This window comes from Lagopus muta, chromosome 1 (assembly GCF_023343835.1).
Source record: "Lagopus muta isolate bLagMut1 chromosome 1, bLagMut1 primary, whole genome shotgun sequence".
Classification (NCBI taxonomy): domain Eukaryota; kingdom Metazoa; phylum Chordata; class Aves; order Galliformes; family Phasianidae; genus Lagopus; species Lagopus muta.
The window spans coordinates 178,739,513-178,874,370 of NC_064433.1; the positions used below are offsets into that span (position 1 = coordinate 178,739,513).

Consider the following 134,858-nt stretch of genomic DNA (forward strand, 5'->3'; position numbering starts at 1 on the left):
GCTGAGACAGCAGTGGTTGGGACAGCCACAACTCAGGGTGGCCCTGGGAGTTTTCAGATGGGAAGAAAGTATTTGAGAGTTTGGGGCACCCAAAACCTTTAGCCGTCAGCCTTTTCTGGAGTATTCATGCATCTGTCTTCAGCATGAGTAAGGGTAAACACCTTGCACTCAATGTTAGTGAGAATGAGCATACTGTCTAAGTCATTTTCTTTTCAGACATGGGTAATTTTTAGTAGATTTCAAATAAAAGGTTGGGATATTTGCCGATATTGAATTATATCACTGTCCTAAAACTGACAGAAAAAGTTAATTCAGCTAACAGAACTAGGTGTCCTGATGTGACTGCATTGGTCTGTAGGTACATGAGCGATGAAGATCATCTGAGTCATAGAATCATTAAGGTTGGAAAAGACCACTAAGATCATCTGGTCTTACTTTTCACCCCTCACCGTTATGTCCACTAAATCATGTCCTTAAGGACCACATCTGCGTAGTTCTTTAATGCCCCCACGGATGGTGACTGCACCAATTCCATGGGCAGCCTCTGCCAGTGCCTCACCACTCTTTTGGAAAAGTTTTTCCTGATATCCAGCCTACACCTCCTCTGGCACTATTTGAGGCCACTCCCTCTTGTCCTAGAAATGCACACATACAGGCAAATTCCCCTGTTTGAGGGACCCAAATATAGATGTTTGGTATGACACTGGAGTCTCAAACCTTCTCTGGTATCTTTCTGTTTGCCAAAGACACCCTGGAGGAGTGGTGGCTCTCTGTGTTGACTGGTTTTTGTCACCAGCCCTTTGAAGTATAAGAGAGGTTGGGAACATCAGAGCAATTCTGCACTAATGGTGATTTGCCCTTACTTTATTGGAATTATTCTTTTATGCAAAACATACATTTAAGTTGTTCTTAAAAGTTGCACTCTGAGCAGTCTATTCCAGTGCTCATCCACCCCAACCGTTAAAAGGTGTTCCCTTATGCTCAGATGAAACAGCAGAGGGGCAACCTGACAAAATGATGGCTGACATAGAAATGTGCATGAAGCAAAGGTGCGACACTGAATTCCTCCATGTATAATTGGCACCAGTTGCCACTATCAAGCAGTGTTATTGTGCTTTTTGTATTTGTTGTAGTTTCCATTGAGGTAAATAGTAGGCACTACTTCTGGAGCAAACTACATAAACACTGATAGGAAACTCCTGAGCTTTCTCATCTCCAGGTTGAGTTGTCCCAGCTCTGTCAGCCTTCTTCTGCAGCAGCTACTCCAAGCCCTGATCACCTTCATGGTCCTTTCTGCTGCACTCTCTCCAGGATGGAGTACTTGTACTGAGAAGCACAGCACTTGGAATAGCACTGCAGGTGCAAGGGCTCACTTCTTGCTCATGGTCAATGTAGTGTCCATCAGCAGACCCAGGGCATTCTCTACAGAGCTGATTTCCAGCTGGGCGGCCCCAACTTGTCCTCATGCATGGGGTTACTCCTCCACAGGACTTGGCATTTTCCTGTATTGAGCTTCATGTGGCTTCTGCCAGCCCATTTCTCCAACTGGTCCAAATCCCTATGAATGACAGCACACCCATCTGGTGTGTCAGCCACTCCTGCCAGTTTTGTATGATTTCTTCACATCTTTTTGTACATAAATTATTTACATACATCTATATACTATAAATCATAACTATTTTTAGCTGAAGACTTCCTTCTCTTGTTTATGGCCTCTCACAATTTAGAATTATGCACCATGAAAAGTATTTATTATGCAAGTTCTCATTTATATGTGCAAGCATTTGGGCAGTATATATAACATATATACACAGATAGAAGGATTTGACCTGCTCTAAGATTTACATAGCGTGCATAGCCATGAACTCAGCACAGTACTTCTTCCTGGAGAGCTCTCAGAAAGTGTCACTGTACTGACACTGTTTTCCCTCCTACCCCACCTTTGTTAGAAGGCACTGCAGGAACTACCAAATTCAAGCAAAACTGTGCCTGCGCTTGAACCTGAACAAGGTACCTTATTATTCTGGTATCTAAACACAGATTAATTAACCTCATCCAGACCCAGAGGTTCAGTAGTGGCCTTTCCATTCACTTTCTGGTCTTGGGGCCAGACCTTAGCTATCTAATTTTAGATGTTCAAACTGCAGAAATTTGGCTATGGTCCTGGTAATTCAGAATTGCTAAGCACTCAGCACTTCACTCTGCAGAAATCAAATACATGGGATGTGCAATGTGCTCTTGGGAAAAATCAGACTGCTAGTTTGGGTGCCTGGATAACAACCTAAGAACCAATTATTAGGCACCAAGTTTCACAATTTTGCCCAGATATTTAAAGACTGTTCAATGGGATTTATAAAAATGCTTCTATAAAAAATGACTTCAGTCAAAATAATTTTGTGTTGTTGCTTTTTTTCCTTTTCTCTTTTGTTTTCAAGAACAGTGTTTTTATCAAGGAAAATTAAAATTCCAGAAAAAAAATTAAAACTTTGGCAGTTGTTCTCTGTCAGTGAAACCAGTTGGCCTTTCTATGATTCTGAAACCACTCTGTGACTCTGGAGTACATCACACTCTATTACCCTTGCTGTACAAGTCATAAAGATGAATTGCATTGCCCAGATCGTAAGACTTACCTCCATCCTAGTTGTAAAGACTACTAGTTTCAAGCAATGCCATACTTGAAAACCAGTGGTGTTCATTTTGCTTCTGGATTATGCCGTGGCTGCCCACTTTCCTCTCTGTTCCCCAGACTCCAAGTCAGGGAATGTCTGTCCTGGGAGAGATAACCAGCAATTCTAACAGAGCATCCACCACAGGTGTTGCATGTCCAAGTGGATTGACTGCAAATCATTGTTTTCTTGCTGATATTTTTAGTTTGCACTTTCACTCAAAATTCAGTTGTCCATGGAAAAATTTTCACACTGTGTTTGTGTGTGTATGTGTGTAGTGTGCTCAGTAGACAACAGAAAACAAAGGATGGAGAAAGAAGGGCAAAAAGAGGATCCTCAGCTACGTGAAGACACCATTCCTTTGCATACATAGAATTTTTCTCTGGACCAAACCAAGAAAATATTACGCATAAATATCTTCCTTGCTACATAGCAAGTCCAGCACTGTTCTATTTATACAACTGCTTTTGGCAGTGTCCCAAAGGCAATAGGAGCCTTTGCAATTCAAGAACTTTGCACAGTAATAATCTGTATTTTACTGGTGCAGCGAGCTAGGAAGGATCAAGACAACTGACAGCTGATCACAGTTTGGGATTCCATCACTAGGGCTTCTAAATCATTCTTCACCTACGCAGCTGAACTAGCCTCCCTCTTGTGCGTAGGCTTACATCTCATGGGGCAGAGCTGGAAAAGCCTTTGGCATCCTTCCCAGGGCTGTATACAGATGCTGCTCGAGCCAATCAACTCTGACCTCTTAGCTTAACAGTTCAGCTGTCAGCTTCTAAAGAGAGATGACAGTATTTTCAAGCAGGCTCCATTGTGCTTATCAGCTAATGCTAATCTCTGCTTGCATTTGGCTGTTTGGTGAGGGAGTGTAAGAAAGCATATACTTAGAATGAGCGGTGACAGTCAGTTTGTGTTGATGTGCTTTCTGTATTGCACCAATATTCTGACAGATCTTTACTGCAGTGGTTGGGTGACGGTGATGAGTAACAATTGTTTGGCTTTGGCAGCCATTGTTAGCTAAATCACAGAATTGTAGAATCACCACGATTGGAAAAGATCTTCAAGATCACCCATTCCAGCCATCCACTCATCACCATTATTTTCCCACTAAACCATGTCCCTCAGTACAACATCTAAATGTTTCTTGAACAGCTCCAGGAGGGATGGTGACTCCACCACACCCTTGGGCAGCCAGTTCCAGTGCCTGATCACTCTTTTGGAGAATAAATTTTTCCTAACATCCAACCTGAACCTCCTCTGGTGCAAGTTGAGGCCATTCCCTCCAGTCCTATTACTAGATACACCAGTGTGAATTTACATCCTGCTCCTTGGACCACAGTGTCCTGAAGGACCTAAAGGGCAGAGATGTGACTTTTTGGAAAATGCCTCTAAGATCATCAAGAACAGCCATCACTGAACACTGCAAATCAACAACTAAACTACGTCCCTTAGTGCCACATCCACAGATCACTTAAATACCTCCAGGGATGGTGACATCACCACCTCCCTGGCAGCCAGTCCTATTGCCTGGATATGCTTTCGATGGAGAAATTCTTCCTAATATCCAACCTAAATCTTTCCCAGTGCAACCTGAGACTGTTCATCCATTGACTTTGCATACATGCCCCTTTGTGTCCCCAGGAGAGCAGAAAGCTCTGTGTCTCTCCTCCAAATGACTGTTTTTCTCATCTCTAAAGTACTTCTCTCTGCCCAGAATCCAGGCAGTGGCTTTTATCTTTGGGCCTCATGGCAGTGGCACACACTTTTGGCACATTGCTGTGACTAGGTGCATGCTACAAGGTATCTAGTGGGAATGACATAATTTTTTCAGTCAGAACTGAGGAACAGGCTGAGCAACAAATAATCTAGGATGGATTTTGCATGTACCTCTTTTCCCTGCAGTATTTGGCAATTTTACTATTCAACTTCTTGCCCATAGAAATCTACTAGCATATCTGAAAGCAGAGGACATAATTTTTTAAATATTTGCAGCATAGCTTTGCTTCTGACTACCAGTTAGAGCAGGATTAGCCCAAGTCTGTCAAGTAGGATATGTAAGGCCAGCTCCCTCCTGCTGCTGTCCATTTTTCTGGTAGATTTTTGTGGAGCTGAGCCTGGTTACATCAGATGTCCTTGGAGATATTCAAGATCAAGCTGGACCAGACTCTGGACAGCCTGATTGATCTGTAGGTGTCCGTGTTCACTGCAGGGGGGTTGGACTAGATGGCCTTTGGCAGTCCCTTCCAACTCAAATGAGTCTGTGATTCTAACTTCAAATGTAGTCCAATATTATCTCTGAACGTGTTTTTGTTTTTTAATGGTTTAAAACTAAGTGAAATCAGAAGCTAACAAGCACTGAAAAGTCTAAGCCTTAGGTTTTTCTGCCTAGGATTCTTCCCTACTTAATTGTATGTCTGTGTATATCAGCTGCACCTGTGGACCAGTATAAAGAATAAATTGAAACTATTCAATAAGATATAGTGAACTTTATGTCGTGATGAGGCTAAATAAATTTTCCCATGAGAACATAAAGCAGGAACCTGTTGCATAACAGTCACACTCCCTTTACAGTCTTTCTGTGTTGAGGCTGTACTCAGCTGAGCACAGATAATACTGAAGACTCCCCTACAGGCTTGGAGAAAACTTGGCGGCATAAAAAGCAAGACACAAAGCTATGCCGCTCATCTTCTAGATGCAAAGTCATGGAAAGTTTTTGTTACTGATCCCCACACAGAGTAGAGAAATGTCATGCTGGGCTCTAATTTATGCTCTATTTTTTTTAAACAACAGAAGTTATTACTTCTTGGGCAGTCAGTCTTCACAATTATGGACAGCACATAAGACCAGGATAAAAATTCTACTTTTGAAAAATGGCAATGTGATAATGACCACAGTCCATGAGTGAAATGTTCTTATGGGAGTGGAAAGGCTAGAAGAATTAGCAAAATCTGAAATTAAAAAATAAAAATCAGGAAATAATTGCTAATTAGGTACTGCTGTTCAAAACACAGAAATTACATCCAGATTGGAAAACAATTAAAAAGAAATCAGAGAAATTAAATACTGAATCATGAGGAGGGCAAGGAAAAGATGTTGAGTAACAACAGGGAGAGACAGCAGAAACAGAAAAGCTGCCACAGAGACTGCAGGGTCTGCAAACAACAGATACAGAACAGGAGTGCTCAGGGAATACAGGTTTACTACAGGAAAGGTATATTAATTATCTGCAGCAGTGCTCACTGTGGAAAGGCTTAGGAGGGTTTCCACACTAGAACTTATCTGCAGATGATGAGTTGGAGAACTGGTCTCAGATGAAGAGCCAGACGTCAATAGAATGAACCGTCATATATCACAAAGAGCAGATGATGTTCAGCCAGTGATTTTTGAGGAACTCAGATATGAAATTGCCTGTCTAGTTTATTTGGAGTGTAATTTATTGCTCGTGAGACTCGTGCCAGAGGAATAGAAGGTGACATATGCAATATCCGTTTTTAAGAGAACTGCAAAAGAGAGCTGGGGATTTACAGACCGGGAAGTTTCATTTCCATATTGGCCAACCAACCAAAAAAGCAAAAAAAGAAACAAAAAACAAAAAGAAAACCCTCACCCACAGAGTGTATGGAATTCATAGGTATATGAGTGAAAAAGAAAATGAGCAAGGCTTCCCCAGAGGGAAACTGTACTTTCTGTATCTATTACAACTTTGAAAGAGTCAGTGAACATGTCAGTAGGAGTGAACTGATTGCTACGCTTAAGAAAACCTAAACTTTCCTGAGGTAGAAGGAAAAGTTCTCCCTTTAACTGATTGAAAGGCAGAAAGAAAGTGGGAATGAACCATGAAATTGCCAAGCAGAGAGAGGTCCAGAAGAGACTGAAATGTTTAGCATATTTACAGGAATAGGAGATAAACAGGAAGATTGCAATATTTGCTGGTGGCACAAATTTCACATTAAAGAGTTATAGTGTTGTCTCAATGCCAAATGATAAGTAAAAAAATGATAGATAGCATTCAAGATTGACAAATGTGGCCACACAAGGAGAAAATGCCTTCAGCACACAAAGTAATGAGCACGGCAGATACTGGTACACAGGAAGGATCCAGGACTCACTGCAAAGAGCTCCCTGGTCAGTGTTGGAAAAACTGCAGAGAGGAAAAATAATAACAATAAAAAACATTGTGACAACTTCATTGTGAAACAAATGAAGCAGATGAGGTTTTCTTGGCTTGGAAACAAAGATAACTGAAGGAAGAATAAGAATAATGGCAAATTATTCTCATAATATATTCTCAAAATATATGAGTATATTCTCAAAATATACTCATATGGGCTGGCTATTCATGCTTTCTCAGTCCTTCAAATAAATATAAAATAAAGAAAGGCATTCCAATGAACAAAACTGAACTGTAAAACTCATAAGTACAAGATGTTCTGAAAGAAAACAGTACAGATACGTTTTAAAATGTTTAGACAAACCTGTGGAAGAAAAAAATAGTGTCAAGAGCCATTAAATATGAGGATAGACTTGCTGGCTCCACAGGAATGTTAAGCCATAGACTGTAAACACTGAGAAGGTATTTTGAAGATCTATTGCTTCAAGTTTACCTGTCATCAGTGCACCATGGATCTGGCTGAAGGGACTGTGCTTACTCAGCCAGGAAAAGAAAAGGCTGCAGGAAGATATCATTGTGGCCTCCCAGTATTTAAAGAGAGTTTATAAGCAGGAGGGAAAACAACTTTTTTTCAAGGTTAGATTGTGATAGGACCAGGGAGAATGGTTTTAAATGAAAGGTGGGGATATTTAGATTGGATGTTGGGGAAGATTTTTACTGAGAGAGTGGGTGAAATGCTGGAATGGATTGCCCAGAGAGGCTGGGAATGCCCCATCTCTGGAGATTTTTAAGGCCAGATTGGATGCCCTGGACAACTTGATCCAGTACTTGATCTAGAAGTTGGCAACCCTACCTGTGGCAGGCAAATTGGAACTTGATGATCCTTGAGATCCATTCCAACCCAAGCCATTCTATGATTCTATGATTCTATGATTCTATGGTTCTATGGTTCTATGATTCTATGATTCTATGTGGGCTCCCTATGGCAGCAGAGCAGGACCTGGAAGCCGGGGCCCTTCCCACACCCCAGCCAAGGAGCAGAATAGGCTAGGGGCAGCCAATGGAAGTCTCAGCACAGGGCAGTGGAAACCTCACTGGGGATGGGACCAGGCCAAACAAAAGTAAATTGTTAAGAGATAACAGCCTTTGAATACACATAACATAGCAGCAAAGGAGAAAGCAATAAAATGTTTTCCATGCAAAACAAACAAACAAACAAACAATGGGCTTGAATGTTAGCAAAGAAGATTTACATGCAGTTTTTTGACTGATATAGGATAGGATACAGTGCTACACTGTTGAGAGATGTGAAGCTACCAATATAAAAATATGCTGTCAGAGTTTTGAAGAATTGGTTGGTCAAACCAGACCAGAAATAGAGCTGTCCTAGCTTGGAAAAAGATGCTGTCTCTGTGCCACCAAAGTAAGTAACAAAAGCTTCATTCGGTGCTTAAAGGGTCACGACCCCCAAACAGCTCAATGAAACAAGAATGTATTTTAAAATGGAGAAGAATGTTGATAGAAATTTGCTGCAATTTGCCTTCATGACAACAGTGCATAGGTGAGCAGGTCAGTCTGCACTTTACTCAATGGAACTTAGAAAGTATTTCTGTGACTTGGAGCGGTGTTTTTCTGCGTGGAAAATGTCTGTTTCGAGTAAGACAGATGCGACGGAAGTTTGTTTCCTCCAGGCTGATGCAATCTATTTGGGCCCTCTCAGGCCTTGGAGCATGGAAGTCTTTCTCCACAGTGGGTAGAACATGATAGATTGAATGAAAATCTCCACGTGTCGTTACAAGCACCTTAAGGGGAGCAGCCTCGGTGTGATTGCCACAGTCTGATTTTCACTAGAAACTCAAGCATAAATAGTAATTTCTATTGTCCCAGCAATCGGCGTGCAGGAAGGGCCTGAAACAAGAGTGCAGACGGGAGAAAGGCGGGCTGCTGTCAGAGGCGGCGATTCCTCGCGCTGCTCACCGGCCGGCAGCACTGAGCAGCAGCGCCGCCCCACGCCGCGGCCGTTGGCGCTGTCCAGGGTGCTGAAACGACGCTCCGCCCGCCTGAGCGGTAGAGCGGCCTTGGATGGATGGAGCAGGTAAGGACGTGGGTCACAGAAACAAGGAAAAAGACAAAATTCTTCGAAGGCATTGGTAAGGTGGTTACCTCATCATCGTTAGAAACTGAGAAACGTACCGGATATTAAACAGAGGAAGTTGTGTCCTCTGCCTGGAGGATCTCAATTCTTAATCTGGTGCGTTGCTTAATGCTCAGATTTCAAATATTGCAGAATGATGGCATAACAGCATTAAACAGGGCCAGGCAATGTATTCCATGTGTTATATATACCGAGTAACATAAACTTCAGCCATGTTAGAGAAGTAGCTGTTAGAGTAGATAAATTAAGATGCTAAACATCCTTCCCAAATGTTTTACTCACCAACTACAAAACATGGTACTTGGCTCTCAAACGAGGTCCCAGTTACTATCGTTGTTTTGAAATGGCTTTCTGATGGCTGAAACAGAGAAGGAGAAACTGAGAATTCAGCACTCTCCCACATTCTAATGGAATAACATTCATTGTTTTCCATTGCAGCTCATCTTTCCCTGTGTGATAAATAGATACTGTTTGATATTTTACTGGGATTCTGTGAAACTGAACTCTTTCTGAAGTGCAGAGCGTTGCTTGTCCTGGTTGGAATAAGGTTATTTGGAATCATTCATACAATAGAAGCTTGTTGAAATACGTTATGTGGTCTTACAAAAGAAAAAAATAAAAGGGGGGGGGGGGGGAGGGGCATTTTCTAAAACTTTTTTTTTTTTTTCCTATGGAAATTTTTGTGACAGGCAATTCAATATGAAAAAAAAATCAATTGATTACAGCTGATTTGATTCTAGGAGCAGTGAGCTGCTGTATTCTGGAATTAACCTCTGGCAGAATACTTCTATTCTACAGATGTAGGAGTCCCAGTGCACATGCAGGTAACACATCAATCCTAGTTTCCATGCGCTATGGGTATTTCAGACTCTCCATTTTTAGTTGAGAACATGATCTTGTAAAAAAGAAAGAAAGAAAGAAAGAAAGCTATGTTCTTGTCAGCCTCTCTGAATTTTAGGCATTTGACATTATTTTTTAGTGTTGATTGCATTTTCAGTAGCATCACAGATGACCTAATTAAATAATGTTGGCTGAACTGCCTCCTACAATGCTCTGACCCAAAGGCAGTTCTTCTCTGGGAGGAAGGGAGTCTCTAACTCCCATCACTCAAATGTCTATGAGCTGTCACTGCTACACCTGAAAAATAATGGAATAGTTAATTATCATTAACTAGAAGTTAATTATCATTATGCGTAAGGCTCATAGGCAGTGATTATACACATCCAAAATAAATTTAAGAGAATCACAAAAGACTGCTGCTAGACAGAGTTGTTTAATTTTCATGTATAAGTGCAAATTAAGAATATAGAATAAAACACTGAAGTGCCAGTATTTATCTCTATTAGTTGCTGTTCAGGCATCTCCAAAATGATTTGAATTGCTGCGGGTTCCCAAATGCACTGCATAACTTCACTGTAGATTTTGGATCTCTACTGGAGTTAGTTTTGTACTCCAAAAGCACTGGTATTTCTACATGATGACAGAGTCACTGCCTGGTTTTTCAGATAGACTCCCAGGACATAAACGCTTAGTTTAGTTTTTAACACAAGTGCACTCACATCACTGATCAAGGGAGACTTTCTGACCCACTCAGTAGGTAGTTGATGTTCATAGCTCTCTCAGACCTGCCTTTTCATCCAGTAAATGAAAGGAGGACACTCTGCTGGGACTATAACTCATTGCTGAGACCTGGGGTGCCCTATTTTTGCTGTTGCTGATTTTACTGCTTCTGGCCAGATTTGTACATTTACACTACACAGCAGGTAGGTACAACTTCAACTGAGGCTGGCCTCAGTAATGAAATAAAATAATATAGATAAGATCCATTCCTTGAGTCAGAAGAAGCTGATTCTCCATGGAAAGATCCTGTTGAGAGTCAGACTGTGCTTTAGGGGTGGAACAATCCCATGTACCAAACCAGTAGCAGAGCTGGAGACCTGCTTTCCTAAGACAGCCATATGCTCATGCCTCTTTCCAACTGCTGTCATGTAAGAGGCAAAACAGTTGGAGGCAGCAGCCTTGAGATGGCCAAATTAAGAGCAACCTTCCCATTTCTAGTGTCACAGCAGCACCCTGTGAGCTGGCAGAATGCACGGAGAGGGCTTACTAAATGGGCTAGTGCCTGTACAGACCCCTGCTCCCAGAGTTCTATTCCCACTCCTTTTTGGCCCCAAAGGTAGAGGGAGGAACACTCATATCTTCCCCAAAATGGCTGTCTGCCTAAAGTATGCAACAGAGGGTGAAAGGAAGAGAAATGGAAGTGTCAGTGGGCCAGACACATGGAAACCAAAGAGAAGTGTTTATGCACTGGCTTAAATTCAAACTAATAAACCAATGTGAATGGAAAACTGGGAGAAAGTGAAGAGGCAGATGATGGATGGATTATCACAACTGCCTAAAGAAATATGTGAGACTATCCACAACCAAATCAGCATCCTGGGCACCATCAGAAGAGGGGTGGCCAGCAGGGACAGGGAGGTGATCGTTCCTCTCTACTCTTCCCTCATGAAGCCCCATCTGGAGTGCCGTGTCCAGTACAAGAAAGACGGAGAGCTGTCCTAATTTATAGCATGTTACACAACCACGCTCTGCTGCCCACTGGTTTGGTATTTCACAATCATCTGTGTGTGCCATCTTTGTGGTTACCCTTGCAACTGGGGAAAGGAGTCCATAGGCACACAGCTGTGTCCCATTCTCCAGCTCCTTTTGTTTCACTCTGCGCTGCAGAGCCAGCAGCTGTGCTTGTAGGTGCTAACCCAATGCTCTCCTGTCTTGCTCACCCTTGTTTCACACCAGAAGCATATTGTGGCACAGAACTCCTTTAGCCACAGGGTTTTACAGTCTTTTAGTACAGTAGAGCACAAGTCTAAAAACACAGCACCACAGAAAATAAATCCTCTGCCATTCCCCATGGTTCATTATGATCTAAGCTGCTGTACCCAGTTCTTGCTCAGAGGCTTTATAGCTAAATCTCCTTTTCTAATTATAGCTCTATATAGAGAAGAACAGTTTCCTTTACTAGAATAAGTAATGACCTGATTTCTCTGCATGCTGTTCACAGGGGAACGTACAAAGCTAATTCTACTATATTTCTACATGATCATGTTGGAAGACTCCTGTCTAATCTTTGGCAAGTCTCATAGAAAACCTGCACTGCTGCAAACCAAGGAAAACAATGAATAATTCATTTTCTTATCTTTTTCAGGATTGTTTTCTGCAAAAAATCTATTTTAATAATGCATGTGATTTTTAGTTGCACCACGCTATCAGTGCAGATGTACAGAGAAGAGACATTTTGTTTTTCTCAGCATAACCTGGAAGATTAGTGCAAAATTTCAGCTTATACTGGACAGAAATCCAGGTGAGGAATGAGAGGTGAAAGTTGAGCTGGTTGCAAGCTACAGAGACTGTAGGACAGTTATCTGGAAATTAAAGATCATGAGAGCCATTTTCAGAGAACTCTTCCTTCAGTGCTCAGATGGTGATATGTTGATCACATCAAGCACATCAAGAGCCAACTGTAGGGCAGAGAAAAGTATACATAGAGTTCCCATATATCCCCAAAGCATCTGACAAACAGATGAAGTTAGCACTGATAAAACTGCATGTGATTACAGTTACAGTCTGTAACTGACTCCTACCTCAGTCAGATCTGTCCAGGTGGCAAAGTTGCAGACTGAGGTTCCCTCTAGAGCTCACACTCCAATTGGCAGTGGGCAATACCCCTCTCGTGGGATGACCCTGCACTGCTGAATGCACATGTGCACAGATCAAAACCTCAGGTAAATTATGACAAAAATGAACAGGTCAGCAAACAGCAAAGGATGCTAAAAGCTAACCAGAGTCCATGAAGGGCAGAAATAAGAAGGAACCAGTGATACAACTGTATGAAGGAAACCTTCACTATGCTCCCACCAATTCTTTGGCTCAGTAGTAGCAGACCTCGTTCATTAACCCAAGCATCAGCATTCTGTTCATGTACATTCTCCTGATCCATCTAAAAACACTTATTTCAACTAGAACTGTGCTGACAATTCTCTATTTGAAGCAGAGAGCCTCAGCTAACACTGCCATGTAGAGAACACAGCGCAGGCCATAAAGCTACCATAAAGGTACAGAAGTTTGTAAGTATTACTCCTCTATAAATGAAGATTAATTCCCTTTATACCACAGCAAATTTTCCAGACCAGCTTCAGGAGACAAACCAAAGAAACATTTCTCCAAGAATGAACGGACTTTCTCTGCTGCAATAAATAGTGTATAGAGATATACACAGCCACCAGCATTTGAACAAATACCTTTCAAATGATATGGTAAGAGCCTGGGCAAAAAGTTCTTCTTTCTCCAGAGGAAGAAAAAAGCTACAAGCCAAAGAGCTGAACGAAGGCAGGACAGCATGTGCTCTCCTCCCTGCTGTGACCATGAGCCTTGTGAGCAGCCCCTACCTGAGGTCACAGCCCAGCCCCAGGGGTGGAGGAGCATAGAGCTTACTAACTACAAATCAGAGCCCACCTACCTTCTCCAAGGAGCCCTGGCAAGAAGGTAAACTCACATTAGGTAGGATAAGGCAAAAATCATGGGATAAACCATACACAGTGTGGTGTCACCAGTGATGCTATTTTCATCTTCCCACACAAAGCGAGACATGTTCTGCATAATACTGGTATGTTATCTCATCTTGTTATTAAGTGAGTGAGCAGCTTAGACTTCACATCATTTTAAGCCATTTTGCTTGGTACAAACCTGACTGCACTCCCTCAGTGCACAGGCAGGTAGGTCAGAAAGCTTTGGTCAACTCTGATGTAATTACAGCATGGCTCTGCCTTTTTAATGTGCTCATGCTGCATGACAAGGCCAATGCAAACAATTTGCCTGGTAAAACTGCCTAAGAAACTTGTTCAAATTACCCAGCATAAATTTTTCCTGTTCTAAATTAAATTCCCCAAATCTGTTCCCTGCACTGAGTGCAAACACTGTGTGCTTTCTTGAAACAACATTGTAAACTTTCATTTCTTTACCATTTCTTCCAATTTTCTCTCTCATCAAAAACAGCAATCAGTTCCTCACAGGTCACAATTCAGAGATGTACCAATGGTACCACAAATTATAACTTCTAAAATAAACATTTTGGTTTCCACTGTAGGTTTTAAGTTTCATCCTGGGGCACTGACACATTGGCAGTCACAGGGGCACTCATAACCACAGGTCTGACAAGGGCATGGAGAGCCAGGATGTCACAGCACACAGCTGATGTAAGAGTAGGCAGCAAAATGAGCTCCATAGGCACCAGCATGCAGGGGCTCAACAGGAGAAGGAACTTCACACATAGCTTCATTAAACCCATCTCCCTGCAAGACAGGAAAGAAATCACCCACAGCAGCTACATTATAGTGACACAATCTGACATGGGGCCAGATGACATTTGCTGATTTTATTTGAAGTTGACACTTTGGGACAATTTGGAAGGGCACAGCAATTGAGAAGATCATACCAGTGAGAAGGTGGCAGGGACCTTCACATCAGCTCCATTAACTCCCATGCAGAAGATTAAAAATAAACCAGTGCAGACTAATTAATGTGTTGCAGAAGGAAGAGGAGTACGAGAGCCAGGGAAGGAAAGAAGGTGAGAGGCTAAGATTTGAAACAATGAAAACTGTTGCAAGAAAACATTAGAGGCTTCAAGAGTCATAAAAAAGTCATCAATATTTGATGCACTGTTATCATAGATTATTTACAAGTTCAACACATTTTTTATTCGTTATATTTTCATTCAAAATATGCAGCAGCTAATATCTTCAGTACTGTATTTCTGAAGTCATCAGAGAACACCAGTTATTGCAACACCTATAGAATTCTGTTGATCATCTCTGCAAAGAATGCAAATTCTTAGCTCTGCAGAGAAGTCCCAATTCCCACCTCACATTTGAGCTAAGAAATGGGAGCTTAAATACAAAGCTTATTTATTTCGTGATGCCTAACACCATAACTAGAAATGCTATAACAAACTGAATCCTTCACACCATAACTAGAAATGCTGTAACAAACCTGACCCAGGTAAATTTACATCACTCTTCAGACTAAGAAAATACCACAGAAAGGTTATGACCCTTCTATCCACTAGTCCATATCTGCAAAATAAAACCCATAGTGCTTCCATTTAGAATGACATATGATTTATTCATATAATTCACAAGTAGTTGGACACTACTGCAAGTTTAATCTCCATATGCAAGTGATTTACACAAACATAATACTAAAATTGCTTGCTTAGAAGGTAAAAAATACCATGGGTATGAAATGCCATGGTAGATGCTGTTCAATATACTACACATTCTTAGTGTCAGACACTTTCACTCATTTCTGATTTTAGAAAAAATGCAGCTTCCCATTTCTTGTTTTTTAAGTAGTCTGGGAAACTCAGGTGGGTTTTCTCTAAACCTTCGAGTCAATTAATTTTCCCAGTCCTCATGAACTGAATTGACAACCGAAGCTACAGTTTGAATAGTTCAAAAAAAATATTGTTTTCTGCTCCTCTGAATTCACCACACACAATGTAATCAAATCACATCACCTTCCAACATGTGACAAAGAATACCAAGCCCTGTACAGCCCAAAGGAACGTGCAGGAATTTAAGCTGTGCTTCAGCACAGTGGTGTTGGTGCTGACAATCCGACAGTACATTTTTTGGCCCCTACCAGTATCCAGTAGCTGTGAGTGTTTGCACTTCTCCGGGAGTACATTAGCATCACCAGAACATTTGGTATTCATGCAGCTGTGGAGCCTGATTGTAATTCTGCATAAACTTCTTACTGAAACTTGTATCTAGTAAGCCTCATTAATTCTGCATTAAGCATATATGGCTGCATGGAGAAAATTTGACTTTAATGTGTTTGTCTACATCAGATTAAGTTACACATATTATCTCCTAGACGAGGTCCAAACATATATTTTGCTTGAAATGCCAGCAGTTATCTTAAAACATACCAAGAAGTTAAAAAGCTTTCACAATACAAGATCCAGCCACATATTCCACATATACAAAACACAGCTAGAGAAATACTATTCAATTTTTTGATGTTGAATTATGAGGAAAGTCTAAAAAAATAGAAAAACTCTGATACCCAGACATCAGTTCAGAATGTAACACTGCATAATGCCGCAATATGAGCACCCATTTAAAATGAGAAATCCCCCAAGAGAAGCATAAGGGGATGTAGTACTTGTGACAAAAGTAGATGAATACTGCACCAAAAACATGCATACAATTGCCATGGTCATTCAGTATGCTAGTGACGGTCTGAACAGTGATCTAACACAAGAGTGAAAGAGTGTTTCCAAATAAAATCACGTGAGTAACTACATATTGATTAAACTTTCTGATGCAGCAAAGTGAGGGCACAGAGCCATCTCGGGGTTCTGGAGCTGTTTCAAGATTCGCTTGTGAAATTTCTCTCTGACGCGGTTGAACTCCATTATATCCAGTGGATCCTCTTCAATCCAAAATTTGTGGAATTCATGCATTAAGTAGCCTACAAAAGAATAATTAAAAAAAATATAAGAGAAATGCAGTATTTTAAATCACATGAAATTAAAAGAGAACTGGAAATTCATAATTACGATGTGCACAAAGAATGCTGATCATCAAGGTCTGGCACCTCACAGAACTATGCGGGGATAAGACTAAATCCACCTGTGAGACTGCTGCTACATAAGGCACGTACATGACTTACGGCTTGTGGAAGTAGAAGAACTGGCAGAGTTTGCTGCCATGGCACTGGCTCTGCACATGCTGGACACTTAATATAACAGCTGGAAATTCATTTCAGGAAAACATCTGATCATATGCTTAGCAAGGCTATTTGATGTAAGAATATTCCTCCTTAATTTCAGGAAGATTTTTTAGAAAGCTGACTCAGAAGCAAGCTCAAGTTTGATGAATATTGGCAGAACTTCTAATAGTTAACAGAACTCATTAAGCATCTTGACATATGTATGATGATGAGCTGTTAACTGCATTCAACCATGTTAAATAACACAAAATAAAACATTAAACTAATGAGTAGGGGAAGATGATAATGATTACATTCTTGGTTCTATGATTATATGAGCCATCAAGGATATGTAAGCTCTCACTCCAGTAAAGTGAAACATGCAGGTTATGCCTGTCCAGAAGTGATGTCATTTGTTGCACAAGAGGCTTAGTTGCTTTTATCCAGTTCTCTCCATTGCATTACAATCAGCCACAAATACACATACATATTTCTAACTTAAATTTCACTGTATGTTTGCAAAGTTTCTCATTATGAATTTGAGAAACTCCATTCAAAAGGCATCTTAAATTTGTAGAATCACAAAGTTGGAAAAAACCTCTAAGATCATCATCATAGTCCACATCATAGTCCAACTGACAACTCATTACCACCATGCCCACATCTTTGGATCTATATATTTCAACAGCCAGAGGCTGTTTCATTTCAAGAGATTATTCTTTCAAAGAAAAGCTCAGTTAAAGCCCCTTAAAAAAAAAAATCACTATATAAAATGTAAAACATTAGATCTTCATCTCCCAAACTCTCAATTTCCAAAAGGTACCTTCTGTACTTCAGCTGACCATGCTGCTGAGCTATACAGTTCTGTGCACTGCTTATACTTTACTGCCCAGATGCTTGTGTAGGTTTTAGCCTACTTAATCCATGTGCATGAGCTGCAGAAGGAGGAGCTGCCACAAGCAGCTCTCCCTGTGGTGCTGCTGCGATGGAATGGCAATGCTGGTCCCTGCAGTGGACACACTGGTCCTGGGGATCAGACCTGTGCCTGGCCAGCAGATCAGTCCCACCTTCAGCCAAGACTTCGATACTAACAGCAAGACACACTGGTGACAGTAAAAAAAGTTCTCTTATACTAATTGAAGTGTCATGGGGAAGAAAACAAACAAACAAACAAACAAATGCAAAAAAATTGAACGCAGAACTGTATGTGTGATCTGAAGATACAGGATCAAAACCAATCATATTAGATATATCCATTCACAAGGCTATGGGCAGGTTAGGGACTTGGTAAAAAGACAGAGTAACTATCCCAATGGAAAAAAAAGATCTGAAAGCACACAAGTGGATATTTAGGTACTCATCTGTTCTTTATTTATTGAGCTGATCATCACCAAAGACAGACGTGTAACCACTAAACTGCCCAAGTTCCTACCAGCCAGTGTGCTTAGGACAGTAACCCAGAAACCATCACAAAAGAGTATCCCTGCTACAGTACCTGCCTGTGTATGATTTTGGATGAGCAAGACTTACTAAACAGCAACCTTGAATGCCTATATTATTTAATAAAAGATGCATAGTCACTAATATTTACTAGTTATCTAGTTAAGCAATGAACATTATAGCAGGAAAACAAAACAAAATCTGCTATGAAGTCAACTTGCAAAGCTGCTTGTTTGTTTTTTTTTTTTAATTTTGGTTGCTGCTTTCCGTTGCTTTTTTCCTGAATAAATAGGGAAATCAGTGCATCTTGTCTTCTCGATATTAGTTCCTTGATTACACTTTGAAAAACAGAAATGTGGTGCTTGCTGTTTCAGCCTTCTGGCAAAGATGCACAATAGGTCTGTGCTATAAAAGGAATGCTTGAATACAAGGGAGAAGGCTGGAAAAACAATCCTAAGGATGGACAAGTCTACTGAAGGGTGCAGGGAAACATTTGTATGTAAATGAAGATATCTAAGATGGATTTATGGGGAAAGTATCTTTAGAAGCTCTTAAAAAGCTTGAGTTCTTTTTTCTTATTATATTTAAAATCAATTTAAGCATGTAGGAAGGTCACCAGTTCAAGCACTTTATTTATTATTATTATTTTTTTGCACTTTGTTCTACTCCCTGGTTCGGTGGTGGCACGTGTTGCAACTGAGTACTGCATCACAAAGCCAGGACAGCAAGACCAGTATGACAGTACCTGTAAATAAATCTGTGTCAGCAGATTTAGTACACTCTGCTATCTGCAAGGGTAGATAAAATAACAGTAATAGGAACACAGATCAAGGAGCTGTCCCATCTCCCCACTTACAGAAGGTCTGCTGAAAGTGAGTGAGTGTCGGTGCCTCTGGAGCAACGTTGTAGAAATGGGTCTTCAGAGCTCCGCTCACAAGCAGGTTATAGACAAGGTCTGTTATGTTAATGCCCACAATAGCAAACGAGTAGCTGTAAAAATAACCAAGCATTTGTTGAGAGCTTGTTTTCTTTCCACAGGCTGTAAGAAACTCTGACACTGACTCTGCAGATGGTGTGATACTGAAGTGTATTAATTCTCTACCTCATCAGCTTCCAGCTGAGGTGAAAAACTGGAAAAAACATTTATCCTATCTATTTTGTGCCCTCTAATGGCAGTGTTTCCTTAGTGAAACATATAGTCACAGTGAAAACAGGAGTTTCACCACTGTGCCAGCATTTTCAGTGGAGCAGCACATGTTAATTCCCATGGAATAAACAGACAACCCAGGAGTCCCTGATCTTGTTTCTGACATGAGGTGAGCACTCCACATGGTGGCTGTGCCTGCAAGGTGACCTAATGTTCACTATTTTAACCTCTTGGCCCAACTGGAAACGCACAGCTGGGAACATCAGGGTGAGACAACTGGTTCTATAATGATACTCATAAGGCTAAAAAGCCCATGAGAGAAACCCAGCTGAGTCATTCCCATTTCTTCCAAACAGAGAACTAGATACAAAGGCAAAATCCTAAATCAGGGCATGCTGGGAAGAGAATTAAAATATCTGACCTATGAAGCAAAACTCTGTCCTGCTAAGAGATCAGCAAGAAAAGTATATTTACAAATTAGCAGGTTTTTCATTTGTAAACCTGCTGTCTAAAGAACTCAATATTTCTGGCAATGACCATTTCCCAAAGAAAGAAAACAAAGGAAACTTATTTAGTTTTGTATGTTCCAGGAGTAAAAAAAGTAAATCTGTAAGTTAGTTGCAATATAAGGCCTAATGGGAAATTCCACAGAACAGTGAAATACAGGCATTAAAATAAGGTATTATAGATTCTCCGATACACTCATAATTATACTTTCTTGAAAGCAGATTAGAGCCTGTCTCTGACAGAGAGGAGAGAGACGTGATCATATTATGTTCTAAGAAGAATTAAACAGACAATTATAACTGCACTATTCATAGCACGCAGAAAAAGCTTTCTCTTTGCGACAAGATTTTGCCCACGCCTAAGTCATACCTCAAAGTAGGTTTACCCAGCAATCTTTGATCAAAATCAAGATGTGGTTAAGACAACGCATATTAGCATGTGTGCTAGAAATTCCTTAAGAAAATAGCCCAGACAACTCCCTGTTTCTTTCAAATACACAGCATCAGTATTAACAGTTTAAAGCTGCCACAGACACAGAAGACTTATAAACTTACCCAATTGCCTTATCAAACTTTTTCTTCTCCCATTCAACTTTGCTGAACTGGCTGGAAAAAAATCAAACAAAATTTTATTTGATATTACCAGGAAGTGCTAGTAGACAAATATTTCCTTTCCATTTATTTGCTATTGTAAAATTAAACAAACTCAGACTGTATTTTATTCCTGTAGATACTGCTAATTTAACTCCGTTTCTGACTGAATGGATTGGTACAGGGAGACATTGAAATGGTAGCGTGCTTTATGGCATCACTGATATCTTTTGTCATCATTACAAAATATGTGACACCAACACCTCTCTTAGTAAAAGCCAATTATTTTCTATACTGACCACAGAGAAGACCCACATCAATTAAGTCTGAGGTACGCAAAAGTAAAAAAAATAGAAGAAAATGAGTTGATTTTAGCTTTACATATTCTCAAAGATGCACATGAAGATCATTACAGGAGAAGTGATCCACTTGAAGGCAAACAAAAACTTTATTGGAAGAATATTTCTCATGTCTGTCCAAGCTGGAAGCCACACAACAGCCAAGTGCAAGGGACTGTGTTTCTTGTTATTTAATGCAATAGTTAGGGAACCACTTTTAATTAAATTTATTTTAAACAAAGCTATATGATGCAGCTACCAAGAACTGACTTTTTACTGGCCAGGATTTTCCTGTGTCTATATAATAAGTTGAGCAGAAACCAGCATGTTTATCACAGCTACAAGCAGGCAAGGGACTGACCCTCACCAGCAGATTAAGATTTAGAGTCTAGGGAGTCTAGGCATAGTAAAGTAACACAGATCTTCCAGGCTTTAGACTGCACATTGTAGATAACTGTGTGAAAGTGCCATTCTTGGACTATACTTGAACTACAGTAAGTTTATATTACACTAAAATCAATGCCCCAGATTTCACTCAAATGTAGTGCTAAAGAGATATTTAAGTATTAAAGATTCAGAGGGGTTCACACCTATCCTGATCTGTTATCAAGTGATATAAGCTGGAACAAAACTTTGCATCCTAAGTGGCTTGGTACATAAGTACACACCAATGCATACTTATTCTCAACAAATGTAGCCATTTTTGTAGGTTGTGGCATAACATCAATAAAAAGCCCCAAGCAAACGTTTAACAAAGGCAGCACACTTAGGAGGTGCACAAGCAGTGCAGTTCAACAAAAATAGAAACTACATTGATCATTATCACGTCAGAAATCAGCACTGCTGCTAAGCAACCACACCAGGAGAACACCACAGGCACCATGAGCTGCATCCATCTTCTAGTGAATGCTCTTTCAAGGGATAAGAACTGCACATGCTCACACAGCACTGCAAGCCTTGGCAATCACACATGTAAATGAAGAACACAGGATTTCCAGCCCAGCACTGAACACTCATCACTTGTGCAGCATTGCTCTATTTCCAATGTAAGTCTTATGTTTAGTTAAACAAAGTTTTGGCTATTTTCTATGATGCTGTTTAAGCATCATGGCAATCCCTGCCCATCAGCACACATTAACAAAGCATCCATGCACAGCACGATACATAAAGGGCAGACCAAATCTGGGGGGTGTTTATAGTGAGAGAGTGAATGCCAATATATAAAAAGACGGCCCAGACAAACCGAATGTGAGGATTTAAATCAAAGCTCAGAGTCTATTGTGCTTTTATTCCATCTGACCCTACAAGTGCTTTTAGTCACAGAATTACCATTAGGGACTTCACTACAAAACACTGAGTTAAAAAGTTTTACAAGATTCACATGTGCACCTGCTATAGGGGTATCTATCACTACTGGTTACAGGTAGAAGGAAAAAAAAATATTCTGAGACAACTGATTTCTGTTGCACTGGCTAAGAGGCATCAACTCCCCTAGTCCTGATGGAATAATCTTACTCACAGTGCAAACTTTTTGTCATCTAAAGGCACCTGATCTTTCAGAAGTCAAGACATCAAACTAGGCAGCTTAGAGCAATCACTACCTAAGGCAGTCAAAGTATGTGAATATAAGTAAGAGGAGAATGTAATGAGTTTTTTCAGCTGTGTTAGCAAACTCTTGGCATAGACTACTTTTGATTACCAAGTCAGTCACAGCTGGCATGAGCATATTTGGACTGCCTACGATTTCCTACCCCCCTTAAAATTCACCTAAAATTTGTTGGTTAAATTTGGTACTAAATATGTCTAAAACAGAGTTCTCCAGCTATATCAAGGAAGGCTGGTTTCATTCTTTATATATTAGCATGCTCAGAGGGTCCCAGAGTTGCACAGTCATATACATGAGTTAACACCGTGGCATTTGGAGAAAGGGAATGGGATTCTCTTGGTTTTGTAAGAAAGGTTTTCAGTTTATAAACACAGCAGTGCAGTATGGTTTGAGCTTATTTACATGTAGTCTCATAAAACTAAGAGAAAAGAAAAAAAAATACCTGATTTCCTTCTTAGTGACTTCCCTTCATTATGAAAAGACAAAACAAAACAAAGCAAAAACAAAAACAACAAAGGTAAATAAAAATATAAAACCACTTGAAACTAGAAATTAAGTGAAAACATTTAACAGTAGGTTTCACTATTTTGAAGATTTCAGTATACAAGTGTGCCTCTTGAATTTGATCAGCTTTCAGGATCAGCACTTGAAAACAGATAGCACATGCCAATACCCCACCAAGGGAACACACAGCACCCTTCCCAGGCCAATAGCCAGCGCAGTATTCTCTCAAGTTACTCTTTGCTTGCCTCATGCATTACCTGTATTTAGGATGAAGAGAATCAGAAAGAACTTGTTGGGCTACCTCAGTGTCCCATTCAGCAAAATACCTGTGGATGTATATGATTAGGGTAAATTGTAAACAAAAACAGCAAAAGAAATCTTAGGAATCTAGCTATCCACACACACCAGCCCCAGCTCTTTTAAGTGTCACTACATGCAGTATATATACAGTAGCATCTAACAACTGGAATTCATTAAACTCAGATCCACAAAAAGAAAGATAAAAGCAGGCTCAAATGACAAGTGCAATTCCATGAGCTGCTGGGTTAGCAGACTCCTCTTTCTGCCTGCCCTACATAAGATCTGTTGCTTACTGCTAGCATACGCTGGCTGCTGAGCTCAAGATAAAGCAGATCAGACTTCTTGATCTGGTAGATTCATTAAGCGAGGTAAAAGTCATCACAGGAGTCTATGAAATTAAATACGTGGAAGGATTCCTGTCCAGTGGGAGCTCAAATCCAGATTCAAGAGTTCATATCCTCCACTGATCTTGGACAGAGAATGACACAAGTTGGTGATTTTTTCTGTCTTTTGTTACGTAAAAGCAGGAAGTATTTTTTTTTCCCTCTCATAGGGAGGGGTAAAACATTCGCTAAAATTAAGTTATGTAACCACTTGCAGTAGATACACTGGCTGAAGGAAATAACAGAACCGGATTGATTCCTAAATTGCCAGCCCCAGATGTTAGCAAACAGCTGGCCTGCACAAGGCAGAAGGAAATAGTTGTATGAATTTGTTGCTTGATTTTGGGTACAGAAAGAAATTGTAGAAGTAGTGCAACTACAGTAGTCTGCCATCAGTGGCTGCATTTCAAGTGTTTTACCTAAGAATTCAGCATGGAATTCCAAAACAAGAAAGCTGAGCAGTAACGTAACCCTCTTATCCACCCACTTCCAGGTCATTTTGCCTACAGAGATGTAGATATTTATGTAGATATTGTTAAAAACATACTTTACAGTTACTCTCTTGTGGGAAGAGAGTGTTAAGTTACTGTTTCACAGAGAAACTAAAAAGGGTTTAAAAAATATATATATAAGTCTTAGCAAATGGTGTAACCTTGATGAATACTGTAAGAAATGAGAGCCATTCAAGAAGAGAAACCCCTCTCCCTAAAAACTGAGACAGAAAATATTCTTTCAAGTTTTTGATATGGAATCCCTAATGCTTTTAGAAGTTATTTCTTCGGACTTGCTAAAAAGTCAGCACATAATGCTGCTTGTCACAGCTTCTGACACACAAATATATCCATAAAGGAGCATACTTACACCAAGTTATATAAGCCCAGGAGACCCATCCCTCTAAAGTCTGTTTTAGGATCATCACCTTGGAAACCAATTTCACACCACTGCTTCGAAATCCGAGCTTTCAGTGGTGAATTGGGCTTCAAGCACTTCCATAACTAGAAAGATCACAGGTAGAATATAATTACACCTCCACATATCAGTATGACTTCTTATGCTTTTAAAAGCCAGGTAAGTTTCACATAATCGTACTGCCATTCCAGCAACCAGACCATAAGAACAAATGAAATTTCTGGGTATGAGGAGAGCCAGGGGAAAAAGATAAATAAACAAAATCTCCAAAATCTCAACTATCGTGGCTGTTTGAGCCCTACAAAGACCTTCTGACCTGAACATCTCGCTTTGTTCATGCTTTGAGCTTCAAACTAGAGCCTGTCTCCCTAAGCACTGAGATGGGAATGGGCTGGAACTTGGCTGTACATCATTGGCAGAGAGGCAAGCAATCAGCCCTCTGGTCCCTGAGGCTCTGCAGCAATCTTATCCCCAGTGTCTTTTGCAAGTCTCCAGAAGGGTTATAAATCGAGAGTGCTGACTTGGCTACCACAGCGTTAAAGAGCAGATCAGAAAACATAAAAACAAAAATCCATATAGGAATAGCACATTCCACCTTCATATTTAACTGAGGGGTGAATCATTCATTGATCTCACATAAAGATTAAATTATAAAAAAGCAAAAAAATGATTTAAGAAGTCAGATCCTCAGCTGGAAAAAAAAAACACTTAGCTCCAGCACTTAAATATCATGTTGCTAGGCACCTAAAAGCAGCCTAAATAGACCTGCCTGACAAATGCATAACTTTCTGCAGATCTTATGTGCTGTATCACAAATCCATGCTTTCTGAAGTGTGTTGAGAAATAAGTGCTCTCCATAAACCATAGCTGGTGAGTAGGGCCTCAAGACACAGTCAGATGAAGCCTCTCCAAGAAAAACAGCAGTATGCACATTTCCAGATAATCCACTCTGAATCTGTATTAATTTTAGCAATTCAAATAGAATTTTAAATTAAATACCGTTAGAAGGTTAAAACTTCTAATGATTTTAGTTTGCAATGATTATCTAAAGCATCATGTGTTGTTTAAATCGTGTTTGACATCTTCCTTGTTCACTCCCTGACACTTCACTCACTGACACTAAATGTAGTATTATTTATTAGTTCAATCACATTAACTTAATTTTCCTCTCATTCATAAATTGCCCTCTTGGTAAGCATGAATAAATAATAGACATTAGGATCTCAAATTACCCATTGCAGAGATCACTCAGCAGAATACCTAGAAGCAATGAAAACCAACTGGCTTATTCTTCCCCATTGTGAGCTGAAAGCTCAATTACACCCTTGGACATATTTTTGTTTGACATGACAATTCACAATAGCAAAAAGCCTGCTGTAAAGAAGTGCTGTTGCACAGGTTACACTGGAGACGTGGAGTTACTGGTACTTTTTCAACACCTAGAATTTTACAGCATAAGGTATACTGTTTAGCTTTCTTCCACCAAATGCTCAGGTTCCGTTATGCTTTATTCCATTTTTAATGCCATGTGACTAGACATTACAGCTGCCATTTTCATAGACATCTAGAAACATGTCCCCAAAGACCAGGTGACTAGGAAAAAAGAACCAGATCCCAGTGCTCCTCACCTGTGATCCCCTCATACCCACTTCTTACTCTCCAAGCAGTGTAGGTGCACAACAAATTAAAGAATGCCTTCTTGGAACCAAAGACCTTCACATTCGACCTTTAGCCAGGAACCTGGTATTATCAAAGACCAAGATTGTAGATTGGCACCAGGATCTCCAATCTCCCATACGTGAGCTTCCTCACTGATAAGTCTATGTGGCCTTCCAATTGAAGTCCTCTGCAGCCCCAGAAAATTACACTTTTGATTGCACAGAAGTCTATCTGTCCTATTCTGCCATTGTGGCTGAAATTGGTTCTAGATAGACTTCTTCCAGGCCAGACTTCCACCTCCCAGCAAGGAGCTAACCCTTAAAAATAGCTTTTCAGACACCTACAGGAATTCTATGACCATTTGAGAAGTATGTAGGATGCCCAGTGGGATTTTCTGTAAGTATCTGGAAGCCCGAGTTCAGTACAGTGACGTTCCCAGAAGTTTTCATTATAACTTGTATAAGCCACTAGGTGACAAACTGTAGTATGAAAGACAATAGCATCACCACTTGTTGCTAAAAACAAAAAATTGAGTTGGGAGCAGAACCAAAAACAACTTGTCTCAAGTTTCCAGTATTTTTGTTTAAATAACAAAACCATACTACCTTATCTTTTTTTTTTAAACCTCTGAAAATTCTCTCCTCGGTTGCTTTACAATCTAAGAGGTCTATAGCTGTCTTCCTGCTTACAGTTTCAAGATCACCTTCCTCAAAACACATTTATTTTTATGCAATGTTTTCTTTCAATCATGAATTAAAACTCCAGTGGGATAGCTTTAATAATTGTTCATGTATTATACTGAAGAATGGTCTATTTTCTATTTCTATTGGTAAATAGGAATCTACCAACACATTTAGTATCATCAATACACAAGTGTTATCTTCAAGAATTCAGGAAGCCAAGGAGAAGTGTTTATTCTGGTTATAAGATGTAAAAATATCCTTGTCATCTTGAAGAAAGTTGTATGTAAGTAGGACATACTGCTGTTTTTCTAGAACTTACAGCACAGAGCTGTTATCTGCAGTAAGAGCTGCATATTCATTACCTAGATATAATCCAGCCAACTGATGTGTTCATCAACAAGGAATAAGCTGCTCGCTTGGAAGGTACCCAGACTATTTGTATGTGTTGGTGTTACACGAAGAATGTGCTACACCCACTATGCCTTGTAGACTGATCTTGAAGCAGGTACACAATGCAGGAAGAAGATAAAACATTGAGAGGTTTATAGACCAGCCCTTTGGAGGTGGGATGAGTAAAGGATGCTCTATCAATGTCTCTTAAGTACCTACCTTCAAAAGCATTTCCTCATGTTGCAGATTCTCTGAATCATACGGCTCTCGGCGCAGCTTTTCAACCTCTACAATCAGATTTCTGTACCCAACAATCTGCAGCAGGCAGGCCTGAAGAGATACTCCCAGCCTGAGGGTGGAAGGAGACACAGTTCAGTTCACTCGTGTCACAGCACTACAGCATACATACCTGTTTAAAGCATGTGTAATATTACATCAACAAATCAATAATCCAACGTTTTAATTACTATGGAAGATTTGCAAGAGATGAATATTACATTAAACAAGGTTTTATGAAATGCATAGTCTTATTTTGCACGCTGCTTTGATTTAAAAAATGACTGACTTTTAAACTGAAATGGTGAATTTTCACATACAGAAGTCTCATAACAATACACAGCAGCTTTCAACATCTGTTATAAGCACATCACTGAATCTTTCCCCTTGTTCAAATGGCAGCTTCCCAAACAATGCCCTGAGACCAGGGAAGTGAATTTAAAAAGGACAGGGGGAAACTCAGCAAAAAGCTAAAAATAAGCATTTTATTTCCACGTCACAAGAGCCCACATAAAGAAGCTAAAAACCTGAAGTAACACAGTTGAAAGATCTGCCTATAGGCAGATGTTTTTTTCCTTTTTGTCTCTTGTTAAGAGTCACATTGATGGCTCTTTTTTTCTATTTTTGTAATGTTCATCAACTTGATGCATCATAAAAACTAAAAAAAGAAAGAAAGAAGCCAACATGACTTCTAAGGCTTTAAATTACAATTTACCCAGTTTTAGGTTAAAGTTTTACTGTAAAATGCAAGTTACACAGTATAACACAGCCATGGTTATAAGAATATTTGATCATGCACAGGAATAAGGTATTTTTTTTTTTAGTTGAACTGGGCTGCACTAATGGCAGATATGTATTAAGCTGTACAGGTTCTTCATTTGTCCTGTTTGGTGCACTGAAACATTTTGTTTATTCCTTAATACTATCAAGAGTTCTGAGCAGAAGGATTTTCACTGCTTATCTTTTGAGATTAATACACAGAATAAGGGATGTCATCATTAGGCCATTTCTCCTGCTGCAACTGCATGCTGTTTGTGCCTGTAACCCTTTTGGAATAATCTAAGCAGCATTTCCCCTCTTTGATGTTTGGTTTTCACATGCTTCACTTGCTATTCCCTACCATTTTGTAGAAAGGCTGCATTTCAAAGGAAGATAAAAAGCCTGATAGAATTGCCAGAGTGCATTGCTAAGCCACAGCCACCGTGTTTTTAACTACAAAATAGCCAAACAGCATGCACTGCCACCTGGTTACTCAGCTAACTTGCTCCCACCACAAAATATATTTGCTTATTTCAAAGGTATTGGTAAACGGGACCACCTTCTTCTCAGATCACAGCCACCCATGGCCTGCAAGAACAGCTTAGTGCAAACATTCCTGGGATGGTAGCTCTGCTCTGCAAAGATGCTGCATGAACAAAAATGACTGCACACAGATTTACAGAAACACACAGTATGACACATGTCCCCTTGTCCTTACCTGAGGAGATGTTATGTCTCTGCCATGCAAGGGAAGGTCAGAGCTTCTGAACAGGACAGTTTGGATGCAGGTTTTGCGATATTTGAGAATAGGCAAACCAATGGATTTTTCTTAATCCTGCCTAAAGACATACCTGACCTGCTCCTGCTGAAATTTCTCCAGAAGACTTTAATATAACCTAAGTGTGTCACACATGAAAATTTACTCCAGATTATTAAAGTTTAGCTAAACTTCAATTAATTAACATTAAGGAGCAATTTAGTGGCAGGGTTTGCTTCAGTAAACGTGGCACCACCTTACACACTCCAGACCAATATTCCTCACTGCTTGGAAAAGGTCTCTGCAAATTAAAGGAGGATGCCAAGGAAGGGAGCATGGGTATGAAAGACTCAGCCCTATACAAAGCTAAATGCACAGTTTCTAGCTTAAAAACAATTCAGCATTTGTTCCGTGCTAAGCATATGAACAATACCTTGATTAAATTAAAAATACTAAGGTTTTCTTTCCCTTATAATAGGACCAAATCATTCAAATGTAGTCAAGGGCCTGAACAAGTACAAGACATTTAAACTCTTTCTCTCCCTCTCTTCTAGAAGACAACTTCTCCTCAGAAGCCAAAGGCAATGCCATAGGGATAGCCAGATGATTGCTGGTGTCACATGAAATAATATTTTAAATAGTTCCATGTTTCTTCTTGGCATTATTCCACCCTGTTACTCAAAGGTGCAATAATGGAAAGAGAATACTTCACTTAGCCCAACTGCTAATGCTACGGCTAACAAAGTCCACAGGTCAGGCTCTGAGCTGTGCACATTTGCATTTACATGTAGGCTTTCCTTGTGTGTTACTGTCATTAATTTTTCACTGCTGTTTTATTTTTTCTGAATTTTTTTTCTGAATTTCAGCTGTGAAACACTGAAACATTGAGCTGAGGCACCCTCCTCCTTTTCCCACTTAAAAATAGAGTATTTGTGACAATACCACTACTTTGTAAGCCAAGCTATGGAATTACCATATGCAAAAAAATCCCAAAGGCTTGGACAGTTAGTGATCAACTCCCTAAAATATTGTGAGATTAGAACTGGAAATTTCAGCAGTCAATCTGGGACAGCAAGGGTTAGCCAGACATTAATGGTTCCAACCAACAGCACAAAAAAAAAGTACGTACTGTTAAAGATTGCGTTTGAATAACTCAAAGCAGTTTTAAAACTACAGAAATGATATACTGGCTTACTGGTTATGACAGACCAATTTCTTCCCTACAGCTTTGCTAAGAAGCCATCACTGTCATTTCCATGACCACTTGCATTGGCAGTATTTTATCCCTGGGGAAGTGGCCCCCATAAATCAATGTATCAACAATATACTAAGACAATATGATTCAGGAAGCAGATACTCAAGACTTTCCTATTACAGTTCCCATAAAAGGGTATTCATTTTTTCATTGTTTTTTTTGACAGCAAAGCTTTACACCAAAAAACAAGATTTATCTTCAAGTTGTGTACCAAAATAGCTAGGAAGAACTAGTTCTCTATGGACCTGGGTACTGAAAAGAAATCAATAATTCCCATTTGTTTCGTAAGAAAGTCATGAACTTACTGTGGATTTATATCTGGATTAATCTTTTTCAGCTCCATGATGTCATCTATAGTTTTTTCAATAGCATCAGGGTGAACACTTACTGAAGTTTGCAGCCGCTAAAAAGAAGTTTTAAGGATATATATTGAACAATAGCTTCCACAGGAATCAATATGTTAACAATGGCAAACTTGATACCCAACAGCTTCTAGATTAACAGCCCAGAAGGGTCAACTCTACACACACACACACACACACACTCCTAGCCCTACTGACTCGATGCAGAGCACTGTCCTCACAATTGTCCATGCCCATGCGGCCAGTCTAGTACATGTCTGCAGGAGATGCCAGTGAAGACAATTTGCATGGAGTCTCCCGACTGAACGGCAGCTTCAGACCACCAACCTAGCTACCTAGCTCTACTGGGATTGCTAGCCTTCATTCAGTAACAAAAATATATCTTTCATTCCTCTTGCATATCATTGCCGTACAAATGACTCATGAAATTCAGTATTTCAAAGAAATCATTAAGCCTTCCAAAAATTGAGAGCTTGAGATTTGTGGTGATCTGTCTCAGAATTACACAATTGGAGTTGCCTAGATGCAGTCTTACAAGATTCTGCCTTTCTGATTAGGCAAATATATATTTAGTGCAACTGCGGCCAATGTGACACTGTTTTTGCTAACTGAGGTAATTTTTTTACCAACACTGGTTCTCAACATGTAGGATGACCTAAAATCTACAGTAAGATCATGACGTAAGGGGATGTTTTAGAATGAACTTAATGCACATACAAATGCTTTGTTTCAGATTAGTGAGAAGCACAGTGTTACAGTGAAAGGATGAAGTGGAAGAGTCTTTCCCATCAGTGTATTTAAAAAGAATGAACAAAGTTTTCATGACTATCTTGGCACTGCTGCCTTCAACTTCTCTTACTCCTGCTTTAAAGGCAAATAAACTGAGGCATAAAGCATGTAAGTAACTGACTGCAGATTACATAAATTCTAGGGCAGGATGAATTTATGAGGAGTGGAACCAACTTTTTACACGGGCTGATAGTAATAAGATATGGAGAAATGATTTTAAACTAAAAGAGGGGAAGTTTAGATTAGATGTCAGGAAGAAAAATGTAATTCAGAGGGTGGTGAGGCAGCAGCACTGGCAGCCCAGAGAGCTGTGGATGCCCCATCCCTGGAGGCATTCAAGGCCAGGTTGGATGGAGCCCTGGGGAGCCTCAGCTGGTGGGTGGCAACCCTGCCCATGGCAGGGGGCTGGAACTGGATATCTTTAAGGTTCTTTCCAACACGAGCCATTCTATCATTTTCACGATTCTATCATGAGGAAATCACCTAAGAAACCCTCAATTACAGAACACCACCCTTGTCTCCACCGTGGCTCACTTGATTCCACTAGTGCCACACTGACTGTCCCTACAGCATACGGCACTCTCCAGTTTTGTAAGTCTTTGTAAGGCCACCTGCCATGGTGGTCACAGCTCTCTCCTCAGTAGGAGATGTTTTTAATGTGAGATTATATAAAAACCTGTAGTGATTTTTATATGGTAAGCAAACAGCCAACTGAACAAAACTGGGCAGGACACAATAGGAAAAGTGAATTATCAGATCTTTCACTCACCTTACTTTTTGAACCTTTCAGTGATGCCTCTGTAAGAGAACAGTAATTGAAAACATCGCATCAGACAATTTTAAATGAATCCAGTAAAAATGTAGCTTGTTATTGTTTTTTAAACAAAGTCATACTATTTTTAGCACATGCAGAAAGGTACAAAGGCTTGAAGAATTAATTAATTCAGTTACCTATTTTCATAGTTCTGGCAGCTCCAGGCTTGGTATTGTAACAGATCCTTTGCAATTCACATCGTCCCGTTAGTTTCCTGACCACAAACTTCAGGCAGCGCCACAAGCACTTGCAGTAGAAGTACAGGCATACCTGGATAAACATTCTGTCAGGGGAAAAAAAAAGTCTGAAAATAAGTCTAGAGCAGAGCCTTGTTTAAACAAGGTCACCACAGAGACTGAACGGCCTTCCTGACCCCTAGAACATCCATTGCCTAGGAGCAGCTTTAAACCAAAACCTGTATTGACACTATAAACATTTATCTTGATGACTATTAAAGGACAAAAGATTTCCTGAGGCCTCTTATGGTCTGAATTATCCTGTGACCCTATGAAGTCAGGAAATAAACAAATACATGAGAAATGCTCTATTTTCAAGTTGTGTGGTTGTTTTTGACTTTTTTTTTTAAAGCATTGCAGCTGCTATCATGCCCACACACCACAGGCTATTGCAGTTATATAAACCCGCCCCAAAAGCAATTTTCATGGGCTACAATTGGCAGGCATAATTTGGGTTTCTTATTTCTACCACTATGAAGGCCTGGCCTCTGCCATGTTACCCAAGTGTCTAACCCCCTTGAAAGCACCATGACATGAGATGTGGCACAAATCACTGTATCCTTGAGGTCAAAAGCTCATCCAAGAAAAGGCAAATTGCCAAGACCTGACAATGGAAATACTGGCATCTGGACTTGTCTTGGACATCCCCCTCTAAGTAGCTCATGCTTGAACAGAGTGTTGGATCAGGTCGTGTCCAGAGGTTCCTTCCAATTGCAGTCACTCTGTATCTATATCCTATGAAAGCATCCATACAACTTTAATAAGCTACTTGCTGTTGTATGGTCAGAAATTATTTGATCCTTTATGTTGTAAGTGCATTCATCATGAGCCTATTATCTGTTCCACACACTTTTGACACTTTCAAAGGAAATTTATCTGTTAAAAGACAAATTACTATGTTTTACAGGGGAGTCATTGGTTATTCTGAAAATACTAAATTCCAGATACTTAAATCAGTACAGCTTTAATAAAGCTGAAAGAGCTCCATCGTTTCACAGCACAATCTGAAGGAGCTCCATCGTTTCACAGCACAATCTGAAGGGCATGCTGCAGAAGGACATTCAGGAAAGGGAAGATAAATTAACTCATGTTATAGTCCACACAGGAGTTTAATCTGCTTTATGCTCACTTTAGCTTAATCTCCTTTGAACAGGGATTAAACTAAAGGGAACTAAAACCATTTTATGTCTAAATGGACGGCATTCACACAAGTATTTAGCATGCTTTAAAAGCATCCACTTTATCTTCACACTTTTAGTTAATTCACTTAACACTCCTAAATGCCTGTGTATAGGAAAACCCCTTGTCTTTATGCAGCAGAGGCTTCCTGTTGCATAAAGATAGGAAGTGAAACTCAAAGAAAGAAGAAAGACTCCCACACTGGAATCAAGTTTTGGGCCAGTTAAAAAAGTTTCAGCTGCTGACCTGGAAATATTTGGGTCCTCCCATCCCAACATGAGCCAGAACACACTGTTGTGAGACACACTGTTGCACAGGAGGCAATCAATGCAATATTAAGAACAAGAACAGCTATCAGAAGATAAGTCCATCATTTGTCAAATAGTCAGAAATGTAAGACATTTAAAGAATAAGTCTCACAGAGTCAACTGATACCTTCAGCTGCAACATCTCATAGTGGCTTGAAAACAAGGCTATAATTTCACACTATGCATTTCAGTTCTTCGAGTAGATGTCTGGTATCAAAGAGTTGACTTAACGCCTGTCCTCCCACACCAAGAATCAAAATACAACATGTATAGCCATCCCTCAGCCTTCTCAGCACGACCCAGCTCTGTGCTCAGGCTAAAGGTCTAGAGAAATGCATGCAGTAATCAACATCAACCTTCATAAGGAAGGTGGAGAACGTCAAAGTTCTGGGCTTTCATCAAACATCTGTAGCAGAGATTAAGCTACTCATTCTCCTTTCAGTCTTCTTTGCTTTCAGTCCCTTACCCAGAGACCTCATTTATATGGAAAGGAGGAAAGTTTTGCTTAACTTCATGCAGCAGCCCACATGAGATTTCCTTCTAATGAAGGAAATGAATCCCATTAAAAATCCAAATCAAAACAAAACTCCTGTAAGAAAGTTCATGTCTGCACTTAATTACCTCTAGGGCAGAAACATCACAACTCACTTTATTGTTCAGAACTTTCTGTCTTATCATATTGTGTGATGTGGATAAATTCCCAATAGAAAGAAAAACAGAATGTGTTAGGTGCATTTGAATTACAGTTTTGATTATATGTTGCTGCCTTTATATTCAATGGCATATTAACAAATCAAAGGAAAAATTCTAAATGGGACGAGCTGTGATATTTCATGGTTCCAATCACATTTAGAACTGAAATTTTGCTTTGGCTATGGTCTGAACAAAAATTAGCTACATAAAAATGTATCTACTACAGCAAGTCACTACGACGCACAAACACTGCATGTGATTCACTAAAACATACTTAGCAGCTGTAGCAAATAAAGCAGACAAACACTAGTTTTGACTTATAGTCACTTATAGAATAAAGTTTGCCTTTGAAGATACCTTCATTTCTCTACTACTCATCCATCTCAAGATTACAACAGCTGAAATCTTCTGTTTATACCATGAACAGCATAAAAAGTAACACAAGCTTGTTTTCAAGGAGCTGTTCCTTACAAAGCAGAACTCTTGCTGGCAGAAGTCCTGTAATAAAGCACACTTGTGAATGAGTTAACTTTTATTTTGTCTGCTTTGCACTTCAGTAAAGCAGAAGCACTGTGGTAGCTATAATAGAAGACACAGAATACTACAAAGAACCCTCACAGAAGTCTTGCCTTAACCACGTCTGACTACTGTGGTGCATTAACTTGTTTGTTTTAGAGCAATTCTAGACCTTCTCTCCACTGAATCTCAGTGTTTTTTTTGGCTTTTTTCCCCTGCTTGGCCTTGAAGGTTTTCTTGGCATGGAAAACAGCGTGCTTCCCTACCAGTCTGTGTAGTTATTCACAGTTTTCAGAAGGGTTTGCACAACTATGCTTCAGTTCCTGAAGTGAACTTCAAGTGCAGGAGCATTACAGAAAGGAAGAGACTCTTAAGAGACTTTACCCTTTCTCACCCTGACCTGAGCTCCTCCTCCTCCCATACTGCATACAACAATACAGGTCTACAGTTTGTGTTTATACATGAAAAGTACCTTAGAAGAGCTCACATTAATGTTCTCTCAGGTAAAATTGAAAAACTGCGTGATAACACGCTAATGCACGCAGGCCTAAAGAACAGACAGTTCCTGTGTTGAGAATACCATACGACAGGAAAGACAACTGTCCCACAAGAAGTCAGATGAAACATTCCTAGTCATTGATACCAGTTGCTTGGAGGTCAGAAGCTTCCTGTTAGCTCCTGAGAAATCACAATGCAGCTTGGCATAACTGCCAGATTGGCACTCAAAAGGCATCACTGAACTCTGATGTCAATGCAGAGGAAAAGTATACTGGACTTTAGAAATGAATATGCATTTCCTTGCATGCCTGGAAGAGACTTATGAAGTGCTATCCAATGCTTAAAGCCACCATCACAACAGTCTAAATAACAAGTGTTTATAATCAGTGCTCCACTGACACAAGCGGAAATAGACAAGAGTTTCTGTGAAACATTTCTGAAATGGATAAACACATTCTATTTTATCAGTTCCAATTCTGTGTAATTTCCCTTCCTTTCCAACACCTTCACTGGTAGTTTCAGAACTTTAGTATATTCAGAGCTAGCAACAAACTGAATAAATACCCTGGGTAAAATGAAAATGTAACTAAAGCTAAATGTAACTAAAACTAAACTGCAAAATCACAGGGGTTAGAAGGGACCTCTGGAGATCACCTAATCCAATCCCCTGCTAAAGCAAGTTCCCTACAGTAGATTGGACAGGAAAGCACCCAGGAGGGTTTTGAGTATCTGCAGGGAAGGAGACTTCACAACCTCTCTGGGCAGCCTGTTCCAGTGCTCTGTCACCCTCACAGTAAAGAAATTCTTCCTCATGTTCAGACTTCTTGTCTTAGCTTGTGCCCATTGTACCTTGTTCTGTCACTGGGCACAACACCAAATCCTGTTCTAGGTTCTATGGATAGGAAAAGTACCTATGCAATTATTTTTCCTGAAAAATAGTTTGGTGAAGAAAGCGTTGCACAACAGGATAAAGACCCAAGAAGAAGACAAACTGTTTAGCTGTGCATGGACAAGATGAACCAATAAGTGATTAAGCGAGTGATACAGCACTGTGAGAATCTGACCATCTTTTGGCTTATTTGTGCAACCAAAACTGGGTACAGAAGCTCAACCAAGGAGTAATTACCAGTCATCATTTCTGCCATACACAAGCATGCTATTAACTAAAAGAAATTTACGTTCTGTACTTTTTCAGATTTGACAACTGAAACTCATTTCCCCATTTAGAGATGAAAGCAAGTCACCATAGGAACAAGAGAACATATAAAAGTAGTTTTTTAACAGCAGCTTTCCACACTCTCTTCTCTTGCTTTCTACTGGCTTTATTTTCATTTCATCTGATGGAACGCCAAAAAAAAACCAGAACTTGTTCTTAAAATTGCTGGTGCTCATTGACTCTTTTGCTGTCAGAAGTTTTTAGGGTTTACAGACAGAAGCTAAAATGTCTGCCATAGGTGGTTCTCCAAGTTACACAATTGTAATGTAAGTTACGATCAAGGTGGAAGTGTGGAAGTGTCACCAAGAGACTCCTCAAAACTCTTTACAAAAACAAAAAGCAAAAAACAAAAAACATGGAAGGATTAAACATTTCTCTGAGGAAAAGTTCTATTATTTAATAAATAATATTTTAAACTTCAGGGATAATTCAGATAAGAGCAAGCTGCAAAAGAAAAGAAACATGCAACAGCTGCTTTCATTCAGACATAGCCTTGGACTAGAGGTATAAACACTGTCAGGAAGATAAGAGTCCTGCAGATTACTGGTGAAAGCTCTTGGGTTTATAGTTATTCCAGTTACTGGAGTGTTGATGTAAAAAACGTTTTTCCCACTGGAAAGCAGCAGCTGTTGAAAAACAGTAAACGAAGAGGCAAAGACACTGCAGCTACTTTAAAGACACTGATGTCTAAAAATGACAATCTTAGAAAATATTCATAAAATATCCAGACGTCAAAACAGCTACCACTTGCATAAGTAAGCACATCCCCTTCTTGGCTTTGCAGATGTGCAATACAGTTCTGTGACAGACAGGAACATAGGAAGTATTTCAGAATGACTAATCAGAACGCATAAGCAACTGAATCAATTTATGACTCATTTTGAGTTTTTTGCATTTCAATTGTTCAAGCACATTAGGACTTCAGTTTATCAAAGACTATCTTACTACATGGCACCAGAGGACACATTTTCCTCACATCTTTTTAATTAATGCCTCATTCAGTGTCTGAATTTGGAGTTCATAGATTACGAGCAATATTTCTAAGCTACTTTTAGACTATCAATTTCACTTTTCAGTTTAAGCAGTGATGGTGACTGCCAAAGAAGATAAGGAACTTCATAGTCAAGTCATTTTGAACCAGGTAAAGACTGCCTTTGAGAGGATGTCTTAAAAAACAGACAAACAAACAAACAGAAAAACATACACAAAGAAAATCAAAACAAGCAATACACAACACAATCAAAGGTTCCTCCAAAAAAAAACCCTAAACTATCCAACCCACATCTTGAGTAAATATATGCATCAGAAGTAAAACAGTATGCCACAGTTTTTAAAGTGATGTTGTATACTTGTCTGACGTACAAATATCAGTAGGAAAAGATTTATTACCTTTATGTAAAAGAGCTTACCCATGTCAATAGCATAAAGCAAACAATTTCTTACTGCCTTCCTTTAAATATAAGTGTTATTTGTACAAACTGAGCAATTGCAGTCTTGGTAGTGTAGCCAACATTCCCTTCCATGTGAGGCCCTTACAGCTTCATATACTTGTGGATACGTAGGAAAGGGATCCTTCTCCTCTGCTCAGACTTGGTGAGACATCTGGAGTGCTGCATTCACAGCTGTACTTGCTTTACAAGAGACACAGATAAGTCCACGTAGGAAAATTGAAGTTTCATAAACTATAGATACCATCAGCATCAACTAGTCCAATTCTTGCTCCATTTTGTGCACCTAGGAAAGCATTAACACTGAGCAGTCCTCACCAGCAGCACACTGCATTTGATCTTAACAAGCAGTTCAGGACAAACTGACCTACATAGCAGCTGAGGGAGCTTGCTGATAGACAAAAACTACCAAATATCAAACAACATATGTTAACTTTTTTATTTCCCAGCTGATTTCCAAGCTGGAGGGCTAAATATCAACATCTTGCACAGAAATCTGCCTGCAGATCTAAACTTAACTGCTTTATTCATTATCACAGAAGCCTGCAACTGTAGCAGTACTGTGCAACAGAACTTGCTGTTGCCAGTAAGCAGTCTTCTTGAAGAACGACCATAGTTTATTTCTTAACATCCTTGTGTCTTCTTAATACATAAGAAATTTGAGCAGTATAACACTCATATCAGTCTAATGTTAAAGGATTCATCTCACATACAGAAAAATCCAGATTCTTGTAAGTAAACAGAATAGTTTTCCCATTTCAAGTGTTTTCTTGTTTGAGGTGCTGTGTTCTATCCCCCGTTAACATCACCTTCTGTTCTACATTCAGAACACAGAGTGTTTCATAATTAAGTCCTATAACAATTAATTAAACAAGAAATTGCTTTTCATGACCTATGCCATGGCTAACTAAGAGAAGATAACAACATAAAGACTTCTCAAAACTTTTAGAATTCACTTTAGAAATGCCATGAAAAAAAAGGAGTTGGTTTCTTCAGAAGCATCAGAGAAACATAAGTAATCAAAACAGCCTGAGTTCTCCTGTATGAAAAAACCTCTGCTGGGGTCAGGACAACCAAAAGAGAGCAGAATGGGCAGTTTAAAGGAAAATATAATGTTCAGAGAAGTCAGGAAAGAACTGCCAGCTTGGAGGTAATCAGCAGCTCAGCTTCTCCATAAGGCAGGAACAAAATTACATTATGCTCCAAAGATACCAGGCCTTGGAGGGAACAAGTTGTAAATCCCTCAGTGACTTCATGTTGGAGGCTTCCATGCAGCCATAGGGTGGTAGAGGATTGTTTATTAATGATCATTGCCTAGATCACGTATGGCACAAATCTGTAACCTCAGGTTATGCTGCTTAAAATAAATAAATAATCAAATCTGTACAGAGAAAGAAAGGTAAAGTTACAGGAGTACTGAGACAGCAACCATTGGCAAGATAAAGAAGGAATGCTCCAGCATGGCTATAGACCATCAGGTCACTGAATCAGCATTCAGGACTGAGGACAATCCAGAATCTGCCCTGTAGAGCTGCAGCGACCAACCCTCTCACCACCCTGATAAGGTCAAAAGGGAACACACTAATGCTCAACCTAATGGCTCACATTTCAGCTGTCTTTTGTGGGTGTTAGCAAATAAATAACCACTTTACACTTTCAACCTGAACACATTCTGCTTAGGTCTTTTTTGCAGCTGACTCAAAAAAAACCTGAAGAAACAAAATCAAGCATCCCACAGAAATGCCTGGGGCAAGGCTGGCTTCACAACAGTCATTATGGATTATCAGACTGGAGGTTATGATGCTGATATCCATAGCGTGTACTATCAACAGTCTAAAAAGAAAGAAAAACATAGTGACAGATGCTCTATACAGAAGCATATGTTTCTGTCCTCTTGAGAAAGGTTTCTCCCACCCAGACAGAAAACGATTGCTTTGGTTTATACACAAATTAAGCTCTTGATATGCATTAACTTCTAGGAGCGTTCAACTCTCTCCACTGAGTGCAGAACAAAGACAGCATGATATTTCTGTAGTGAAAGCCAGTGCTTGCCAGTGCTCCTGTACTACTGCTGGTTTACAGAAAAACAATTGCAAGTCATACACAAGAGCAAATGGAGCAGAACCAGGTTCAAAAGTATTTGAATATCTTCATCAAGCATCCTCCCTTCTGCAACTTCACAAATAGTTCTCCAAAATCCCAAGTTGCCAAAACCAGACACAATGAGCACCACAGGTACACTACTAGTATGGAGCAATCCAAGCCCACATGACATTTCCCATGTTGTTTCTATAAAGTGTTGAAGGGCAAAATTTAAATTAAAACAGCTTTAGTGAAATCTAGGTGAACAGAAAGCAAATTTCATCTGAACTAGTTCAGATGATAGTTCACATTTTCCATATTGCTGATAACAGCTAAAACACTTGACTCGTGGAAGCATGGAAACAATTATTATCATCACTTAACACTTGAAAAAACATAAAGAACAGTTACCTCAGGAAGTGTTTCATGATGGTGGTTTGTGTTACAGAAGCTGTAATCAACTGATAATCACCAATAACCTCTTCTTTGCAGGTGATACCAGTGCTGTAGAAATAGAATTGTAAGAAATATCACATCAATAAAAACAAAAATTATAATTTGTCTCTTCAGTGTGAACACATATTTTGACCAGCACACAACTCATGTTTATTTTCTGAAAAATCAAGTCTTCTAATCAGAGCACAAAGAACATCCAGATTTTCCTTCAAGCTGTTTCAAACACCTGTGGGTTCACAGCAGCTTCCAAGTGGCAGTGTCAAGAGACATTCATCTCTCCCAGGTGTTAGAAGCCCTCTGCTCTCCAGAATTTACAACAGTACTTGGAGACATTTAGCTTGTAAGCTAAAAGCTAGTAGAGGGTGTAGAATTAATTTTTAGAATCACAGAATCATCTAGGTTGAAAAAGATCTTCAAAGATCAATTCCAGTCATCAATCCGACCTATCAAGTCCCATCATCCAACGTGAGAGATGTCAGGTAATTACCTTCTTCCCCAGGGTAAATTTCATACGTAACACATACGATGTCTTAAAATAGATACAGTTGACAAGGTTAACCATTCATTCTGAGCCCTGCTCTGTTACAGTTAGTATTCAATGCAATTACCTATTTTTTCAAGTGGAGAAGAAGAACAAGAAGAGTTGAAGTAAAATAAATTAATAAATAAATAATAACAACACAAGAAAAGCCAACCAGCCTGTAAGTGTAACCTTGTCCATGCACTGCAGCCTCTCCCCAATCACCTCTGTCACATTTAGGAAACGTGCAGTAAAGAATTACTTAAATAATGCTCATATGTGAAGAGATTCAGACTTCCCAGGTTACTGTACTTTATTTATATCCTGTAAATGACAATAACACAATAACACTTTTTTTTTTTTTTTTTTTTTTTTAATAATGCCAGAAAACAAAGGAGTGCAGTTCTGCACAGTTGGCAAAACTTCATCTAAGTTTTAAAGTTAATACATTTTCAAGTTTTGTATTAGTACAAAACACACATGCAGGCTTGGATGAAGGCTACGCTGTTAAGAAGTGATCTAAGAGAATTCTTCCTTAGCACTTCATGCAGCACACTGAAGAGAATCTGAAAGCCTTCAAAATCTGGTCTCTTTGTCACATAATGGAAAGATCTATGTCGAAAGAAACTTATATATATATATATATATATATATATACACACACACACTTATTTTTTTTTTGCAGGACCTATCAGCATTGATGGGATAAAAGTTTTAGCCTACCTTGTTCTTATTTTCTCAACATTTCACAAGTTTTACACTATGCTATTGCCTGTTGACAGGAACAGAAGCAGTGTTTAAGTTCACAAAAATGCAGCTATCTTGTTGGATTGCATCTCATACCACTCACTAAAAATATATAATCCCTGAACTATGAAATCTTCCTTCATTTATATTGTTTTTGACTTGCTGAATCATGTTGCTGTCCCCTGAATACAGCTGTAATTGGTGGTGGCTGCAGTGACACCTGCTTGCAAGGGCAGAGAGAAGCTGGCGTCAAGCTCCAGTTCTTCAATGATCGCAGTAGGCAGGCTCCTAGCACCTCCTGCTACAGCTTTTGATAGACCTTTGATGGCAGCGGGCACAGGGAGTACAGGAGACAGGCAAAAACTGGAGGGGATGTAACTTGCTCCCCTTCTCCAGTCTAATAATTTGCTGTTTAAAAGATACTGCTTGTGAAAGATTCTCACAGCTGAGTCTCAGCTTTTTAGCATCAAAGGGAGGGTGAACAAAGGGAGCTTCAGCACAGCATTTGACCCATGAGGGCAGCCGTGTAAGGAAGATGCCAGAGGTGCCAGGAGTTGTCAGATCAACGCTTCCTTGAAGGGTGTGCGAGCCTCAGCCTCCAAGGTCAGCTCCTTCTTCTTCCTGATCAAGGTCCATGCTGACAACAAAGTGAGAGTAAAGCAGCAGGATCAAGGGGAAAAGAAATTGCTTGCCTGTACTCCAGGGCTGTCTCATCCAACTACATCATGGTGGGAGCTGCAAAGCACTCTCCCTTCAAGTACAGTTATCAGCTACAGCCAATTATAGATTTGATTTGAATGCTTGTTAAAAATTAGACTGTTTCAAAAACCAGCTCTTAAGAAGCTAACACAGCTGTTCATAAACCTCTGCCTTCACTCAGGAAAGATATCAGTTGGAAAGAAAAAGCATAACTGTCATAACAAGTATTAAAAGTGTTTGTTCTAAACCTTTTTAAAAACTCACCCCTAGATTTATTCCAAAAAAATTATTCTCCATTTAGTTAAAAGGAAAGGAAAAAAGTAACAAAAATGAATCATAGAATCATTAAGGTTGGAAAAACCACTAAGATCATCTGTCCAACCATCAACTCATCCCCACCACAGTCACTGAACACATCCCTCAGTGCCACATCTCCACATCACTTCAACACCTCCAGGGACGGTGACTCCCCCACCTCCCTGGGCAGCCTGTGCCAATGCCTCATAACTCTCTCTGAGAAGAAATTTTTCCTAATATCCAACCTGAACCTCCCCTGGTGCAACTTAAAGCCATTACCTCACGTCCTAGAGAAACTCTGGAAGTAAAGTCCTAATGTCACAAAAGCCCACATTAAAGCTCTTCAGAGTGGAGAGTAACAGAAGTTCACCTTACTGAGTTCTACAGCCAGTCCCTGACAGCATGGACCCAGCCCACAGCCAGGTTAACACAGTGGTAAGAACAGCTTTCTTCACTGAAGCCCAAAGCCATCATGTTCCACCTGACACCAAGTAAGCTTTCAAGACCTGGAGGCAAGACTTTCAGTGCAAACAAAATACACAGACCCTACACTGATGCCTTATAACCACAGAATACCCCAAGCTGAAGGGGACCCACAAGCACCACTGAATCCAACTTCTGGCTCCACGCAGGACCACCCAAAATTCAAGTCCTATGTCATAGAATCATAGAATGGCCTGGGTTGAAAAGGACCACAATGATCATCTAGTTTCAACCTCTCTGCTATGTGCAGGGTTGCCAGACACCAGACCAGGCTGCCCAGAGCCACATCCAGCCTGGCCTTGAACGCCTCCAGGGATGGGGCATCCACAACCTCCTTGGGCAACCTGTTCCAGTGTTTCACCACACTCTGAGTGAAAAACTTCCTCCTAATATCTAACCTAAACCTCCCCTGTCTCAGTTTAAAACCATTCCCCTTTGTCCTATCACTATCCACACTCATAAACAGCCGTTCCACCTCCTGTTTGTATGCTCCCTTCAAATACTGGAAGGCCGCAGTGAGGTCTCCCCAGCTAAGAGCATTGTCCAAATGCTCCTTGAACTCTGGCAGGTGGAGTTCAGTAAAGATTTTGTTTGTGCGTGAAGGAAACAATGTTAAAATTCTTAAAAAATATATGTTCCCACAATTCACGGCTGAGTAACTTCAATTATTCATAAATCTTGAGAGCCACAACTCCTAGTTTCTATAAACCTTTTTCCACTTAAAATGTAATAGATCCCTTTTAATTGAAAATGAAAAAAAAAAAAGAAAAAGAAAAAGGAAAACAGTATCTCAAGTAAAATTAATGGCTGGTGTATTTTACTCCCGAAGTTGTTACAACGTCTGAGTTATAAGAAAAAAAGCTATAGCTTTGGACTATATCTACACTGTTTTAGAGCATCTTTCCCTTCAGATTTCAGACAATTGTCTAAGTACAATTAGGTGAGCTTAGGGGGAGAAAAAGTATCTGTGATCAGGGGAAGGGATTTAACTCTCTTATCTTCTTAAGGAAAGGATACTAGAAGAGTTTCCTCAGTAGGTTGGATATTTGAAGACAAGAAAGGTTTTTAAGTTCCACTTGTAGTAAAGGAAACATAGAAGAAAAACATTCTGCAAGTGAAAGTAACTGAATTAATGAACATTTGTGAGCTTGCAAAAAGAAACAGAATAATTAGCCAGTTTACCCTTCACTGAGAAGTTCACGCAGGTTATGGATTTGGGGAGTTTTGACCAGTTTCTCAAAACGTAGATTCCTGCAGCAATACTTTTGTCATGAAGTCATATCTGAACATGGAGAGCAGGCGGGCACCCAGCGAGGACAGGCTGCTGGTCACTGCACCCACCCAGCGCTCCAGGGGCCATGCTGGCACTTTCACCCACAGCCTAAGAATAACATTCCTACTTTAAGCTATAGAGACTGACATTTGCTCACTGAGAAACCTGGAAGACAATTTCTTTCTTCTCTATTTGTAGATGGCCTTTAAGTTGTTGTTGTTGTTTTCCTTTAAATTCCAGTCAGATGGCTAGGCTAAGTCTAAACACAATCAGGTTTGATTTTGTTAGCTGTTTTACAAGATACTAGTACCCAATAAGCACCTGACACCAACAGCACACAGACCCACCACTGAAAACCTCTTGGCAGAATGTATTAAGTTTGCACTTGCAACTTGCATTCTGAGGCTATAGGTGGGAAATGGCATGGCAAGGACACAGGTTTGGATCTCCTATGTGCTCAAGTTTCTCAGCAAGTTTCTCAGTACAGTTTCACTTACATCACTTATAAGAAATTAAACTCCTCCTCCCATAACATACACAAATACCTGTTTACTGTAAATGGTTTTATCCAGTTTAAAGAGTCAGGAGTTTCCACTCCTAAAACTAGCAGCAAAACTTCTTGGCAGAGAACACAGCAAAACTATTTCAAGTTCTTTGTCAACATACAAATTCCTTACACAAGTCCAACTAACTAGTTGGACTCTTGTGGCTATTTACAACCTTCCAAGCAGCACAGCAAAACAAGCATCTATCTGAAAGGTTAACAGTGGCTGGGGGCTTAAGGAAGTAGAGAAAGACTTAAAAGTCCCATCTTGCTCTGAAGCTGAGGGGTTGCTCTGTCTGTCCTTAAGACAGCTACAAATTCAGTTGAGGGAAAAAAGAAAAGATGTGTTATTTCGAGTAAATCACCATATATACAGAATAAAATATATTAAAAGGTAATCTTTACAGTGTTTGTTTTCCAAGTCAGTGACCCACCTGGCATATTTCAAGTATTAAATATACTTGATAAACCTTCTAAATGAAGATTTATATTCTAATTGCAAAGAAGGAATAGCTGTGCTGAAGACACATGTCATGAGAACAATTAAGATGAGCAGGCGGAATATATGACTTTGTTAATGTGGATGTATAGATTACTGTTCATTCAAGTTTCCCTCCTAACAAAAAGAAAAAAAGAGAATTACATTGTTTGAAGTAGAAGGCAGTAATTGTACAGGCATCTTAAGTGTAGGAAAAGGGACATTAATTTATTTTCAGCTTTAGTTGTTGTGGTTGCAGAAGATGCTCTTCTGAACCAAGTATCACCAATATGTCATCATATCATTGACTTTAGGCTGCAAGTTTTGTTTCCAGCAGCATCATGAATTGCCACTTACCCATCACTGACCTCAAAAGCCTGCAATATTTATTTGTGAGATACAACGTTTCAAGTCCTATGTCACCAAAAGTGTTTTGCCTTGGATATGACTCCTTTTTTTTTTTTTTTTTTTTGAGATGGAATTATTGATGCTTCTCTACCCCAAGCACCAACATGCAATGGCTAGAACTAAAAAGAGGACAAATATCCATGTCATGAAATGTTTCAGGTGGTCCTGGTGGCTAGCAAGCTTGCCAAGAGCCGGCAGTATGCAAAGTAAGCTAACAGTGCTCATGGCTGCATGAAGAGAAGCACAGCCAGTGAATCAAAGAAAGGAACTGCCTTCCCCTACTTAGTGGTCACTGGACCACATTTAGGGACTGCCTCTAACTTTGGGTGCCAACAAAACACAAAGGACACCAATGAACTGGAACAGGATCAGCAGAGGCCACAGATGTTGGAAGAGAGGGCAAGGCCTTGAGCAGCCTGTTCTGACCTCAGAACTGAGCCTGCTGCAAACAGGAGGTTGGGCAGAAGATCTTCTCAGCTCTCTCCTAGCCTTTGATCCCCTGCTTCCACCAGTACTTCTTAAGGGGAGATTTCAGGTATCTTGAGTTATGCCTGCTTGTAGATTACTTGGAGAGGGTAGCATCAGGGTGCAGAAGTTTTTGCTGTCTTATTAGTTTGCAAGCTATCAACTTCTCACTAAAATCCTATATAAATTGCACTGTTTACTCTGAAATGTACCTAACAGCACTTTCCAACTTGCACTGATATTTGAAGATGGAATAAAAGTTGCTTAAAAAAATGTATATATGTGCTCAAGAATGCATATATGTGCACATACGTGCTCAAGACATAAGTATGTTTAATTATATTATTTATATTGTAATATATATTATTTTAATATATAACTACATACAAGTATATATACTTATTATATAATATATATATTTAACAACCCAATAAAAACAGAGGATCTTTGCTAGTCATAATTGCAGTGTACTTATTTGAACAATGCTTGATGGGAGCTTATAAACAGGAGGAGGAACGGCTGTTTATGAGGGTGGATAGTGATAGGACGAGGGGGAATGGTCTTAAGCTGAGACAGGGGAGGTTTAGTTTAGATATTAGGAGGAAGTTTTTCACTCAGAGGGTGGTGACACACTGGAACAGGTTGCCCAAGGAGGTTGTGGATGCCCCATTCCTGAAGGCCAGGCTGGATGTGGCTCTAGGCAGCCTGGTCTGGTGGGCGGTGACCCTGCACACAGCAGGGGGGTTGATGATCTAGACGATCTTTGAGATCCTTTTTAGATCAGGCCATTTTATGATTCTATGATTAACCTTAAAAATTATAGTAAATACAGTGCATAGACTTCTCCAACTCACAACATGCCCTTGGAAACTGCTCCATTGCTGAAAAGGCTCCTGGGAACATGTCACCTCAGACTTTAGTTTCAAGGAATTCAAATGCATTTTGTGTTTGCACTGAGGTGGCTTTACCCTACACCAGTCGATACAGTCACTGGCAGGAACTACCTGAGCTGATGCCTGTTCTGTGTGAACTTAGTTTCCCAGAGGATTTTCATTTCTGTGTGCTCAAGACAAGGCTGTGTTCAACTACAAGCACTCTTTAGAAGAAAATCTTGGAACAAAATGTCACACTTGAGGAAGCTAATGAGCAAGACTTGAGTTCAGCTACACTGTCACAGGTAATAAGGTTTCCTCTCCAAATCTCTATCACACATTAGCATTTTACATTTCTGTATATCACTAGGAGAACTAAGGAAAGGCTGGACATGAAGTCATACCCCACTGAATTTTACTCCTCTCTAAAAGATCCTTCAAGCCTGAGTACATTACAATGCTTATTGAATCCAAAGGAGGAGCCTCAAGTAAAAGCTTCAAATCAGGATTGAGGAGGCAGGACAAACACAAAAAAGGCTCCCCCCAAACTGCTAAATAATGTTTTTGAAGTCTACAGTTCTACAATCTCACCAGCACTTCACCCAAGGCCATTACTGCCTCTTTAAAATGCTAAATAATCTCACAGATTTGTGACAGAAACAAAGAAGCTTCAGGAGGGTTTTACAATGTCTGTAGGAATCACTGAGAAGTAAATCTGCACTTGGATTCAAGGAAACTCACTTACCAAACCTCATATTGCAGGTTACTTCTAACACCACCCACTTAGGTCTATGCACTGAAATCTGTCAGTAGATAACAGTCACCTGGCAACTACTATAAATAAGCCACATTTTACCACAGATACCATCAAACCATAGCTCAACATCATAGCATCAAGCATCTCCAATTCATTGTTGATATTTGTCCCTGAAAACAAAGTCTTTTGTTCCATATCTGATTTTTTGAAAAAGAACTAGATCCTAGAAATTCAGCAAAGGAGGCATGCATGCATATACATATATTTTGTATGTGGAATTATGGCAATAATTACTTCTACCGATTTCAATTAGTTCTGCTCTATTATAACATTGAAAGATGTTGAGAGAAAAAGAAAATTAAGTCCGTTCAGGTCAGTAGTGAAAACTTCAGTGGGCACATTGTTTTTCAAATGTGAAGTAAAAAGTAGAAGTTCTCCACACCCCAAAATACTGCAGTCTTCCAGAAATGCAACCAGATGCTTAAATACTTTAATTCCTTTATATGTTGTCTCCATCTTCAATGTTTCCATTCTTAACAAGCTTACCTTATTATTTTTTTGAGGAAAGTGTATTTGATCCAGAAGAGGACTGAGTAGGTAATATGTCAGCTAAAAATGAAAAGTGAAATGAAAATGTAGTCTCATGCTTGAGAAGAGCTTTCAGTGTACAACAAATTGATTATTTATTTCTTTATCACTTCATGTCTTATAAAAAAGACATATTTTTTAGCCATTTCTCATGAACTTTCAACTTGGCCCTTGAGTTCACCCAATAGTGCAGCAGCCACATCCAGGTGGCTCAGGTCTGACTTTATAGCTTACAGTGCCATGGTTCTGGCCTACTTGCTCTGTTTCCATACATACTGTAGAACAGCTTGTACTGTGAGGCAGCCTGTTCTAAATAAAATATTATACTTCTTTGTAGCAACATTCCTTCAAGCTTAGAATAAATCATGTGAGACTAGATGTATAAAATCCAGGAGAGGCAACCTGGTTAGCTCTCAGACTCATTACTGCAGAAGCTCCATGAAAGAAAGGAAAAAAACAACCAAACAAAAAGCAACACAATTCCAAGCCTCTCCTCCATCTTCCAAAATTAATACTTTCAACAGGGAATAAGTTAGACCCTCTCGCCTTTCCCTCTCCATTTCTACCTCATTACCTAGATTAGTGAGGGTATAAAGTAAAGAGTAAAAATGAAGTATGGGCTTGCTTTCAAAATTAACTGAAGCTTAGATTTGCCAGATTTTTTATCAGTTCCCAGTAAACAAAAGCTATGTGGAAAAACATCCTTACAATGGCTAACTCTTTCTCTGTTCTTTCCCCAGCATTTCCAGTATGTGTTATTTTTACTTGGAAAAGGTAGAATAAATACAGCCATCAGATTAATACAACTACCCATCAAGTATCAGCCTGAAATCATGCATAACCACAGACTTTCATATTTAAGCAGCTAACTTACAAAAACAAACAGAAAGACAGCAGAGAGGTTAGGTTGTAGGTCAGACAGCGCTTTCAGGCTAGAGTAACACAAAGCAGCAGAATTACCCTGGAATTGGGTGAGAGCCATACAATTCATTCTGGTCTATCAGAAAATTGCTCCATTTGATACCCATTTTTCCTATCACTGCACTCAGATTATTTTGACATACCAGTGACAACTTTCATATAGAGCTCTCCAAGGTAGGCAGGCAAGAGAAAGCATGTATGAATTTATGCCTGTGCTTCTATGAGTTTATAAGCAGTTTTCCCCAAAGGAGGATTTGAGAGTAACCACTTCCTCTGAAGCAAGTCAGTAGATAATGTCAAGAAGTAACTGCGAAGTATTTGACCATCCTATGACAAGTGTTACGCTCCAACCATTAGCTGCCCAAATTAGTGCAATCTGCAGAGGAACCACAGTAAATGAGCAACATACTTAATCCACAGTAAAGATGACTGCAAATCCCACTGTGGCTTTTTTTTTCCCCACAAGCTTCATGCCCTACTATTTCATCCAAGAGGGTAGGAAACTGGGACACTTCCAAGTACAACACCTTGCTCTGGGTCTTCTGGGCAGAAAGCACATAACTGGTGGAGGATAGATTTCTCTGGTTTTACTAATGTCTGGGGCATTCATAGAAGTGGTAGAAAGAATCTATTTGCTCACGGAAACTAGAAAGTCTTCTTAAGTTGCTGGTATAAATAGTGCAAACCCCATACTTCGATTGGAGCCATTCTTAGGAAAAAAAGTGAAATGGTAACATGGTCAAAACTCACCTTAGGGGCATCTTTCTAAGTCTGTCATTCAAACAGGCTTATGCACTGGCAGTTACAAGTATCTTTCCATTCCAAGTTTAGTTCCATTAACAAGGGTTGAAAACACTAAAATTGGTTACATTTAGACTCCTTTCATCCTTCTGTACCCTAAGGAAACTCTAATCAGCATCAAAATCAAGCTCTGCATCTATCAGTGGTGGAGAATGGAAGCTATAATGGAGTTTGGTGACAGAGACATTTGCAGCAAAAAGGGAAACAGTAACACAAACACCCCACTATGATGACCAAGTAAAAGGAAAAGATGCTGAAAACCTGCAAAAGAGAGACAGAATACCTTGAAGATCAGTATAGCTAAATTAGCTAGTAAGCAAAATGTATGAAGCACTTTCCTGCAGGGCTCAAGAAACATCCTCACACGCTCCTGTGGTAACTGTGGGAGGTGTCCTTTCTAAAAGAGTAGAAAGATGGTCAGTAGCAAAGAAAGGGGGAAGTATCATCGTTCCCTCCTTCCCTCTGCCTCTTCCTGTTCTGTTCTTTGCTTTATTTTAGGTGCTCACTTTCAGACAGAACAGGATGCTGGCAAGGATTTGATGGCAGAAGAATGGAAAAGGGGATAAGACAACATAGGAAGATGAGAAAGAAGAAACACGAAGAACAGAGGAAACTGTTTTTGCAATGTTATTACTGAAGGGGAAGAACAAAGCAAAGCCAGGAAGAATGCAAACTAGGGCAGGATGATTGACAGCATTGCCGTAACACACTCCTTAACACAGTGCAACACTGAAAGTCTTCCTTCAACATCTCTTTTGACTTAGGGCACGTACTTTTTATAGTCCTGCCCTTTACCACAAAGGCAAAGCAGTAGTTAGAAATATTATTTGAAGAAAATAAGTAATACAAGTTTCCAAAACATTTTCAGGCTTATCTATAATAAATCAGCAATATGAGCTGATAAAATACCTGAGATGGTAACCTGTACGAAATAGCACAATGCACTGATGCAGATTTTCTCCAGGTTGTTTTTTTGTTGTTATTATTGTTTATTTGTTTTGAAGACTGAAATGTTGACTATGATTTTCTTTTTATTTTCATGCTTCAAAGCTACTCCCAAATTGCTTGGTTTGCATGTGATGTTAACTGAACATTTAGGATGCAGAAGAACAAAATCTTTGCTCATGCTGTACAACTCAAGTTTCTCCTTCAATAAAAGAAATATCCCTCAGAATTTCAAACCATCCTAGTGGGAGGGAGGAAAGGGAATGAGAAGCTAAAACAGTCTATAGTATCAAAACTTAATGCTGAAACATCTACCCTCTCTAAAGGAAATCTCAATCTAGCTGTTCTCAGGCTTCTCATTTGCATACAGCAGCCTAAGGACACAGCACTGATCTTTGGAAAGACCATCTCGCAAAACACTTGTACTGTCAGTGGCCAGGGCAAGCAAGGTTCACAGAACATGACTATCTAAGATGCTTGGATATTGCATTCTGGTCTCCCCACCAAATAGATGGGCATAGACTTTATGATCTCTTAATCTGTGCCAAGAGTATATCCCATTTCCCTTATCTTTCTCTGAAAGTACCCTAGCTCCTCTCCCTTCTGCAAGTTGTACAGCAAGAACTCCTCTTTTCCTCCTTCAGTCCATCTGTTCTTGTCAGGCTGCCTTAACACTAACAGCATGAAGGCCTAGCAAGCCCAAATTTAACAAATCCCATCTTCATGCTTCCTAGAGGCACAGCCTGTTTGATGGTATGCATTCAAGCCAATGTTGATATGGATGCGGCTCTGTGAAGGTAAAGTGGGAAAGAGAATAAAAGGCTTGCTCTTATAACTGCCTATTAGAGCTATGGAAAGGGATGACAGTCTCCATGAACACAGGTTTTTTCATACTAAGGTGCCCACTTCTATCAACTGTCTGCCTACCAAGTGCAGGTATTACCAATACAGCAACAAACTGTTGCTGTGTCATGGATAAGTCTCAATACCTGAAGCATTCTGGAAAAAAAAAAAAAAAAAGGAAGATTTTGGGTTTTGTTGTTGTCATTTTTGCTTCATATTTCTTATATAAAGAGTACTAACAATCAGTGGCAAAATTTCATCATCAGCACAATGGCCACAGAAGCCACAATATGCTGACCCCAGTAGCATCACAGTTTTGGGGTCCAAGGAAACTTATCAGTTCATTTTTGGCAAACAGGCACATAATATGTGGCAGAAAGAATACACTGTGGTCTAAGTCTTGTCTGATCAAACTTGTTGCTTTTTATAATGGTATACCTGCTTCAGTGGACAGTGTAAGAGCCACTGATGTCAGCTATCTGCATTTCAGTGAGGTCTTTGACACAGTCACAGAATCACAGAATCACAGAATCACCCGGGTTGGAAGGGACCCCAAGGATCATGTAGTTCCAACCCCCCTGCCTAGCAGGGCCACCAAACATACACATTCAGATCAGGTTGCCCAGGACCCCGTCCAACCTGGCCTTAAACACGTCCAAGGACGGGGCATCCACAACCTCCCTGGGCAGCCCGTTCCAGGGCCTAACCACTCTCCTAGTAAAGAACTTCCCCCTAACATCTAACCTAAATCTTCCCTCCTTCAACTTAAAACCATTTCCCCTAGTCCTGTCCCCCCTAGTCCCCCATAACATCCTTCTCTTCAAGTAAATAAGATATGGATTTCACAGGTGGACTGTTCAAAGGAAGAGGAACTGGTTATAACATCGTACCCAGAGAGTGATGGTCAGTGGCTTAATGACCAAATGGAGATTGGTGACAAGTGGTGTCCTTCAGGGGTCAGTACTGGGATTGGTGCTCTTCAACATCTTCATCAATGACATCAGCAGTGGGATCAAATGCACCCTTAGCAAGTTTGTGGATGACACAAAGCTGTAGGATGCAGTCAAAATGTGCAAGGAACGAGATGCTATCCAGAGAGACCTAGACAGGCTTGAGGAGTGGGCCCAGGTGAAACTCATGAGGTTCAACAAATCCAAGTGCAAGGTCTTGAACATGGATCACGGCAATCCCTGCTATCAGTACAAGCTGTAAGGATGGAGCACAGCCCTGCCAAAAGGAGCTGGGGATACTGGCAGATGAAAAGCTGGACATGAGGCAGCATTGAGCCCTTGACTGCATCAAAGGAAGCGAGGCCATCAGAGCAAGAGAGGTGATCCTGCCCCTCTGCTCTATGCTGGTGAGAGCTCACCTGGAGTACAGCATCCAGACATAGAGTCCTCACTGCAGGAGAGATGCGGACCTGTTGGAGTGCGTCCAGAGGACAGCCACAGAAATGATGCATGGGATGGAACATCTCCCTGTGAGGACAGGCTGAGAAAGCTGGGGCTGTGTACCTGGAATAGAGAAGGTTCCGATTGCAGCCATTTGTTTTCTCGAGGGTGGCCATACGAAAGAAGGGGACAGACCCTTTAGCTGGTTCTGCTTGATAGGACAAAGGGAAATAATTTCAAGCTAAAAGAGAGGAGAATTAGGCTGGAAATAAGGAACAAGTTTTTTACAACAAATGTGGTGAGGCACTGGAACAGGTTGCCCGGAGAAGTGGTGGATGCCCTGTATTCAAGATTCAAGAGATATTCAAGGTCAGGCTGGGGCAGGCTCTGAGCAGTCTAACAGAGCTGTAGGTGTCCCTGTTCATGCCAGGTGAGTTGGACTAGATGACTTTTAAGGGTTCCTTCCAACTCAAGCAGTTCTATGATTCCGTAAGTCCTACACTTGCAACATTGATAACCAGTTGTACTCAGGCTGTTTGTGTAAAGAATGCCTGTTTAGTACCTTCAGAAGATATCAGTTAACTGTGAATGAACTAGCAGCATGGTACAAAGAGATGAGGAGACAGAATCCTGCATGACTCATTTTCTTGGCCACGATATCTCTGAGCATCCATCTCTATGTAGGAAAATACATACCACATGAGCTACAGCTACATCAGCACTTAGCACAGACCAACAGAAATGGCTCTGCCAAGGGAAAAGAAACAACAGTGCCAATCATTTGAAATTGAAACTACATAGTGGAGAGCAGGAGGAAAAGGTGTTTGTTTTTAAACAAAGCACCTGATACTGACATTGGACAAGCTCCAGCCTTGTCTCTGGGACTGGCTGACTGGTAGCAGGCAGGATGCAGTAAGACAGTTCCCAGAGCATGTCCTCCCACTTATGTTCAGGTATTCCCAGACTAGCCCACAATACCAGCTGAAGAAGAAATTAAAAAAAAAAAAAAAAGCAGAGAGAGCTGGAACATTTGCTTCCAAAAGCAGTCTGAGCTAAACCATTAGTATATGCATGTGTATTAAGAAGAAAAAAATGCATGTGAAGTAATGCTGGATGCAGTAACTGATATCAGAAAGGAGATAGCTCACAGGTACATGGTTTCCTATAGTGAAAGTGCTAGACTGTACCTCGCAAATCTTCTCTCACAAGCTGCCATTTCACCTGTTCAATCTACAAGTATTTTTTTTCAAATCCCATCTTTTCACTCTTGCATTTCTCCTATTCTCCATGCTCCTCTGTACATCTGTGACTGTAGCTGGCTGGAACATAACTGAGCACTCAGCCTAGGGACCTGCAGGCAGATTAGCACACATTAAAAACACCGAGCCCAGGCACTTGGTTACAGTCAGGTACGATATTCAGTACAAGTGCTGGAAACTAACTTGTGAAGGGCCTCTCAGCTGCAGCAGAAAGCTGAGAAGTGGTTGCTCACATCTTGTTGGAAGCGAGGGACAGCTCACTTGAGAATGAACTGCCAGGAGTGTTTTAAGCTCACCAAGCTGGTGTGGGGCTCTTAATTGGTTTTGTGCGTGGGTGGATGGGAACTGCTCACTTGATTACAGCTGAGTCTTGAAATCAACATCCTTTACAGGAGACTACATCATCGACGGGGAGTGCTCTGGAGCAGGACTCCTGGCTTCGTTTCTTTGGAGTTCAGTTCTCTTGTAGTGAGACTGCTGAGACCTGAACCAGCACAGGGACACAGGAGAAGGTCTCCAGAGGATGTGTCAGATACTCAGGCTGGCTGCAAACCAACCTGCTAGTGTAAACATATCCATAGTTTGTTTCAAGGCAAAGTCAGACAGGTTAGCTTACCACCTTCAATGTCTGACTTCACCCTGAAAAGGAATGCTCAGGCAGCCCCATACATGATGTGAAGTGACTCAGGAGGCTGCCTCCTGCAGCTCCTGCTATCTCACTTCTCTTTCCACAGCCTGACAGGAGCAAGCAGCATTTCCAGCTCAAGCTTAGGTGCTGCCACACATCTCCCAGCTCAGTGTTGGCACATGGCATGGAGCACAGCTCAGTGCTTGCAGATACTGAGGATGTTAAGCCTGAATCACAGTCTCAGTGCTGTGCTGCCGTGGCCATTCCCTGCATCTCTTCACGTAAGTTTTATTTTTTCGTTTTGTTTTTCTTCAGTTTATCCCCCTTTCCTGACTGGAATTTCACCAATTGTCTTCCTCCCCAGTATTCCAGCAAGACTTGCCTTCTTTAAAGATCAGAGTCTGCTTCCAAAGCCTGTATTCAAGAAAAGTAAATTCTCCCATGCAGTCTTCTGGCCTACATTATAGAGCCAAAGATTCCAAAGGAATGTCATATAAAACAAGCTTTCCAATGAAGAAGAACAAGATGTTCATTAAAAAAAAAAAAAAAAAAAAAAGTCTCATGAGAGAGAACATTAAGCCATGCAAGATCAGATCTCCAGGCAGCCCTGGCTTGCTCTTGCAATTCACCGCTAACACTTCACATGGCCCCCTGGGAGAAATAAAGCTGCCTTGGCTCTGTTTACCACCCGTGCCTGTATGTACAGCTGAACAGGTTTTGCTAACATCGGTTACATTGAGGGACTGTAATTCCAGGTCAAGAGTGACAGAAAGATCACTGAACCAGAGGAGACCCTTGGGCTTACAAGAGCCCAGTGCAATTGCAGCCAATAATAAAATGCTGTCCCACAGCTGTCCCTGAAATGTGGACATTTCAGTTATACACTCAGCCCTAGCAAGTTTCATAGCAAAAAGTATTGTATTATTCATCAGCAAGCCAGCAGGAAAGTTAACCAATGTGTTGTTAGCTCATTTCCTATTGTTTAGTGCTTTCCTGGAAGTATTTTCTACTGTTTTTCTGCCAGCATACATACAGTATCTGATGCTGTCACATGATTTCATTCCTGAAGAACCATAGGCTTCCTGTCTCTAAGCATCTATTAGCCCTGCTGATAAGTCTAGTGCTACAGGAATGTGGGTTTGCACTTGTTTCAGCTGAAATACTGCTGAAAGCAATACACAAATTATGAGAACTGAACAAGGCAGGAGATATTTCTAGATGTAGCTCTACCTATTCAGTTTGGAAACGCAATGTTCCACATAACCAAAAAGTCAAAGAAAAGCAGGCTTTCCCCAAAAGCAGTAAGACTTCTGGATTTGTGTTCCTCAAAAACGTCAAATAAACTCGGGTACAAACAGACTGGTTTCAGGATGAGGAGACGTTTGCATCACAAGCACACCGCTGCCTCAGCTCTTGGAGGCTCTCCCAGCACAAAATGATGCTCTTCAGAAACGCGTAACTGTTTGAAGCGGGAGGTGAATCGCGCGTCAGCAGCGGTGCAGGGGATGATGCGGGTTTAGGGAAGCGATGCCATTTCTCCCATTTCACTTCGGGATACACTGGGCTGGCCGAGGGCGGGGACAGGGGAGAGATGAATGAAAAACCGGGTTTACTAAAGCGTGCGAGCCGCAGAATTAATTTATTTCCAACAGTTGCTAACATGGCTCCTTTGTTCCAAACGCCTTTGTCACAAATCCAGCTACCTGCCGAGCCGGAACGGGACAACGCCGCGTCCCCTTCCGACCCCCTCAGCCGCTCCGCTTTAACCCTTCTCACGGAAAGGCAGGGAAAGCGGCAGCGGAGAGGATGGATCCGGCACGAAGCATCGGTCCCGGAGTTGAACTCGGGATCGCGCGGAACTTCTGCGCTCCATCACCACTCGGGGGTGGGCGCAGCGCCAGCAGAACCCCGAGCCCCTGCGCTCCGCTCCCGGGCCGCGGCGACGCCCAGCAGAGCGGCCTGCGGCGGGCACGGGGTCCTCCCGTGTCCCCGAGGGTCAAAACTTCGCTCCCGGCATCGGACCCGGGCCCGGCCGCCCCGCCCGCCGCCACCCCCGGAGCCGCCCGCGGGCCTCGGGCCGCGCCGCGCCGCCCACTCACCGCGCCGCTACAGCCCCATGGCGCGTCCCGGGCCGCCGTCGCCGGGCGGTGCGGCGCCGAGATCCGGGTCGCCCTGCTCCGCTCCTGCGGCGCCCGGAGAAGGTGAGGAGGAGGAGGAGGAGGCGGCGGAGGAAGGCGGGTGCCGGTGCCGCCTACCGGAGGGCGAAGGGGGGAGCGCCCGCCGCCCAGCCGCAGCCTGAGGGCCGCCCGCACCGCGGCTGCGGCGGGGACCGAGCCCGCCCCGGGGAGGGGAAGGGGCCGGGAGGAAGCTGCCCGTCCCCGGCAGCCCTCTTCAAGGGCAGAGGCTGGCCCCCGGGCGCGTTGTACAGATCCAGGTTGAGATGCGGATGGCATTGAGGCAGCCCGGCCTCCCGCGGGGCAGCGCGCACCTCTCTCCCCTCCGGTCGCCCCCGGCCGCGCCGTACCTGCGTGCCCGCCGCTCCTACGGGAGGGCGGTGCCGTCCCGAGGCCGTGCGGAGGCAGCCGGCCCCGCTCCCGTATCCCAGCACACAGGTCCTTCCTCTCTAGCAGCGTACCTGGAGGACCTCAAAGTTGCGATCTGCTCATCGGGATCGCAGGCGTGCCGGGCTGCGAGGCTCTTCCCTCCAAGAGAAAACTGACCGCCGTCTGAGGTATCCGCAGACGCGTTTGAAGTTGCCCAGCGCCTTAACTACGGCCCGAGGCAGGCGGCCTGCCCACTCTCACCGCCACCCGCATCTGCCCAGATGTGCGCTGGGCTGGGGCAGGCTGGCAGGCCGCGTTCCCGTCCCCACAGTATTCAATAGTCATAGTTTTCGGATGTCCTTTGGAAATGCTAATTAACCTCTTTTTCAAAGTGTTTTCCGTGTCTAACCTGAAAATAGCTCTCTGCATGACTGTTAAAGGGACACAGTTTAATTTCCTCCAAGACTTTTTTTTTTTTTTTCTTCCCCCAGTCATTTCAGTCGCATAATTAACCATAACATTCAAGAAGCTCGGTGAAAACATGAAGGTCATAACGTTACACATTTAATGATGGCTAGGAAATGCTGTTCATGCATCAGCACTGAAGGCAAAACAGGCTGCTGCTGACTCCTGCACTGGAGGAATGCTGTCCCTCTTTCACCTCGGTGCTGATGGCTGCTGCCGTCTGCAGAGCAGCTGCAAGGCAGGGCAAAGCACAGCAGTCTGCTGCAGCCACGCTGCCCATTAGCAGCCGAGCAGCCCCACCAAATACTGGGCATCAGGCAGCAGCCCTCCTGCCTCACCTCTCACTTCAATTACAAACATCCACAGATTTCAAGCTTAATTCCATGCATGAACACAACTAGAAAACTGGTTCCTCTTCTTGGCTCCTGCATCATGGTGACAGTTCTATTTATTGTATTTCGATAAGCTGCTCTCCACTACAGAGCCTAACTTCCCCATTTCTGAACCTGTCAGAAACTGCTCTAGGTAAGAGAAGCCATGCTCAGGGGCTTCAGTAGTTGTTCAAATATGATTTCCAAAGTCTGCTAACAGCATCGTAAGGCACTCATAATTATCCAAGATGCATCATAAGCCAGATCCACACTAACCTTCCTTCCCAGATATCTTACTTTTGTCCACATATGTAGAGGCACTTTAAACATAAGCTGGGAAGGGTCTATGTTTCAAGTCCCTTCCCACTGCAGCAAGGTAGGGGATTAGAACAATGGCCTGGAACTTCCCAGGGCCTCCTGCCTGTTGACTGATACCAGATTGCAGTAACTGGCCATCCGGTGGTCATGCAATGCCATTTCAGCCCTGGAGGAATTCCTGCAAATCCCTTGATACTAAATTGCAGTCTGATGTAACATCTTGAGATGGAATTTACCTGTACTATTTATGCTTCATGCTCATTATCAGGTCCTATGCAAAGTTAAAACTAAACAGCATTTTAAAGCTATCAGTAGCATGGATTAGAGAGCCCTCAGCTCTTCTGATTATCTGCAGTTAGAGAACCTTTTCCTACACCGTACTTCTATTTTAACAGCATAATTATCTTTTATTTGCCATAAATTGAATAAACTGTGCATTGCAGCAGAAGCACAGCCTGTATTTAGAAGTAGAGCATTAGTACACTTCAATGTACAAAAACATTAGAAAAAAACAGATAGGGGACCCCACTAGTTGAGCAATGTCACACTCTCAGCTATAGCCAATACAGCCTGCTGTGAGTAATAAAAACCAGCAAGGTCACCTGCATGATTAATTTAGACTGTTAAAGAATGTGACAGAAGTGACAAAAACAAACAAAAAAAAACACTACAGACAGCAACCTACCTCAGATATTTGTGAAAAAATCAACAGCTCCAGTCCCTCATTGTTTTGGATGGAAGTTCTTGCTGTACAGTTCACTGATAAGGATGAGATCAATAAAGAATACACACGCTGTGCCCTTGTGAAGGACCTGCCTGCCATGCTGTGACACCACGCAGCACTTTTCTCAGAAGTGCCACCCAAGCATTATTAAATGCACCACAAGGAGTTACTCTTCAGCAAATGCTTTCACAGTATTACTATGTTTTGTTTTCTTTTTGACAAGTAAGATTTTTCATTTTTGGGTAATACAGATGGCGGCTAAAACACTTGTACTTATTTTGCTTAAAACAGGTGAAAGGATGCATTTTAACTAACTCCACAATAGTCATAAAAATAGTAAGCAAAGATAAGAAAGAAAAACAACCCCTTATCTACACAAAGGGTTTTTTTTTTTTTTTTTTTTTTACCTCAGCTTCAGAAGCTCAAAGCCTAGACTTTACTAAGGATGAGACATGATCCTCTCAGCATAAATTAAAACTTTCTCAGGCTCAGTTTTCAATCCTCCTCACCTGCCATGGCCTTCAGGGGCCCTTTTGCCAGCTGGGCAGTGCTGGGGTGTGATGAACCACATCACTGCTGTTAGTCATGCTGATAGCAATTCCTGGGAACTTTAGAACAACTGACAGTTTGTATATTTGTTTCACAGTGGTTGATCTTGCTCTGTTAAGCTGGGTGTAATTTAAGGGACCACAGTACATTTGGCAATTGGTGACAGTGCTGTGTGTTTAGAAGAAAATTGCTGTAATGGAAGCATACTGCTAAGTATAATGATGCTTGTGATATCAAAGGAACAGTAATGGATTAAGTACTGCAGGACTGACTGTTGTGTTTCTTCGTTACACTGACTGAGCTGATCAAAGTTTTTGCTTGTGGGAAAAGCTCTGTATTACATAGGCTTTGCTTTCTCCTTATACCTTTTCTTGCTCGAAATCATGAAGTCTGATTTCAGTTTAAATGGCTGTGCTCTCACTCTGCATGAAAATACATCTCTTGTCAACTGAAAACCTATGTTTTATATGAAGCAGTGCTGAAGAACTCTGTAAGAAATGGCCAAATGCTAGTATGAGCAGAGGAGGCTTTCCAAAGCTGGTAGCAGCTGACAACAGAACACTGTAATTAGCAAGTCTGATGCTAATGCACTTGTCAAGATGTTCAGAGACGAATCAAGCTCAGATTACCTGAGGTGTAGAATGCCATCCAGGAAACACCCAGCAGTACCTTCTGGGAGGTGTCATGTGGTGAATGGGATGCTCACGTAGAAGAGCAGATGGGAGGGCATTTGTCTGAGTCCAGCTTATTGCTGTTCGAAGCACGTGCACTTGGGGTGTGAGCTCCCTACTAGATAAAAAGGTCAGTGAGAGTTGAGGGGAATCTGAACTCCAAGAGGCTGCTAGTGGGAGCAGGAATTCCAGGAGAGGCATGTTAGCTATTGAGCTCTAGGGAAAGGTGTCCATAGTAAACAGTTTTCTGTGCTATGTGTGCAAGACAGGTGTTCCCAGTCCAGTTATTGATCCTACATCATCATAGCCAGAAACTTTTAAATGTTCGCTTGAAGCCTTCTAGTTTACATTTAATAAATGAAAAGAAATATAAGAGATGTGAAAACAGGACTGTTGGAGATCTATGCAAACCTGTAAATGATTTGCTTATATTTGCTTATATCAAAGACTTGTTGCACTTTTTGAGCCTTTCATCTTAGGATCCTCGTGCTAGTTGGGTTAGCATCTCTCTTTTACATCTGATAGTGATAGTGTACAATATGCGTTCAAGCATTTTGTTTTTACTCTGTGTAATCATCCACGCTGAGATTTACTGTGTGTGGCCTGTGGTTTGTAGTTCATTTCTCCCCATTCCAAGCACTGCCCAGGTAATGATCCTGAATTATGTGATGCAGTCAGAGATTCCTTTCTTTGGTCTACACGTGCTGACTCCATTCCTGGGACAGTGTCCAGTGTAATTACCTGCAGACATCCTGCCCCCAGAGTGCACTCTTACAAATGAGTTGCAGAACACTATGGAAATGTGTTATAAAGAACTATCCTGCTGAGGTAAAGAGAAGGATGGGATGAGAGAATATATTTCCAAACCTTAGCTTCTATAATTTTGTTGCTTAAGAAATCTGTTCCCCTTGATAAAATCTATTTTCTTCTAGTGAAATCATTGTGATATTTGGTATTTGTGTCAACATTCTGCTTTGAAATACTGAACGGCTGCGAATTATCTGTGTCTAGCTCAGGACAAGCATCAAATACAGAAAAGTCCTGAGACGTGTATTACGTGACTCTCATGCATTGATATTATAGCAACGAAAGCAGTCTGCACATAACCTTCATGATCATTTCTGAAACCTCTCTTCTTGTTATTTTATTTATTTACCGTGCCACAATTGGTTTCACTTGTATTTCTTTTACTGAAGATGCCATAAAACTTAACACAGGAGGCAATAACAAAAGCAAGTAGATGACGATAATATGGGAGATGAAGTATGTCAGGCTTACTCATACAGCCTTCTGAGAGATGACAGCTAAGTGCAGCAGCCAATATGTTCATTTAGTTTACCCATCTCTTGAACCAAAGAATTCTATCAGAAAGGTCTTCCTATGAATTAAAAGCATTTAATGTTAGAATGTTTAAATTTAACTAATTGTATTTGGTATTTCCATATAGAAGTAGAAGAGAGAAAAAAATGATGTAGACAAGTATTTTGATTATTTTATTAAAATAAAAGTACTTGCTTTTTTATCTTAATAAAAATGAGCAAACTTGAATACACTGATTTGTATCAGACTCTGTTCTAATATTATTCACTAAGATACCAATCACATTATGCATGCATGAAGAAGAAAGATTTATATTTATTATATATATATATTATATTTATATATATTCTTTGAAACAAATTTTGATCAAGGGAAAAAGAACATTCTTCATTCTTCTTTTCATGTATCCATTGCAACTCCTCAAATCAATAGTCTGACTGCATATGCTGCATTTCATTCAAGGATCACCAGGTGTTACACAAACAATGATTCATAAAGATTCACAGCCACTGACAAGTTATGTAAATATTTATCCAAACATCAAGCTGATTGGCAAATTGAGTCACAGAGAAGTGGTGTGATGAAAAACTTGCAACTTCTGTATTTTTTAGATGTGCTGAATATGTGTACAGATCCAGAGAAGTCAATGAATACTGGATTACAAGAGCAGCAAGTGGGGTGACATGAATAAACGGTCATGTTTCAAGATTTCAGCTGAAGTTGCTTTATGCATGGTTGCACAGCTATTCCACCAAATAACATGAATCTATTGCATGAACAAAAGCTAATGAGACCTCTTAAGATGATGCCTGAGAGGGGCTGAAAGTACGGAGCCCCAGCCTAAGGAACACATGGCGATATTTTCTTCAGTCCTATTGGAGAACTGAGGATCTGCTTTATAACGAAAACACAGAAGACTGAGAAAACTTTTAATATTACTTATTTATATGTAAACAACACTATGCATTTAAAAATAAGCTTAGCAGATTGTTTCTGGACTGCAAGTGCGATATGCTTAAAAATGCATTGACTGATGAAGTAGACAAATTCACTGCCTGATATTCCATAATTGTCCTTTCAGTACATCCATGCCCTGAAGGATAATTGTGGAAATGATTTCCAAGGAGATGCAGGAGAGCAGACTGCCTGCCTAGTACAGATATCAGGGAGGATCCCTGTACAGGATTGCTTTCTGAACGCCTACCAAATCCTAACTGCTTGTGACAGAACTGGGTTTTGCCAGGTTAGTGTAAGATTTTGACTGTAGGGCCAGGAGAGAATAATATAATTCAACAAGCAATTCCAAAAAATAATGCTTCCTGTCTCATTGAGAGAAACAGCTGTAAAAGGCAAGAACATGGTGTTAAAGCTTAAATGAAAATATATGTTCAGTAATTTGGTGGGAGATCAATATTTTGTGTCATTCTCTCAGTACTGTACAGTATTGTTCTGTACGGTATTGTTCTGCACTTTCCAATGCCTTAGAAATTACACCAGACTAGCACAAGACTTAGACTGGCTGAATTGCACAGAAAGAGTCAGCTGAGCAATGGAGGCAGCATTTCCTATTTAGTATAGGGCTAACAGGGGACTAGGAATTTTTTTTTGAGAAATGTTCCCAGCAGTAATATATAGATTTAATAATCGCCAAGCCTGAAGTAGATGGTCCATGAATGTGTGATGTTGTATTGCAATTGTACAACATCTTCAAATAAAAATGTGATGATAGAGGTGCATGGAGCCTGATGAGAAACTAACAGTGGCCTATTGCTTCATACTGAAGACCCTTGTTCTAGAGCAGCAGGAATACCATTACTACTCTTACAGCAGAGGAGATGAGGCTTTGGAAAGATTTAAAACCCTAACTGTTTAGGATTGCTTGTGGTCAGAGAAAATCCAGAACATCAAAACTGAGGGTAAAACAAATGCCTGCAGGGTATGATTTGATCAGTATTGATGCATGTGGGATTTTGGATGTCAGGTGCCCTTCTTTGAGAGGTTTTACATGAGCAGAAAAAAGCTGTCAGCAGACAGCATTTAAATAGCTGTATTGGGAGATTTTAGGTGATCTTCATGTATATTATGCATTCCAGTAGTTGTGCCTTGGGAACTTAAATCTCTTAGAGTCTTCCTTAATCAAATGAGAAAATTCTCTGTCGATATTTGTGTGCACACGTCAGGAACCTTGCGAGAGCTGGAGATCTGTAGTGGCAGTACTAGTAATTGAAGTTCTTCAGACCTGCAGTGTGCACATCAGAGATGCAGTCATTTCTGTCTTGTGCCTGAAAGTTCTGAAGAATGTTCTGAGGACATTCCAGGAAGACATCAAATGTTTTAGTTTATTGCAGCCTCCAGGACTGTGCTCCCTGGTCTAGTGACACGTCTTTGGAGACCCAGCAGTACAGGAACACTTTTGCAGCGTATCCAGCAGTGGAAGTTAAAACAATTCCTCCCTCCCAAGTTTAACAAGACGTATGCTTATGTTCCATTAATGCAATCTTACTGCATAGCAGAAGTGCTAAATTCAATTAACCACTATCCAAACCTGAACATTCGCTGACCTTCTAAACAATCTGGATGATGAGATCTGTACTTGTACCAATACAGAGCTGAAAATCTTCCTGCTCAAAAACTCAGAAGAAGATACAACTATCATTATGTCAAAGAAACTTGCTCCACAGTAGAATGATACCTCATAGAGACTTTTGCTGATAGTGAATGCATGGATAGCCACACATTTGTAACAAAAAAGCGTTGCCAAATTTTACAATGTTCTTGTGAGATTTATGCAGTTACATGTGTTTCTTAAAGTTCTGATTCTAAAGATTTCAGAAAAAAAACAGCTTTTATTAAAGGAAAAAATATATGTATTCCAAAGTCTTGTGTTTCAGGAAAAAAAAAAAACCTTACAGTGATGCAGAGACTGTAGCTAAAATCAGAAAGCATAGTAATGTTATTTGAAGTTTTGAATCTCCTGAGAATGAGTAATTTTTGTTTACTAGTATTTGAAAATAAGGATAAGTTCTGCCTTCATGGTAATAACTGGCACAGCTCCCATTGATTTCACTGGGTCTAGAATTCTCCTTGTCTCTTTTCTAGGTCTTATGCATTTGGTAAATAATTTCAAAAACTGGATTTTTGGGTTGTTTTTCTGTGTTTAGAAAGAAATGCAAAATGTAGCATTGAACACTACAAATACGAAATCAAAGTGACATGCAGCACAGAGCCAGCCTTGCTATCTTCCTGAAAAATGTAAGCCTTTGGCATTGCAGAGGTTTGTTATGGAGAATGTTACTATTCTAAGTGGCAGCAGTGGCACATTTTGAATTTAGGTCAACAGATACTTGTCAAAGTCCCTAACTATTACACGAATGCTACCCTAGAACAATCCATCTGTGTCTTATCGCTGACTATCGTGCTCCTCTACATTACCGCTCTTGAGTGATTTTGAGGAGGATTTTGTGCTAAGAGGTTTCTTATTTCTGTAACGAACTGTTATCCTGAAACATATCCTATTTGTCATGATTCTTAAATAGCAGCATCTTAAATCAAGAGACTTAATACAACAAATCCTACTATTTTGCTGTGATTTTCTTTTAATTGGGTTTGAAAGTGATGGAAATCCAGTGTGATCACATCAGGCTACAGCATGGCTTGGACTGCATTAGCATATAAGGAAGTAAGATTGTCTTTCCACGTATGGATCAGTAACCTCTATTCTGCTGAAGGAAACAGAAGTGTTGTTATCTGTTTACTTACTATCATTTGAAGTGGATAGGGAATAGGCAAACAGCTAACAACATAGGGAATACTTTTAATCAGAGACTGTAATCACATAAATGCAAATGCTTTTTGAATCCCTGTGAGATTTTTGTGGGTTACTCAGCGACAGTATCATTAACCATACGGAGATATATTTTAACATGTGGTCAATAAGCACAGTGGTATCTGTAGGAGTCTGTGCTCATGTTAACTCTAGCATTAGAGCAGACTGCAAAATGCCTAGGGCTTAAACTGTAAAGGGAATAGAAGTTCTGATATGATCAAAATAAGCTTATATCAAAAACACAAAAACAAAACACGCCCAGTCTTTAATTTTTTTTTTTTTTCCTTTTAATTGGTGGAATTTTCTTAGGTGTGAATGTTGTTTATGGAGGTAAAATTTCATTGTGTTTACAAGGGAAAAAATCATAGAATCATAGAATGAAAGAATGGCCTGGATTGAAAAGGACCGTCACGATCATCTAGTTTCAATCCCCCTGCCATGGGCATGGCCGTCAACCACTAGACAAGGCTTGGTTATTCCAAGGTTATTCAAGGTTATTCCAATCTACATCCCAAATTCTTGACTCTATTAACCATAAAGAAAAGAGGTACACAGTAATTCTTTCCTCCCCCAGAAAGCAATTTTGAAAAGAATAAGGCTGAATAAACCCAAATGATGGTGGGAGAATACAGGATGAGCTGCCAGAATCCCTTGGTTTGTTCTCTGAAATATAACAACCCACTAAGCCTATGTTATATTTCTCATCCACCATCAGTGCATGTGTCCCAGGGGGATAAAACACAATAGACAGCCAAGTACAGGAACTGGGAGCCCACGCATTCAGGGCTTTGAATCAGAATGTGGGCACTCAACAAAAACAACCTTTGGGCAGGTATTTTCCACTTGTCAGAACAAACTGGTAATGAAGTACAAACAGAATTAATTAAAATTATTCTTTTAGTAGATTTCAGGTTGCATGCTTTCCAGAGTTGTGAGCCTCAGAGAATATTCTGATAGAGAAGCGGCTGATGGCACTCTGAGGATTTTCTTTCCCCCATTCATTCTGGCTTATAAAAAGACATGATAATGCTAATATTTACAGTCTGTAAGAATTAACAAACTCCCTGCAATACTATTACTAGGTAGGCATTTGACATGTTGCTTAATGAGTTGCATGGGGGAGATTCAGGTTGGACACTGAGAGGTGCTTCTTCTGAGTGATCGGGCACTGGAGCAGGCTCTTCAGGGAAACAGTGGAATTATCATCCCTAGAGGTGTTAAAAAAATGTATCGATGTGTTTTGGTGAGAAGCGTTGGTGGTGGGTAGATGGTTGGACTGGATGATCTTGGAGGTCTTTTCCAACCTTGGTGATTCTTTAATCCTATGAATATTCACATTGTATGTGTGAGAAGACTAAATCAGAAGAATTGTGCTGTCACAATGCTTTGTGTGTCCAGCATGGGTCAAAAATGGAAAGTGATGGAGGGCCACTGACAGGTGGAAGAAGGAAGAAGGATCTCCTTTCTGACCACAAACTATCTTCACAGGCTGGGATACATGACCTACCAGCCTCACATCCTTTGTGTGCTTGTACCTGCCGCACGTTAGATAGCTGTGTTCCCAGGACAGGTCACGGTGGGTGCCCCAAAGGAGACAACTCTTTTTTCCTGGGTAAGCAGAGCCCCTCCTAACTGCATGGGAAGACTAATCCAGAGCATGGATCTGGGACAAAGTCACAAAGCTGGCTTCTGAGTGCATGTCTACAAGGCTCATTGGCTGCCCTGCATGCTACACACCGGGGAATCCCACATCTAATTTATCTTGAAAAAGGTTGACTATCCACAAAGGAGGCTGAGAGAGAGAAAATAAATCAGCCCGGTAGTTAAATAGAGAAAGAAAAAAAAAAAGTATTTTTTAGATAACAAGCTACAGTGAGAATGAGCCTGCCAAAAGTAGGTAACGCTGAACTTCAGTCTTGTGGCAGATTAAAAAAAAAAAAAAGAGCGAATGAGAGCCGGGGTCCCGGCTGTGGGCAGGAACGGGTGGGCAGCCCTGCGCTGCCCCGCTCTGCACAGACGTACGCGCCCTCTGTGAAGGAGCTGAGCCCGGTGCGCGGCTATGACGCTGCCCGGCCGGGGACACGAGTCCCAACGTCGCTTTGCTTCGGCTGCTGACTCAAGGAAGAATTTATTCACCAGGAGGAGGATGAGCCTGTGCACTTCGGTGAGTCTGCCGGAGTGGCTGAGTGAGAAGGCGGCTGCCATTCCCTTCCCCCAGCACAGCCTCCCGGCTCCTCGGGTACAGCGACGAGGCGCTTGCTACAGCTCGGGAAAACCCGTCAAAGAACACCGACCGCACCAGACCTCCACACCTTCCTCACCGCACGGCTTCACGGCACTCGTTCGATAAAGAAGGGATCCCCACCCTGCACGGACCCACCCGCGGGGCGGGGCGCCGCCATGACGGCGGGCGGAGCGGCTTGTGCCCGCCCCAAGATGGCGGCCTGCTGCCAGGTAGTGTGTGGCGGGAGAGTGGTGAGGCGGCTGTGTGCGGGGAGCTGGCTTTCTGCAGTAATGTTAGACCCGTTCAGGGGTTTGCTGTAACCCGAGCTAGCGTTGCTGGAGCTGTGTCGGTGTGTTTTACTAATCCTTATGAAAGCCCGTGAGAGCAGCGCTGAGCGCTCCGTGCTCCATCTCCCCCTTTCGTGTTGGCGGACATGAGATGCCGCCAGATGCATTTATTTACTTACTCGGATGTAAGTGAATGTGATTCCTGAAATTACAGCAGTCTCTTTGTTTTTGTGGCTGCAGAGCTGGCTTCGGGTAGCAGCGTGTGTGAGGAGGCGGAGACCTCAGGCCCGGCTGGGAGAGGGGCCGGGCTGTGAGTGCCTTTGTGAGGCAGCGGTCGGAGCCGTCTGTCCCTTGTGGTGGTGGTTAGCTCAGAGGTACTGGAAGGATAGAAAGTAGTCCTCCAGCACTGATCTCTGTCGTTGCCGAAGTACTGAGGCACGACCTCTTTCTTTTTGCTTGAGGGATGTGGAGGTTTGTGGGGCCTTTTGTCCAAGGCCTGGCTGAGCTGCTTTCCCCTGGGATCTGGTCACCCTGTTGAGGAGATGTGGGCGCTGTGTGAGAGGCTGAGCTGTTCTTCCATCTGGTTCTGTTTTGCAGAGACCACCTGGTAGCGGTCTGACTGGTCTGGGAAATACAGATAGAATCATAGAATGGCTTATGTTGGAATGGACCTTAAAGATGGTCAAGCTCTGATCCCCTGCCATGGGCAGGATTACCAACCACTAAATCAGGCTGCCCGGGCTCCACATCCTGGCCTCAAACGCAAGTAGTCTCCATATCTCTTCTGAACCAGATTTACATGTTTCCAAGGTGTATTTCTTACACTTTTGTTGGAACAGTTTGAGACTGCTTATCCCTCCTAGTTAGAGAAGAGTAGTGGAGCTGTTGGCCTTCTTTTACCTGGCTGTGGCAAAGAAGGCTGGGCTGGTCAGAGTGTGATCTAGTCTGTCAGTTAGACAGCTCATTCATGGATGAGCTTGCTGAACAAGTCTGCAAATCAGATGAATCCTGGGAAGGGTAGGCCATTCCTTGCACTTCAGGGAAGGTACTTACTATAAACTTTTAATAGCTATTTTCATGAGACTTTTTTTCTTTTTCTATCAGATACACTTGTATTTATTTACTTGTTTTCTTATCATCTTCTCATGCCATTCTTCTTCCTGCCAGTGGCCAATAGCTCCAACAAAGAAATGATCAGGTTTGAAGTCTGTCTCAAAACTGGCAAAGAAATATCAGCAGCTTCTTGCCATACAACCTGCTACGCGTATTTCCCATAATATTCTTTTAGCTGTTTATGCAAGCAAGATGAATGGGTATTTTAACTTTGCCCTGTATTTTATTTTGTGTTCTTTCTTCCCCAAGTAAGATGCAAACTTGTATTTTTTTTTTAAATCTAAGCAAGTGTGAGATTTCTTGGTCATTAAGCTAAGGAAGGTTAAGTTGACTTCTGTGTGTGTTTAACCCTGATTGTGAGGGTGTATTCACCCTAAGGTGAATACTCAGTGTTAAAACTATTCTGAACTTTTTGCCTTTGGAAGCAAGTGTAATTTTTGTCAAGGAATGAACTGCCAATTGCATGCGTGTTTTCCTTTGGGAAGGGAAAATGATTACTGAAGACAGCACCAAAGAAGTAGAGTATAAAATATGCAAAAAGCCCTTAGTAAGGGTTATTATTATGAAGAGAGGTGGGAGACAATTGCTAAAAGATTCACAGTGAAAAATAATCTTACAGGAAGGACTTTATAACCCATTGAGCTTTTCAGCTTCTGTGTGTTTCTGAAGTCATGGGAAATGATTTCAGTGGTCTCCTCCTTTTTTCTGGTACTGTTCCATGTTAGAGGTTGGTCACCTTTTTCTGTATTATGTGTACGTTGCATATTTCTGGATTATGATTGAATTAGCTCTGAATAGAGACCCTAGGAACTGGTATGTTTTTCTTAGTGGTAGGATGGATCATTTATTAGTTTCTTTGTCGGGCTCAGATATATGAGCTTTATGTAGTCAGGATCCTATAAAAATTCAATATTGCTGCTTGGGCAAAAGGTCAGGCCTTGAACTGTTACAGCCAAGCACGTAATGTCTCTGTCTTGATGGTGAGGTTCTGGAACAGTTTCAGGACAGAATCATTGATGCCTACTATGCCAGTAACTTGCTAGTTGCCAGAAATTGTTGTTGTCAGTTCATTTCTTTAACTATTGTTTTAATTTGAGTTGGGTTTGGGAGTGGAAGAGTAGGAGTAGTAGGAGGAACCAACAAATGGTGAGGAGGGAGGCAGAAGACTTGAGTCTTCATAAGCTGTGCTTATTTTGTTCCTTTTTGAAGTCTGTTATTACCACTAGCTGCTGTTGTTATTCTAATCCCCTTTAAAGAATTTCCCTTCAGTGCAGACAGTAGTTGTGCATTTTGATGTGTTGCAGCAGTGGCACGAAATTTATATTTACAGCTCCTATGCGACTCTGTAAGATTTTAATAATAATTTTATTTGCATATTTGCATTTGTTTAGAAGAAAATGTTTACTAAGGCATTCAAACCCAACCTGCATCAAGTATTAATATGAAACTATTTTTTTTTTTACCTTCACCATTTTCCTGTGATACACTGGAACATAACTGTCCCCTTATCGTGATAGTATGTGCAGTACCAGGAACCAACTATTCTTGCAAGCTGGAAGACATGCAAATAGGTGATAGTCTGTGAATGCAGCTGACATTTAATTAAGTAAATATAACAGTGATTGATATAACTTTTTTTTTTTTAAAAAACAAACTGAAAAAAACAATAAAATCCTCAATGTTTTTTGAGGTGAAGTGAGAATGAGACAAAGAAAGAGGGTAAGCTCAGCTCGGTGTAGGAATGTGCTGTGGTCTGGGTGGCAAAAGATGCAACAAAACCTGGAGCAGCCCAGCGAGTGGGTTGTACTTCAGAAGCACATTGGCAGGTAAATGATGCTCTGCTGCCCTTAAATTTAGTTGTTACTTGACAAACACCATTTTGAGATGTACAAGTGTATGAGGTGTGGAGCATCCTGGTTGCTGGTCTTCTAACATCTAAGTGTTGGATATGTTGGTTTGGTTGTTTTTTTTTTTTTGCTCTCACAACCAGCTATTTTTTCTGTATATCAGTCATTTGAAAGTGGCAGTTTTGAAAAAGGAGGCGAAATGGAAACATTTCCAGCTTGAGCATTTGCTGAGGCACTGACCAGCTTAGAAGCTAAGATATTACAAATCTCTTGGCAGTTTCATGTGTGTGTTTTTACTTGACCTGCTTAGGAGATAATATGTAAAGAGAAGAATGCAATAACTGAAATTACGGTGTGGAAACAGGAGGGGCAGGCAGCAGAGAAACCAGAATTGGATATAGAGATACTGTGAATAAAAGAATAAAGAGGAAAAGGAACTGGACGATGTGACAGTCTTTTATAAAGACTTATTTTGTGGAAGATTCTCTTGATAAAAGAGCTAAATAACAGTACTTCCAGGATGGGGGAAATTGTGCTACTGACTGAGGAATAGCGCAGTTTGTGAACTCTTGTGTCATCCTGCAGTAGTTCGTAAAGTCTGTAATTATCAGAGTTCTCATTACTATCCTGAAGATGACTTAAAAGACAGTGACATCTGCCACATCTGCCACATCTCTATAACAGACTGAAGCGTTACGTTTTTCGGGTAAACACTTACTAGCTGTCGTTACTTCTGCTTCCCAGCTCACAGGCATGGAAACTGGCGAGAACATTGAAGAGCATTTGAAAGTCCACAAAGTGAAGAAGAAGATACTGAGGAAGCAGGTCAGAGCCCAGCATACGCTGATGAGACACGAGGGCATTGAGTGCATCTCCCATGCTACACAGGTGATTGACAGTTCTGGTTTTGGTGGTAGGAGAAAATACTGCTTACCTGTGTTCTGCCCTCATGTACGTGTTGGTTAAAATGTGATTCTTTTCAAAGCACTTACTGAGATTGAGATTGAGGGTTTTCTGTGCTATTTGCTTTCAAAGCAGAACTGTACTTCATCAGTTTAATACTGGTGGAGAGACTGTGACAACTTTTGGATATATATACATATATATGTATATACTTAAATCTTAAACGGTAGTTCCCTGAGCTGGGGAAAGCAGCAGAGCATGAAAAATGTTACCTTTTTGAAGGAGACAGAGAAACAGGAGAAAGGCCTGTGTCATCACTTATTTTTCCCTTTCTCTTTGGCCCTTAGCTTTTGTATCTTTCTTCTTGATATAATCAGGAGTAGTCAGCACGGGTTCACAAGGGGGAGGTCGTGCTTGACCAACCTGGTAGCCTTCTATGATGTTGTCTCTGGCTGGGTGGATAGGGGGAGAGCAGTGGATGTAGTCTACCTTGATTTCAGCAAGGCATTTGATACTGTCCCCCATGACGTCCTTATAACAAAGCTGAGGAAGTGTGGGATAGATGAGTGGACAGTGAGGTGGGTTGAGAACTGGCTGACTGGCAGAGCACAGAGGGTCGTTGTTGGTGGTGCAGAGTCCGGTTGGAGGCCTGTAACCAGCGGTGTTCCTCAGGGGTCTGTGCTGGGTCCGGTCTTGTTCAACATCTTCATCAATGACCTTGATGAGGGGATAATGGCCACCCTCAGCAAGTTTGCCGATGATACGAAGTTGGGAGGATTGGCTGACACGCCTGAAGGCTGTGTTGCCATTCAGCAAGACCTGGAGAGGCTGGAGAGCTGGGCAGAAAAAAACCGGATGAGGTTTAACAAAAGCAAGTGTAGAGTCTTGCATCTGGGGAGGAATAATTGCATGCACCAGTACAGGCTGGGGGATGACCTGCTGGAGGGGAGCTCTGCGGAAAGGGACCTGGGTGTCCTGGTGGATGACAGGTTGGCCATGAGCCAGCAGTGTGCCCTTGTGGCCAAAAAGGCCAATGGCTTACTGGGGTGCATTAAAAAGAGCGTGGCCAGCAGGTCAAAGGAGGTGATCCTCCCCCTCTACTCTGCCCTGGTAAGACCTCATCTGGAGTACTGCGTCCAGTTCTGGGCTCCCCAGTACAAAAAAGACAGGGATCTCTTGGAAAGAGTCCAGCGGAGGGCCACGAAGATGGTGAAGGGCCTGGAGCATCTCCCCTATGAGGAAAGGCTGAGTGAACTGGGTCTGTTCAGCCTTGAGAAAAGGAGACTGAGAGGGGACCTGATCCAGGTCTATAAATATCTAAGGTGTGGGGGGCAGAATGGCGAGGCCGGACTCTTTTCAGTGGTGAGTGGAGACAGGACAAGGGGAAATGGCCGGAAACTGGAGCATAGGAAGTTCCGCACAAACATGCGCAAGAACTTCTTTACAGTGAGGTGACGGAGCACTGGAACAGGCTGCCCAGGGAGGTGGTGGAGTCTCCTTCTCTGGAGATGTTCAAGACCTGCCTGGATGCCCACCTGTGCGACCTGGTGTAGGGAACCTGCTTTGGCAGGGGGGTTGGACTCGATGATCTCAGGAGGTCCCTTCCAACCCCTATAATTCTGTGATTCTGTGATAATTCTTTATCAAGTATAATTTGTCTCATCTGTTAACTCCCTGTTAAAAAGCATGTATACCTTAGCAATTTTTTCCTCATTTTCTTCACCTTACTTGTTTTAGGCTCTGATTATGTAGGAGTTGAACTAATTGACTGATTTGTAGCTGTTAAAAAGGGGAGAACATTCGCTTCCCTCACACAAAAGGAATGAGAGAGGGGGTAGTTCTGCTTTTTTACAACAGTCACTGAACTTTACCGTGTTAATTTATTCCCCAACCTACCAGAAAATTGCCCAGCTTTTTGATCTGTTAGTTTGCTGCTTCCATAGAGTTACAGCAAATCAGAGGCACCTTGCAGATACTGGTGTAGCAAAATATGCATGGCGAGATCTTTCAGATAGAGGAGAAATTGAAGTGTCTTACTTCATTCTGTGGGTTGTGGGGAGTTGCTAACTTGACTTGAAGCATATTGTACTATTGTATCATTTACTGTAGCTGTGTTCATCTTGATCTCTCTAGTTCTTCCCATTCTGATACATAAGTATCTGTTAAGTCTTTATGCGTCTTTATGCTTTGTTACTCGTTTGTAACAAAATTGGGCTTAGTTTTCACTCAAATTTCACACCGTATGGGCATATCCTAAAATGACCCAGCGATCGTGGAGATTTTGAAAGCTCTTTGGAGTAGGGCTGTGTTCTTCTTGTTTTGCGTGGAGATGAGTACATGATCCAGGATTTTATTCCTCTTGTCACTGCCCCAGACATCAAATCATCTTTGTAATGTATCCAGTGAGTAGCTTTCAATTTCACTAAGTTCCTCATGGATGACAGAATGTTTTAGTAAAAGACATATGAAACAAATTAATAGCACTAGTGATAAACTTGAGAATACAGAAATTGCTTTTAGTCTTTGTGTAAGAGTTTGATTATACTGAAATTGCTCATTCATGAGAATGTGAACAGTTGCTGTAAGTGCTGCTGTTGTGTAGAGAAGGTCTGTGTAGGCAGTGTGCCTTCAGACAGTGAAAGCACTGCTATCAGTCTCCTCGTTTCCTCTGTACACCTGTGCTTCCCATTAGTAAGATTCTAGAAAATAACAATGTTTGATCACCTTTGAAAGATGTGATCAGTATGCACAGTAGGATGTAGTTTTAAAAGTTAACAGAGCCATCGCAATAGGCACAATCACAGCAGTGTCTCACGTGTTCACTTGTTTTAAAATATTTTTTAATAATCCCTCTGTTCAGTTTTAAACCTCGTTTTCAGTCTCTTAGGAAAGTGAAACACTGTCATTTGAAACTTTTGAACACTTTGCCAGCTGCTCTCAGAAGTCGTAGAGCATTTGTAGCATTTGTAGCATTTAAGGAAAAGATCGTCTGAAAGCTTTCTAGAAATGTATTGCATGTAGTCGATCTGAGTGAGTTGTTAGTAGTTTGGAGTCACCTGAGCTCTATCAAGACTTCTAGATTGCATCCTCATTTAGCCTTAGAAGGAGTCTTAAACTTCCTTCAACCTCCCTGGTTAGATTGAATGTCTAGGTGTTTAGTATATGGTTGCCTAGAAGTCAAAAGAACTTACAAAGTTTTTTTAAAAGGATTTTTTTTGTTTGTAAAAGAGTCATTTGAAAAGTTCTATTTTTGTTTTGTTTCTGCATTCTCTGATAATTTTGTTCATAAATCACTATGAAAGCCCTGAGTAAAGCAATTAGTCATGGTGCTCAAAGTAATCTGTATTAATAAGGATGGGGGATAAATCCCTTTTGTTTATAAAAACAAGAGGGTGAATTCTCAGATGTGAGTACTGGAGGAGAACTCAATGCTTTGTTTATAGAAGCTGCTGTATGTTGAGATGGCAAGGAATATCAGTCTCTTTATGCTCAAAAAGACTTCTTAGCAAAGATTAGAAAGCCTTTCTTAACAACCAAAAAGAATCACACTATCTGAAGATTGTTGTGTTTGATTTTGAACAGTAGCAGGGCTCTGGGAAAATTCCATTTTAGGAAACTCAAAAATGATGGCTGCCAATCTCACTTTTTTCACATAATACACTTCATGCAGATGCCAGTTTGAAGCTGAAGTGATGCTGTAACAGATTTTGCAAGCACTTCTCCCAGAATTTGTACTGGATAGATGTTGCATTAGCCTCATGTATCAGGCTACGAAGATGTAGAATATACAAGTAATAATTTTTTTCATTATAATATGAACTACACTCTTAGTAGTGCTTGTTTTGGATCAATCAATAATAATCAGTAATGGTAATTTTTATTTATTTATTATTTCTCTTCAATTAGAGCCTGGTTATTGCCAATGCTGGCCTGGGTAATGGGATGAGTAGACATCAACTGCACAGGATAGTAGAAAACTATGGAATAGTGGAAGCACTTCTAATGCCACCGAATAAACCATATTCATTTGTGAAATATGAGTCAACAGAAGATGCCAAGAAAGCCTTTGATGCCCTGAATGGAAAAGAAGTAACACTGGAAGACTCTGACCAAAACATTGTTTTGTATTGTAATTTTGTGGAAAAAGGTACTTATCTGTAAAATTCTTCCCTAGCACTTCTTTTTGCTTTTTTTCTTCTTAGATTGTAAATGTAGCTAAATGCACGCTAGTCTAAGGAAGCAGAGAATGAAAGCCAGACTTTAAGATTCAGCACAGAAAATTACCTTTTGTCCTTGTGTTGCATGGTAAGATAGCCACTGAAGTAGTTTCAAGACCATTCATTGCTGCACATAAAGGTTGTCTGATTTGAGGAGCTAAACTGCGACCCGGGTGACTTTGGGATTCATTGGGTTGGGTTGGACTTCATTGGGCTGTTTGTTTGATGACAGTCTTGTGATCTCAGTGCCAGTATGGAAAATAAAATAATATTTCTGCTTGTTTCTTTTTTTTTCCTCAAACTTGGCTGACTGTAAGCTAGGACAAAAACTGTGCTTCCTGCTATAATGTTTTATAGTGTTTAGCGTAAGACTTCCTTGTGATGGTTTGTACCCTGTATACAACAGTATCCAATGAATAGCTTTAAAAATGCCCAACCAACTAGAACAGCAAGCTGAAGGCTCCTGCACTGCTAGCATTTCTGTTCTTCTAGATATTGTATTATGGTCCCCCATGTTTGGTTACAGAGTGCTTCCCTGGATGGTAAATATGTACTTTAAAAAAAGAAATCATACTTTTCTGTGGTTGTTGGAAGCAGGGGTAAATCACTGAAGTTCTGGAGTCCTGAAACAATAGGGAAATTATATAATAATAATGTTGCAGTTATTTTAACAGGAGGATCACAGGTGGCTTTGTGTTTGAGTAGTGTGGAGTCTTATGAAATTTAAACAGTAAAATTTAGAAAGTGCTTTCTGTGAAGCAAAATTTGGGCCTTAACATTTTTTGTTGTGTTAGAAAGGGATTCACCAAGTTAGTCCTTAGTGAAGGCTCCATTTAATCATTAAATCAAATGTTCCTGCAGCCATAATGTATTCTCATGTATAGTGAATATTCCCATAGGGATTATGTGGCTTCATTAAGACAATCTGCTCTTTTTCCATGCGCTGCAGTTTGCTGGGAGAATTCTGTTCCTACAAGCTTGCCTCCAGACCTCAAAGTCATTGAAAATATTATTTCTCCAGAGGAAGAAAGGAAGATGCTGGAAAGTATTGACTGGAGAGGAGATGAAAATACTCAAAATGGTGGGCAAAATCAAAGAAATTTTGACCTTCCTTATGTTTATCCTGTTATTTTATGCAGTTTCTGGTTAGAGGAATTATGCACATTTGTAAATCTGTTGTTTGAAAACCTCCTGTATTTTTTCTTTATACTTTAGAAATGGGTCTTATATTGCATGTGATAAATCTGTGGGGGCAAGTGATTTGAATCAATGTGCTGAGACATTTATTTGAATAAGATTGCCACATCCAGAAACAAGTAGATTTTTTTTTTTTAATAGACAGCTTATGTCCTACTTAAAAGCCATTTCTTCTTTTAAATCAAAATGTCAGCAAAACACACTTTTTGTGTGCTTTTGTTCTTTCGTTTGAGTTCTGGGGGATTAAGATCTCTTAGTAAGTTGGACTTGGAATCCAATTCAAGGTTTCTGTGTGAGTTTTGTTTCTTGAAACCATTGGTGCTGTTATGTTGACCTTTGTTGACATGGTGACTGCTCAAAGGGATCTTTCTCTGTCCTTAGGTTATCAATCGAGTGCTTGTCTGGAAGTTAAGCCAAGGTTAAAGATGCATTAGGTATGGGTCAGTAAATGTGTACTTTTTGCTTATGTAAAAGCACAGTCTGTTTGACTTTAAACAGCAGCAAATGCAATGTCCAGGTGAGCTTTCAGAAAGTAATAAAGCACAAGTGTGTGCCATGTAGAAAAGGGTCACGTATGTTGTTTTGGCTGTTAATGAAGGAATGCTTAACGGAGATCAGATGAGATGAGGGCATGCAGCAATTTGCCTGAACTATTTATGTCATCTGATCTTACTTTGAATTTGTATCCTCTCACAGCCCAGAAGACTTTAAAGCACAGAAGAGTAAAACACTTTGGATATGAGTTTTGTTATGATAACAACGGTGTTGATAAAGAGAAGCCTTTACCTGGAGGTGAGAACTTCCCCATTAAATAATACTTTGCACTGACATTTGAACCAGTATGTAAAGCCTGTAAGCCTCAGTCAGGTATGGGTGTGAGATTCTAATTAAAAGAGAGTTGAGATGCTAATAGAAGGAAAACCATTAGTGTATCTTAAGCATACTCTGAAGAGTGCTTTTGAGTGGGATTCATTCCAGATTGATGCGAGTGCTTGAAGCTTGTTCTCCAGTCACTTGCAGCCAGGAGTTGCTGTCCTTAGCTGAGGTCAAAACAAATAAGGTGTTCAGGATTGTAAAAGTCTTTTTTTAAAAGCTTTTGTTACATAAGATAAATGTTAGCGTTTAAATTGAATATTGCTTTGGGGTTATGCTATAAATTGCAATATATATTTGTCTTGCGCTTGAAGCTTGCTGGAAACACACTAAGATTTTTCTTTGGATAGAAAGCTATTTTGACAAAGTTTGAATAATTCTTATTTCAAGTTAAGAGCAGTGTTAACAAAGTGAGTCAGCTTATGGTCTTATGCTTTAAAATAGTAAAATGTAGGGCTAAACTCTTACAGAACATGAAGCTTTTTAAGGTTATGCATGGGTGCTGTGGTAGATGTAGCTTTCAGCAGCTGGATTCTGGTTACATTGTGGTTCTAGCAGTGCAACTATATATTGTCATAAAAGCATTGCAACTTGAACTTTTTCTGGTCATAGAATTAGCGAGGGACGAACATAAATGGAAACAATTTATTGGGGGAGAATAAAAATAAAGATAAATAGATTTGTGAAAGGGCTGCTGTTACCATGCCTGTGGGTGTTACTCCACAGGATATAAATGAAGTCTTCGGTTGAAACAGTAAACTAAAGATTCATTCCTCTTTTCAAAACCAGCTTGACTAGGGGAGATTTATTTGTTGATATTTAATCTAATTCATTAGCAGGTTTTTAGGGGATGAATCTTTTAGTGAGCTTTCTGCACATCTTCTGATCTTCTGCATAATAATTTTGCTTCTCATCTTGCAACTTCCTTTTTATAGGGGATGGTGGAAGTTTTGCCTTTGATTTGATATTCTGTAATTTAAAGGCAGCAATAATGCAGCATACCTTTGTAAATGGAAAGGATAAAAATGTAAAAAGTTGTCTTGCTTAAAGCTTTGTTTCTGTAAACAGGTCTTCCTGAAATTTGTATCCCGTTCTTAGAGAAATGCTTGAAGCAAGGATATATCAAACATAAGCCTGATCAGCTGACTGTAAATCAGTATGAACCTGGACAAGGTAAAGTTATCTTTTAAAAAATGTTGAGCTCTTTAGCTTAACTGAAATAAAGAAGAGAATAGCTTCTGTTGGGACAGTATTTAGGCAGTTGCTTAATGCATTTCCTATGTGACCAGAAATACGTTTAATCAAAGGTAATGTTTTCACACTGGTTTCTGAACCCTATTTAGAAATATAAATTTCGGTATCATTGATACAGATGTTGATGGTGTTCCAAAGAGCAAGTTTATAATATGGGAACTCAGTATAAAAGGTTACAGGAATAAATAATGGTGTTTGGTTTTACACTCAAGTTTAGTTTTTCATTTGCTTCCAGAGCCTCTCCTTGCACCCTGTACTGTGCATACAGCCTCCAGAAAACATCTCCTGCTGTTTGTATGTGTGGTATAATGTTAGTATGTGTGATATAGAGGCTCTTTAATATGCTGCAAGAAGAATTCTCTTATCTTAGAAATAAGAAATTACCCTTTCTGTAGTCTTTTGCACTCTGAAGATAAATTTGCTTCTAATCATGCCTCTGGGGAATAAATCGTATGCTGTGCTTTTTCCTAAGGTCAGTCATCAAGGCTGGCTATCTAGCTTCCTTTCTAGAATGGCTATCTAATTTGTCCTTAGAAAAAAGGGACAGCAACTTTTCTTTCAGATTCAATGTCTGACAGCTAATTTGGTGTCCGCCAAACAGGGGCCTGAAAATCTGATGCCATTTATTTACAATCTGTTAAATTGATACAGTTGTGTACTTCTGGTTAGGACTTGAGATTAGGTGAATTGATTTCTATCAAGAATAGAGACAGTGTTTTAAAATAAAAACAAAAGAAAAGAAAATACCCTTTCTTAAGTGCAAATTGCTAGGGTACAAGTGAACATAGAGTGCAGTCAGGTACCTTCAGTATATGTATCTGATGTGTTATGAGCCACATCACTGAGTGTTCAAATGGAGATTTTAAAAAGTGACTGATAACTTTGAGCAAAGCTGGAGGGGCCACATGTAAGACACCCAAAATGAATTCCTTTGAGGCCGCTTTCTTCAGAACCCTGATAGCATTCAAAGTTGGAGATTTATCTTTGTTGTTATGTTACCGTCCATTTTTGAATGCTTAGGTGACAGTCTTGCAATGTGCTGCATATGTGGTGTGCAGACAGCAGGTAGGGCAAAGTGGTCTTTGTTGAATTGTTGAGGTGATGCTGAAATGAACGGTCAGGTTCTCTTGTTGCACAGTGAATTGTGCTGATGTCAGTGTGCATCTGAAGACAGCTGCAGTGCTTCACACTGAAGCAAAGTTACAAGCCAACACCAAAAGATACTGGTCAGACTTGAAAAGCAGGGATGAGTTGTTGTTTATTTTTATCAGTGTAGAAGTTGGCCTCATAAAACATTTGTATTGCCTTTACTGAGAATAATGGCATTCACCATACTTGTATCTGAAAGTAAAATGTGGCATACTCATAAGGAAGGATGTTTCATAAAGCTGACTGACTCTGTTAGGAAAGAATGTTTTCAATCAAGATATTTGATTGTGTCCAAAGTGAATGTCAGTAGAGTTTTTAATGAGTGAGTCAAACTGTGTTTTCTTAAACCAAGTAGGAATCACTTGTTATCTGTCTGATGAAAGAAGGTGCAGTTGCAGTTCTGTCTGCAGGCTTTGCTCCTCTGCTGGCTGCAGTTCCCCACCTTGTGGTGAGATCTTGTTGAGGCTTGCACAATGCTTTTTCAGCACTTTTGTGTTAAAACATGGCTCAGGCTCCAAGGAATGCCAGTTTCTTTATTTGAAAAAGGAAGAGATTGCTGTCTGTAAATTCTCAAATGTGCACGATTGCTCTTACATACTAATCCCTGGGTAGTACATCTATTGAGGTAACCCTAGCAATGGTGTGTAGATTTCTCCTGGGAACTGCAAAGCAGGAGGTCAGGGTTTGACTCTGATAGCATCTGTTTTTCGAAGTAGGTCCTAATTCTGAAGCTGAAACTTTTGCACGGTCATTCACCTAGTGATACAAGGAGAATTTGGGCTGATTCCTTCTAGGGGAAGAGTCTGTGGGAGAAATACAGTAGGCAATCTAAAGCCCAAAGACACCCAGTATATTATAACAATTAGTTTAAAGCTGAGAAGAGAACATGATGATTTCAGGTGCTTGCTGCAGCAAGGAAAATATTAGGAGTCTTTAGAGGTTGAGCGAGGCCTTTGGGTGCTCTGAACTGTCTTTGAGATATTTCCACTGATTAGAGGAGAGACTTCAGTTAACTGTACATCTAATCTGGGTGTGTAAATCAGATGGACTGATCCTGTCCTGAATTGTTTTGGAAGGCAAGTTCCACCTTTATGATAAGTTTTGTTGTTCAGCTGTATATCCTGTTGTGTAAGGGCATTCATACAGGTACCTTTCTGTTAATATAATGATGTTTTTTGTGTGTGCAGGAATTCCTCCTCATATTGATACACATTCTGCGTTTGAGGATGAAATAATCTCTCTCAGTTTAGGATCTGAGGTAAACATAATGTTTGTATATATTTTGTTTTATTGGGAAGTATCATTTTTCTATTGTTTAATACATTTTTAGTTTTCCATGATGTCTGTTCACGCTCATTTGAGTTTGATCTCAGGCATGCAAGGTACTGTGATGTGCTAATTAAATAAACAACCACGATGACATACCAGCAGTAACTCATACCCTATTTTAAAATTTTAGCATCCATTTCTCCATTGACCTTCCTTCATTCTGTATTAATCTTGGGAAGTAGAGAATCATAGGATCCTTAGAGTTGGAAAGGACCTCTGAAGGCCATCTAGTCCAACTACCCTGCAATTAACAGGGGAGTTAATATGACCTCTGTTTGTTTCTACTTCCATTTTTTTTCTTCTCATCCCCTGCTCCCTCTAGGTTGCAGTGTTTTACATGCAGTTCCAGTAAGCTAAGGTAGATGTGTTACTTGTAGAGGAGCCACTAAGAGCCTGAATCCTGCTGAGCCAGTCACAGTGCAGGCAGAGGTAGACTCTGATCCTGTGAGCTTTCAGTATATGCAGGTAAGGAGTAGGAAGGGAAATGGAAGAACAGTGAAATACCACAAATCCATGGAATGTATTAAGAACAGGATTGAGAACAGACTGTGTATCATCTCTTTTAATTAGTGTTCTTACTTATACTCTTTAAATTAATCTGCCACACCTGTCCCCATCCCGTTTTACATTTTTTTGTTGTAAAGCTGCCAACCCTGTGTGAGGATAATCTAATCTGCTGCTTCATTCTGTCAGTGTTGTGGAAAGGACGTAGGCTTGTAAGTTTGTGTGTGTGTAAGGTTGTGTCTATATACACAGACAGTATTCTCATGTTGAAAAACAACAACTTTGATTATTGTTCTTGATTTGCCCTACTCTTTAGGCAGAGAGACAGTCATGACTGACTGTTTTGAGCACTGAGTCTCTAATCTGGGCTCTGATGTTGACTTCCTCTTTTCTTATTGTGAGTTTTCTAGTGGACGTGGAGCTTGTAGGACTAGGGATGAGTCTAAGGAAGAACAGCCTTCCCAGGAATGTGGGGCAGTGACACCTCTGTGTTGGTTGACTGAAAGGAGGATATCAGTGATGCCAGTCCTGTCATTCATATCATTAATGTATTTGTTCATCTAAGCCACAGTAACATCCAAAACTTCAGAAGTTACAGTAGGAATACCTGGAATTAGTTGTGATGATTTTACAAACAACGTCAGTAGAGTTCTCACTTCTTGTGTTTTGTCATCTGTCAATTTAGACATGCCTTTCCCATGCTGCCTCTGTGCTTAGCCTTGTTTCTGATCTGTTCAACTGCAGTATTATCTTTAACAGTGTCAGTACCTTTGTGCTAGGCAGCACATAAGAACATCCATTCCTTTCATGCTGTTTCTCTAGGGAAAAAGCTGTAATTGAACTTCTGTGTTTTTTATCAATCCTAATCTTATTTTTTTAATACATACTGAATATTCAGAGCAGTGCAGCAACAGCAGATGGTCCCACCTTGCACCTTCCTATGTTGATTTTGTAATTAAAAATGTTTCTTCTGTTTTCTTTATTAAAACTACATTGATGTTGCAGTTATTTCTCATCCTTTTCTGACTCAGCCTGCAGCCCCTCATTTTCTTACCTTTTCCATTTCAATTAAAAAAAATGGCTTGGATGCTCTGTTACTTCATTGGTGAGACACCATGGTTATACTACAGCACATCTTTGTGGTAGTCTTAAACACACAGCCAAAAGCATAGTGATTTTAATCACCTGAGAAAAGCGAGCTTTTCTAGGACCAGGACTGCCTGAAGGATTATGGTGCTGTTAAAAAATAAAAATAAATGGAATGTATGTATTTCAGTCAGGGCAACAGCTTGACTTTGACCATTTATAGACATTTCAGACATTGGCATTGGACACAGCCTGTTTGATAGTTCCCAAGTTTCAGCCCCTTTTCCTGATGGGCTATAAATGCTCTATTCAGATTCAAGCAATCAAAGCACATACAGCGAGGTAAAGCAAGCCAGTGGCACATAAAATGCCTCGTTATTTGATGCCTTTGCTTTCTGGTACTCTTATAACATTTTCCATTTCTTTAATGTATTTTTGTGCACTAAACTACTTCTCATCTGGTTTTTAAAATGTAGTTAGCAGATGCAATAATACATGCTTTAGTTTTATTTTAGGAATTTACTTATAGGCCCACCTTTATTCCTATTGCATATGACAAAATTTTTACACTCTGATAATAAATAATTAGGCCCATATGGCAGCAAATTCTTGTACTTGCCTATTCTCTCTATTCTCTCTGGTGTGACTTAATCTTTTTTTTTCCTTAGCTGAATAAATTGGGCTACAACATCATGGGGGGAAAAAAGCATGATAGTCATATGTCTTGTGAAGGGACCTCTTAAGGGTGACCAAAGCCTTTCTCAAACAGGTCAACAAAGCAAGATGTCAAAAAGTGTATCCAATTGTGTTTTGCATACCTTCTGCTGGGCAATCTGTTCCAGTGTTTGACCTCCATCCCAGTAGAACAACTTAGATGTGCTCAGATGGAATTTCATAGGTTTTAAATTGTGCCCATTCTCTCATTTTCTATCAGTGAAAAGTCTGGACCCCTCTTCATACCCTCCCATCAGGTATTTATGTGCATGGATAAGTTCCCCCCCCAAGACTTCTCCAAGCTGAACAATCCTAGTTCTTCCAGCTTTTCCTCATATGAAATCATCTTCTCAATCATCTTCATGGCCCTGCACTGCACTAGCTCCAGTAATTCATATCTGTCTAGTAGAGGGGAGCCTAATCAATTCCTAGTACTCCACAATACTCCAGATGCATCTTCACCAGTGTTTAGTTAAAGGTTCACTTCTCATGAACTGCTGGTAGTTATGCAACCCAGGAGACTGTTGGCCCTTTCTGCCTCAAGAGTGGATTGCTGATTCACAGTAAAGTTGTTTTCCTCCAAGACCCAAGTGTTGTTTTTGGCGAAGTTGCTTTCTAGCTGATCAGCCTCCAGCATGTAATGATGTCTGAGGTTGTCTCTAACAACATGCAGGACATTTGTTGAACTTTGGGGTTCCTATCTACCCAGTTATCCAGCCTATCCAGGTCCTTCTCAATAGCAGCCCTGATATATTGGTCAGTTTTGTATTATCCTTAAACTTGCAGGGGGTAACTTTTTTTTCCATTGTCCAGATAATTAATGGAAGCATTAAACACCAGGCACAGAATCAAGCCTGGGTTACAGCACTAGTGGTGTCTTCTACTACCCTCTGTTGTTGCTGCCATCATCAGTGATACCTCCTTGTGTAAAACACTGTAGAAATTCAGTCTTTTCCTGGGGAGTATGGCTTTCTCCAGTAAGAAAGTACTTAATACTATCTTGTTAGAGAGATTATTGCAAGCATAATTTGTTTCTGCAAAATTAATTTGTGTTGAAGAAGGAGTAGATATTGCCGTGTAGAATATATACCTCTTAAAATACGAATAATCTTGAATAAGGCGCAATTGTTCTCAGCTCTGCTTTTTTTTTTTTTTTTTTTTTTCATCAGATAACCTACAGCAAAGTTGTTAAGTGAAAGGAGGCAGAAATGTAGGTGTGAGGTTGTTTCCCATCTCCTTCATTTGTAATAACTTTATCAAGTGGCTCAATTTTATTCTGGTTGGTGCAATATGTTGTTTTAAGGAGTTTACAAGATGGGTTCAACTTGATTTGAAGGAAAAAGTCTCCCTTTGGAATTCTTTCTAACTTATAAAAACTTCTAAACAGTCTGAAGACGAAGCAGTGAGATGTGATGCATCTTATCCTCTTGTATTCCAGGGAAGGTGACAATGTCAGGACAGGCTAATCACTTTTTTTTTTTTTTTTAACCTATTTCTTTGATGTTCATGGGAGAAGGTCCTGTGGGCTTCTAATTACATTTCCTGCACCATCGCATTCACCCTTTCCTTATATGAGCTGATACATTAAAAGTTTTAATGATACCAATTTTTATGTTATGGGACTGAATACAGTTTTCTTGAATTCAGACATTGCCATAGTCGAAATGAAAGGCAATGGTGTAAAATCAGTTCAGAGTGATTTTATTAAGTTTTAACAGTAAAGCATGTGTCTTTGGTCCAGGAATTTGGACAGAGTGCTGCAAAGCAAGGAGATAGTCTTTTCTGTTAAAAATTTTCTGAGTTGATTTGAGGTAGGTGTTGTTTTCAGTGTCTCCATTTGGTGTCTCTAAAGGTACATAATTTTACAATATTTCATCTTAGGAGCCTGGCCAATTTTGCAGCTGGAAAAATCCTAGTGAAAGCCTGTGTCAAATTTCCTTTAGCACACTTGAAGAAAGTGTTTGATCAACATTGAGATATTTTTTTCCCCACTTTTCCTAATTTGCCATTTAACATACTGTCATGTAAGCATTGATCCATTAGATTTTTGGAAATATGGAGGTAGCGTTTCTATGATGAGCTTTGTGTTACTATGAGAGTATGCAACCCAGAAAGAAATTCTCCCTTCCTGACAGCAGATCTTGCCCCCAGTAAATGTGATACATCACAGTCTTCTTTCCTGTCAGCTCTGCCTCGTTCTGTCAGAAACTACAGAGGGACACCCTCTGTCCCCATGCCAGAAGGTGAAATGCCATCATAATCTTATCCAAAGATGTGTTTGTTACATTGGCACCATGCTTTAACTTTGGTATCCTGTTCTGTTTTCCTAATTCCTATCCCTGACGTAAAAGTCCCAGGCTTGTCTCTTTTCCCTTAGTCAAGGAAAAAAAGCAGAAACTGCCTTACTCTGCTTCTGTTCCCTGTGCCTCTCCCTGGCAGAGAGCTGGTATAAAGACACAGAACTGCTCTGATGCCCTGGTGAGGCCCTCAGCCTAACTTCTATGAAAGGGAAACCTCAGGGTTTTGAGTTGGACTTGTGGCTCAGGGTAAAACAGTGAGGTTGAGAGTGTGGATCATCCTTGACTTGTCTTTATCTGAATGTGCATTTGTCATGCCATAGCCTGCAGATATTAAGGCCTTTGATCTATAAAGAAAAGTTGTGGTTCTTTTAAGTCTTGACAGCAGAGCAACATTACAAAGAAATACTCCACTAGACTTTTTGAGATGGTTTTTAAGCACTGGTAGTCATAGAACTGATAGAAGGAGATACTCTGCTATTACCCTCAGGCAGGGAAATTGACTTTTTATTTCTGCCCTTTTGCCTTCTGATTTGTTAATCTGTATATAATCTGTCTTGGTTAACAAACAGCTGATAAAGCAGGAACTAATAAGCTGCTTGAGAGATTTTATCAGAACCCTTTAGAAAATGTAGATTATAGTCAGCCACTGGCAGTTAGCAGCCATTTCATTTCTTGCATGAGGCCAGTTTTTGTAATTATATATTAAGGTCAGTTGTTTTTACCACTTAAAGTAAATGCATCAGTCTTCATGGATGTGTTGCTGCTGCCTGTGTTTATATTACAAAATATATGCAGGATATATTTACATCCTGCATTTCTCTTCCTGTCTGTGCCGTACCACAGTGTGCCGTTATTTGAAATTGAATTGGATATAAGAAGCATCAAAAGCAAGGGGAGAGTCTGCAGCCCTTCTTGGGATTTTCTGTAATGGTCTTGCTGTGTTTTCAGGGATATGTGAATATTCAGTAAATGTAATACTCTGAACTTTTCTGTTCTGGATGTCGCCTCACCCTTTTCATTAGGTTTCTGCTCACAGATATCAACACATCCTGCTGATGTTTCCATCTGCTCAGTTACTTTAAGGCTCTTGAAAGCTCAATTTTCATGTACTTTTTTCAGAAAAAGGCTGTGCTTAGCCCCACTCTCCTGTGACATTGGTGGCTTATAGGCTTATTCCTATTTTGGCTGAGGTAACAACAGCAAGACACCCCGTGTGCAGCTAATGCAGACAAGCATTTGTTTCTTGAGTATTTAGGAATCTGCTAAACTTGGATTGCACTGAGGTGGTACAAGAAGAGCACTCAGACGCAATTACTCCAAGACAGTGATTTTCTCATTATTTCTCTAGAGGCTGTATGACAGTCATTTGCAGTGAAACAAGATAACAGTGTGCAGATGACCCTTCCCCTTGGCTTCATCAGAGGAACAAAATTGAAACTAAGCTATGAGAGAATCTTGCATTTCTGTAGAGCTGTTCCTCAGCATGCAAGACCTACTCATAAATTAATTAAAATCCTGTGTCAGGCTGGAGGAGGAGCAGCTCTGGTTTCTTTCATGTGGTCCATTATTTTGGTTGCTGAGAGAGGAAGGCAGACCTGCAACTCCTCCTGGTTCCTACCACTTTGCTTTCTTCTCGCCCATGTAGTTGCTCTTTCCAGCATGCTACATTTTCTTTGAGTCATTGCTGTTGAGATGGGAATGTGGGAAGAATGTTCCTGTCCTGCTCTCCTCTTAGAAGCTGCATAGGCATTGTAGCCAACATGAACGTGAAAAATGGAGAAACAAAAGAAACTGCAGTTAGAATGAAATAATTTGAAAATGAAATCCACTCAATATTGCATGGAAAAAAGCATAGTTATGCTATGAGAAATGTCCTGTAGTTCCACTGAATTTTCACACAACAAAATCCTATTGTAATTGAAACATTCAGGAATGTTTGAAGTATGCAACAGGGCTTGTGATTTTTCTGTCTGCAGTCCTAGTTGTTAAATAATGAAGGAAGACTTCTGTGTAATTATTTCATCAACTGGTATTTTAACACCTGTTATCTCTAAGCTACTTCCTTCTCTGTGGTGTGCTTATTTTGAATGGAGGCAGCATCGTTTCATTCCCAGCTCTCAGACACATGACTGGCTTTACACTGACGCACAGTTAGATTGAATTTTTCAATTGATTCAAATGGTGCTGCTAAAAACTGTCTTGCAGTTCCACAGATTTTTTTCAGACTTCTCATTTATTTACATATCTTACAAAGTATGAAGTTAGCTAAAAATCTTGGGGGAAAAAAAAGGATTTGATTGCAGCTCCTGATATGCTTTACAAACTAAAATCTATTTTTTGCTCTTGCTTCGCTTCACTCCTCCCATGTACCCAGTGCTATAACACATGAACTAACCTGCACTGGTGGGATAGATCAGCTATTAAAATATGAAATTACTATTAATTCCCACGGAAAAAATGTAATCATTTTAATAGAAGTAATACACTATTTAAATTTGCATTCCAATTAGTATTTTTGCAGCTGAAATTATTTTTGAGTCAAGTTTTAGGTTGTCATTCTTGGAATCCTGTTTTGCTATATTTGCCTTTAGAAGCCCTTTTATTGCTGTTTTGTCTAGAATTACTTTTATTTATATCCTGATTTCAGCTGGGACAGAGCTGGTTTTCTTCATAGTATGGTGGGATCTGCCTTTTTGGCTTTAGGAGAAAAACAGTTTTGATAGCATAGTGATGTTTTTGCTGAGTCAGAAGTGTTTCAGCTTCTTATACCATCCTTCCAGCAAGCATGCATGGGGGCACAAGGAGTGGAAGGAGATAAAACCAGGGCAGCTGACCTAACCTGGCCAAAGGGATGTTCCATTCCATATGGGGTCACAGGAGGAAAAAAACTGTAAAAGTGAGGGGAGTTAACTGGGGGCTGCTGCTGCTTGGGATCTGCCTGAGCATTGGTCAGCAGGTGGTGAGCTGTTGCTTTTGTACCTCGCTTGTTTTGTAACTATATGCACATGTATTCTCATCCTTTTCTGTCTTAGTAAATAGCTTTATCTCAACCTACAAGTTCTACCTTCTGTTTTTTTCCCCAATTCTTTTCTCCTTCCCACTGGGGATGGGGAGATGAGTGAAAGGCTGTGTGATGTTCAGCTGTCTGCTGAGTTAAACCATGTTTTTGTATAAGGTTTTTAGTTTCTTCAAGAGACTTATCAGTGGAAGTCATTCCTATACCTCATGTTATTTTAAGAAGGTCAGTGCTTGGAAATGGAATCCTGGTGTCTGCCACAAATTAACAATGAACATACAGAACTCTAGGGCATTAAAAAGTCATTATCTTTAGCTGTTACGTTCAGCAGTACTTCAGCTCTGGAACTCAATAAAGAAAACTAATTTAATTAGCCAGTGATGTCATCTCTATTGTTGCAGGAGCCTATTTAATGACTCTGCCAAGTTTCATGTAGAAACAGCAAGTAGTAATATCAGTCACAAGTAGTACATAACCAAGGAAACAAAGTTAACGTGTTAAGCTCCTGCTGTGGTGTATTTATTGTCTCTCTTGGACATTGATAACATCAGAAAGCGTAGCAAATGGTGTCTAATCTGTCTGCCCTTATGCTATCTTTACAAAGCTGAGCATCTTGCATAGCTGTGTTTAGCATCTCTTCAGCTATGTGTAGTATTTTGGGAACAGTTTCTCCACAGATCTTCTATTTTGGTGGAATTGACTCTGAGAAGTTTCACTGAGGAACTACAATTTAGGACATTTAAAGGTGTGCTGCAGTGAAAGCTATCAAACTTGACGATAACGTACTTGACAGAAAGATTCTGAATCAAAGCAGGGAGAGCTGTGCTCTTAGATAGGCAGAAAGTGGGCAGTGCAGAGGGGATGCAGGGAAAGCACTGTCTGTTTGCTGGGACTGCAGTGGTAGGAGTGAAGCAAGGTTGATGACACAGGTGAAGGCAGGGACAACTGAATGTTTCACAGTTCCTTGTGCCTTGTGGTGCTATTGCTCCTCCTCCTTTACAGCCTGCATCTCTCTGCAGTGCAAGTGCATGTAAGCTATTATAACAGATGCATGGCCGGATGCTGATGCCCTGATAGAGCCCTTGTATGTAACTTTCAGCTGCAGTATGTGAACACGATTGCTGAGCAGGTGGAGAGTGTAAGGAAAAATAAATAAAATGTTACTTGTGGTGAAAATTAGCAGTGCTGTAATGCCATCTATCTGAAATGTGCTTTTCTTCTATTTATTTTACCTACTTTAAAATCATGTGTATGTTTCAAATGTGTGGTGCTTTTATAGTAGAATCACAGAATGGCTTGGGGTTGCAAGGGGCCTCAAATATGACTTAGTTCCAACCCCCTGCCATGATCAGAGTTGCCACCCACTAAATCAAACACTGGATCAAGGCTGACCAGAGCTCCATCCAACCTGGCCTTGAGCACCTCCAGGGAAGGGGCACCCACAGCTCACTGGGCAGCTGTGCCAGTGCCTCACTGCCCTCTGAGAAAGAGTTTCTTCCTTAAACTTATTCTAAGTCTACTGTCTTCTAGTTTAAAGCCATTACCCCTTGTCGTATTGCTACACACCCTGGAAAAATAATCTGTGATCTTTCTTGTAGGCCTCCCTTAAGAACTGGAAGGTCTCAATAACATCTCCTTGAATCTTCTTCCCATCTCTTTTGTGGAAGAAAGCACAGCAATTGTGTGAATTTATAAAGCAAATTTTTGTTGTTCAGTTATTTTAAAGAAGCCTTTCATTAACATGCTATGTTTTGAATTGTACTTTGTGACCCTAGGAAACATCATTTACCAAGAAAATAAGTTTCATTATGTTTTTTCAACTCTCTGCTTTTGTCTAATGAATGACTTGTATTGCAATACGTACGTATTATTATATTTATGGCTTCATATGTATTTAAGCCATTTCTGTGAATTCATGTCCAGATCCTTGTGCTTTAGTAGATTTCAGTTCTACAGTGAAAACAGAGAAGATTAAGAAACAGGCCATATGGTGACTTCTGTAGCAATGTATTGAAAACTGTGTCTTATCAACTCTTGTTGAGGTTTGATGCAATAATTAGTTTGGAAAGGAAGGATTTGGATATCTTGTGTTCTGGCAATTCTTTGTTATGGTCGTGTCTGAGACAGTTGTTAGATGGATTCATGGGAAAATCTAGCTGACTTTCTGTCTCAGGGTGAGTAGATTCACCATTTCATCCTGCTGAATTAGAGAAATTTGGCAGAAATTTGACTCAGACCTGCAGTTGAGAGTAGTCTGATGAACAGCCCTGAAGATTTTGGAGAGTAAGGGAAGATGATTTTCAGTTGTAGAGGATGATGAATATGCAGTATGTTTTGTCCATACTGCGAAAATCCTGAACCTGTAAGGATTTGGACTGTCATATGATGCCTATTGAGTCCACACTAGTATGATGTACGAGTACTACTCTGAATTTAAGTGTTAAGTCTTTCCTAGAAGTGACTCCCTCGTGGCTGTAGGCATTTCCCACGTTTGGCAGTATTTTTTTTTACACAGCTGAAGACTGATTATTATTTCTGTTATGTGGAGACCCTGTTCACAGTTCCTCACACTCTTCTGCTCCAGAAAACTTGCAGTTCAGGATTATAGTGACAGCATGATAAGTATACAGGTGGGACTGCATGGGAGCAAGATTGGGTGTGAAGAGTTCTGCTACGTGTATTTGTAACCTTAGTAACGTGGAAATGGCTCATTACAATGTGTTTCCATAGGATTATAAGTAATCACATATATATTTTCTAATTGATAATTTTTTGGAGCCCTTTAATCCTTTCTTTTCTGAGATAATGATAATGTCTATTGAGATCTTTCAGGTTTTGGTACATGTTGGAAATATCTAAATAATTTTCGAGGACGGTTTCTCCGACAAAGCAGATTTTATTTGCAATTGCAATGGTGGGCCTCCTGCAAGCAGGGGAGCGCCGAGAAAACAACTGTTACATCTTTTATCCCCTATTGCCTGACGCTGAGCTCTTTCTCCCCTGGTTCCTCATTGGCTGAGTACTGCAGGTTCACACTCTTTCGCGACGCTTCACTAATCATACGAACACCAAGTAGACACAAATCTTTGCTTCTCAAACACACATGTTAATTGACTTCTAACATTTTGGTCAGAACACATTTTGACATTGGATGTCAGTTTTACAACATAAACGTAGACATAGTCTCTTAATTGTTTAATTACCCCCTAACATTTGTGCCCCTTCACACTGGGTCATTGTTCTGGTCATTCATCTGTCCTTGCATAGAGATAAGCTCAGAGGGAGGATAGAGGGGAGTATCTTGGAGCCTGTCTATGGCATCCTAACATTCCCACAAAGTGAGACAGTTCTGCTTTGTGTGAAGGTCCTGACTCCTTGAAAGTTTGTTAAATGTATTTTATTTCTGCTAGGCTAATGAGCAGCCTTCCAATATGTTTCCTAGTTCAGAATACTATACTCATATTGTTTAGAACATTCAAAATCTTTGCAGCTTGGTGAGAAAGTATTTATTAGGTAATTTAGTAATTATGTTTCTAAAATATGTTACTAATATGTATGGTGTTGTTACTTTCTACATCAGCTATTTCTAAGGATATGTTACAGCTTAATTCTTTAGATCAATTGCCCTTAATTCTTTAGATCAGTGTTCAATGCAGAAACAACATTTTCATTTCCCACATACGCATGAAGAATATTACAGATGTGCCAAGGCTGTGTGTATGCAGACGTGTACATTAGAGTCCTGTGTCATCATACTTGGATGTGACATTGCATTCATTCATTACACAACAGCTGTCTGTGTTGAAAGGATTTGTTCAGTGGTTCCTTGGCAGACGTTTGGTACAGTATTAAACATGTAAATAAGGAGTACTTGCTTTCAGGACATGGCATAATACATAAAGCACAGGTCTGGGGAGATCTAGTTGAAGACACAAAACTGCTTTCTTGTGTCAGATGGGCATTATATCTTAAACAGATTGAGCCCCCTAGAAACCACCAGGATCAGGGTTTTGGCTTTTTGGTGTGAGTGCTCTTGTTCTCTCTCACTCCACTGCACTCCACTGTAGGAAAAGCAATATACATCTTCCAATATCAGGGAAAGAAAATGAGAAATGTTTTACATTTGGGATGTGCTCTGCCCTTGTGTAGGTGGGTGCTGATCCCTGTATGTCTGTGCAGTACCAATGTAGATGTGAAGATGTGAGGGAAGGCATATGACTAAAAGAAATGGAAAGTATTTCAAAAAAGTCAGTAGAAGAAATGAAATGAAGGTTAACAACTTCTTGCTTTTTGTGGCTCAGATGAATTCAAGCTAAGAGCTAGGGAAGCAGTTTATTGAAGACTGTGAACTTGACCAAGTTCTTGTCTCAGGATTCACAAAAGGACATCACAGTCACGTGCTGGATTGGATAGCAGAAAGAATGATTTTAACTTGTGGTGGGAAAGAAATGGGGATAACTATTCTTTTTTACTATTGGTACTGGAAGTTTCTTATATGGAATCATAATATCCAGCATTGGATTGTAACACGGGTAGTCATCTGGAGGCATGTGAGCACCATAGGCAGTGTCCTGACAGATTAAAAAAACAAAAACTAAACAAACAACAACAAAAAAAACCACACACACAAAAAAACAGCTTTTAGAATTAGTGAGAACTAGCATATTTGATAGGTAGTTTAATAAGCAAGGTTAAGCAGTAATCATGGATTTATGAAGATGCTTTTCATAGAATCACCAAGGCTGGAAAAGACCTCCAAGATCATCCAGTCCAACTGTTTGCCTACCACCAGTATTTCCCTCCTAAGCCATGTTTCTTAGTACAACATCTAAACATTTCTTGAATACATCCAGGGATGGTGACTCAGCCACCTAGCTGGGCAGCCCATTCGCTCACTCTTTTGGAGAAGAAATTTTTCCTAATATCCAACCTGAATCTCCCTTGGCACAACTTGAGGCCATTCCCTCTAGTCCTATCACTGGTTATGTGAGAGAAGAGGCTTGATCCCTTTTATTCTTTTGGAACAGGGAAGGAGTCAGTTTGAGAAGATGTATGAGGGAAGCGTAAAATGCTTTAACAGCAGGAAAGGGCCTTTGAGTAGGAACAGCAGCAGATGCGACACAGCCAGAAGTACCAGCAGCATACAGCCTCTGCTGGGGCCTGGCAGAGCAGCTAATGTATATGTATATGATATGTATAATTAAAATTAAGAGGAAGAAATACATAGCCATAGTGTGGCTTTAATTGGAAGGAACTTTAAAGTTCACCCAGTTCCAATCACCTGCCATGGGCTGATTGTCACCCACCACATCAGACCACCCAGGGCCCCATCCAACCTGGCCTCGAGCACTTCCAGGAATGGGGCATCCACAGCTTTCTGGGCAGCTGTGCCAGGGCCTCACTGCCCTCTGAATAAAGAATTTTCTCCTAGTATCTTATCTAAATGTTCTGTATTCTAGTTTGAAATGTCCTCCTTTGTCCTATTGTTATCAGACCATGTAGAAAGTTGGTCTCCTTCCTGTTTAAAAGATAATTTTAAGTACTTTGAAGATGCTGAACACAGAATATACAGCAAGGTAGTAATGCGTTACATGGATAGATGATTGAATACAATTTTTTAAGAAAAAAAATTATTAAACATCTAAGTAAGATCAGTGTAGTGTCTAAATAGATAAGCAAGCTTAGTGCAAGATGGTATGCTTTGGCTCAAATCTGATGGATGAGGCCTGGTGCATTGTTGAAGACTTTTGAGGTAAGTAGCATTGGAGAATTTCATGGTAGTCATCGTTATTGTAGTACTCATTTTCTAGAGTAGGGCTAGAGACCATGATGTAGGATATAAACATCAGGTTACTAAGATAAATATCCCAAGACATGGACTGTCTGGGGAAGTTAATTCACTCTCTTCTCCTAAATGTTCAGAATACTCCCAAATTTTCGACGCTAATATAGTTTTTGCAATGAAAGGCACTCTGAAGGGTAATATTGATGGCTTCAGATCCACGGTGGCCAGCAGCCCCTCATCTTCACATAGAGCCCCAGTGTTGTTCAGTCTGTGTGTGTGGACATAAAGGCAAACAGCTGACTCTGCAGTAGGCATTCCTCAGCTGTTTTACATGTGGGGTAACTGCTATGTAAGCTGTTAATGTGACTTTTCTCTCTGAAAAATGAGTAAATAATATCAGAGACTTGAAATGCATTCCAGATTGTAACTTGTTTCAAGTCTACTTTTTTGAGTTTTAGAGTATGTTTCTTCTAAGGCAGTCTTTTATCATCAAATATAAACTGCATTAGCGATGAAGCTTAGAAAAACACTGCTGCAGCTTGTTCCACAATGTAGCAGTGAAATCCTTACTGACATTGTCCTTATAGCCCCATTGCATTATTTCCATTGTGCCTCTGGATCATTACTTATTTGATAGAACAGTCATTCACCTCCCTCCTGCACTTCCCTGAGGTACAGTACTTCTGCAATGAAAGGCAGTACAGACTTCTCATTCCCATAGGAGTCAAGAGCACACTTTCTTTTCTTACATTTTTATGCTGAATTCTTTTCCATTCTTTTTTTGCATTTAGCTATATTTTATGCCAGAGGAGCAATGTTTATGATGTGGATGTCACTTTGCTTTGTTGTTCAGCCCCTCTTGAAAGCTGTTTACTGTGTCACATGCTCCCTTGCTCCCTTGTCACTAGGCATCATGACAAGATATTTAAATCTATGAGTAGGTGTTATTTGCTGTTTGTGTTTCTTTCAAGTGTTTGGTATGTATGGAGAGAGACTTCTTTAACAGTACAAAGAAAAAAGGTAAAAGTTGTGTGAGATCAAAGCGCCAACTATTTTTATTTTTGAATCCTGAGTGATGCACTGTGAGCTAGATGGAAATTTGATCTTTATTGACTCTGCCACCTAAGAGAAAAAGAGACAATAAGTTTTTAGGAAAAAAAAAAAAAAGTAATTGGAAATAACTGCTGTGGAGCAGAGCTGTCATGAAGTGGATTGATTCAGCAGTGGCAGCTGCTTTATTGATTGTGAATCCTCAGTAAATTAAAAAGTGGACTGAATGTGTTAATCTTTTATGTGTGTGTGACAGTGACAATTTAGAATGTCCAGCCAGGATAAAGATATAGGAGTGGGGGAATATTATCTACTTCAGTCAGTAACAGGCTTTTCAGAGATAAGAACAGAGTTTTTCAAATACCCATCTGGGTTAAATGTTCTCTACTGTACCACGGACAAAAAAATGAAGAAGTGCTTTTACTCAGTTTTTAAGCCTTTGGGTGCAGGTATTCAGATAAAGAAATGAAATATTAATGTAGAAATCACATTGATTTTATTCAGATGTACACAGTAGGTTCCTTAAATTTAATTATTTGTCTGAACTGAAGTGTCTAATTTATTATTAGTAGGAAACAGCAAAATCTTAACATTGTCCAGCTATCTGTCTGCTTCATAAGCAAAAGTCAGTTTTGGATTTGGATTTTTGATTCTTCCCATTACTGCTAATTATTTAATGTCATTACTCATTTGCAAGTAAATTAATCCTTTATTTATATTATGTCCCAAATCATCGCTGCTTGTTATAAGGGTGGCATTTGTTTAGAATGGGAGCAGCCACACAGTGTGAGATAAGAACACAAACTTTTCTTCTACAGAAAAATAAGGAGCAGGGACAAAGCTGGACTCTCTGCTGATGAGGACTGGGCTTACCAGATACTGTGTACGTATGTAACTTCCTGTTTTTCAGCCTTAAATTCTGCACCAACAGAAATTCATTTCACCTATTTCTTGTTGGCTTATCATAGCCAATGTTGAACCAAGAGCATGCACTGTCTTCTTTTATTACCTGTTTTTCTGCCACTTCTGCCTGAAAATTCAGTTGCGAGGGACTATTGTTTTTGCCTGTCATTTCCAGTGTGTTCTCTGTTATGGGACACTCTGAACCTCTGCTGCTTTGGATGCACAGTACTCTGCAGAGGCACTGTGGGAGCTTTTCAGCTGGTAGGGGAAGAGAAATTGGAGGAAATGAGCAGCACAGAGTTGGAAGAAATATTTGCTGCTTCTTTAAGCAGAGTCTCCAACTTGGCATGTGGAGATATGAAGGAGGCCAAGGTTTCCTCCCATACGCTGGAGAGAGATGAGAACTGGAAGTGTAGGAGACCTCACAGAGCTGGGAATCAACTCATAGAGAAAAGTATTGTTCCTGAATGTTATCTGCAAGAAGTGGGCTTTATTGCTGCTGCTGACCTAGAAAGAAGAACGCAGGGCCTTCAGGAAGGAATTTGGACAGTCTCAATTTCAGTTTGTTCTTCCCCATTTCTGAAGAACTTAGTTTCTTATCTCTCACACCTGTCCCTCAACAACAGTGGGACAAAGAGGCAGAAGAGCCTGAGATATCATTTCATGAATTTAATCCAGCCACTTTGCTCATCAACTCTTTTCTTACTTTTCCTTTGCTTACTGTTCTTGTTTAGTCATCCTCCGGTTTCTTTACCTTGCAGACAGCTGCTGCTTCTCATAGAAGCTTGTGCTTAGCCATGTTTTATGGCGTGGGTTCCCCATCAGATCTGTGGAGCCACTGTTTCTTCTCCTTCCTCACCTTATGCTTCTTTGACAATACCTGGAATAAGTTACAACATACAAAAAAAAGGAGTACATTATGAAATGGCTGCAGTTCATTTATTTATGTAACCATTTGAGTGTTTCATAATCATTAAGTGGATGGAGCTCATAGGTAGGCTGTATTCCTGTTCTCCCCTATAACACTTCCCTTTTGTGTCCCATTGTTTTTTCACGTTCATTTCCTTCCTTAAATTCAGGTAGATCAACAAGAGCAAAAGCTCTTGCTGTTAGGTAGATGGTATTACAGCATTTTTTTTCCTGAAAACACAAATGCCATTGTATTTTCCTCCACTGCACGCAGCAATAAATAGTAAATCCTGCAAAAGGTCTCACTTGTTCAGTCTGTCTGGTGGGTTTTGTTGGTTGTTTTTTGTTTGTTTTTGTGCTGAATGAAGATCATTGCACCATTGTTTTCTGTGTTAAATGCATCTGTATGCAGAAGCAGAATTGCTTAATTTGTTTTGATCTGGTAAGGGTAGTAAGTCTGCTTTTAAATCACGTGCTTAGCAAGTAGGTTGTAATCAGGTGCTGCCACTGCCACGGTGCTCGTTTTCCATTGTAGCTGGAACCACAACTTGAATGATTTTTGATCACCTTTCTTTCTTTCTTTTTTTTTTTTTTTCTCTTGCTATGTCTTCCTTAAGCCCTTTGGCTTGCTGAAAGAACCTGATCCTTATTTTCTACAGAAAGAATTTCTCTCATTTGGGAGATGTAAAAGGATAACATTTGTAGCCCAAGCAGAATGTAGCACTGCCATCTGGGCTGTGAAATTGAATTGAAGCTGAAAGCATTACCTCAGTACATTGCTGTGGTTAGAGGCCAGGTGGCAAATGAGAAAAGGCTGCTCTGGTAGTTGGCATGTGAGCCAGGATCTTGGGAGACTCCTTGTGCTGCAAACCTCTAAGAATCCGGATGGGTTAGAAATGATTTATCTCTCCTAATACTGGTTACCTAAACATTATGCATCTACTCTGAGTTAATTGTGAGCGGATAGGCATTTCATCCACATCAGTTAACTGCGTTATAGAGGAGGATGAATCACCCTGTGGAGATGCTTGTCTCTCTCTGGGTAAATCTCACAAAAAGGCAGTAGTTGAATGCCTTAGCCCAGCTGCCTAACTAGGAGGTGCTTGAGTTATAGCAAACAATCCCTCTTCATGTAGTTGCATTTAGTTGAGTGAGAATCATTCCTTCATATATCACAGATACATAGATTTAACAGTGCTCCCATGTTCTTGTGAAGGAAGCTATTACTGCAGAAACAAAATGAACTATTTTGGTATTTAAATTATTTATAATATTAAAATAAGCGTGTATATATATATGAATGTGTTTATATATGCAGGTTTTGTGGTTGTCTCAGATTTTTGAACACACTGCTGAAAGGAAGAGATATCAAGAATGCAGTATAGAGACAAAGGCTTTTGCTTTCCTAGGAAATACACAGCTGTTTTGTGACAATATCTTGGTTATCACACAGAGGTAGGACTTGAGAATGCCTAGCTAATATGCGATGCTCTGTAAGTCATGCTCATTGGTGGCTGGTGTTTTTTTTTCCTTTTAGATTGTGATGGATTTCAAACACCCTGATGGCCGCACAGTGGCAGTTATGCTGCCTCGACGCAGCTTGTTGGTGATGACTGGTGAATCCAGATACTTGTGGACACATGGGTATGTGTAAGAGCCCCTGTCTACTCATAATGAAGGAGAATGTATGTTGTTTATTTGCTTTGTCAACAGTATTCTGTATTGAAAATTACTCTGAAAGAAATCAATGAGGTTTTGAGATAATTAGACAAATTTCCTCCTTGTCCAGGTGCTACTCAGATTACAATGGAAAATCGGGGATTTTAGGAAGCTAGTTGTCAATCCCTGAGCTGCAGCTCTCACAGGTTGTTTCACTCAGAAGTCCCTTGCACTTCTCACAGTGTGAAAGTCCTCTAAGGTGGCAAGGAATTATTGCACTGGAATTAGCTTCATTTCTTTATCCTCTTTTCAGCCCACAGTTTTTCCTGCTGAACCACTGTTACAGTTGGAAAAAATATCGTGGTGTCAGAATTGGAAAGAATATTGTGGAGAAATGAAAAGTAACAAACAGAGAAGGAATGCTCATCTGCATTTGAAGATTCAGGCTTGCGATGAAAGACTCCACAAAGGAGGGATCTCCAGAAAGGAATCCTTCCCCAGTGGCAGTCAGTCCTTAAATGGGATCTAGGATGGGTGGAGCCTGCCTCCTTCCGGTCACACAGCTGAGTTGCTTTCACCTGTGCTCCCACAGCTGACCCAGTCCTTTCCTCAGTGGTTCAGGCCATGACTCGACAGCTCCCATACAGTCACATATGCCAAAACCTTTGAAAAAGGGTTGGTTTAGGAGGGTGACTTCTCCTGCATAGAAGGCTTTAGTGTCACAAAGGGGAATGAGTTTTCCTGGGCTTCTTCCTGTTGCTTTAGGACCATGTCAACTACTGATAAGGCTGCTTTGTAGTGAACAGGTTTGGGATCCTGGAAAAGAGAATTCTTGAAACGTTTCTTGAGGCTTTGCTTATTGTACAGTTTAAATCAGATTTTTGAATCATGCACCACAAGGAAGTCCTTACAAAGGAGTGCTAATGTCAAAAGGCTAAAAACTTGGCAAGGTTTGAGTGATAGTAGTTTACTTCAGAAGAATATGTAAATCCTCCTATTGCATAGAAATGCCCCCAGTAAATGTTTTTTCCATTGTTCAACCCAAAGAATCACTGATTACAGCTGTAAATTGGAGAGACTAATTACATTTTGTAAATAAAAGACCAAATCCTATTATTGACAAATTTTCTGCCTTTTAATTTTACTGGTTATTTTCTATAGTGAAGAAGAGTGAATGTGAACTCCCCAATGGCCTGCACATTGTTCATTTTTGTAGAGCACTTACACCACCTGTGTAGTTGCTCATTACATTAAATAACTGTAAAAAGCAGCTGGTATTCCTGATGTGCATCATTCAGGGCAGTGAAGTCCTTTGTTTTTTAGTGTACAAGACTAGAGATGGATCTCAGCATTATAAGCTTCTTACTCAATTCTGTCAAATAGCATCTGCCTTTTCTGGAAGGGTTATCTACAACTCTGAAAACAGTGTTCAGTTTTCACATAAGGGACCTTGCTGGCCTGGAGTGGCGCAGGGGAGCAATCAGGTTGGCTCCATCTGTGTGTCCCATTGGCCATATTGTAGGGCAGGCTGAGGCCATGTGGGGACATCAGCCAGGGGTCCAGGCCTGGATCAGCAGGGCTATGGCATGCACACCTAGGCTGTGGGTTGGGCATGGCGCAGCAGGACAGCCTCCACTCAAAAGCAGCTTCTGGGGGAAGGAGAGTCAGCCCTCGTTGAGATTTCGGCTTGCTTCTCAAGATCTTTCTCCAAGACCACTAGCTCTGCTCTTCCCAAGCTGGCCCTGCACCCGGGCAGCCAAACCTGTGGGAGAGGGACAGATAATGCACACATTCCACTTGCAGTGGTTGCCAGCCCGTTTGGTTTGGGGTGGTATACCTGCCTACTAAGAACTAGACTGAGACCAGTGCTTAATTCACTTTTACCTTCAATGATGATTGTGTTTTGAAAACCAAGGATGCAAGCTATGTTTGTAATGAAGATCTCAAGTCTTTTTACTCATGTATTCCCACCCCCTCTCCTTGTTTGCTTTTCCTAAAAATAGCTTTTCTGTATGGTAAATGTTTTCAGAAGCAGTAGTTGGTCATAGTCAACTAGGGTAAATTAGTATTGGGATCTCAGTATTTCAGAGTAGGAAATACTTATTTGTCTTTCTTTTTCCAATTAAATTCTTTATCTTTTAAGTACCTGTAGTTGCAACATCAGGTATTTCTCAGATCACATCTTCACTGTTGTACCTTGTTGGTAAATGGACATCTTCTGAAACTAAGGAGCACAGAGATAACAGTAGGATTGCAGAGCTTGCCAGTAAAGAGCAAGCTTGTCTTGATGCTAGCGAGATGTGCCATTGCAATCAGTAAGATTGATCAACCAGCAAGGAAGCGTAGTTACTTCACTTGCATCAGAATGGTTTTAAGATCATTTCTGATGTCTTTTATCTATTCCTCAGATGACAAATTAAAGAGTAAAAGGTTTGTTTTTGGAATAACTCTGGAAATACTTCTGTTGTGTACATTTGGATGCAAAAAGAAACAGGGACTTCACTTTAACCCTGTTAACAAAGTGCTCATGAAAAGCATTTTCATTCTAACCTTTCTGATAACATGTATCTGAAAGAAACATAAGGTTAAGAAATCATCAGGTAGACCAGAGGATGTGTGCTTTTTATGTCTCATGGGTGAAAGTAGAACTAGTTTTAATTATGTAACTAGTATTAATTATTGTGACAGCATCAGGAATGGTGTTTTTCCATCCAAAAATTAAACAACTCTGTCCAACGAAAATGATAGTATTTTATTTCTGACATTGAGAATCTTATTCTTAGAACACTAGATAAAAGGCTGAGCTTACTTGTAGCATGGACAAAAGGAGAATCATGTAGGTTGGAAGGAACCTGGAAAAAGGCTGTCTGAAAATATTAGCTCCTAGTATGCACAGCTTACTGCTGCAAGTACAAATATGAGTTTATGTGAACAGTAAAGCCAGTAAAAAATCTACAAACTTTGGGCTTGAAGTTCAGCTGTCAGTGGAATCTCGACTATCATTAACTGATTATTTCATCATAGTTTCATTAGCTGGACAGGGCAATTCTTTATTAGATCCCATCCTTCCCATGGCTGCCTCTACGGGTGATTTCTATACCTGAGGCTGCTCTGTCTTCTTTGTACAAGAACTACACAGACAATCAATGTGCTGCTTTAAGACCTTCAAGCAGAAGGGACCCGCAGTCTTTCTCTATGATTGGATTAAAGACCAACTTCCCTGACAAAAGGGATGACAAATAACAGGTGCTGGCGTGGCTGCTTTCTCATCATTCAGATCGTTCTTTTGCTTGCTTAATACAGGCCCTGATCAGCAGTTTGGTGTAACCCGCAGAAAAGTTCCACTATGAGTAAGGATTGTGACTGTTGGCTCTGCTTTATTAAAAGATGCAAGAGACTTTTTTCCCCTCCCTTTTAGTTCAACCTATGAGGGTTAGAGTCACGGAATCTTTTTTTACAGGTTAAACTCAGCTAACCAATATAGAAGTCACTTTTATAGTGAGAGTTTGTCCTGCTGGGAATCAAGTACTTTGAAGTCAGCAGCTCCAAAGAGGCTTCACTGAGGCGACTGTTCCTTAGAGATGGCTTTTTTTTTTCTTTTCCTTGAGGAAATTTCTGCATTAGTCTCCTTGAGAACTGAGCTCAGGAAATGTTTCAGTGTGACAGTAACAGCTTTGAAGTGCTGAACTATTTCCCTGAAGAGTTTGTATTTTGTTCCAAAAGTATCTACTTTGTCCCATGTGCAAGTGATGGGAAACCACATGTGGGTGCAGCTGCTCCTCTTCTCTTGTATTGATTTTGCCATTTTATTTTCACATTTTCTTCTTGTTGACTTTGGGAGAGATCCACTCCAAAGTGATTCAGAATTTTTGGTGCATTTTGTAATGTTAATATCTTCATAAAATTGTTAGATATTATAAATATTTATATAAATATTATATGTATTATATTCATAATATTCTAATAATAATTAATACAATATAATAATATATAACACAATATATTAATAATATATTAATAATATATTAATATATAATACAATAGTATAATATATATAATATATATTATATTTAATTATTGTAATTATACAATATAATATAATAATACATGATATATAATATATGTAATATAGTAATATATTTTTAATATTATATTATAAATTATAACAATTTATTATATTTTTATTTATATAAATATTATAAAAGTTTTTTGTTTTCCCTTAGTGTCTGTGGCAAATCCAGAAGTAGCTGAAGAAACTCAGTTCCCACTTTGCTTGTTTGCTAGTTTTTGGTCAAGAAAGAAAAAATGCATCTTGCTCCTCCATGAGCGTTTTTGCAGATCTCCGATGTGCTCCAGACTTTGCATCTTGTCTAGTCAATAAACAGAAAAGCAATTATGTTGTAAAGCAGAGTTCATTGAAGAGGCTTTTTTTGTAACAAGAAACTTCAGTCTGCGAGTTTAGAGCAAGTTGATGCTATTCTTTTAAATCTGTAGCCACCATTTTCAGGAATGTATTTCATCTTCAAGAAGTATATTTCAGATTAAGTCCTAACAAAATAATCACATTTACTGAGGGAAAGAAAGGAAGGGAAAGAAAATGTTATTCCTTTCAGTTAAATAACACGTTAATTAACATCATTAGTTTATGTGTCAGTACCTCTTTTCTCCTTTAAAACATAATAAGCTGGAAACAAAAGCAGTAGTACATTAAATAGTCTGCTGTAATCACACTTGTCGGTGTTTAAGAATTGCTGTCTTGTAAAGATGAATGGTTGTTTTTTTTCTGATGCAAATTAAATCAATCTTTGATTTTATGTGACTTTGTTTTAGGATTACTCCCAGAAAATATGATGTCATTCAAGCATCTGAACTTGGACAGAAAGTTGGAACAATCACTGCTGATGTTAGAGATTTAACACTGAAACGAAGGGAAACAAGGACTTCGTTTACATTTAGGAAAGTGAGGAGAAGCTCTTGCAATTGCAGTAAGTGTCTTGAGTTGCCTTTCCAGTCAAAATTGTTACTTCTGTATCATCAGTATGTAAGCATGTTTTGAACAAAGTAGTTTGCCCTGTTAGTTAGTTTTGGCAGTCCTAGTAGCTATTTGTAAATAGTTTGTGGTTAGCTGTACTGTATGGTTTGAATTGATTGCATCTGCATGGCTGCTGGAGTTTCTCAGGGTAGCAAGACATTTGTGCAACACCAGAGTCAGGCAATTAATCTGGAATCCTGGATTTTACTGGCACCTGGAATAATCAACTATAATAGAAGTAGCTACTATTCGTTAGGTTCTTATCAGTTCTGGTTATTTTTCGTTGGAGGAAAACTGTAGTTTTGTGAAAATAAGTATGAGAGGGAAGGAAAAGCAATCAAATCTGCAATGATAGAGCCATGCTTATCTGCAGTGATGGAGCCTTAGGACAGTGCAGATGATAGTTGATAGATGGCTCAATAGTTACGTGGAACTGAAATCCGTTTGTGTCCTGCTAGCAGACCTGTCTTGATCACTTATAGACAGCCTCTGTCTGACCACATGGCCAGATTGATTGTTATAAAATCATCAAACACATTTGCAGTTTGGTCCATGTTGCAGTTTTTGAAAGATGAAGGAGGGAATGAAGCATTTATTGCATTTCAATATTTTACTTCTTCTTTTCTTTTACTTAAAATGTTTATTCAGTATAGGATGACTTTGCTAACATTTTTTTCTTGTTTGTGTGTCTGTTGCTGCATCTAGTTTACCCATCTGTCTGTGACAGCCAGAAAGGACAGCAAAGACAAGCAGAACCATCATTTCCACACAGTGAGATGGAGGCCTCAGAGCTGGAGCAGGAATATGTACACAAGGTGTATGAAGAGATTGCCACACACTTCAGTAGTACCAGGCACAGCCCGTGGCCCCGGGTTGTTGAGTTTCTCAGGTCGCTGCCAGAAGGGTCAATAGTTGCTGATGTTGGCTGTGGTAATGGGAAATATCTAGGCATCAACAGGGATTTGTACATGGTAAGTAGTAGCTACTGTCATTTGTTTTCATCAGTACCAGTTTTTATTGTGTTTTGCAGTTGTGGCATGTTGGAGCTTCAGTTGTGGGAAAAGTGCCAAGGGCAGGGAGCTGTTGCCTGATTGAAGATCAGTTACCAATTATGTTAGGCTTCCACATCCATTTGCTATGTGTAGTAGCCTTTTTCTCAAAGCCACTTCTGCTTTGGAAGTTAGACTATATTAATAAAAAGGGAGTAATGGGTGCATTGGATTGAATAATTGTCATGGATCCTTTTGCCTTTTTTGCTAGTGCTGTAGAGTGAGACTATTAGAAGGGAAAGTAGAGCAGTTTGAATTTTTCCAACAGGTGTGTGACTGGGCTGGTGAGTGGGAAATGCAGGGGTTGCAGAAATCACCATGGACTGTGCTGCTTTGTGCACATCCTCTGCAGTTCCATCTGGACTGCTGGCGCGGCTTATTTGTGAGCAATAGTGTCTGGCTTTCCAGCCTGAATCTGTGCATAGGCCACATGAATATGCTGAAGAAATTCCTGCTGGAATCTCTACTTCAGCTCAGATTGGGAACCTTTCTCACTGCTTTTCCTTGCTTTTCTCAAGTCCTGATGACACTGTTCGTGTGTTACCATCACCTTACCTGTCTCACAATCTGTGACTCAGCCCACTTTTGCTTGTCTCCCTTCCTATTATGGGGACATAAAGAACATACAAATACAAAGCAAAATATTTCATTTTCTTATTGCAAATATTTCAAAGACTTTTTTGCAACATCAAACTTTTTATTCTTTTTCCCAAAATAAATATTTGAGAGGTGTGTGTTATGCTCTCCTCTGTTCCAGAATTGTCTGATTCTTTTGTGTTTGTTCTATGAAGCACTTTGAATTTTTCAAGCCTGATGGATCTCTTGTTAGTCAAAGCATTCATTATTAATAATAAAAGTCAGACTTGTTTGTATGTTACAACAGAGAAACAGAAGTCTCTGTCCTGCTATTTTTATATGGCTATAAAACATAAGTTGTTACTTACAGCCCTGTCTGTATTTGTAGTACATTAATTTCCATTACTCACTTATAAGCTAGGAAAAAAACAACTGATTTATAAGCAGACATGTTTGTGCCTGACTGCTGTAGGCTGAAAATAATTGTTAATGTTCAATACGTTTCAGTCTTTCACTCCTGGCTGCAAGAAAAATCAGTAAACTTAACTAGAGAAGAAAAAACTGTCCAGGGCCTCATGTAGGTTATTCAGTCATAGAATTAATTTGATAAATTGTTGTTGTATATGTTGCATGTCAGTGATGGGCTTTTCACAGAATCACAGAATGGCCAGGGTTGGAAGGGACCTCAAGGATCATGAAGCTCCAAACCCCCTGCCACATGCAGGGCCACCAACCTCCCTATTTAACACTAGACCAGGCTGCCCAGGGCCCCATCCAACCTGGCCTTGAACACCTCCAGGGATGGACGGGGCATCCACAACCTCTCTGGGCAGCCTGTTGCAGCACCTCACCACTCTCATAGTAAAGAATTTCCCCCTGACATCCAACCTCAATCTTCCCTCCCTCAACTTAAAACCATTTCCCCTTGTCCTGCTGTTATCTACCCTTTCAAAGAGTTGATTCCCCTCCTGTTTGTAGGCTCCCTTTAGGTACTGAAAGGCTGCAATGAGGTCACCTTGCAGCCTTCTTTTCTCCAGGCTGAACAAACCAGCTCCCTCAGCCTGTCTTCATAGGGAAGGTGCTCCAGCCCCCTGATCATCTTTGTGGCTCTCCTCTGGACCCTCTCCGACAGCTCCCTGTCTTTCTTGTACTGGGGGCTCCAGACCTGGACACAGTACTGCAGATGAGGCCTCACAAGAGCAGAGTAGAGGGGGACAATCACCTCCCTGTCCCCGCTGGCCACCCCTCTCCTGATGGAGCCCAGGACACCATTTGCTCAGAAATACTCAGAATACTGAAAACCAGATAGAGGGACCTGGGGGCAAGTAATGTGCTGCAGAGGTTAGTCTACATTTATAGACAGCATTTGAGGTGTAGCTGTAATGGTAGGTCAAAGTTAAGGTACCTCCTTATACTATGAGCTCTGTCCAAAAATATCTTAACCGTGCACCATACTGTCATTTTTACTTCAGGTTCTGTAGATGAGATGTGATGAGTCCAGCTACATTCAAGGAAAATGACAGTTCTGTAATGGCTGCATTATTGTGACACAGATAAGGACAGCAACTTCGTAACAAACAGAAATTCAGGTTAAGAATGTCCAAGAGAGATAGAATCCATTCTGATGGAGGTAGGGAAAGACTGGAGAAAGAATCTGAGACCAGTTGTCTGAGTTCACTTTTCTTTCTCTGTCACTCTCAGCTTTTCTTTTATTGTTGAAAAGAATGCAAAAGAGAAATGTCTGTAGGATTGTTTGGTTGGTTGGGTTTTTTTATGCAATCCCCTTCCCATCCAACTTCATTTGGAGGAATCGCTTTGGCAGTTTATATTTCAGTGTTCTCAAGCTCAACATCCATATCTATAAACAGGACTTTTATTCTATAGAATGTAATATTTCAGTCTTTCCCACACACAAGCACCACAAGGGTTTCATTCCAGAGCCTGTTGACAGCATTCCAGTGTATCTTATCCATTTTTATGAGCTGTAGCTCTGTCTTTACAGTTTCCAGTGTCTGGGCAGGTGTGATGATGTGCAAATCCCTATAGGAGCATCCCTGCGTGGGGCTGAGGTGTGACTGAAGGACACTGAACATTTCAGTTCAGTCAGAAGGATATTTCGTTTTTCTGGTTCCCACTTCTAATTGAATGCACAAACTGGTAAGAAATCTAGTAACAACTGAAAAAAGCATTGGGTAGATATTTTTCTTTGTGTTTAAAGAAGTGACTCTACTCACCAGAATAGTTATGCTAGGATGAAAAATGGTGGCAATACAGGAGCCCTAATGGTTTGTTTTAATACAGACATTCATATCCCTTTTTTTTTTTTTTTTTTTTTTTTTTCCTCTCTTCTCTGCATTGCTGTCCTGAACTGAGATCAGCTGGAACTATATTTTGTCAGGGTTTGGGGAGGAGGAATGGTGAAGATCTGAACTGATGTTGCATAAAATATATACTGGATCCACGTTGCTTGAGAGCAGGTTCCTAATGGACTTAGCAGTAAGTAAAAACAGGAGGGATAAAACCAGCTGGCGAAGGTTTACCTGGAGCCAGATCACAGGATATTTTAGCAATTGAAGGGTGAGGCAGAGGAGCCTTTCTTACCCTTTTATTCCCAATGGGTAGGAATCGTTAAAATGGTGGGGGATCTGGGTCTGAAGAGACCTCAGAAGGCACCCTGACTGTATGGAATGGAGAGGGAAAACACTACGTGAAAAGAGTACTGAAGGCCAGGCAGACCAACTGGAGCAGGGAGATTTGTCTTGCAGTGTCTGTGCTGGTATCGTTTTTTCTTCATGTGTGCTGGAATGTAATTGGGTTCCTTGAGGCTCTGACGTTAATTATAGCTGCAGTGATTCTCTAGGGAGCCATATCATTCCATTTGGTGGTTGGATTTCAGAATTAGATGTACTTTTTTTCATCACTTTCTAATGTGCTGCATCGGTCAGGTTTACAGATACTTAAATGAGCTCATTCAGCCAGATGGAGTTTAGTAATAGTGAGATAACGTAGGAAGAAAATATGTAACAGTGGGCAACACTGACCTGTCTTCACCTATCTGTATTTAAGCCTGCAAGATTTGCAGTACCATTACAAAGCGTGTGATTTGTCTAGTGCTCTTTTCCCCTAATGAACAGTTCCATACCACTGCATCAAGTGGATTTACAAAATTTAGTTTAACTACTCCTGGATGAGATGGCAGAGGTGAAGATCAGGGTGGGATCTGTGCTTGTGTTATCTCATTCCAGGGAACCCAATACTGAGCTCCTGGAAATTCATATACGTCACAAGTTTTACTTTTCTTTCTCTCTTTCCTTTTCCCTTTCACCTTAGTCTTTTTTGATACTTCTTTCATTTATCTGAAGGTTTGCTGATACACATTTCCTGGCTTAAAAACAGGAATTGGATGCAGGTAATGTTTATTCAGATACAATGAAAATTAGTGCCTGAAATCCCTTCTTCTGGGGAGATGCTAAAAGATTCAAAGCAACGTGGTGAGAGGTGGACTGGCTTGAGGTGGATTCAGCTGAACAGTCAGCTGTGCTGTGTGAGATAAATAAGAAATCGGGTGGCTGAAGCAATGAGTTGGATTTGGAAAACTCAGCGAATAGTGTATTTAAAGATAGAGAGGGCTCAAGAAATAAGAAGAAATGTGAAACCTTAAAAATATATAAAGCTCAGCTCACCAAGGAGTGTTGTAGGTTAAGATCCTCTCCATTTTGGACACTGAGCTAATTCCTCTACCTTTCTACGTTGTTCTAGAAGAGAAATCATACTGTACCCTATGCTAAGCATCAGCAATATGAACTGGTGAAAATTAAAGCATTATAGTTATATTTTGAGATTTTTTAATGGTTTGATTACATTTGATTGGAGAGAGAAAAAGTAAAACTATTTAAAAACATTTCTTTAAACTGTTTTCTGTAAATGCAGCATCATCACATCAAAGCTTCACTCACGCTTCAGAATTAGAAATCAGGTAACAGAATTGGGAAAAGTTGAGTTTGAGGTTTCTGTCTCTTGCTGAAAATGTATTCTTAGAGACATCAACCCTGTTCTGAAATACGCTTTATATGTTCATAAAAATCATAGATGGTCTTGGTTTCCACATGTGAGCTGGCACTGCACCACTGAAGTTAGCTGCTTGCTGCCAGCTTATTGTTTTCTCAGAGGCTGAAACCAGTAGATAACTGGTTTTGAATGAATGTGTGTTTCTTGTAAGCTACAGAATGTGGAAATACAGTGATTATAATTCTTCTAAAATATCATGCAAAGATAATTCCAGTAAGGATGCTATGTTTGCTTAGCTCCAGCACCAGGCAGATTTGGGATGACTCCCCACGCTCAGCGTTTCTGCACGTATATGCAGCACCTATTACAGTGTTTATATCAAAACCAACATAGAGGTGTGCCTCATCTATCTCAGAGCAGCTGTGCATTCACATCCATCCATTTCAAGGTCTCAATTTTCCTTGCAAAATGGAATCTTTTTGCTTTGGATGTTGATTCACTTCAAGTATGACATTACAAGTAAGCCTGACTTCGTAATTATTTGATATAATTTAGATGCAAATGAGGAATTCACATTCTAGCAGTGGTGCCTTTGTTCTTGTTTGCAGTTCGCTGAATTCCATTAACATACAGTGCAGCCCTTTTCAAGGTCATTTTTGGAGGGGAGGATTAAATTTCACTGTCCAACCTGTTTTTGCCACAGAAGTGTGGGGCCCAAGCAATTATTTCTGGGAAAGTTTATGGAAGTTGCAAGTACTTGTCTTCCTCCTTTTTCAGCCAGCATCAAATTAGGTCCTTTGACTTTAATAAATACTGCATTCTAATGTCTCAGTTGCAGAAGTAGTGGAGGGCACTGGTAATGAGGCATGGAATCTCCAGCATGCAGGTTGTCAGCTAAATTCATTCGATGATGAGAGTAATTTAAAGACACTTCAGTTGGTATCCAGTGTGAAATGATGGGATTTGTGTTTACTTCCAAGTAAACAAGAATTCCCTCTTTTGTTCACTCTCTGCTTCAGTAAACCCTAAGAAGAGGCCAAGAAATAAATGAGAAGAAGGTGCTACTGGGATTGATCTTTTCAGGTCTGTTTAGAGCTAATTGTCAGAACAATGTGTACGTACACGTGGAGCTGGTTTTGTGGCAAGTTATCTGGGCTTCTCAGTTTGGCACTTTCAGAACAATTTAATTGGATCAAAAGTTAGGATCCAAAGTGTCTGGAAGTCTCTACAAGGAAGCTTTCAGGAAATCTGGAACAGAATCCTGGCTTTCTTCAAAGCTATGATGGTAGATGGAAAGCTAAAAGAATTTTAACTAACACAATTGGGAGATGTAATGGAAAATATGTTTATTTTTATCAATTGCTCCAAAAGAGGTTTTTAATTTTGGCAATACTGTCATCTCTGCTGAGCTGATGAATTAGAGCAGTCTGCTATACTTCTTGCATCGGGGATGGTTTAATATTCTTTCTGCATGGAATAAGATAAATGCTGTCAGCAGTAATTACTTAGGAATCTGACTCCGCTCTTGGTTATCTGTTTGTTGCTGATCATTGAAAACAAAAATAAATTTAATGTTCTCATGCAGGCTGAGTTTGATATATGACTTTGTAACAGGATTTTGGTTTGAATATTGTGTGTGCTTGGCAGACATAAAAATGAGGGTGGTGTATGCATCACTGCTTTTATCCTTACAGAAGGGTCTTAATCAGTTTGAATGTATTGTTTCTTTGCAAGTGTGTAAAACACCCTTTTTTCTAGATGCTTTTCCTTACAGTCTTTGACTTGGATACTGGGTAGAGGGAAAAAGGAACTTCTGATGAAGAGTTTCAAAATGGTTTCTGGAGATCATTCCATTTCGGCTGGACAGGAACCTGGAAAACTGTGTTGTGCTGAATATGAAAGCTTAACCTGCTGTGCATTTTGGTGCTGAGGTTGAGGACTGTACCTAAGCACTTGCTTACCTGAAGTGCAATGACGAAAGACGTGTGGTTGGTGAAGCTGTGTGACGTAGTGCAGAGTCACCACTTTGGCATTTATACTTGTAGATTCAGCATTTTTTAGTTTGTTATTTGTCTGCTTAAAATGTCCTCATGTTATGGTGGCAGCTGGAAGGATCTGAAAATAGCGGGGCTGGGTTTGCTCATCTCTTCGCTTGTTATTTTCTCATCTCAAGATACAATCAGAGCCAGCTTTGAAAAATGCTGAGAGCTGTTCCGTCTTATCTTGGTTTGAAACTGAGCTGCTGTGATGAGCGAGCAGCCAATCTGCTATCTTTCACTTTTAAGTAAGCATTTTTTTCTGCTTGTTGTTGATATCTGGGGCTCATATATTTCTCTTACTTAAGGCTATTTTTCGTGCTTGCTCTTGGTTTTGTTTTGAACTAGAATGTGTTACCTTGATAGGAGGCTGTGATGACTCTATTACTGGAAACATCAAGTGAAAATCATTTTTCACTCTTGTGATTATCCTTCTTACGAGAAGCTTAATGGAACACTTTCTGTTACAGATCGGCTGTGATCGCAGCAAAAACCTTGTGGATATTTGTGGAGAAAAAGGTTCCCAGGCTTTTGTCTGTGATGCCCTATCAGTGCCAATCCGGAGTGGTTCTTGTGATGCCTGCATCTCTATTGCTGTCATCCACCATTTCTCAACAGCAGTAAGTCACCCATTTCTGCGCTCCACTGTGCTCTTGCATTGCTCTGCAGAGCTACTAATATTTGAAACAAAACTAAGAAAAGCAGCAAAACAATTTAGTAGATTGAGATCACAGAAACAAAGCAGAACAATATGAAGTGAAGATCAAACGTGTGTGTTTGCTATTAAGCAGTTGTCAGAGCAGAACTAAGCTGTTGGACTGACGCTGCCTCTGAGACATTCTCTTCACTTTCTCCTCCTCCCCCTCAGGTACACTTGCTCCTCCTGGCACTTTCTAGGTGTTTCTGTTTCCTTTTGTTCTGCCTACAATTAGTGACTCCAGAGAAAGTGGGCTTTGCTTTGGGATTCAGGAGATGTGTTATTTCCAGGTTCTGATATTGAACGGATTTCATGGTTTTAGTTCTGTGGATTCATTCTGAAGAGAATGGGGACACTGCTCATTTGCTCCCTTATTTCCGTGCTGTCTAAGCTTCAGGCAGGAGCTGTGCAGCTGTAACAAGCTTCTAGGCCACCAAACCATAATACCATAGTGTCATCTTACAGAAGTGAAGTGAATGTTTCCAAATGCAGTATAAAAAATAGGAAGCAGACTTATTTTGGAGAAGTCTGACGTATCTTAATTGAGGTAATTAGAGGACCTGTGTCGAAGCTGTGAATTTAAATCCTTTAACTACAAACTCTATATTTAAATCTAGAATTTTAGATCATTGTAGAATCACAGAATGGCCAGGGTTGGAAGGGACCTCAAGGATCATAAAGCTCCAACCCTCCCACCACATACAGGGCCACCAACCTCCCCATTTAATACTAGACCAGGCTGCCCAGGGCCCCATCCAACCTGGCCTTGAACACCTCCAGGGACAGAGCATCCACAACCTCTCTGGGCAGCCTGTTCCAGCACCTCACCACTCTCTCTGGAAAGAATTTCCCTCTGACATCCAACCTGAATCTCCCCTCCCTCAACTGAAAACCATTTCCCCTTGTCCTGCTGTTATCTACCCTTTCAAAGAGTTGAAGATCTCAATCATCTATATTGATGAGACTGTCATTTCCAACTGGGCTGAAATGTCCAGGAAAACCTGGTCAGCACAGCACCATTTTCAAAAGGCAAGAGAACTGTGTTCAGGAAAAACGGCTTACTTTGTGCATAGCAGCCTATATTGTGAGTTATTTCATAGAATCATAGAACGGCCTGGCTTGAAAAGGACCACAGTGATCATCTAGAGTACGGCATTGTGGGCTCATACATAGTAAGCAGAAATGGATATTGTCCAGTGGAAAAAATTTCTCTGGCCTTTATTGTATGTTTTGGACGTGCTGCCAGTTCTGTTCTCCTGTCTTTTCTGTTTATCTGCATACCAGCTTCCCACTTCTGCTTTTTCTTTATAGGAAAGAAGGCTGGCAGCTATCCGTGAACTAGCCCGGCTTCTAAAGCCTGGTGGAATGGCACTCATTTATGTGTGGGCAATGGAGCAAGAATACAAAAACCAGAAGTCTAAATATCTTAAGGAAAAGCATGGCAGCAAAAACAAGGAGGAGGCAAGCAATACTGGCATGTCCCAGAGACTGCCTGATGATCAAAAGCCTGATAGCAGCAGCCAAGGCTCAGCATGTTCTGCCCGACTCCTTGATGACTCAGAGGACAAAGGCTGTGCTGCAAAGCAAGCAGTGGACTCCAGGCTGCCTGTCCACACCAACCGGACCTCCTTTCACTCTCAGGATATGCTGGTTCCCTGGCATTTGAAAGGTGGCATCAAAAAGAAAGGGGCAAGTGTTGATGAAGTATCATTTCCAGCTGGCTGTAAGGAGTCGCAAGAACTCAGTCCTGTTTTCCACCGCTATTACCACGTGTTCCGTGAAGGGGAACTGGAAGCAGCATGCAGATCCTTGGACTGTGTGAGGATTCTGAAGAATTACTATGATCAGGGAAATTGGTGTGTGGTTCTAGAAAAGCTGTAGACCACAGTACTTCCTTGATTGCCTTTCTATTTTGTGGAAGTATTTTTGATGCAGACTATTAGCTCTTCTAAAATGTCAGAATAAAAGATTGTTTATTAACAGTAATGAACACTGTGTGCATGTGTTAACAAAATAATGACCAAACTCAGATAGATAAACACACAGCAAGGAGTGAGCTACAGGGAAGAGGATTCAGTGGGTAAAATACTGGCTGCAGAAGTCAGCAGGACCACAATTGAGTTTTAAAAACTAAGGGCCTGGCTCCCCATTCTGTTACAGCATTTTGTGTCGATGGAGCTGTAGTGGTGTCTGCACACTACCAGCTAATTGGAGTGGAGCTCTGAGCTGATCATTGCGACCAGGAAACGTAAAACTGTAATACAAAGCTTAGGGCAGACAGGAGGGAATGAATGGTGTGTGACCGATGTGTTTGCAGATTGACCGGTGAGCTTATGCAGGAGGAACCTTCCTTGCTCCTTGATAACCTGTGTGGTCAGCTTCTGTGTAGGAGTGGTGTGCAAAGGTCCTGGCGTCATCAGGCGAGTGCTTCTGGAAAGTGAAGACCTTCTGTGGCAGGAGCATGGGCCTTCACAGGGTGTTACAACTTGGTATGTGTCTCAGCAGAGCCACAGGAGGCTGAGCTCAGACCCTTGCACCCTGCAAGCTTCAGCTGCTGGTGTCTTTGGAGCAGAGCTAGCCTGGCTCCCAGACTGAGGGACAGCCACAGCTGGGTGTCTGTGCACTGACTGACTGCCATTTCAGGTCACTGTGGATTCTGTTCATTCAAGAGGAGGTAGGAAGCTGTTGAGAAACACAGAGATGCAGCACTGAGGGACGTAGTGGGCGTGGTGAGGATGGGTTGATGGTTGGACTCGGTGATCTTAGTAGTCTATTCCAACCTTAATGATTGTAGGATTCTGTCATGAGGATGTCTGGCTTGGGAAGATCTGACAAGTTAAACTTGCTGTGTGTAATCTCACCACAGCTGGTTTTCCTGAAGTTCCTACTGCAGCGCTGCATAGAGAACAGGATTCTGCTTGCCTGTGAGGGCTGTGAGCTGTGGTCCTGGCTGCAGAGGCATTAGAAGAGTTGAAATGATTCTGATATTCTCCAAGGCTTGGAAATGTTATGAAATATTTCTTTGATTAAAACCAGATGGACTCTTTAGATGTTCAGAGAGGACACAAATACTGAAGGAGAAAATGACGCAGGAGGACAGCAGGTACATGTTAACAAAATGCATTGCAGAGGTTTACTGAGGAGCTTATTACAGAACAGAACTAATGCCACTGCTGATGCCCTTTGCAGTACTCACTCACCAGGAGTGAGTGCTTTTCTAGGAGAAAGATCTCCTAGAAGTGAAAAGAGCTGTTTCACAGTGCGATGGCTTTCATAATAACTATGATCCAGTTTAGGCCTTATTTAAATAACAAGTATGTTTAAATGGTTGTTCATTTACAGGCTAACAAACAAGAGGAAGGCAGAGCCCCACGTTGGTATGACCTGTACATCTTCTGCAGCAGTCCTCCTCCAGGGCACAGCATCCTCAAGGTGCATCCAGCAGGTGGAGATTCCTGCCTGTGCCAGCAAACCTCTCATGTTGTGACCAGAGGTGGCAGTCTGTGCTGGTGGTCACTGTCCCTATTGCTCCCAGTCTCCAGTTCCAAGGACCCCTAGGCCTCTTCACCTGCTCCTGTGTCAGACCCAGCTGATCCCAGCTTCTCTTAACTTCCAAGAGGTCATTTGAACTGTCCTGGTGCAACGCTGCCAGTGATAAAGCTCCCTTGGACATCAGAGAGGCCACGTTTCACTGGAAATGCTCAGCATAGGCTGAGGCTTAGCGGAGCATTCTGTGCTCCATGGGGACCTCACTCTCTCCTCTGAGAGCGTATCGCACAGAATCACAGACTGGCCAGGGTTGGAAGGAACCTCAAGGACCATGAATCTCCAACCCCCTGCCACATGCAGGGCCACCAACCTCCCCATTTAATACTAGACCAGGCTGCCCAGGGCCCCATCCAACCTGGCCTTGAACACCTCCAGGGATGGACGGGGCATCCACAGCCTCTCTGGGCAGCCTGTTCCAGCACCTCACCACTCTCTCTGGAAAGAACTTCCCCCTGACATCCAACCTAAATCTTCCCTCCCTCAACTTAAAACCATTTCCCCTTGTCCTGAAGGACAAGGCCTTGGCAGAGGGAGCAGAAGGTAAGCTTTCATGCAGCTTCTCATGGCTGAAGGAATTCAGCACAGAGGAGAATGCAGTGGGAAGGGCAATTTCCCTGCTTTGGGACTTGATCCAATAACTTTACGTATGATGTAAGAATTCTTGATAGGTTTATGTCAGTCCTCTGTCAAATCATCAAAATCTATTTTGGCACTAATTTCTGGGGAAGCTTCCAAATGGCCATTCTGAGACAGCACTCAGGTCTTTACTGAACAGTGGAAGTCTCAGATATGTTACTTTCCCTACCTCTCTTTCTTCTTTTTCAGGAGGTTCATCAAGAGTCTGTTAATGGAGTCTCTGAATTTTGTTTTCAGTGGAAAGTTCTCTGTGTGGACAGAATGCTACTTCCTTGTGTAAGAAACAATTCAGAAGCTTTTAAACTTTCATTTTGGGTGAATTCCTTGTTTATAAAATAAAAATGAAATAAAAAGCTGACACAGAAAAATCGCAAGGCAAGCGATGCTTCAGCTGTCAGAATACCTACTTAGTCATTTTTTTCCTTCCTTTTTCTCATGAAAGAGGCCTGAGGCAGTAGAGATTCTCCCAGCTGAAGGCTCTTCCATGGACCCCCACAGATCTGTTCTGATGGCTCTCATGGCAGGAGGTGACGGCATTTGACTCCCTCCAAAAGTTCTACCTGACACAATCTCTGTATTATTTTTCTCCAAGCATATTGATTACAACCAACGAGGTAATGAAATTCACACAGAAATGGCTGTCTTAGCAAACAGCATTCCAGTTTCTTTCTTCCAGGAGAGCTATTGCATGGCAGGAAATGGTGAAGCCAAATGAGGACTTAGGGAGATGTAGACTTTGAAAGAACCTATGAGGCAGTCGTAGAACCATAGAAGCATTTAGGTTAGGAAGGACCCTTAAAGGCCACCTACTCCAACTCCCCTGCCGTGAACAGGGACACCTCTAGCTCCATCAGGTGCTCAGAGTCCTGTCTAGTCACTCTTCAGTCCTGCAGACAGCAGTCTGCTCTCTGCAGACAAAGCAGTTAATCTGTACAAGAGACGTAGATATTTAGGTCAAGGTCTTTTCTCTCAATTTGTATTCTCAGAGTGGTTTTAGAGGTACAGAAGCGATGTGTCTGGAGCTGAGGGCAGTTTTTATCTGAGGAGTCTCAAACTTTCCAAAGGGACAATGTCTTAGTGAGGGTTTGATAAACACAACAGTAGCCCTGTGCTGATGCTGACAGAAGCTAGCAGCAGTTCTGTTGAAAATAAAGGTCCTCCTGAGCAGACAGCACTATTTATCCTGCATGGGCATGGAACCATAGAATGGCCTGGATTGAAAAGGGCCACAATGATCATCTAGTTTCAACTATGTGTCACCACCAGACCAGGCTGCCCAGAGCCACATCCAGCCTGGCCTTGAATGCCTCCAGGGATGGGGCATCCACAGCCTCCTTGGGCAACCTGTTCCAGTGTGTCACCACACTCTGAGTGAAAAACTTCCTCCTAATATCTAACCTAAACCTCCCCATCTCAGCTTAAAACCATTCCCCCTTGTCCTATCACTGTCCACCCTCATAAACAGCCGTTCCCCCTCCTGTTTATAAGCTCCCTTCAAGTTACTGAAGGCCACAATGAGGTCTACCAGAGCCTTCTCTTCTCCAAGTTAAACAAGCCCAGTTCCCTCAACCTTTCCTCATAGGAGAGGTGCTCCAGCCCTCTGATCATCTTAGTACCCTCCTCTGGACCTGCTCCAGGAGCTCCACGTCCTTCCTGTGCTGTGCATCCCAGGTCTGACGCAGTGCTGCAGATGGGGCCTCACAAGAGCTGAGCGGGGGAGGACAAATCATCTCTTTCTTCCTGCTGGCCACCCCTAACGTATGATGGGTCCAGATGAATGTCTTTAGACGGAATAGGGCCAGTTCTCTTCCCTATTTCCCTGTTGCTAGGAATGAAGATGTGACCGCCCTTGCTAACAGAACAACCTGCTATGGGTTACGTGTCCTTGGACCAGCTCTATTTTTCAGTCTGTCAGAGATGGCCAAGTGAAAGGCCTCAGAAAGCACTTTTGGACTCTGGAGTGGCAGTGAAATAAAGAATCTAGGAGAAAGAGCTGATCATATTTCAAAACTGGCAGAAGGAAAAGGCATGTGCATGAGGGGGCTGGGTGTTGCTTCGTTGTGATGTTTAAGCAATGTGAATGGTGGGAAACCTGAAGGAACGTGCATGGGGAGCTGTGCTCCTCTGAGCTCAGCGGGGTTGGTGCAGTGCCCCATGGTCGAGACTGCAGTGCTGGTACGTGTGCAGACTGAAATACAGAAACACGGTGATTATTCATGTGGTGCTGTGTCTCTGTTCTGTCTGATGGCTGAGAGGGATGTTTGCTCACTTTCTGGCTGTGCAGGGATAAAATAAACAGAAAGGGCAGGAGTGGGGGGATTCCCTGGAGATGAAGCAGCTCATAGAAAGGGCTGTTAGCTCAGTGGCCTGAGACTGAGAGGGAAGGACTTGTTGGAAGGATTTGTGCTTCTTTTACTGCAGTATTTTAAAGGTTGAGCTCCTAGCCTAGCTGCCCAAGAGATGGCCAGAGAGCCAGTGGGGTGCTATCCCTGGGGGTCATTTTATGTTTTGGGGAGGAGAGAACTTGCCAACCTGGTAAGGAAGAAGGGGACAGTGGGCCCAACAAGAACTTTTCCAGTTTAGCAAACACAAATGCAAAGTCTGGTTCCTGGTCCAGAACTGCCCTGTGTATTGCTACAGGTGAGGGACTGACAGGCTGTGTGGCACTTCTGCAGCAAAGAAATTGGGTTCCTGGTAGGCAACAAGCTGGGTGTGAATCAATCCTGAATATGGCTCAGATTGCTCATGCAATATCTTCCTTGGAGATTTTCAAAATTCACCTGAGCAGAGGCCTGAGCCCCTTGCTTTGACTTTGAAATATGCTTTGTTTTGAGCAGGAGGTTGGATTATGTGATATCCCAAGGTCCCATCCAACCCAACTTCTTTAACCACAACAAATCTCCAGCATTTCCTTGTTTTTTTCATTCACTGTTTGGGGAATGGCTCCTGCGGGCAGTTCCTCGCTGCCTCTCTGCATTTCTTTTTCCTTGCTTCAGAATTATCCCACTGCTACTTGTTGCTGGCACTGACTGTTGGCTCCAGTAGTGAGGGGCTGAGTGGGAACAGCAGAACTTCTATGGACAGGAGTTCCTGCCTTGAATCCATGCAAAGCTCATTCACTGCTCCGAGGGATGGGTGCTGGCAGTCTGGCACAGGAAGAAGGGCCAAATGGGATTCTTCCAAAGTCGGGGGAAACCCTTAATGCTAAGAAGGATAGTGGTGTTCTCAGGCAAAGTACCACCAGAAGGGCAAGGGAGACAATCCTCAGCCTTCGCGAGGCCCCTGGGGTGCTGGGTCCAATGCTGGGCCTCACAGCTACAAGGGAGACCTGGACATGCTGGAAAATGAAGGGACCGGAGCACCACTCCTATGAGGAGAGGCTGAGAAAGCTGGGACTGCTCAGCCCAGAGGAGAGGAGGCTCAGAGGGATTCCATCAATGTCTGTAAGTACCTGAAGGGAGGGTGCAATGAGGACGGAGCTGGGCTCTGCTCAGTGGTGCCCAGTGCCAGGCCAGGAGGCAGTGGGCACAAGGTGGCACACGGGAGGTTCTCTCTGAGCACCAGAAGCACTGGCTTCTGGTTGGACAAACACTTCTCTCTTACCCTGCATTCCTGATCTGACTCTGAATTTTGTAAATTTTGTAAATTGTTTGTAAATTCACTGGCTAAGACCTGATATATTGTTTTGTTTCTGAAGAACTTCCAGCACTGCTGTCCCACCATAGGGAAGCTGCAATAAAAGCACTTTCCCTTCATTTCATCCCGCCTGCCTGAGTCTGGTCTGTGTGCTCACTGATGGCCACTGGTTGCTGCTGCCTCTAATGACAAGCAGAGGTGATGTTTGACATGAAACCACCAGGACAGTGACGGGACTTGAAAATACAAGCAGTTGATAAAAAAGAATGGTGTAATGGTCCCCAGGCCTTCCCTGCTGATACTGGAACAAATGGAAAGGCAAAAAAAAACTGCTGCTGCACAAGGTTGCAATAGGGCTATGCTGTCTGAATGTCACTAGCTTATGGGCCAGAAAAAGGAATAACTGCTATGTTTCAGGCTGTACTTTGCTCCTCCTCCCTTTCCAACCTGGACTGCAGTGACCCTGAGTGGGTTTCTGTGCCTGCAAACCATTCTGCACTATCCTGAGAAAGAAAAGAAAGATGGTAAAGAGGAACACTGGTAGAGAGGGTTTACAGAAAAAATAATTTGGAAGGCAGACCAGAAGAGTAATTGTTTCTTATGCCATTAATGACATTCCAAGTGCTGGAAGAGTGTAAAAGAGCAAAATAGACCTGGATAGGAGGAATGGTGACAAATAGTGGAGAACAGTGTGGTTGAGTGCGCTACTAGGTGCTACTAGGCGTGTGCTATGGAGAGGATAGCCATAGAGAATCCCTCAAAATTTGACCAGCAATGGAGCCAGTGAGCTGGAAAGATCGAAAACATCACACTAAGTGCAATGGCACCTTGTCTTCATGCTTTAAAATTCAGAGATTGAAAAGAATGAAGGTTTTGGTCAGTGTGAAGAGCAATTGCTGAACATGTGTTAGCAGGCTCTTTTTGCCCAGTGTGACAAAAGAGGAGACAGAGGGTGAAAAGAAGGTGGGGATGGAAGCCCTGAGACAGAAATCAAACCTGTGTAGCTGGGAAAGCAGAAGGTAGGAATAGCAAAACATTGACAATGACTGATGAGGGGTGTTACAAAGTGCCTAAAGGTCAGACATAGGATCAGATAAAGAATACATTTGGAAGGCACCTCTGCAGCCATGTAGTGCAATTTCCTGTTCAAACCAGGCTTAATTCCAAAGTTAGAGCAAGGTGCTCTCAGGGCTTTGTCCAACCAACTTCAAAAACTTTTCAAAGATGGAAGTTCCACAACTTTCATAGGTGTTTGACCTTGATGTAGGCCAAAGATGCCATTAAAAACCTCTTCCATGGAAGCTTCTGTATTACCAATTCCTGAAGTAATCCAAGCAGCTCAGAGGAAACATGTCACTTTTTATCCTAGAAAGCTAGTTTGGGCACTGTGAAAAATACCAGCAGGGAGGAACCATGTTTGATGCTACTTATTCTGTCCTCTTCTATTGGAGGGAGGTGTGTGGCTCTCTCAAATTGCCATGGAACGCTTGAGTTCTGAGTTTTCCTTTTGAAGGAGGAACCAGATTAATTTTTATGCCCCAAATCTTATTTGGGACTTGCTTTTGTCCTCATTGAAATAATCCCCCTTTACTCACTTCTCTGATTTTCCTGACATTCAGTATTTGTTCTTTTGAGATACTGCTTTTCTTCATGCCTTGGGAAATAGTGATGTCCTGTTCTTACGCCAGGATTACTCACCTCCTCCTCTTGGCAGAACTAAGAATACAGAACTTTCCAATGTGCTGAACCCTATAGTCCACACAAATGCAAATACAAGCATGTACTTCATGCATACAAATGAGAGTCAAATGTTTGTCTCAATACTGGCTTTTGACTGAGAGTTGACTTCCATCGCATCTCTGTTGACAGTGGATATAAAATAACTAACTCGCATTCTTTAAAGAAATAAGGAAGTGGAGGAAGTGCTTTACTGTATTAAGAGATTGAAGAGGAGAGAAATTATGAGAATGAGTTATAGAGAAGAGCTTGTAGAATAGAAACTATAATGTAATACAGCATGACAGCAGAGAGCTGAGACTAAGAGCGATCACTTAAACGGTGCGATCCCAGTGGGAACAATTAAAGTAAATGTCTATCAGATATTAAATATAGGTTAGAAAAACAGCAATCAGTCTGAGTGATAGCAGGCTGCTGGAGTGCATACAGAATGAAGGAACTCCCAGAAAACAAAACAAAGACAGCCGTGTAGGTGAGTCTTTCCCGAGCAGCGCTCAGGCACGCTTCACGTTAAGTAAGCGGCAGTGAGCGCATCTGGGGAACCACGCGCCGGAAATCAGTGCCATAGCCGCCACTGCACATAGCAAGCGTTCTGAATTCTGCAAAGCGTTCCCATGACAGAGTATGGGAAATACTGGGTGGATGGGGAGCCATTCCAAGCACTTGCATGATGAGAGACTTAGAGGAATAGCATTCTCCATACACCAGAAAGTTTTTGGATTTACTGGAGTACACACGAAACTTACTCTCAGAATTTCAGTTCTGTTCATAGGAACAGTTTCTATTTGTGAAGGGTAAAGATCTGCATGGAAATACTGAAGAAGATTAATAGTTACTGTCTCCAGTGTGCTTTGTTTTGTGTATTCTTCTTGCAGCTACAATTAAGGACTTCTTGTCATTATCACTTTCTGTGTGTCACTATGTTTTTCTATAACTTACTGGGGAGAAAAGAAGGGAAGACATTTAATCCATCACTGCAAATCTCTTTTGTGTGAGCTAATGCACTTAATATGAAGTGATTACACTGACAACAGCAGCATTTGGACCCTAATTTATTATGCAAATAATAAATTTGCAACTTGGCTGGCAATAACTAATATGTGTCCTCCTGGCACAGAATCAAAATTGCATTGCTTTGTTAAAACTGCTCCGAAAGGCCTTACTTGACATCTCAAGTATCCAAAAATTAATCATTTTCCTTTTCTTGCCTGCTTCTGTCTGAGCTATTTGCTGCAGAGGTACCTGTTGGATGCAGACATCCTCTGCCTGATGTGCTCTTGTCCACAATCTGGGTACAGCTTTCCAGGCTGAGCTACCTCACCTAACCAGAGAAGACCTTAGCGTTCATGCCTACGTCTCAGGTCACCGTCTAGACTCTCTGAATAATTATCAGAGGACAAATAGGGACTTTATGGTTTTATTTACCTGACTGATTTTATTTTGTACATAATATTCAATGTCACAGCTGTCATCAATGACTTACGCAATTAAATCCTTCTCTCAGCCAAGACTGTGAGGTCGTTTTGCAGTTTCATCTTCACCCACATTCATTTTACCTTTGAGAATGCCACTTATGTTCTTCTGAAAACTTCTCCCCTCGCTCCCCTTGTGATACTTTTCCTCCCTGAGTCTCCTGCATATCTGATCACTTTCTGCATGTCCTTGAGTGAGGCCTTCTTTCTTCCTTTTTGTAAACTTCATAAGCTCTGCTCTTGTTCATTTCTTTTTCTTATCGTGACATTGTCTCATCCACAAATAACAATTTAATTATCACTAGTATGCAGACAACATAGAAATCCAACTCTTCATTCTGTTAATGTTTCTTTATGACATTAAAATCACAGTCTCCCCTTTGGATAGCTAGCAGACTGTGGCTGTGGCTAAAATAGTTTATTAGCCTCTCTCAACCTGCAGCCTTTCATGGCTGGTTTGCTGTGATATTTTTCTTTTTTTGGCCTCAGCAATGTAATGTTACTGCACTTTATCTGGTTAGATTCCTACAGCCACTCTGCTCTTGCACAAGTTATCATCTCAGCTTCGCGCTTTGTCTTCTCACACTATGTTCCTCCGTTGACCCTTATATCTCATTTCTTAACAGCTTTCAAGGACTTTGGGATGTACTATGAATCACAGTGTTGAGTGAAAGATAAAGAAGGCCTTGACCCTGGAAGTGAAGAAATGCACTGTATGTGATGCAAGAGGCCAGCTGTGGCAGCTTTCTGCAGCTGGGACTCCCAGGAGCGCTCCTGTTTTTCCCAGAGCAGCAGGCCTGGTGTGTCTGTGTTACTCATGTAAATGCATTTGGTCACCGAACTGCAGGACTTGTTGATATACAGAGTAAGTTTGAGATCATACTAAAGTGGGAGTCACTGCTGATTCCCTTGAGGCTAGAATAGCCTTACAGAGAGATCTCAAAAAATTGGAGGGCTGAGCAGTCACCAACCCCGTGAAGTTTAACAAGTGCCAGGTGCCACACATGGGGCAGGGCAGCACTGCATCTATGCGGAGACTGGGGAATGAAAGGCTGGATGGAGAGCTGCTCTATGGAAGGCGATCTGAGGGTTCTGGTCATCAGCAAGCTGAATGTGAGTCAGCAGTGTGGCCTGCTAGAGGCTCTGCAATAGAAGCAGAGCATTAAGTGATTAGGGAGAGCGAGTCCAAAGGAGGGCTATGAATGTGGTGACAGGTCTGGAGGGTGAGGGGTGTGAGGAGCTGATGTGCCTGAGTGTGCTCAGCACAGAGCACAGCAGGCTGAGGGGAGGCCTCACGGCAGCACCGCAAGGCAGTGGGCATGGCACAGGGCAGTGGGTATGGAACAGGGCTGTGGGCATGGAACAGGGCGGTGGGTATGGAACAGGGCGGTGGGTATGGAACAGGGCAGTGGGCATGGAACAGGGCGGTGGGTATGGAACAGGGCAGTGGGCATGGAACAGGGCGGTGGGTATGGAACAGGGCGGTGGGTATGGAACAGGGCAGTGGGTATGGAATAGGGCGGTGGGTATGGAACAGGGCGGTGGGTATGGAACAGGGCGGTGGGTATGGAACAGGGCGGTGGGCATGGAACAGGGCAGTGGGTATGGAACAGGGCGGTGGGCATGGAACAGGGCAGTGGGTATGGAACAGGGCGGTGGGCACGGCCCTGAGTGCTGGAGCTGGGAGTGTTTGAACAAAGCTCTCAGACATTGGCTTTGAGTTTTGGGTGGTGCTGTGTAAAGCCAGTGGTTGGACTTGATGATCATTGTGAGCTCCTTTCAACTCGGGATATTCCATGATTCTAAGCAAATAGTTGTGTTTAGATACCGTACAATTATTAGAAAATGCAATGATTTCAAACTATTTTAAAGGTAGCCTTGTTTAAATTTAATCTAACCTGTGATTTTTCCTAGCACTGTGTGAATTATTGTCCCAAATGAGTCTGTTTTTGCTGTCAAACCGCAGCTTTGGCTTTCAGGAACTTAGGGTAACTCGGAGGAAGCTAGAGACAAGATGGATGGGTTTCTTGTCTCGTCTGCCTCTCCTTCCCCTTCACTTCCAGTAAATGAAATGCTCAATGCCTTTTATTTTAGGCCTTAAAGCGCCCTGGGAGCAGGAGGGGTGTTGCCACCCTCCGTTCAGTGAGCTCTGGGTCAGGCTCTGCTGCAGCCAGCAGGGCTGCACCTGCTGCTCCGACACAACGTCAGAAGAGTGGAGCTGTTTGTCAGCCCAAGTGCATTCAGAACTCATCATAGGCAGCCCCTCCCTATCAACTGCTCTGCAGAAATGCACCTGAGAAATAACGACTGGACCAGGCACACGCAGTTGGTTATCCATGAACCTGTTACGATATGAAATCTGTTTACCCCTCCTTGGCTATGTCTATGCTTTACCATTACAAAACTGCAAGCCCAGTGACAGCAGTCGTAGTTCTTATGATTTTGCAGAAACAAAGGCAAAAAAAATTCTAGTCACAAGCAAATAAGATGGAGAGATGTGTCATGGCAATATCAGTAAATAAATGTCTCCTTCAAATGCAGAAATACTCTGTATTATCAGTCTTAACAGTTGGCAAGCTAATCTTTACTGTAGAACTATTACTCTATATCTAAAAAAATGAGAAGAATATCAGTATTCTATCACAGCAATCAACAATATCACATGACATTCATTCCTAACTCTGTAAATTAAAAGAAAAACTACTGGACAGAAGTGTAAGGCAGAATAAATTAGAGCAAAATGCATATTTTTATAAATGATGCTGGGCTTCTTCACAGGATGTCTTGCTTAGAACATGGATAAAAAATAAAATAGAAACTCCAAGTCCTAGACAGAATTTAGAAATTAATGCTGAAAATAGTCTGCTGCTGAACAGTTCTGTCTCCTCTGCTAGCTCATCTTTGATGCCTTCTGCAAAGCAGAAGATGGAGAAGTACATTTCTCATCACACTCCACTGCTCAAACACACATCACTCCTTAATGTCAGGCTTTTCATATCCTTGGATGAGTTCAAAATATAAACTTTCAACTAAAGAACTGCTAAAGCATTCATCTCAGGGAGACAGTCTTTTACAGTATGCTGCTGCTCTCTGCAGCAATCATTCAGGCTGCAGTCTGACAATCTCTCAGGATAATTACAGCAACTGCTGTACTGCTGCTATTGAAAGGCAAATCCCATCCCCAGGTTTCCATTTTCAAAACTCCCTAGCTTTTCACACTGCTGTGTTCTTTCACTTAAACAAGGCAAGGGTGAGAACAGTTTGTTCATTCCTTTTTTCCCCCTTGCCTCTTGCTCAGTTGCTCAAAGTGGTTTTCATGGTACATAGGCTTGATACACTTTTTTGTTCTCTAAATCTAGCAACACAACTCTGTGGTTTTCCCTTTCCTTTCCAAATCAATCCTGTGTGCATCCTTGTCTGAGGAGAACGTGTCCATGTGCGCTGTCCATCTTTTCACCTTGATTAATGTTTATGCTTTTTCTCTCGCCTCCAAACTCGCCTGCATCAGATTTCTTAATATACCAGAACAAAAACAATCCTTTGACTCACAAAGCAACTAATGCCACATCTCAGTCCCTTGAAAACTCACATATTTTGCATTCAGATAGGCTTCTGAGATTATTTACTCTTCACTGTAGGACTCGATGCAGTCTTTTTCATATATACATGTATGTTCTCTACTCACCACCAAATTTTATGGCTTTGTTTTAATCAAGCAGTGGCTTTCAAAAGGAAGTCAGACATTCTGGAATTCTTGAGCTTCAATGAAAAGGCCACCTCGTCGTCAGCTCTGCACTCCTCTGGGTTGCTCACAAGCCTTGAAGTTGGGCTGATCAAGTGCTGGATGTGTGCTTGAACTCCCTCTGTGTAAAGTATCCATGCAGGAGGCATGACCATAAATGTCCACAGAGCTTAAAGGAACTGATCTTAGAATTTAATGCTGAAGCTGTAAGTCTACATGAATCTTCAGACAATAACTTTTGCTTCCTGAAAAATAGAACCCTTTTAGGAATCTCAGGTTGTGTAGTTTTGACACAAAGCCCTTTAGTAAATATTGTCTGATAACAGCCTGATGCTGTTTTTAATTTGCTGTAAGAACCAGACGATAGCTGTTTGTATCGTGATCCTTTTCTTGAAGGTTTATGCCCTTCAATAAGTGTGGTTTCTCTGAGGAATGCTTCCTATCTTTTTTTTAATTATTATTACTATAGTTATTCTAATGATTTCTGCTGTGTGCTCACTTCAGCTCTCACCTCACCCTACAGTCCATATTCTAAGGAAGCATAATCAGAGGATCTTTCATTTAGAGTTCATCATCACCTCTCACCAGGGCAGCAGAATGAGAGGATATATTTCATCTGGCTCTATTATTTGGTTCCTGGTCCTCCTTCAGATCATGTCCTCTCAAATTGCTGTGGAGTTAAATTACTGTGGAGACATTGGATACTGGCATTCACATTCAGAGCTCTAAGAATTATTTTTGAGCTCTTTGAGCAGTCCAATAACTTCTTTAATCAAAACAAAATGAGTAAGACTGTCCTCCAGTACCGAAGCTCTGTACTCCAGTCTCTGTGTTACTGGGATATGAAACCAGCATTGTAGGGGATACATTAAAAGACATCTGGCTCTGGGAGGTATTTTGGTTCAAGAATTGCAGTGGCACTTGGTGAGAGGGGACTGTCACCTGCAGCTTCTACTGCTGTGGGCCTAAAGGCAGTGCCTATGGCAAACCTCTAAGGTGGACGCCAGAGAAAGCCGGATCACCAAGGGAGGTTGCTGGCAGGAAGGGAACGGTCACTATTTCCTGGCTAAGTGCAGGCAGCACTGCTGGTAGTACCTACAATCCTATGGGAGTGCAGGAGTCCTATCCCAGACTCCTCCTGGTTTCTAAGCTATGCAGACCAGGGGATAGCTAGTGCAGTGTTTTCCCCTCTGATTCCTCACAAAGTAACGCAGTCTCCTTCTCATCTAGATTAACTTCAGTCTGCAACAAGGAAACAAAATTTCTAAGGGAATCAGAGCATCACATTGCCCTATTCGATGAAAATTCAATGAACAGAGATGGGCTGCACACCGAGGTATCTATAGCTCATATCACCTTATTGTTCATTGCAAACATGTTCAGCAAAAGCAGTGATTTACCACAGCACTCATTAAAGCAGAGCCTTTCCTTCCATGAGTAGTTCTTGTGTCAATGTATGGGAGGCACATACCAGGACATAAGATTGAAATTATTTCTATAAAAGATCTTTATCTTATCTTTCTGAAGCAATGCTATGAAGAAGATAGCAAAAAAAGCATGCTTGTTTATCTTTCACTTGAGTCTCAGGCTGTATGTGCCAAGGATGAAAACTAGAAGGTGATGTACAGTGAAACATACTCACACGGATTCCTTGTAATGAAGCAATGCTGATGAAGATTTGGCTTATCCATGTTCTTTGAGTTGGAAGGAATTAGTATTTACAGCTATTTCTGGGTCAAAGGCTGAGATGAGGATTGGATGTGAAACTACCCTTCCCTCTTATCCTTCCCTCTGTAAAATAAAGAAGAATGAAAATCAATTTCATGAATTGTGGGGTGAAAATTGGAGAGAAGCAAATTGTTCAAGCTGCTGCCAAAAGAGACAATTATGGACACCCTGTGGCAGTCTAATTCTATTCACAGGTATCCTTACGGCTCTGTAGTGCTTGGAGCCCTTCCCATGGAGCAAGACCTCAATGGTGTGAACGCTTTTTTCAGTGAGAGTTCGCCACCTCATTAGTCAAGGACAGGCTCCTACACCCATCCATTATTTGATTCTCCATTGCAATGGAAGGAGAACACCCTCCTATGACACTCCACAACCTGAGAACAGCTGGGAACGCCGCAGTGACTCCCTTCACTTTGCTGGGTGCTGCCCACACGAGCGCGCATTGAAATGAGCGGGAGAGGAGGACAGGCAGCCTTCAGGTCTTTGGGAGATGGCTGCTGATGGAAGACAGCAGGAGCAGCCAAAGGCTGTGGTTTCATAGTACACTATCTGTAATACCAGGTTAGGGTATCTCTGCTCTTGTAACTAAAGGGCTGACACAGCTGCCTGTCAGATTAGGCGACGGACTGGTTTATATAAGTGGCCTGGCTTCAGAAAGCAAAGATATACTTTAATCTCACTTTAAAGATTGAATAAATCAGCCCAGTGCATTGCACTGAAGCTTTGCACAAGACTGTGTTACTGTTGCATTGATCTGATGCATTTGGACTGATACCCTAAAGCCCCAAGGTGTTAATTTCTGCTCCAACCAGGTGATCTGAGTCAGTATTTCTGTCTGTGTCACTCTGGAAGCAGCTGGCTTGAAGCTCCCTGTTGTGTGCACTGTTGAATCTCTCCAACATGAGCAGGCTTAGAAAAGATCTTTCCATTTCCCCCAGAGAACCAATTTTTGAAAAGATCTGTTATCAGACTCAATAAAGAAAGGCCAGAACAGGTGTTATCACTGCTTTCTGCTTGCCAACTGATAAAAGCCTTTGTTTTCAAAGTCTCAAAAGATAAAAACAGCATGTAAAATTCCCACAAGAAATGAACTGCACAAGTTATCATTTCACACGTGTAGCAGTACAATTTGAACTTCTACGGCTTCCTCACAAAACATTTATTAGTCGCTGTCACTGGAGAATTTGCCAGATGAACCATTCTCATTATTACAGTCGTGGAGCTGGGGTGGGGAAAGGGAAAACAGATGTAACCTCACGTCCCTGCTCTGCTAAACTGCAGTTGAAGAGATCACTTGTTTTCAACATAGCCGAGCAAATTAACAGAATAAGCAGCTTGGGGGCAGACCCCACAGGGTTTGCTATTGAAAAGGGAACAGTGGGTGAATCATTCTCCAGTCCATCACAGATTCCTTGTTCATTTTCATGGTGAGCTGAACTCTGATTCCCAAGGCAGGCTGGCATGATTCTTGCCATCACAGGGCTCTTTTGCTGCTGCCAGGAATAGTCTTTCTGATGGACAGAAGAAAGCTGTCAATTCAGGACCTGACTGCACAATTCAGGCAGCTAATGACCCAGGCATTGCTACTGCACTGATTTTTGGGCGGGCTGTTCTACCATTTTATGACACCGAGGTTTGACACGGTTACTTCAGTTTTCTGCTGAGGAAACATCATGAAATTTATGTGAAAGAAGTATGCATTTTCCCATAATTGTATCATTTTCTCTGTACTTTCTTAATGGTTCTATTTGGATTTTTTAGATGAGAAAATGAAATTTCCCATCCTAAGAATCAAATCTAAATGACTGTTCAGAAGACTAATGGCAACCAGATGGTTTCATTTTGACTTGAGTGTACCCTCTCTGTCCTCTCCCCAGCAATCTACTGGATGTTGTGCTTCTTTAGTATGAACATTTTAGAATGTATTGCTAAAACTGAAGTGAGAAACTGTCTCCTGTGACAAGCTGGACTTACCTATGTGCTTACAGCTTCCTCACCGCAGCAGAAAAATAGTTTCATGTTTTCAAAGTAAAGAACCTCTTTTCCCTAGTGAAGCACTGTCTTTTGCTTCAAGAAAACTGCAGAGGATCAATCTGAGAGAGGATTTTTTCCAGCCTTTTTCTTATAAAAATAAAATATCAGAGAGCTGAAGGCAAGTAGTGAAGGTTGTAGTGTGAAGGTTTATAACACAGGTCGGCTGGACAGTCATCAGCTTCTTCGAGGGAAAGCATAAAATGCACCATTAAATGGGAAATAACAATTTACTCTGCAAGGTCAGTGCCTCCCTGTAGGAGTTCAGCAGGGATCAGTATCTCTGAAGCATTATTGTTTTACTAGTGTGGTTAATTTTGGCAGTGGGAACGAGGTGACCGAGCAGAGATGCCCTGCCGACCATTACAAGTGGTATATCAGGTTTCTCAAGGTTCACTGGAGATTTTTGAGCACTTTAAAGTATTCAGACATAGTAATATCTTGAACAAAATGATACTGAAGTTTCATTTTTTGCTCGCTTCCTCTGAAAAAATCCTTTTCTTAGACAAGGAGATGAAATAAGATTAAAGTATGTCAACCTTTTCCTAACGTCTGACCTCAGAATTAAAGTCAGCTCTCAAAAAACCCAGTTCCTTCAGCTGTTGAGATTCCAGAGTGCATTTGTATCAGATTGTCTCTTCTAAAATAGAACAATTTGAAACCTGGATTTAAATGAAAATTTACAGTACTATCTTATTAATGAGGTGGAGGATTACAGATAACACGAATAGCACCAAATACGGCAAAAGGTCAGACACTGCTTGGAGTTCTCTTTGTATCTTCCTGCTGTAGAAAACACTCCTTGTTCTCACTGTTGCTGCTGGAGGAAAAAATCGTCCACAGCCGTTGCAAACCAGCTTCTGTCAGCTCCCAGGCTTTCAGTGCAGGTATCCCTTCCAAGTACCTCCTGAACTGATTCAGTCAAAAGCAGTCAGATCAACTCACTGGCTATCAATTCACCATCTAGTTCAATATAAATCTATTAAACAAATTTGTCTGACTGCCTGGAGTGAATTAGGGAGCACCCACCTGACCTGCTCTTCTGGCTGCCTGGAGCCAGAGGTAAACGCGAACCAGTTTGTCAGCAAAAGGAGCACATCAAGATCAGAGAAGAGGCTTTCCTTACTGAGCCAAACAGATGCTTTCAACCAGTGTGCATCACTGCAGATAGCTGTGGACTGAGCATGCATGGCATTTTTCAGCCCTGCTGGAACATCTTTTGTATCCATCTGTTTCCTCTGTAAGTGGCTCCCCAAAGGGGGTCCTTGCACTGCTTTGCCAAACTGCTTATGAAGCTCTATCAGTTATCATTCCCTACCTAGTGGTGATCTATGACAGTTTTTTTCTTGAGATGTTGTTAACTGTCATAGAATAAATCAAACGCAGCAAAAAGATGCAAATGTGATTTCCACATTTAATACCACCATGGATATGATGATTAAATTACTGTTATCACTTTGGAAACATATTGTCCAATGCAAATAGTTAACAAATTATCAGAACACTTTGCTCAGACCTTCCCCTAAATAATGTCATTACTTGGCAACTCTGAATGTATTTGGTGTCACACACATTAATAATGCTCCGCTCTCATCCCAAATAAATTATGTTTTGAATGATATAGCAGTCCTACCAAACACTGTTGGTCAACACCAATTTGTGAGTGCCTTTTAAAATTTTTGAATTTTTAATATGTATATTTTAATTTCCTTCCATGTACACCCTATCAGCTGCCAACCTGCCAGTTATAAAAGCCAAAATTAAGCCCAAATTAAAAAAGGTGCTGAATCACCTGCAAAAGGCAGACTCAGAGGCTAAAGGTCTTTGTGCAGAGTGTAGCTCAGGAGCATGGAAGAGCACCAGGCCACAGTTTCCTCTTGGTGCAGATGAGTAGACCAGGGCTGACATAAGATTATTTCAGCTCAGCAGGAAGAATTCAGTCTACAGTTCAGTATTTCTTTACCATACTCTGTGTTTGTGGTCCTGTGTGTCAAGTGGCATAAGCATTAACTAAGTTATGCATGCCATGATGTGCTATTTGCTGTGACTCTTATTAGGCAGACTGTGAAAAGTCTTCTAGACGTTGGGTCAGAGAA

General features: G+C 41.0%; 2 protein-coding genes across 10 annotated transcripts; one reads left to right on the forward strand and one right to left on the reverse strand.

Annotated features, from left to right (window-relative positions):
- Positions 1-14,349: 14,349 nt before the first annotated feature.
- Positions 14,350-58,603, reverse strand: ELMOD1 (ELMO domain containing 1). 5 transcript variants are annotated; one of them, XM_048935431.1, is made up of 13 exons: positions 57,827-58,057; positions 48,898-48,960; positions 40,764-40,856; positions 32,314-32,459; positions 32,132-32,160; positions 30,517-30,614; positions 27,384-27,513; positions 24,385-24,518; positions 23,098-23,166; positions 22,779-22,802; positions 20,357-20,407; positions 19,005-19,138; positions 14,350-16,468 (listed from the first exon to the last, which is right to left on the reverse strand). In XM_048935431.1, exons 3-13 carry the CDS (start codon positions 40,778-40,780, stop codon positions 16,296-16,298), a joined length of 1,005 nt encoding a protein of 334 aa, XP_048791388.1. In that variant the 5' UTR covers positions 40,781-40,856; positions 48,898-48,960; positions 57,827-58,057; the 3' UTR covers positions 14,350-16,295. The 5 variants fall into 5 exon arrangements, with proteins under 5 accessions (XP_048791388.1, XP_048791397.1, XP_048791406.1 ...); XM_048935440.1 differs by lacking the exons at positions 48,898-48,960; positions 57,827-58,057 and adding an exon at positions 58,363-58,603; XM_048935449.1 differs by lacking the exons at positions 48,898-48,960; positions 57,827-58,057 and adding an exon at positions 58,252-58,346.
- Positions 58,604-68,826: 10,223 nt separating this feature from the next.
- Positions 68,827-116,187, forward strand: ALKBH8 (alkB homolog 8, tRNA methyltransferase). Of its 5 annotated transcripts, none has more exons than XM_048935318.1 (12): positions 68,827-68,968; positions 72,730-72,810; positions 76,795-77,035; positions 78,055-78,186; positions 78,999-79,094; positions 80,244-80,348; positions 82,766-82,836; positions 100,712-100,818; positions 105,664-105,818; positions 106,571-106,836; positions 114,005-114,154; positions 115,543-116,187. In XM_048935318.1, the coding sequence occupies exons 1-12, from the start codon at positions 68,915-68,917 to the stop codon at positions 116,110-116,112; spliced, it is 2,028 nt and encodes a 675-aa protein (XP_048791275.1). In that variant the 5' UTR covers positions 68,827-68,914; the 3' UTR covers positions 116,113-116,187. The 5 variants fall into 5 exon arrangements, with proteins under 5 accessions (XP_048791275.1, XP_048791252.1, XP_048791276.1 ...); XM_048935295.1 differs by having other exon boundaries at positions 68,830-68,968; positions 72,730-72,873; XM_048935319.1 differs by lacking the exon at positions 68,827-68,968 and adding an exon at positions 68,983-69,210.
- The last annotated feature ends 18,671 nt before the right edge of the window (positions 116,188-134,858 follow it).

Excerpts from the sequence above, each read along its gene's own strand:
- ELMOD1 (XM_048935440.1), bottom strand. Across the intron at positions 27,514-30,516 it reads AATCCAGATATAAATCCACA|GCTGGGAGTATCTCTTCAGG; the intron begins GTAAGTTCATGA and ends TTCCACCCTCAG. Across the intron at positions 20,408-22,778 it reads GTCACTAAGAAGGAAATCAG|CCAGTTCAGCAAAGTTGAAT; the intron begins GTATTTTTTTTT and ends ATTTTTTTCCAG.
- ALKBH8 (XM_048935295.1), top strand. The coding sequence starts at position 68,915 with ATGACGGCGGGCGGAGCGGCTTGTGCCCGCCCCAAGATGGCGGCCTGC. Across the intron at positions 79,095-80,243 it reads AGAGAAGCCTTTACCTGGAG|GTCTTCCTGAAATTTGTATC; the intron begins GTGAGAACTTCC and ends TTCTGTAAACAG. Across the intron at positions 106,837-114,004 it reads TCAACAGGGATTTGTACATG|ATCGGCTGTGATCGCAGCAA; the intron begins GTAAGTAGTAGC and ends TTTCTGTTACAG.